General features: G+C 39.7%; 1 protein-coding gene and 1 long non-coding RNA gene across 4 annotated transcripts; one reads left to right on the forward strand and one right to left on the reverse strand.

Annotated features, from left to right (window-relative positions):
• Positions 1 to 3,793: 3,793 nt before the first annotated feature.
• FAIM2 (Fas apoptotic inhibitory molecule 2) lies at positions 3,794 to 58,730 on the reverse strand. The gene is made up of 12 exons (XM_072654641.1): positions 58,282 to 58,730; positions 42,701 to 42,896; positions 38,842 to 38,945; positions 38,401 to 38,465; positions 37,603 to 37,656; positions 27,705 to 27,755; positions 25,431 to 25,470; positions 24,561 to 24,598; positions 23,786 to 23,873; positions 23,440 to 23,535; positions 19,721 to 19,774; positions 3,794 to 4,182 (listed from the first exon to the last, which is right to left on the reverse strand). The coding sequence occupies exons 1-12, from the start codon at positions 58,294 to 58,296 to the stop codon at positions 4,033 to 4,035; spliced, it is 951 nt and encodes a 316-aa protein (XP_072510742.1). The 5' UTR covers positions 58,297 to 58,730; the 3' UTR covers positions 3,794 to 4,032.
• Positions 58,731 to 123,223: 64,493 nt separating this feature from the next.
• On the forward strand, positions 123,224 to 132,163 carry LOC140534041 (uncharacterized). 3 transcript variants are annotated; one of them, XR_011977149.1, is made up of 3 exons: positions 123,261 to 123,837; positions 125,665 to 130,486; positions 130,647 to 132,163. It is a non-coding gene; the product is annotated as an uncharacterized lncRNA (long non-coding RNA). The 3 variants fall into 3 exon arrangements; XR_011977150.1 differs by having other exon boundaries at positions 123,279 to 123,837; positions 125,665 to 126,482; positions 130,238 to 132,163; XR_011977148.1 differs by having other exon boundaries at positions 123,224 to 123,837; positions 125,665 to 132,163.
• Positions 132,164 to 144,179: the final 12,016 nt, after the last annotated feature.

Here is a 144,179-nt window from a genome sequence, read left to right on the forward strand (position 1 = left end):
TGAGACACCTGAGATGCTGATGACTTTCCTGTGGGTATTGGGGAGGGTGAGGCAGCAGCTTTTAAAGTGTCTTATCAGTAGGAAGAGATGGGGGAGGGGAATGGTGAAGAAACCTAATCAAGGAAACAGCATTCCTAGGGTCTCCCCTGCATGATCCTGAAGAAATCAAGATCTGCTACATTTTTAGCCTTTATTCAGCAAGATTGGACAGTAATTTATGCAAAGGATTGTGGTGGGAGTGACACTGGAGACTCCCATGAACTCTGATCTCCCTTTCCCCTCCCCTCCCCACCTGGCTCTGGAAATGTAGTTCTCTCCCTCCCCTGGTTGGGCTGGACCCTTGCCCTGGGTCAAGTTCTCAGATACTTCTTGGTCTTGAAGTGTCCTGTCTCAGCTGTATTTTTCACCCCCAATAAAAAATGTGAAGTACTAAGTGGGGGCAGGAATGGCCCTCTTCCCTCTCCAGTCTGTGGCACCTGCCCAGTTTTGATTTCTTGTAATCCTGCATTCCTGCTTCCTCACCCTTTCTCCTCAAAAGGCTCATCCAGGTGTTTCTGGGGCTTGTCTTTCATGACTTAGGCTTCTCCAAGCAGCTCCTGTGTCTTTCCCGCTGGAGGAAAAGAAACCAGGGAGGTGGGCTATCTGCATCCTTTCTCCCTAATCTTGTGAACTTGACCCCTCCCTCAGTTTCTTTTCCTGAAATGCTGAGATCATACAAAACTTCAGACTCCTTCCCAAAGCACATAAAGGAATCAGGCACGTGGTTTTACCTCAACAAACACAAAGAAAGGAACTGCAGTGGTTCCCGTGATTTCCACCGGTTTCTATATCCTAGTCACATTCTGATAGGGTTTTGTTTTTGTTTTTTTTCTTAAACAGGATAGACTGGGATCTCTCTACTCGTTGAGAACTCAATTCTGGAAAAATGTTTTGCTCCATTTTTCACAGATTAATGAAGCAAGTGGATTCTGGGAAGCAGTGAAGATTTTGGAAGAAAAGAAAGTTAGAGATTAAAAGATTCTTTGGGGGGGAAGCTCAAAACATGGTGCTGAGGCTTAATGGGTAGCAGAGAAAGACCCCAAAAAAACTAGTTGGCTGGAGGCATGTAGCTTAGAGATTGAAAAGGGATAGAAAATAGTCACCAAAAAGAGACTGTAGGGTCAGGAACAGGGAAGGGAAGACTGAGAAAGGAAGAGATGTCCCTACTAGCCGCAGCTAAATGACAAATCTTACTTCTCAATCATTTCAAGATCCAAAATTTCCTCATACCTATCATTCTGATTCCCAGCACTCTACCTTTTCAGTCTCAGATTCAGAGGCATAGAGCATGGAGAAGACTTGTCTAATAACTAAGATCAAATCCATCCTCAGGCAGATCAGGCTGGGAGATCTCTCTGAGGGAAGTAAAAGGGATATTAGAAGATTTGGAGCAGTACAGAAGGCATCAGTTTCCCCAGTGTTCCTGAATGGGGAACATAGGTTCCCCAGGCTATATCTCACCAGCTAGTCTACCCATTCTGATTCCCAGAGCTGTAAACAGTATTTTTTGTACCTGGGTCATACTTTGCAAAATGTACTTAGGGCAAACAGAATTAAAAGCACCCAGGTCCTTGGAAAGGTAAGAATGAAACTCTAGGACACATCAAGGCCTCTCTGCTTTGGGTGCCATAGTTCACCTGGATGCCTAAGGAGGAAATACACCTTCAGGTAACCTTCTAGTTTCTTGCTACTTAGGCACTAAGCTCAAGCTGCTGGAGAAGTCTAAATGCTGTGAGGGGGCCTCTAAATTTGTACCACTCTGAGAATCCCAGTCACCCTACTCTAGTTACAGCTCAGCTAACTGCCTCCTGCTCTTGCTGACAATTTTCTTTGCTCCTCGAGTACTCAAGATAAAATTCAATTCTTTTAGGCTTTGTCAAGTGGAAGTACAAAGGGGTGGGAGTCAAGGGGCACTATGCGGAAATTAGTATATCCCACTTCCTTCCCTAAATGGAAAACCTTAGCTCAGCTACAAAGCCCAGGGAACATCTTGCTCATGCAACAGGCATGCTGTGCAGAATGAGCATGCAAAAAGGAGGCTGGAAGGAAAGGTGGGAAGAAGGAATGCTGATGGTTGGGGTGAGGGGCTTCAATACTTCACCCAGTATTTTTCCACTGCTGCCAGAGCCACCACAGCATGAATGAACAGCCAGCTTCTTCCCTCTCCACCCCCCACTCCCCCAGGCCTCACTGAGTCCCCTCCCATATGTAGGCTACACTGCCAGAGGCTAGGTGGCTGACGCACGCACCTGCCCAGGATCCCAGCCGACTGCCCAGGCGAAAAGGGGCCCCAGCCTCATCACATGGACCCAGTTCTTATCAGGGGCTTGGTTGAATTAGCCATAGGCTGGCCAGTTTCCAAACTGGGGAGATGGGAAGATAGAGAGGAGCACACTTGACCCCTCAGGGGAGGCTGGGGAAAGCAGCTAGTTGGGGTGACCTGGACTGAAGAGGGGAGAGAATGGAAGCTGGGAAGAGGGAGAAGTGTCTTCTCTTTGGGGTCTGTAGAGATAGGTTCTGGCTTGGGCATTTAAGACCTGGGCTCACTGTTTGGCAAGGCAATAAACTAGGGAGGCACTTGGGGAAATGGAATGCAGAGAGGTGGCCACCCTGGGGCAAGGAGAAAGGGGTTCCCTTGCTGGGGAGCTGGGCATAGGAAAGAAGTCATTCTATCTTCCACCCAAACCAGTATTTTTCTTTTTAAGGCTCTTCTCTATTACTCAGCAGAGGGTAGCATTCCTTCTCTTTAAGGGCCCAGGAACCATTTCTACTTTGCACTATTCACCAATCTCAAGCCCTCTCCAGTCCCTAGAATCTTAGGAAGACCACTTTGGGATCTGGAAGGGAAATGACTTTCAATTCTTTTAGCCAGCTCTGCACCACAGGGAGGCAGAGAGTACATCACAGGCTGTTCTATATCTCTCAAATATCCCCTTTAATTGGGCATATCTGGCCACTGATTTGTTATTTCTTTAGGCTGTGATCTCCTTCTGATACGTGACTCAGCTTGGTACCTCTGTTCCCTATCTCACTGTCAGAGACCTCAGAGCAGACCTTTAAACAAGACTCTTAGCAGGGCTCACCTCTCCGTGCCCCTGCTACACCAGGGTGCCCAACTCTACACACGCATCTTTTTAGCACTATGTTGGAAATGCTATCACAGATATGACATAAACTCCCACATGGACAATGAGGGGCCATTTTAAGGATTGCCATCTTTTAAACAGCATGCCTCATTCTCTTCCCCCAAGTATAATAATATCATAGACAAGCTCATAGCTTTGGAGCTAGAAAGGACCTCATTTTATACATAGGGTGCTGAGGCTTAGGGAGTTTAAGGGACTTGTCCATGGTCATATATGTAGCGCACAGCAGACACAGGACTCAAACTCAGGTCCTCTGACTCTAAGTACTAGACCATGCTGCTTCTGTGTATCTTCAGGGTATGAATCTCGGTAGACTATGGTACCCTTCCATGCCAACTCACCTCCTTCCATAAAATGCTTCAGTTTTTGACCCAGGGAAAGGTAGGGATGAGGGAAGTAACAAAGAAGGAAAACCATTTTCTCCCAAATTACACAAAGCTTCTGAAGTTCAGGATTCAGCTCACCCTTGGGTCCTTCTGTTGACATCTAAGCTCCTAAATCATTGTCTGCCATATCCCTTGGACTCTTATACCCCAAAACTAAGGTGGGAGATAGAGAGTACACTGGATTTACAATCTCACATTTAGAAATGGAAATGAGAGTCCTGATGAGCAAGGAAGCGGGAAATTTAGTGACTCCAGTCCTTTAGGCTCCCAGAATTCCTCACATATATACAACCTACAGAAAATAACTCCAAGGATGCTGTAGAAGGAGCATAGTCAGCAGAGGGATGATGGCTAGGATGATGCTTAGTACTATACCCTAGGGGCTGGGAAAGAGCGGGGGATGGATGTTACAAGGGGACAAATAGATTGCATTTCTTGGAGTTGGACAAAGGAAAGCCTTTTCAATCCCGGTTGGTGCCAAAAAGCTGCAGAAAGAAGGAGAAGATGTAGACGATGTCCAGGTAAATGTTGAGTGCTCCAAAAATATATTCCTCTGGGCTCAAGGAATAGCGCCGGTTTCCCATCAACAACTGTGTGTCGAACGCCAGAAACTAGAGGGGCAAAAGAGAGAAAGAGTTATTACTTTCAGAGATTGTTCTGAGAAGGGTTACCACTAGGGTATGTTCAGGTTGATCTTTTGGTTTGATCTTTGGTGTCCTTCATCAAAATTCTGCTGATACCTGGCTGCTCAGATCCACAGACCCATCCATTGGGCCCTTTACCCTCTACCCTAAACCATTCCGAACCCTGTTCTCATATACACCAATTCTGAACCTACCTAGTTTCCATTTCAATCTCTCAGACATCTCTCAACTACAAGATCAATTAATTTAGTTTGTGCATGATTCCACCTGGACCATATTTGCAGGAGACAATGTGGCATCATGAAAAAAAGGATATTAGACATAAGAACCAAAAGAAGTGGATTCAGTCTCTTTATCTGGGTTGTATGTATCTTTATGTATATATTCTCTCCCCCAGTAGAAGTAAGGTCCTCGAGGGTAGGGATTGCTTTGGCTTTTTTTTTTTTTAATTCTCAGTGATTTGTATAGTACCTTTGACAGAGTGGGTTGATTGTATGAATCTGGGGGAGTTATTGAACTTCAGTTTCCTCCTTTGTATAAGGAGAATCACAATCACCTCTCTGTAGGGAAAAGAATCCTTAGTGGGCAAAGGGCTGTGCTTGGCCTAGTTGGGTGGTTTGCTTTTTTTTAAATCATACGCTCAAACTGTACAGCCTGGAATCCCAAGCTCCTGGAGCAGTCGCTCCTTCTCTATCTCTCCTAGGATCGCTGACTGAGAGCTGGAAGGAACTTCAGAGGTTACCAGAGGTTATCTGGTCCAACTTGCTCATTTTATAGATGAGAAAACTGAATTGGGGGAGGGGGGGAGTAGAAAGGAGAGAAAACAGATTTTTGTTTGTTAAGAAAAAGTAACTAAAATAAATAAAGGAATCGGAAGTCTATAGAGGGGAAATGATTTGCCCAAGTTAACACAGGCTGTCCTTTGCAACCCCAAAGCATGGACAGCTCCTCCTTCCTTCCTTTTTCTGTGTGTAAGGCCCAGGTTGCTTTTTTTCCCCTTTCTTTTCAAAAGCGCTTAACTCCCACCAAATCTCTGATGACCAGCCTTCATTCTAGGACCTTGATCAGCTTCCCAAGGTCCAGGTGGCTGCTTTCTGTTTTTGCTGATACCTGGCTGCTCAGACCCATAGACCCATCCATTGGATCTGTCTGGTGTGACTTAAGGAAGTACTTCATGGACAGGGATACCTACCTCAATATATCAGTGTGACTGCCTGATATTCCCTTCCTATAATTTTCTTTCTTTGAATTTTGCAAGAGTTCCCTTTTAAAAAGCAAATACCCTTGGATTAAACCTAGGTGCATAAAGCACTAGGCAAGGAGTCAGCAAGACCTGAGTTCGAATACAGCCCCAGACATTTACTAGTTGTGTGCATCTGGGCAAGTCACTTAACCTCTCTCTGCCTTAGTTTCCTCCAATGTAAAATGGGGATCATAATAACACCTAACTCCCAAGGTTGTTGTGAGGATCAAATGAGATGATATTTGTAAAGCATGTAGCACAGGGCTTGGCACACAGTAGGCATTTAATAAATGCTTATTCCCTTCTCTACCTTCCTCCCTTAAATTTTACCAACAGAACAGCTTAGCTGACAATGACCTCAGAGCAACACCCTGAAGAAAATGGGCAAAGGATAGATCTCTGATGAGGGCAGGAAGGAGGAAAAGGATCTTGATTGGACAGCTGACAGGGAGAAAAGCTTTCTGACTTCCCATTATTAGTTAGCGTTGGCCCTGATCACCATCATGCTAATGGCACCCTCAGCTGAGCCTGGCTTGATTCAATGACAGTTCATTTGGCACAGTGCCTGCCCTTAATGCTTTTCCAGGTCAGTATAGGAGGGTGTGACCTCCCTGAGGGTAGGAGGTGACCATATCTGGGTGACATCCCCAAGGATGTCTAGTAATAACACTGATGATTATAATAATAGCTAGTATTCACATAGCTCTTTAAGGTTTACAAAGTACACATATTATCCTATTTGATCATCACAATAACCCAGTGAAGTGGGTGCTATTATTATCCTCATTTTACAGATAAGGAAACTGAGGGTCCCAAAGCTAGAAAGTGTCTGAGGCAAGATTTGAACTCAGCTTTTCCTCACTCCAGGTACAATACTCTATTTCTAAAGACTTTTTAGTTTTTGATCGGTTTATGGATTGATGGGGAGGGATTGAAAGGAGGTGGAGAGATGGACAGAGCCTTTAGAGTGAGATCTGGCAGTTTCAGCACCAAGAAGAGGAATCTGGGAAGGTGGCATCTGTGGAAAGGAAACATTTAGGGGTGGGAGTTATGGTACAGACAGAATTTCTTCTCTTATCTTGGCTACCACAAAGCTCTGGATATTCTTTGAGACGGGAGAATCTATATGCTACCAGCATAGGCAAGTGGTTGCATAAGGATCAGAAAAATACTAAAGTAGAGTTACTCATTCTGCCTCTTCTATTGAAGAGAAAATAGGGATTCCTTTCCTGCCTTCAGTTCTTGAGTCAGTCAGCCAATAAGCAGCTAGGTGACTCAATGGGTAGAACTCTAGGCCTGAGTTCAAATCCTGCCTCAGACATTTTCTGGCTGTGTAATCCTGAGCAAGTCATTTAACTTCTGCCAGCCTCATTTATCTCATCTGTAGAATGGGAGTAATAGAAGTACCTACTTTCCAGGATTACAGTGAGGAAAAACAATGAGATAATATCTGTAAAGTGCTTTGAAAATTTTAAAATATTATGTACATGCTAGCTCGTATAACCTAGTAGGGGCGTGCTCCCAGACAAGTGAAGAATGAAATGAGAGCTAAAAATACTTGTATTCATTCCCAGGACACTGGAGGTGCAGAGTAGGCAAAGGAATCTTGGAGAAAGAGAACCTAGCAGATTTTACATTTTAAAACACTCTAACACTTGTATAAGATTTTAAGGTTTATGAAGCACTTTATGTACCATCTTTATCCTCACAAGTATCTTGGGGGAATATGTGCCATGGTTTAATATATAGTCAGCCTAAAAAAGTCTCAGAAGAAAGAAACTCTAAATCTAGAGTAATTAAAGGTAAATCTTCAAGATGAGAAGACAGAAATACAGTAGGATATAAAAAGCTCATGAAATAATAATGGAGAACTTATATACTTAAAGCTCCCACTCATCAACCCAACCCTCAGCCTACCATGTGCTCTGGGCACAGGCAGCCAGCTCAAGCAACCTGGCAAACTTCTATTTAAAGGTCTAGTTGTAGGGGACCCTGCTTGGTTCTCCAATGGTAGTGAATAAATCTAAATCCCCTCTCCCCACCAACTCCTTCCCAGGCCCTACTCCATAAAAGTAAGAAGATATTAATTTTGCCCAGACATTTGAAAGAAGGGGATTCCAACTATTGCAGGGTTTGGAAAACTTGGCATTGTAGAGCCAGCCAGAGGGGAAGAGGTTCTGGGGTCAGGCCTTCTTTACAGTTAACTTCAAGCAGGGACCTCGCCAGACCCTCAGAACCCCTAATCCAATTAGGCTGAGGATGCCCAATCTCAAGGGGTCTGTGCAGAAGTGGAAAGGGAAAGTGCCAGAAGAGATTGGATGGGAGTCAGAAACAAACGAGTGGAAATAAAAGGAAAAATCATGAAAGAGAAAAAAATCTAAGAGAGAATGGCTGTGTATAAGCCAGACCCTGAACAGATAAAATAAGTGTTACTCACAAAGATGAAAAAATGAGCAACAAAAAAATATTGAAGGCCATAAAACACAGTATCATAGCCTATGAAGGAAAGTGAACTAAAAATCCTCAGTGGAAAAAATAATTCTGTGGGCTTCTTAAAGAAAATGGAACAAAACCAAAAAACTACAGAATGACTCAAAAGAGAGATACAATTGTTAAAAGAAGATATTCGATAGCCATCCATGCTTTCTTGTTCATCAGATTACTTTGAAGGTCAGAAATAAAGATATTTCTTGTCCAAGAAACTACAGGCCATGGACAGGGCTTCTGTAGATTTCTGGAAAAATGTTATCCTCAATAAACAGCTACTCTAAATACTAAACATGGACTTTCAAAAATTAAAATATAAAAAAACCCACAAAGTACTGAAACTGAATATAATTGAGCAATTAATATTTCTTTGATGATTATGAAGGCACTTTAGGAGATTGTTGTGGTTCAGGGTAATTATTATATTAGTGATAGGAGGTACCTATTAAAGATTATTTCTTATTGACAGAATTCTAAATAAACTCATTTTTAAGGTATTTCTGTATTAGTACTTTCCCCTTCCCACACTCCTAAGAAAAAGAGAAAGACTGGAAATCAGAGTTCTCAAAGCTGAATTAACAAAGGCAAAAAACAGGTCAGAAAACTTAGAACACACAATGGAAAGATCTCCAAAGAAGAAGTGATTCTGAGAAAGAGAATGAGAGGTTTTGAACCTTCAAAATACAGAAGTGGAAGCAACTTTGGCAGAGAGAAACAAAAGACAATATATTGAAAGCAGGCATGAACTTTGAACCAAAGACATTGACCTGAAGATAGGACCTGAAGAAATGTAACTTGAGAATAACAGGATTCTAAAAAGAACTTAGTAGAATTTGAAAAGCAAAACCAAAACAAAACACCTGAGTGCTATATTGTAGAGGAAAGAAAACTACCTAGAACTTCTGAATATAAATAAGAAATTATTGATTGAATTTACATATTGCGGCTATAGAAAAAGCTCATGTTTGAAATTTCAAAGGGCTTTTGAGGAAAAACTGGATGAAATGCAGAGGCAAAAAGGAAACTCTGTGATCATTTTCAATATACCTTTCCCCTTTCATCTTTCCTTCCCTTCCCTTTTCTTTTAACTCCTGTTTTTGGCCTCATGCTCTGGAAATGGTAATCAAATCAATACTACCAGTACTTCTGAAAAGGATGCTCCCCAAGCATTAATGGATGTGGGATTTGAAAGAAGTATCAGTCATTAATGGATAAATGCTCAAAAAAAAAAGGGACAGATTTTCTAAAAAAACAAAAACAAACCACAAATAAATGAAGAAAGATGATGCTAGATCACCAATAATAAAAAGAATGCAAATGAAACCAATTCTGTGGTTTTGCCTCATATTTATCAAAATGGAAAATATGACATTTTAATATATTATTGGTGGAGTTGTGAATTGGTCTAACCATTCTAAAAACAAATGTGGAATTATGTGGGAAAAAGTAATTAAAATGGTCATATCTTTTTACCCAGATATCTTATTGCTTGGCATTTACTCCAGGGAAGTTGAGGATAGAAAAGTCCCATGTATACCAAAATATTTATTCAGAGATAGTTGCACATTTTGTGGTATCTAAGTCTTGGAAATGAAGCAGGTACCTATCAATTAGGGAATGGTTGAACAAATACGAATGCAATGTAAGATGACTATGATATAAGAAATGACAAAAGGAATTTTTTTCAGAGAAACTTGGGAAGATATAGGAACTGCTGTAGAGCAAAGTGAGCAGAATCAGGAGAATGATTTATACAGTAGCAATACAATATATACAATAACAATACAATGTACAAACAACTTTAATTTTGATCAATGCAATGATCAATCCAGATTTTAGAAGTCCAATGATGAAGCAGGCTACTTATCTCATGGCAGAGAGATGATGGATTCAAGGTGCAAAATGAGAGATGGTGGAGTTCCAGCTAGGTCTCGGCAGAACTCTCTCAACATACCCCTCCAAACAACCTCAGACAATGACTCAAATCAAATTTTAGAGCAGCAGAGCTAACAAAAGGTCAGAGAAAAACATTTTTTCCAGCCTAAGACTACTTAGGATATCCATAGGAGAGGTCTGTAACACTGGTGTGGGCATAACAGGAGCACCAGCTGTGGGCTACAACAACAGCAACAGCTTTTGGAGCTCTCTGCCTAGAGATATAAGGGGGTTGGACAACCGGTCAGAAAGAGATTACAAGGACCCTTTGATGGCATTAGATGCATCTGGCAGTTGTTGCTCATAAGCAGTTCTAAATTGCAGTTTCAGGTTGGAGAGGAGTACTTGTGTTTGGTTACAAGAGACCAGGGGTCCTGGTCACAGTTCCAGGGCCAAGAGAAGCACTGACACTTGCAGTTGTGGGGGAGCCTTTCCTGGGCAAAGATCAGAGAGCAGACCAAAAGAGCAGTGACTACACTATTCCCAGAATAATACCCTCTTGGAAGCACCAAAAACTCACAGACTCACAGAACTAGCCATGAAAATGGCAGTACAAAGAAGCCTCAAGTTTGGCACAGTGTCTCCCTATCCTCAGGTGAGTAGAGCCCAATCTTAACATAAAGATCAAAGTGAAGAAATAGACTAAGAAAATGAGCAAACAACAACAAAAAGAACCTGACCATAAAAAGCTACTACAATGGCAGGGAAAATCAAGACATAAACTTAGAAAAAGATAATAATGTGAAAACAGCTACAAGCAAAGCCTTAAAGAAAACTGGTAACTGGACCCAAGTCCAGCAAGAATTTGTGAAAGAGACAAGCATGATAGAGGAAAAATTGAGAAAATAAATGGGAGTGATATAAGAAAATTATGAGAAGAGAATTAACAGGTTTTTAAAAGAGGAACAAAAAATACTGAAGGAAATAACACCTTAAAAAACAGAATTGACAATAGAAAAAGAGGTACAAAGCTCATTGAAGACAATAATTCCTTAAAAATTAGAATTGGTTAAATGGAAACTAATGATTCCACTGTACTTCAAGAAGCAATAAAACAAAGTCAAAAGTATGGGAAAAAATAGAAGAAAATGTGAACTATTTTATCAGAAAAGCAACTGACCTAGAAAATAGATTGAGGAGAGATCATTTGGGAATTACTGAACTACCTGAAAGTCATGATCAAAGAAAGAACCTAGACATCATATTTCAAAAAATTATAAAAGGAAACTACCCCAGTATCTCAGATCCAGAAGGTAAATAAAAACTGAAAGAATCTATCAATCACATCATAAAAGAGATCCCCAAATGAAAACTCCCAGGAGTATTACAGTCAAATTCCAGAACTCCTGGATGAAGGAGAAAATATTGTAAACAGTCTGATAGAAAGAATTCAAATATTGGGGAGCCACCATCAGGATCATGCAAGATTTAGCAGCTTTTATGTTTCAATAGCAGAGGGCTTGGAATATGATATTCTGAAAGGTAAATGAGCTAGAAATACAACCAAGAATAACTTACCCAACAAAACTGAGAATAATCCTTCAAGGGAAAAAATGGATATTTAATGAAATGGAGGACTTCCAAGCATTCCTGATGAAAAGACCCTAGCTAAATAGAAAATTCAGCATTCAAACAGAAAACTCAAGAGAAGCATAAAATGTTCACATGAAAGAGTAATCATAATTGACTCAATAAAATTAAACTGTTTACATTCCTATATGGAGAGATGATGCATGTAATTCCTAAGAACTTTATCATTATTAGAGCAGTCTGAAGGAGTCTACATAGACAGAGGGAACAGGTATGAGTTGATTATGTTGGGATGATCTAGAAAAATGTAAGGATGAGAAAAAAGGGATGCTGACATAATAGAGGCAAGTAAGGAAGAGTTTTCATAGTGGAGGGGGAAAGTGGGTGGCGGTGGCAGGCTATGCTTGAGCTTCACTCTCAGAATTGGTTCAAAGAGGCAAGAATATGTATGTACAGACACATACGTATACGCATATATATATGCATGTATGTGTATACATACGTTCACTCATTCGGGTATAGAAATCTATCTTACCAATAAAGAAATAGGAACAGAAGGGGATAAGAGATATGGGGGGGAGGGGGTTGGGGTGATAAAAGGGAAGTTGGAAAAAGGGAGGCAGTGGTCAGAAACAAAACAGACTTTGAAGAGGGACAGGATAAAAAGAGAGAGAAAAGGATAAGCACAAGAAAATAGGATGAAGGGATATAGTAATCATAATTATGAATATGAATGGGATGAACTAACCCATGAAATGGAGGCAGATAGCAGAATGGGTTAGAAACCAGAATCCAACAACATGTATACAAGGGATACACCTGGAACAGAAAGACACACACACAGAATAAAATAAAGGGCTGGAGCAGACTCTACTATGCTTCAAAAAAAGCAAGAGTAGCAATCATGATCTCAGACAAAGCAAAAGCAAAAATAGATCTAATTAAAAGAGGTCATCAATTGGGGAATTGCCGAATAAGTTGGGGCATGCGATTGTAACAGAGTACTATTGTGTTATAAGAAATGATGAGCAGGCAAATTTCAGAAAAACCTGGAAGGACTTACATGAATGGATGCAAAGGGAAGTGAGAAGAACCAGGAGATCATTGTGCAAAGTAACAACAATGTTGTACTGTTAAAGTCAATGTCAACTGTGAAAGACTTGGTCACACTGATTGATCCAAAGCAATTTAAAGGACTCATGATGAAAAAATGCTAGCTGCTTTCAGAGAGAGAACTTATGAACTCTGAGTGCAAACTGAAGTACAATTTTCTCACTTTCTTTATATAGTTTTTGTAATATGACTAAATTGGAAATATGTTTTGCATGATTTCACATGTATAATTGATAAAATATTGTTTATCTCCTCAGTGGGGAGGGGTGGGAGGAAAATTTAAAAAGAAAAGAATGTTTAGAATAAATAAATAATTTTTAAAAGGTACGAAATGAGAATTATGTTTATGAACATAGTCAATGAAAGAATTTGTTTTGTTTGATTATATATTTGTGTTATGAGGTGTTTTATCCCACAAGGGGGAGAGATGGCAGGAGGAAGAGAAAATACAATTTTGCTAATTGAAAAAAATTAAGAAAGAAAAAAGGAAATAAGCTTCGATTGTTCAATAAGCTGTGAATTGGTTCAACTATGTTAAAAACATTTGGAGAGAACCTAGTTCTAGGCATATTCTCCAAGAAATTTGAAGAGAGAAAAAGCCTCATAAGTAATAAAATATTCATTCATAGCTGCCCTTTTTGTGATAACAAAGACTTGGAAATTAAGTGGGTACCCATCAACTGGGAAATGACCAAAAATTGTATTTGATATCAATAAAATATTATTATACTCTAAAAAGAGGAAGAATTCAGGAAAACAAGGGAAGTGTATGAACTTACACTGAATGAAGCAGGCAGAATGAATTAAACAATACACGCAGTGACTACAACAATGTAAAACAAAAGAACAATAAAATAAACTTGAATGTTATGTAATTGTAATAAGCAACAAGCTCTGGAGAAGAGATGAGAAAACTCATCTCCCCATCTTTCATTGGAGATGTGGAACAATGCACAGGTTGTCACATCAGGTTAGTGTGTTGACTGGTTATACATATACATGTCTTTGTTACAAGAGAAGGCTCACTGGAGAAGAGAGAGAGGGGTATATTTGGAAATGATGCTATATAAAACAAAAAGCAAAAATAAAACTTTAAAATAAATAAAAATAGCAGTCCCATTTTTTACGAGAGGCTGCTAGGAGGCAGAGTAAATGGTGTGGTTGGCAGGAGGCAGAGTGGTTGGGCCTGAAGTCAGGAAGAACTCATTTCACATATTTACTAGTCATGCGATCATCAATATGTGTGCATGTGCATGTTAATCTGACATATATGTATAATTAACCATAAAAATAAATATAAGAAAATAAACCAATAATCAATATAAAAATAATAAAATAATAACATGTAAATTAAGACGCAGACTGAAGCTCTCCAGGCTGTTTATACGTAGAAAGCCTGGCCTTTTCCAGAGCATCCTTCCCCTGAGGGACTGTGAGTCATCTATATGGCTCTGACTAGGCAGAGAACAATATCCCAACCCTTCAACCTGTGTGGATGATTCTATGCTCATTCCACTTTCTACACGACTCGCCATCTACACTTCCAACATTTCTTCTAAATACCCAGACTGAAGCATTCTTCAGAACCTTTGGGACTTCTTCCTGATAAAATGTTGATTCAGACCTAGTATATTTCCTGACTCACACCCTCCCTGAAGCTGGGGTGTGTCCCTCACTTTCTTTCAGTTAAGCTGCCCTGACCCTCTCAAATAGAAGGTGTTAGTAGGATTAGCACTTAGGTTATTAGCATTAAGAAAGTGTGAGTGGGGTGAGGTCAGGGATGGGGAACACAACGCACTTTCACCTTCTAGGGGAAATAGCCTCTTCAAGTAAGCCACCCCACCCTTCATAAGCAATGCTCCCAATATGATCCTGCTCTCACCTATCTTTCCTGTTCTCTGAAAACTCGGCCCCTTTTGCTTTCCAAGTGAGGGAGATCTCTGGTTGTGGAAAAGGAAATAAAGAGAAAATAGGCTGCTTAGCTTGATCAAACTCAGAAACATATCATTTCCTCCAGGTTGTAGCAAGAAGGACTTGGGTTAGATCTCAGGAAGGATTTTGGGCCAAGGGACCCAGAATAGGGGGATATTCTTGGGTATCTTTTAGTTAAAGATGAGCATCTGTGCAAAAGAACATGGGCCCAAAGGACCAAGAGACTGGGAAGAAGTAAAGGTAAACTTTAAAATAATAATAAATATTATTGATTTAGGGTTGTTTGAAGGCATAGTGGATAGGCTGTTGGACCAGGAGTCAAATTTAGCTTCATCTATGTTTGAGCTGTGTGACCCTGGGCGAGTCACTTAACCTGTTTGCCTCAATTTCCTTATCTGTAAAATGGGTTGTGGTGAGGATCAAATGAGACAAAAATTGAAAAGTACTTAGCATGAAGCCTAGCACAAAGTAAGTGCATAAATGTTAGCTGTTTTTCTTGTTATTATTGATAATACCACCTTGAATTTGCATAATACTTTAATTTTCAATGTGTTTTCACATATATTATTGGTATCTCTGTCAAGAAGGTTGGACAGGTATTATTCTTCCAATTTAAGAAAAGGTCCCTTCCCCTCTAAATCCATGGTCTTATAAGGAAAATGAAATTCAGATAAATGAAGAGATTTGCCTAAAGTCATTAACAAATTCATGGAAGTGAAAAGATTTGCCCAAAGTCATTATAATGAGTCAGTGGCAGAATGGGCTAGACTAGGATCCAGGTTTTCTGATTTTCAAGACTCCCTCTCCCCACAGGCTACCCTGCCTCTCAATAAATGAAGCAATTAAAATGCATTTATTAAGTGCTTACTGTCTGTAAAACACAGTGCTAAATGCTGAGGAAATAAATCAAGGAACAATTTGTGCATTAATGCAATGGAGTCACCAAGGCCGGGTGGAAGAAGCTGAGCTTATCACATAAGTGAAAGCTGGCTTCCAGCCCCAGGACAACCATTAATTAGTTGGGTGATGTTGGGAAACTCATTGAACCTCCTGGCCTCTCAATTTCTTCACTGATAAAAGGAAAGGTTTGGACAAGAGAATAAATAATTCAAAGGTCCCTTCCAGGGACAAAGTGAGGTCAAGCATTTCATTGCCACCATCTTTGGACCTTGACCTCCAACAGTGCTGCCTTACTGGTGTCCACTCCCTGGATCTTTCCCATTGTCTGTGTCTCCTAGGACTACAAAAAAAATTAGTTTTGAAGTTTGATTGGAATCTTACTGCCCAGAAATTATTCTGTTCAATACTTGTGGCTGTTCAAAACCAGTGCTTCTTAAATTGTGGGTAGCAGCCCCATAGCACTGAAGGGGCTTAGAGTTAAAAAAAAAAGTTTAAAAAGCCTTGTTCACACCTTTTGACTCCTTTAACTTACCAACCCCTCCTTCATTCCTGGTATATCACCTCTGGCCCTCTGTATGAGTACCACAGAAATGCAGAAAGAGGGGCTCAAGGGAAGGGCCAGGGAGAGTCCATTTCTGATAGATCCACCACTTAATTTATTTCCTAGGTCTTTAGGAAAGGGTTTTTTTAAAATGTCATTTTAGACATGTAGAGACCTCTGCCTCATCCAGAAAGAACCAAAGGATTGGGCAACTCAAGTTCTCATCTTCATAGCTTTGGGCAGGGTTCCCAGAGAAGCTAAGTATCCTGCCCAAAGCCACAAAGTCTATCAAGATCATGGGCTGAGCCAAGACTAGAAACCAAATGGCCTATGGCCCATCCCTGAACTCTCCCCTCTCTTCGTCATGTCATACTCCTTCTGCAACATTGCCTCCTGGGTTCTTCAAAATACCTTAATAAAAAGTATGCTGGAAAAACAAAGAGGGATGAGGTTCATGCCAGGGCCAGGCTCCAGAGAGATTTACTCATCCATTTGCATTGACATTTTGGTTCTTGTGCCCAAGAACTCTGAAATCATTGGTCAGGAACGAGGTTGAAGCGGTAAATTAGGGGTGAAGAACAGGTTATCCCTAACCTGGGAGAGACAAGGGAGATATGGATCTTAGGGTCCCAGAGAATACAGAGTGCCTAGAAATTTCCACAGCCTCTCAATCATACCTCACCACCTGCCCATCCTGAGACCTAGTAGTCCAGTGCATAGCACTGTGGGAACTTGAGAAATGGCTGAGATTAGAAGGGGCAGAGACCAGATGCTGAAGCTGAGGGAGTGGGAAGAGGGAAGCAAAGAGAGCAGGGGTGCATTTGGCATTGGGGCCTTCAAGGAAACCTTTGCTGGTGATTCAGGATGGAATCTCTCATCAAAGGAACCAGGGACATTGAGCAAATATGAACCCAAAGAGCTCTCCTAGTCTTGACCTAGCTCTGAAATCTCTCTTACCCTCTCTGGTTCTCTACCAGCCCTACTCTGTTCTATCTTACTTGTTGTATGTCTTATCCCACTCCCACATTCATAGATGGGAAAACTGATGCTAATGAACAACCTCATCTGGTGGGGTAAGAGAAGCAAGATAGTAAGTCAGGCAGTACCTAGGAATCCAGTATACCTTTTCTGAGCCCCCACATGGAGCAACTTGGCTTAAGATCCTAGAATATTAGTGCTGGAGGACACCATTACACCCACAAGAACCCAACCCTATCCTACCCAGCAGGAAAGAATACTGAAGCTGAGTGAGTATTCAAGTGACTTGTCTAAATAATTCTACAGTCAAGTCATATCACAGCTAGCTAGGGCTGGCACTCAGGACCCCTGCCTCCAGGTCAATGTTCCTTCCAGTGACAAAGGGGAAAGGTGATCCACGGGGATGGTATTTACAATAAGAAAGCACAAATTTTATTTCCTTTGCCCTGGACACAAGTAACCTGCAGAGTTATCCTGGCCAAGTCTATTTAGAGAAAAGTTTCTTAACCTGGGGCCCACGGATTCTGTTCTCTCTCCTCCACCTCCATGGTCTATGGATCATCTGGGGAAGGGAGGTGTCTGTGAACTTGAATGGGAAAAAAATTGACATCTTTATTTCAATATGATTGACTTCCTTCATCATCCTAGGCATTTTGTCTTAAGCATTTAAAAACATAATTTTGAGAAGGGGTTTTTCCAACCAGACTGGAGGTTTGGTGACCAAAGGGTTCCATGACAAAGATTAACAGTACTTGATTAGAGGTCTAATTGCTATTATTGTTAGGTTATTACATTCTTATATATTTTAATTACTAAGTCAGTCATAGAAAAGACTGGGGACAAAAAGATGCTATGGTATCTTTATGTACTATGACTCAGAGATACATTTAATTTATCATCCTGAAGCTATTAAATCAGTTTCCCAGCTTGAGTTTGGCTCCCATGTGACAGCTGAAGCTATTAAATCAGTTTCCCAGCTTGAGTTTGGCTCCCATGTGACAGCTGTTAAAACTCCTTCCAAATTCTGGGAGTTATTCAGAATATGATGAGGTCAGTGGATAGGACTGCAAAAATAGATTTCTCCAGGAACTTCTACTCAGTCCCAGGGGAAACCAGGATTCCCTGTGAGGTACCAATGTTCTTTACAGATGGCAAGGCAAGAGACTAGGCCAGGAACACACTGTCAGACCTGGGGTGGTGGTGCTGGTGGTAATGGTAATAGTGGGGAAGCAGGAGAAACCAGGTGAGCAGGCAGCTCCCTTGGCAGACAGGCTCTATGGTTTTATCAACCAGAAGGGCCTACCTCTGAGGTTTCTGTTCCCACAGCCACCACCCTAGAAAGAACCTTCTGCATATAAGTATGGCTACAAAAGAATCCATGCCTTCAGTCACTCTTGCCGCACAAGGATTATCCTCCTTTGATAACATTTGGAGAGACTATCTTACTCAGAAGCTTACTGGGGCTCACTATTACCTCTTGGGAATCAATTAAATTCAGAGCTTTATTAATAAATTAATTAATTTTTAAATCAATTTCTTCCCTCAGATCTCATTTGGGTTTTGTGCTCCAGCTAGGTAAAATATCACTTCTTTTTGACTGAATTGTTGAATTGACCTCGCCTGAGATATCCTCCTTCTTCTTTTTTCCCTCAGCCCTATCTATTCCTTTTTTCCCCAAACCTTCTTCCAAGGAAGCACTGTGTAAAAAAATAAATGCATTAAGAGCCAAGAAAAAGTCAGTAATTTCATAAGGATACCTGTGGACTCAACATTGGCTTTGAAAACCACATACTAACATTATCTACATTTTATTGGGTTTATATTTATTTTCTTAAGTATTTCCTAATTACATTTGAAGATAGTTCAGAAGTGAGGTAGATGGTATGCACATATCTGACACCTCTGACAGAACTAGGTTTGTTCTGACTCTAACTGGTTGGGACCTTCCTCTTTAGCCTCCAGGACTAAAACTAGATTTCTTTCAGTTTCTGAAAAAAAATTCAATAAAATTAATTAAAAATGCCCCCTACAGAAGTATCACATTTCTTATACTACAAACTCACATTGGCAACATATGCTAAGTAATCTGTAAATAACAGTATACATCCAAATATGAAAAGAAATGACTGACTGGTGATGTTTTCTTCAGGAGAGGACTTCCCTTAGAACCTCCCTCAAAGGACTTAACACAATTTACACTGTATATAGTCATTTGTTTACCTATCTTTTGCCGCTCTACTTAATTTTAAGCTCTAGGAAGGTTAGAGGGAGGAGCTGGTTAGGTGGTGCCATAGTGCGTAGAGGGCCAGGCCTAAAGTCTGGAAGATTCATCCTCCTGAGTGCAAATCTGGCCTCAGACACTTAGTAGCTGTGTGACTCCTGCCTCTAAACTTCCTTCTAGGCTACACTGGAGTCCCAGAATATGTTCCCTCTAAGATGTTTCCTTCTCATCCTTCTCATAGTTTCTGAATTCTCCCCTCTTCTTGGAAGCCTTCTCAGGTTGACTGATAGTTTAGGGAATGGCTCCATTTGAATGACTTCCCTGGATCATCCCATCCCTCATTTCAATATCACATTTATTTGCCTTCCATTCTCACCTTCGCTCACCTTGATTTAGTACTTCTGCTTATACCTTTCACTTCTCTTGTATCTATCTTACAGACTACATCTGCCACTCACAGGTACGTGATGAATAATTGTGAAGGAAGGAAAAGAAGGATGATTCATCATCGCCCTGGTGAAGGTTGTGGAGAAGGAGGCTGAGTACGTATCAACCAGAAGACAAGAGAAGTTATAACTCAGGCTTCATGGGCCCCTGTGCCCTTTCGGGGCTCAGCCAGACTCACCATTGTAAATACGACTGCTCCCAGCACAGCATAGATCCCATGAAGCCAGGGTACCTGCCAGGATAGAGATACAAAAACTCAAATTGCCTTGTATTTACTTATCTGTATACACACTGAGTAAACTCCGCCATGGAAGGGATAGAATAATTTTTGGCTTCATATCCCTAGGCTCTGGCACAGTACGTTACACTTGGTAAACACTTAATGAATGTATAATCAAATGACTCTGGAGAAAGGGTGGGGAGGAGGGTTAGATGGAGGGAGCCAGGTGAACAGACAAAAGGAGGATAACAGAACCTCAAAGATGGAAGGGCCCTCATCTAGTCTGATGGCTGGGGTAGAAGTCCCTCTTCAACATCCTACACAAGTAGTTCTCTAGCCCCTGCTGGAAGTGATGGAGAACTCACTATTTCCTGAAGCAGCCCATTCCCTTTTTTGGCTAACTAAGTAGCACAGCGGAAAGAGTGCCTGGCCTAGAATCATGAAACCATGAATTCAAATCCAGCTTCACATACTTAGTAGCTGTGTGATTCTAGGCAAGTCATTTCACCTATGTTTGCCTCAGTTTCCTCAAGTGGAAAATAGAGACGATAATAGCACCTGCTTCCCAGGGTTTCTGTGAGGATCAAATGAGATAATATTTGTGAAGTACTTTGCACAGTGATGGCACATAGTAGGTGCTATATAAATGTTTGTTTCCTCCTCTTTTGTTTCTCCTCTCCCACCCAAGTATACTCCTTTGAACATCTCCATGCCCTGTTCCTGCCTATCTTTCCTGAACTCATTTTTCAGCTTCCTTCTGTGAGTCGTCTCTTCCTGTTAGGTTATAAGCTCCTTGAAGATTAGGACTGGTTTTTTCTCCCACATTTGTATCCCCAGAGTTTAGTTTAGCATCTAGCACTTAGCTGGTAAATGTTTATTAACTGACTGGCTCTAAATGTTAGGTTTTCGCCTTTATGTTGAACTAGAATCCTCCTGCCTGTAACTTCCACAAGGAGGTAGAAACAGCAAACAGTCTGTCCTTGGTTATCTAAAGTCTTTTGCCTAGGTGATTGAAATGGTTAAAATTCTTGCCTTTTCCAAAGATGAAGCCACTAGAAAAGTCATTTATCTCCTTAATTTCCCTGCTGCCCAATGTGGGTCTGGGAGAAGTAATCAAAAGAAGTGAAGGGGCTGGATTATACACATTAGGGCTCATCAGCCCCTGGAAAATAGAGAATTGGCTGCCTTGGGGATCTTCTGATGAGTCTGACTTCCTCTTCTTTCAACATGCAACTCCAGAATCAGGCTGCATTTGACAGTACTGTGCATTTGACATGCATAACTCAAACGCTCACCTTCCACACAACATACAGTTTCCATCCCATCCTTCTCCCACCTCCAACCTTTTCCATGAACCTGTCCTCCAACCTGGGATGATACTCCCTCTTTCTCTTCCAAATCTTGCTTCAGGCTTCCTCTCAGTCAGTTAACAGTAAGCATCCTCACTCTCCATTCCTGGAAGTCTTCCCAGATTAATTCTATTTGTTTTTCATCCTCAAAGTCTTTCTGCTTGATTGAAGAGCTTACATTATTTCCCTGTGTCTGTTTCCTCTGAGGTTACTTACCATTGTCTTCATCAGACTTGGGAGTTCCCAGATGGCAAGCACTGCACATCCTCTCCCTCTGGCATTCTCTCTCTCTCCATTGTAAAGACAGTGGAGAGAAGAGTGGGAAAGGGAGAATGGACTAGATGAGGGGCTTGGAGAATAGGAGGGAGGGGATGATCTCTGAAGGTCCTAAATGTAAGAGATTAAGACTGCCTGGGTAGTCACTCTTCAGATGATAGTGACAGTTATTTCTTATTTCTTATATAGTTAGACCCCTCCTTTGCCCTTATCACATTCCACATTGTATCTAACTTATTAGTATACAGGTTTTCTCCCCTTTTCATTTTTGTATCATCAGTGCCTAGCATACCACGTTGAACAAAACAGAAACTTGATCAAGTTTCCACGTTTTAAATAGAATGAAGAAGTAGAATCTAATAAGTCAGAGGATTATAGATTTACAACTAGAAGGAGCCTTATAGATCATCGGATCTACCCTTCATTTTATGGCTGAAGAAACTGAGATTGTGATTTGCCCACTGGTACATGTACAGGAAGTAGCAGAGATGGGATTGAAGTTCAGGTTTTCTGATTCTAAATCAAGGGCCCTTTGCTTCCTCCTAATAATCTTCCCTACCAGGAATCTCAGGGTAGGGAATATTCTATTCAACTACATTCCTTTCATCTCTTTCCTACTACTATCCTGAGCTCCCCACCACTTAACACTTCCTAAGGTGGTAATATCCAGCCCCTTACTAGAACCTAGCTTGCCCTCAATGTCACATCTGCCCCACCCTCCTCAAGGCTCCAGCTGTACAGATTCTTGGAAACACAAAAGACCTGCTTGATCAACTAAAGGTCAACAATAGACTCCTTGATACTATGGGGGCCCCTTCCTGTCACTCCTTCCCTGCTGCCCTCAGGGGTCCCGGTCTAGCTCCAGCCACTCCCTTGATCAACAGGATCCATGGAACTGCCAAGAAAACAGCGGGGGCTCTGAACTGATTGAAGCCAACTCTGTGGCAAAATGGGACAAGGTTAGTGTTTTAAGTCGACCCCCCCCCCCCCACCTTGATCTTTCCTGCTGACGCCTTCCCTTCTCCCCTAATCTTTCTGGTGGTAGTGGGAGCACATCCATGTTTGGATATCTTGGTGAGAGGCTGGGGGAGAAGAATGCTGTGACTGCTGCCAATAGGGCCTCTCCCCACAGTTCCTGGTGCCAAAGCTGAAGAGTGGCCAAGTGTGTGATGGGAGAGGGGAAAGCAAAGGAGGTAGAGACACCTATGTGGAGCTTTCCAGCCCGTTATCCTGGGGACTATGGTATTCAAACCCCAAGTTATACCTCACTTTCCTAAGCCTACTCTTTCCTCTCCCTGCTCAACAACAGCAGCCATGGAGGGTCACTACATCTCTTCCCTTGCTCTGACTCCACTCTCTTCAGTGGCAGTTTTACCTTAAAAAGCTGAGAATTTCATAGTCCCAGAAGGTGGATTCCCACCCTGCCCCCTCAAACTCAAACAAACAACCCTTTTGTACTAGTTCTCTCACAGATATTCCAACCTTTCCTTAATGTCTGTTTGACATCCAGCTGACCCCGGAACCTCCCATGTAGGGTATCTCTATTCAGTGCCAGTCTGGCCTTCCAGATGACCACCTTGCCACCTCCCCCCCCCCCCAATCTACCCTCACTGTGGTTTCAATTTTTCTTCTTCCCTCAACTCTCCATGCATGAGAAACGTGAAACCGGATGTCAGCTGAGGAGTCAGGCAGGTGCCCGTACCTGCCAAAGAAAAGCCACCTTGTTTGCCCATGGTCTTTAGCTTCCAGTCCTGCCAGTACACTTGGTATTCACTGCCAAGCCCAGGGTAGGGCTGCTGGGTGATGACACAACTACCTCTTAACTAGTCTAACTGTCGCTGCCAGGTCCAGTCTGCCCTCCCCCCACCAACTCCTTGTTCCCAATTCCTGCCCAAAGTTCAATGTCCCTGCCCAGAGGCCAGGGGAAGAGCAGGGACCTGCCTGGCTTATTGTTGGCCTCAAGTTCCTGGGACAGACGGGGATGGAGAGGGGTGGACAAGGGCTGGACAGGGATGTGAGCATGGGAGTTTGTGGAGGGAGAAGGTGACTCACGTATTGGAAGGGAAGGATGATGGCCAGAAGGATCCCGCTGAAAAACATAACCATGAGGAGTACAAAGAGGATGCCTTGGCAGGATGTGAAGTCAAACTGTGGGGGAGAGAAGCCAGGAGAAGGGCATCACTTTGGATGTCCTCTCACTTCCAGTCAACAGCCTTCATCTACTTTCCAAACCTTGCTCGATTTTGCCCTTTCTTCTCCTCAGTCCTCCACCCATCCTCCAGATGTGGACTCCAGATCACCCCTTCCCCCTGGTCTCCTGTTTTCAGATAGCCCCAACCCTGCTGATTCCCACCCAGCCTGTGGTCTCCCCTCACCCACTTGGGGTCCTTTGACTAACCTTGGTCTGGAAGCTGAACAGAGTCACGGAGAGGCAGACCAGGGCAGTGATGCCCAGACACAGAAGCACGGACTTGGTATTGTAGTAACTGTGGAGCAAGAATCTTTGTCACCTGGGCAGGCAGGACCTGGGGCCCAGGGTTAGATCATCTGGTTTGGGATCTCATCAAATGGAGATTACCTGCATCCCACTGACCTCTACCTTTCTCCTTGGTTAGAATCAAAGAACTCCTTTTCTCCTGAATGGAGTCTGGAAGTCTTTTTTTAGCTGGACTTCCCCACTTCCTCCCTCAGTAGAGAGGACAAGATGATCAAGGAGATGTTTTTAGGGCTCAGTTTCCCCAGGGAAGTTCCCAGGAAGTTCAGCTGAGGGCAAATCACCCCCTGTGTCTAACCATCAGACATCTATGTTTTTGAACATGGCTAAAAATTGGTGTAAGTGACCTTCAAGGGGAATTCTTGTAAGGAGTCACAAAGGGGCAAGGTATAGCCAAAGAGAGGGTGTACACTGGTGTCTGTGTGTGCGTGTGTGTATGTATGTGAAATTTTGCCTTGGCAATATTAGGAAGTTTAGGGACTGATTGAACATGTATATAAGCTACTTGATGGGGAGATATGGAACTGATTAGGTTTGGCTCTGGCAGCCCTCTCCCCTTTTAGAAAGGATCAATGCAGGTAGCTGTAAACTGAGAAGTCAGTCTAGAAAAGGTAGGCCAGGTTCCTCTGTTTCCCAGAATTACAGTTCTAGCATCCCCCACCTCTTCCCTTTTCATTACCTGGACAACATCCCAGTGAGGTAGGCCATAGACAGGGTCTGAAATGAGAAATAAATTAGAAGGGAGAGCCCTAGGAGATCAGATTTTGGGGACACAAGCTCATTTTATTTGAGTCTTGTTCCTCACTCTTTCCTCCCACTCCCTAATCCCATTCCCTAGCCTCCAGGAGGGATGATGTCATTAATCTCTGACCTAGGCTAGATCCTAATCCTAGTAGCTTCACTCAATGTTCTGGGAATTGAATTATCCAGTTAAAAGGTCCTTGGTGATCTCTGCCAGAGGTCAGGTGTGGAAGACAGAGACATCAATCCTATATGAAAACTATCCCAGGAGACAGGTCCAAAACTACCGTAACTTTCAGGAACTGGTATCATTTGTCCAGGTGTTTTCTCCTTATAATCATCTTGTCTCTACTTCCCAGCCCATCTCTAACTTAAATTTGTGCCCCTCATCCCCACCCCAAGACCTTATCCAGTTCTTCCCCATACCTACTTTAAGCCCAAGGTCCCTCTTAGATTATTTTTTATAAACCACTGGATAAGGAATTGAAAAGGAGGCACAAGGAACTGTGTGTGTATGTATATGCATGTGTATGTGGGACAGGGGATGGTAGAAACTGTGACTTTTTTAAAAAGGAGAATCAAGATAGCAATACCTCTGTCCCAAAAGATGTCATAAAGGACACCCCCAATCTAAAGACCTCTTGAAGTCTCAACCCATTCCCCTGAGTGGGAATGTTCTGGTCTTGATGGTATCCTGCCTCTAAATTTTAGAATCTCAAACCTCACAGAGGTGGGAGAACCATGCCCATATCTGAGAGCTGCTCAGTCCTTGTCCCAGCCCACCCTTAGCCCCTGCTTCCTCACTTACAAAGATGCTCAGGAGAATCAGGTTCCAGGGGAAGTATCTCCTGTAATCCAAATTACAGAGATCAGAGTTAGGCCCACGAATTCCCTGGAGCCCTCTTCACTTTCTATAATCTCACTCACATCTCAATTCTTTGCAACCTGGCTCCTAACTCATCGCTCAACTGGTCACTTTTAGAAATCTTTCAAAAATGCCATCCTGAGGTTGGTAATACCAACAAACATGAACATTTCTATATGTAAAGAAAAAAATAAAAACTACATATGAAACAGCAAATCTCTATTTTGGACAGCTTGGTTTTTAAAGAGTTTACAATAAATTGGACTCCTGAGATGCAAGGCTTTCCTGCTTGTTCACCTCCCTCTGAACTTCCTTCTGTGATCTTTTACACATTTAAAAAATGTTTCAGTGATCCCTTTTTTCTCTTTTTCTGGTATCAGTAATTGTTGACTGACCCTTTTGTTCCCCCAATTTTAAAATAAAAACCCTCTCTTGTAATGAATAAACAAAGTCAAGCAAAACAAATCCCCATGTTAGTGGTACTTGCAAATATGTGTCAGACTCTATACCTCTAATCCACCATCTCTTAGTGAGGACGTGAATGACGTACTTCATCATTGGTTCGCTGGAGCTAGTTAGTCACTGTATTGATCAAAGTCCAACAATCTCTCAATTGCCGTATCTTTTCTCAGTTCTCATTCTTGTAGACCTTTCTGTAGCCTTTGAGTATTGAATGACCCCTTCTCCCCTTCTAAACACTCCTTTTTTATGACACTGTACTCACTTGATTTTCTTCTTATCTGACTACTCCTTCTCAGTCATTTTTGCTGGAGCAATATCCACATCACATTTGCTAATTGTGTATACACCAATGCTGTATCCTGGTCTTCTCTTTCATATCTATGCATTCTTATCTAGTAATCTCATCAGTTCCTATGAATTCAATTATCATCTATCCCTTTGCAGATGATTCTCCTCCCTCTCTGTCTGTCTCTCTGTCTGTCTGTCTGTCTCTCTCTATCTCTATCTCTCCCTGGTCTTTACTTTACTCTTCAGTCTCACATCACCAACTGCCTGTTAGATATTTCCAATCAGATGTTCTGTAGACATCTCATATTCAACATGGCAAAAACTGAACCTAGTCTCTTTCCCTTCAAACCCACTTCTCTTCCTGCCTTGCCTATTTCTGTCAAGGGCACCATCATTCTTCCAGGCTCCCAGGTTTACAACTTTGGTTTCTTATTATCCTTGGCTTTTCCCTCTCCTTCTCCCTCATCCCACATATTTATTCACTCACCAAATCTTTTCATTTTTATCTTGCTAACACTTGGTACTTTCCCCCTCCTTTCCACTCACATAACCACTGTCCCTAGTTCAGGTCCTTATCACTCTCCCATGTATAACTGCGAGAGCCTTCTAATTTGTCTCCTGTCATAAGTCTCTCCTTTCTCCAACCCATCCTCCACACAGTCAACTACCAAAGTGATCTCCTTACATATAACACATATGTCACTCCCTTATTTGGTAAACTCTAGTTGCCCACCTATTGTCTCTAGGATCAATTATAAACTCCTTGGGCATTTAAATCCCTTTCCAACCTTGTCACAACCTACCTTTCCAACCATATTACATATTACTGCCCTTCACTCACTCTGTGATCCAACCAAACTGGCTTTCTTATTCTCACACATGAAACTCCATCTCCCATCTCTATGTCTGTCTCCCATGCCTAGAGTTAACTCCCTTCTCACCTCTGCCTCTTATAATCCATTATTTCCTTTAAAACTCAAGTGCCACCTTATAAAGAAAATTTTCCTGACCTCTTAGCTGCTAGCGCTTCCCCCACTGCCCTTTGTATATACCACATATATGTATAATACATAAATTTACATACAATGTATATGTGTATATGTATATGATATCTTCCCCTATAGAAGGCAGACTCTGAGGGCATAGACTGTTTTGTTTTTGTCATGGTATCCCCAGTAGTGTGGTTTATAAAATGAGTATTGACTGAGTAATTATACCAGAGGGCTAGATCCCTGATGCCTCCTCAACTATCATACTATTTCCTGAAGTCTCTGAGCTGCCTCCCCCAACCCCCCCACCCCCATTTCTCAAGTCTATATAAAGGAAAGACAAAAGAACATCTTGATGGAGATACAGAACAACTGGATCTTCAAAGGACTGTATAGTATATGGGTCCCTAGGGTTCCAAATTCCAATTTCTTGCTCCACATTCCATTTTTCCTCTCGATCTGGCTTAAATAACCTTACCTTGGTCCAGAACAACAGGCCAGGACTAGATAAGTCATGAAGAACACAGCACTGAGGGAAGGAAAAGATACAAAGCATTATTAGCCATCTGGTGCCCAGAGCTAGGAGAGTGAGGAACTGTCTCCCTTCCCTCCCCACCCCACATGTTTCCAAAGAGGGACAACTTTGAAGGAATTAAGAGAACTATGTGAGGTAAGAAAGCCCCGGAACTGATTCTTGACTGTACAGAGAGCTTAATATTGTAGCATTTAAAAGTAGGATGGATCTTAGAGATTATCTAGTTCACTATCTACCCCTTAATATTAGTTATTAGGTAACTGGCACTCAGAGAGGAAGTACAGAATCTTATAAGCAGTAAGCAGCAGACCCAGAGCTCTTTCCACTGTACCATGGTACCATCCATGACTCCCATGTAATTCAATTCAATAAGCATTTATTAAGCACCTACTAGGGCCAGGCACTCACCTAGGTGAGGAAGCAGTCCCTGCCATCAGGGGGCTTATATTCTACTAGGTGAGGGAGGGTGGTAGAAGGGGAAAGTGGTATAAGTAAGGTAAGTAAAAGTAAGTAGAGTAAGGTAAGTAAATACAAGATGGTGTGTGTACATCCTTCGTTGCCAAAGAGGACCATGCCATCAGAGAAATGATGACATGACTTGCACTTGACTTTGTTTTGAGTGAGGGAGGGCTCTGCAGGTCACCAGCCTCACTTCTCCTCCAGAGCCATCTGAATCCAGTGACCAGATATTCATCAGAATGACTGGAGATGACCTAGGGTGAGGCAATTGGGGTTAAGTGACTTGCCTAAGGTCACACAGCTAGTGAGTGTCAAGTGTCTGAAGTGAGATTTGAACTCAGGTCCTCCTGACTCCTGCACTAGTGCTCTCTCCACTGCACCACCTAGCTGCCCTAAATACAAGATAGTTTAAGGATGGAGAAAGTGCCAACAAAGGGGCGGGAGTGCAGTACCCTTTGAGAAGGCTTTCCCAAGAAGGTGGCACCTGAGCTGAGCCCTGAATAAGGGTCCAGGGCAGCAGAGTTGAGGAGGAAGTGTCTTCCAAGGATAGAGGTGACAGCATCTTCTTCCAAGGCATTAAGACAGGAGATGGAATACTGATCTTGGGGAACAGTTAGGAGACTAGTTTGACTTGAGGATAGGGTGAATGAAGGGGATTCATGTGAAATAAGTCTAAGAGAGTAGGCTGAGATTGTAGAAGATCTTACATGCCAAACTGAGGAGTCTGTATTTTATCTGAGGGGATTCTAGGGAGCTACAGGAGAATTTTCACTTCAAGAGTGATATTCTCATTCCTGTGCTTTGACTGTTTTGGCAGCTCTATGGAGAAGGGAAAGGTTGGAAGCAGGGGCACTAATTAGGAAATTACTACAGCAATCCAAGGGACAAGAAGAGCCTGAATCAGGGTGGTGAAAGATGCTATGGAGGTAGGACCCACAAAATTTGGCAACCGGCTGGATAGGGTAGAGAAAGGATATTGAAGAGTCAAGTAGGGCACTCCAAAGTTGTAGAACTGGAAAGTGGAAGAGAATAATTATGTATTAAGTACCTACTATGTATGTACCAGGCACCCTACTAAGTATTTTTTACAAATATTTCATTTGATCCTCATAACAGCTCTGCAAGGTAGGTACTATTATAGTCCCCGTTTTACAGCTGAAGGAAGAGGGCAAACAGAAATTAAGGGACTTGTCCAGGGACACATAAGCTAGTAAGTTACTGTTTGACTTTAGGCACATTGAACTTCTCAAAAACACTCCACTTTTCAGGCATTTTCACTGGCTGTCTCTCAAGCTTGAAATTCTCTGCCTCCCTAACTTTAACTCCTGGTTTCTATCAAATCCCTTCCTACAGGGATCCTTTTCTGGTTCTCCCCTCAGTTTAAGCACTCTCCCTCTCTTGATTATTCCAATTTACCCTATGTATAACTTGTTTGCACATGGTTGTGTGTTTCTCCCATTAGACTGTAAGGTCCTGGAGAGCAGGGACTATCTTTTCCCTTTCTTTGTATTCTCAGAAATTAGCACAATTTCTGGCACATAGTAGGTGTTTAATAAAAGCTTTCTGACTGAATTGAGGAATGGGGAAATTTGGAGGATTGTTAGATTTTGAAGTAAAGATAATGACCAAGATAAGAGTTTAGGAAATGTTCAGTTTGAGATGTCCATGATATATCCAGGTGGGAATATCCAATAGGTAGCTGGTGATATGGAACTGGAGCTAAGACACTAGTATTAGATATAGAGATTTGGGAGTCATTTATAAAGAGGTGATAATTGAACCCATGGGAGCAGTTATAACCAAGGGAGAATGAAAAGAAGGCCCAGGATAAAAGACATAATTAAAATTTATTGTATTAAAAATAGTTTGAAGATGTGTTCTTAACTTTTTGTGTGTGTGTTTCATGGACCCCTTTGGCAGTCTGTTGAGATCTGCAGACCCCTTCTGAGAATAATGTTTTCAAATGTATAAAATAAAATTACAAGATTGCAAAGGAAGCCAATGATATTGAAATACAGTTATCAAAATGTTGATTAAAAAACCCCTGCTTTAGAAAGCAGAGGAGGAGCTAGAAGAATTATAATTAGAGAGGATAATTTTAGAGCCTAGGTGAATGGAGGTAATATGAGTGATGGGAAATGATGTGATCCAAGATATAACCATCCTTGGGGGTAAATGAAACAGAGTGAAGATATAGGAGCTGAAGTGTTTGATTGTTAGGTCAAGATGTTTGAGGGATCATTAACACAGATACTGAGGGCAGGGGATGAGGTAAAGAGTGAGGTGAGTGCTAAGCTTCTCAAGAAAGGAGGGAGAATGACCTGGAAGTCAGTAGATTGTAGCAACAAGAATACAGACTGAGTGGTATAGATGGTACAGATGTGAGCGGAGTGACTCTCAAAGGAGGAAGGGTGCTTAGGTAAACGTGGAGAAAAGAGAGCAGAGAAGTAACAGTGAATAGTTAGCAGTCAATATGACTTTTCTTCCTCCTATCCTGGTATGTTGGTGAGCATGAAAGAAAGGGGCACCCTGCTCTAGAACACATGACCAAGCATGTCACTAGTACCTTCTAGAGGGCATAATAGAAGGGCAAAGCAGAGAAGGTAAAAGGCTGGGGAGGTGGAGTAATGACAGGGAAGGAGGTTTTAATCTGGCAGATGGTGACTAAATCACAAGACTTAAGGAAAGAGTTGAGCATAGCATAATATGAGGCTCTCAGTCAAAATCCCCAATGATCCCGGCATCTGAGTGATAATTAGTTCTAGGGTGGGAAGTAGAATGAGAGGACAGAAGAGCAGGCTAATCTGGGTATGGTTCTTAGTACCTAGTCTTTGTATCACCTTTTATCTTGTCTAGTCTGAATAAAAACGCACATCCCTACCTCCTATCTCCAAGGGTGTGTGTGTGCGCGCGCACACACACATACACACACACATGCACACAAACCTCTGAAGAAATCCCTGCTTAGATGTGAAGGAGGAAAAAGTCACAGACCCCAGGGTTTACCTCAACTTCACACTTAGCCCCAGGAACCATCACTTGGCAGGCCAGCCTTTGTGAGTCTACACAGTGACATGAACCGATGGAGGTATGTGATGCGGCATCCTGAGTGCATAGCACAGTGTCTGGCATACAGTAAATCTTTGTTGATGAACTGAAATCTTGAGCTTGCTTCACAGCCCCTGCGGTACTTCCTACGTGAAGTCTTTTCTCCTGATTTCCCCAGCTACCAGTGCCCTCCCCAATTACTTTGTGTATTTACCTTGCCTACTTACTTTTTATGTATGTACCTTGATAGTATGTAAACTCCATGAGGCAGAAACTTTTTTCCCCCATTCTTTTTTTGGCTTTGTATCCTTAGCACCTAGCATGGTCAGTGTTTGGCACATTATGTCCTTAATAAATGCTTGTTGATTGATTAATCATCAATAGTTGATTCGATTCTCTCTCATATATATATTATATATTTCTTACGTATTTTTTATATACTTGGATATGTATATGTGTGTGTATATATATATATATATATATACTCTCACATATATGTGAATATATATGAGTAATATATACAATATATGTATACATATATGATATACATGCATATATATGTGTATAAATACTCATATATGTACACACACATATATGGATCTTAGCCTTCTGTTATCCAAGCTCAATAGTTACCTACTCTTTTACTTTTTTCTTCCCAAGGACTATCTTTTAGAGTTTTTATCACACACACATCTTATCACACTTAAAACCTTCCTAAGGTTATCTCATCACCCAGTATCTAAGTAGTTTTGAGCCAGGTGAAAGTCTCTTGTCTCTTTTCAAACCCAGTTCAAGATTCCTCACTTCAAAGAAGACGTCCTTGTCCAACCCTGAACCTAGGATCCAGTTTTGTCCAACCCCTGAATTGTCTGGAATTCTGTCTCAATACTTCTAGTGAGGTTATTATGCACTGCTAGGCATTGTGGTGCATACAAAGAAGCATATGAAATAGACCCTCTCCTCATGGAACTCACGATCTAGAAAGTGAAATAAGATATGCAATCATTTATAATGTAAAGCAGTAAAGACAACACAAGTATCACATGAGTAGTGGAAGCTAGGTGCTACCAGATTACAGAGGAAGGAGGGATCACTCATGAGTGGTGTGACTTGGAGGTGGCATTTGAGCTAGGCTTTGAATGAGAAGGAAAGAGGAAGGAGGAGGAGGAAGAAGGAGGGGGAAGGGTAAGGGGGAAAGAGAAGAGGAAGGAGAAAGGAAAGAGAGAGGGGAAGGGGAAGGGAAGGGAGGTACTTCCAGGTAAAGAGTAGCAGAGAAAAAGACTAAGGCAGAAAAGCAGAGGACACATAGGATTAATATATAGTCTATTCTGATGGTTCTGGAGGATTTTTGTAGGAAGAGTTTGTGTGAGAAAGGCAGACTGGGGTCAAATCAGTGAGACCCTTGGATGCCATGCTTAAGTCTTTTTTAAAAAATTTTTTTAGCTTCTTTTTTTCATGCTTAGATCTTTTAAAAAATAATGTGATGACAACCCATGGAATTTGAAGAATGGAGTGGCACGATCGATGTACTGCTGTTAGGAAAGTAATTTGGCTGTCATGTGGAGGATGGGGCAGAGAGATAGAGGAAGAGGTCCAAGGAGAAGGCACAAGAACTTGAACTGAAGGTGGGGGAGTGGAAAGAAAGTGACACATGCCTTGAGATGCTAAAAGCAGCCTTGCAGGACTTGATTACCTGATGGGCTGGGATAGAGAGATGCCCCAAACTTTCTCATCTGGATGATAGAAGCGCACCTAACAAAAACTGGGAAGTAAGTAGGAGGGCCAAGTTTTATTGGTCAGGTGATAAGTGCAATTTGTTCAGTCATTTCAGTCGTGTCTGACTCTTTGTGACCCTATTTGGGGTTTTCTTGGCAAAGATACTGGAGTGGTTTGCGATTTCCTTTTCCGGATCACTTTACAGATAAGGAAACTGAGACAACAAGGTTAAGTGACTTGCCCAGGGTCACACAGCTAGGGAGTGGCTGAGGCTGGATTTGAACTCAGGTTTTCCTGACTCCAGGGCCTGTGCTCTATCCACTGCACCCTTAACTTCCCCTAAGTGCAGTTTAGGACATACTAAATCTAGGATAATGTTGAATTTAATATCCACCAGGTAGCTAGAAATCTGGGTCTGGAGATCATAGCATCCTGGCTTTAGAGCTGGAAGGGACCTTAGGGTCCCCTTGGTTTATAAATGAGAAAACTGAAGCACACCGAGGTTTAGTGACTGGCTCAAAGTCACACAAGGAAGTAGCAGAGCTGGGGATTTGAACTCGGGTCCTCTAACTCCAAATCTGGTGCTGCTTTCATTCTCTTCCACTACTTCTTTTATGCTTTTGGGGAATCTTCCACCTACATGCAGGTGATATTTGATGCTGTGGGACTGGAGAGTGCCAATAGAAACTGTATAGAAAGAAAAGGGCGCTGAGGTGATAGAATCTTCAGGGACACCCAGATTTTAGAGGAAGAAGAACCAGTGAAAGAACCTGAGGAAAAGGACAAGGACCAGGATCTTGTGATACTAGGGAAGGCGAAGGAGGATGGAGCTTCATGAAAGAGGGCCAGATGTTGCACAGGGGCCTCAACAACCCTTATCCAAAAGGTGGGATCGTTGCTGTTGTTTTGTTTTTGTTTTGGGCTGACCTAACTCTCTGCCACCACTGGACACCCTGGCTTTTCCTGCTCTGGCTTTCCATGACTCTGCAGGGTTTGCTCAGGCAGGGAGAAGTACAGAGAAAGATGGAGACTGGAAAAAGTCAGGACAGCTGACTGAGGCTTTAACTGAGAAGGCATCATTCCTCAAAGTAAGGAGGTGGGGAGGTAGGAGGAGAGGCTGAGTCACCAGGTTGGTGAGAAGAGCACCAGGTGCATTAGACTGAATCCCTCGGCTCAGGCTGAGTTCCTGAGCCTCAAGGCTGTTTACACACTGTTGGGAAAGGAAAATTCGACTCCCCTGAGGCCAGCAAGCAAACTGAGGCAGCCAGGTGCCTTTGTTAGTCAGTCGTCTCAGTGGAGGGTCCTGGGCATTCTGTGCAAACTGAGATAACCAGACCCACACACGCCAGGAACTCAGACAGAAAAAGTAAAGAAAAATGAAGCGCAGACTGTCAGTGCTCCAGACAGCTTTGTTGGGGGTCGGGAGGACTGAACAAGAGCAGAGCTCTAGGGAGGCTAGCCAGGCAAGTTGCCTGGAGGACTTGGGGTGTGTGTGTGTGTGCCCTGGATGGCAACTCGAGGTTTGGGCCGACACAAAGAAAACCAATGCTTCACTCCTTTTTCAGCCCTGGGTTTTTCTCCTTTCTTTCTTTCCTATCCCCATCTTATTAAACACACACACACACACACACACACACACACACACACACACACACACACACACACACTATAATTAATGTCTCTTTGTGCCGCCTGGTACCATCCCTTGTAGCCAGGTTTCTGCAGTCATGTTCATGGAAATTTTTCTCCTGCTACCCGGTGCGATGGCCACATGCCTATTTCCCAAGGTTACATTCTCTCCCTAAACCCCTCCCAAAACTTCCCCCATGGCCCCCTTTCACTTTGCCCCCCAACCAAGTCGTCTCAGAGAAGCACAATTGAAGTTGACAGTCTCAGAGTCTTTTCCTAGACAAAAATTCCCATAGCAACTCATGCAGAGGAGCCCGAGAGCTAGGGCCAGGGAGATTATATTTCTCATTGGGCTTGATGCCTCATTTCCACGCAGCCCTGGTTATGTGGGCCAAAGCTTATTTTCTAGGCTGGTCCAGCACAGGATCCTGTGCATGACAAGGGAACCATGCCAACCAGACATGCTGCTGGTCCCAGGGAGACCTCATTAGCTTTGGAAGCACATGCGGGAGGGCAGTACCCCTTAGGGCACTGGTCCTTCCCTCCTACACACACACACACACACACACACACACACACATACACACATACACACACACACACACACAGCAAATCCCCAGGGTGATATTTATTCCAAACTCTGCTCCCTTAAGAAAGGTCAAACAGTTGGAATCAAGGGAGCATCTGCAATCTGGATTTCAGTGGGAGAACCTTCCTCATCAATTTAGCACTCTTGTAAGTGATGGGGACAGAGTTCTGGTTGCTTTGAAACTCTTGGGAGCAGATGGCTCTAGAGGAGGGGGCTACTCTTAACCTGGAGCCCATGACCTTTTAAAATACTTTTATAACTATATTTCAATATAACCAAGTTCCTTTGCATTTTTGCAAAAATTTTACAAAAAAATTTGTAAGCAAATTTGTATTTTTTTCATTTTTCCTATGCTTCTAAAAAACATTCTTCTGAGAAGGGTTCCATGGACTTCACGTCTACCCAAAGGTCCAGGACACAAGAACTCTTGTTCTTGACAGCTTTTTGTCATGTCAGTTGAATGTTATTGCATCCCATATACTTTGCCACTGTTTTCTAGGGTAGCTCAGAGATCCAGTTTGGAGAAGAATTGCCAATCTGTTCCCAAAGTAAGTTAATTATCTGCCTAGGGCTCTATCCTTGTGTTAGTCTTCCAAAGGAGGAAGGGGACAAGTGGGTAATAACACCATACCTTGAAAGATGGAGGACACTGCAGGATTGAGTCCAAATTTATAATCCACTACCAACCTGCCTCTCCAAATGTGCTACTCTCCCATGTAAACTAACTCAGTGTGGCATAGCAGAGACAGAAAACCTGGGTTCAACGTCTGCTCTTGACATTTAATCATAAAACTTTGGCCAAGTCACTTAATCTCTGTCTGCCTCAGTTTCCTCAACTGTAAAATGGGCATCATAGTAGCATCTACCTCCCAGGGTTACTGTGAAGATCAAATGAGATGATATTTATAAAGCACTCAGCACAAATTAATGTCTGTTCCCTTCCTACCTGAGGCTCAGGGAAGTGACTCATTCAGAATCACACAGCTGATAAGTATCTGAGGCCAGTTTTGAACTTAAGGCTTTGAACTTAGGCACACCATCCACTCCACCACCTAAATGCTTTACTTTTCACATGGGTAAAAGGAGGTAGTTGGACTAGATGATAAACTTTGAAATCTCTTCCCACTCAGTATCTATGATCCTGACAATGCCGTGCTCTGTTCAGACTGGCCCATTCACTGAAGCCTGACCAGATATTGAGAATTCCCATCTTTAGGCCTTTGATCTCTGCCTGGAATATCCTTCCTAACTTCGTTTTCTCTGCCTAGCTACTCTTCAGTGCCCATCTCCTTCAGAAAAGCTTCCCTCACCCTGCCACTCCTCCTTCTTCCTGTGAACTCCCACAGCATTTAATGTCATTTGGCACTAATCAAATATTTCCTTGTATTTCTAGTTATCTTTCTCACATGTGATTTGTTTCTCTGACGAGGTTTCAAGCTGTTAAAGGATAATGACCCTATCAGGAACCTCTCCTTTATCACCCACAGTGCCTAGCAGAGGTGCTCAGTAAATACTTCCCCAATGATTATGACAGGTGATGACTTCATTTCTGTTCTGGGGGTTTACCCTCCAGCCCTCCTCCCTCACCCAGCCGCCTCCCCAGCCCCAGCCCCCAGTTACAAACAGAGACTAAATTCACATGAGCAAATTGTTTACACAGTTCGGAGAACAGTACAACTTCAGTCTACCTGGATAACTCAGGCCAGCGTGTATTTTTTTGCTGGAATTTTATGAATTCTTTGCCTGCAAAGACTGGGCCAGAATTACCCAACTGATCCAAACCCATTCCCCTCATTTTACCCACTTTGTTTCTTGGAGGACTAGGATATGTTTGGAAAATTAAGTATATAGCTAGCATGGGGATCACCCCCAAAATTATTACTGTGATTCAGCACTCTTTCTTACAAACATGGACCCCATGACCAGGGTTTCCTTCTCTATGTGGGTTTTTCCTTTCTTAAGGGGATGAAAAGAATCCCCAAGGAGTAAAGTTTAGCTTTGTTAACATCTAAGTATTATAGAAACGTGATCTGTCATAGTGGAGAGTCAGGCGAAGGAGGTTCCCGGGCTAATACCTCCTTTCAACTGGCCACCACTCAGGGGTAGGGAGCTTTAAGTCCTGGGCCTTTACAAATTTCTGCCATCAGAACCTCTCTGAGGACTTTGATTGCTACAGTCCTCTCTGAAGAGAGGGTCCAGGCCCTCTTGAATGGCAGAAGTCATGTGATACTCCAGAGGATATGTATGTATGGGCCAGAAGTCTGGTTCTCTGTGTCTAATACTGCTTAGCTAGCAGGAGGCAGTTTGGGAGTTCCTGGGGGATCAAGGTTTCTATGTCTAGATCCCCTGGGAAATGGTTTCCTGACCCAATTGAGGAGCAGATCCACTTGTTATACTCACTAGGATGCCCAGTACCAGGCTGGGTTGCTCTGAACATACGCCTTGACTGGTTCACTGCAGGAGAGAGAGAAAGGATATGTGTTATATTTTTTTCCTGTCCCAAGCCTCATGAAAAAAAAATCCAAGTATTTATAGAGATCCCTAGATGATATTTTTCAAACCTGGTTGTCCTCTATAAGGAGGTCTATTGCTTGAGATGCCTAGTATGGGGATGAGTCAAAAAGCCTGAGTCCTGGGCCTGGATCATCCATTTAGGTAATTCTGGGGCCAGGAGAGATCGTATCCACTTTTTTCTCTCAGGTATTTCTGCTTGGACCTCTAAAACACCCACAAATTTGGCACTAAATTTGGATGAGATACACAGAGCTCCTCCCCAGAGTTAAACAGAACCAGTTATATATTTTAGGAATATGTCCCATGATTTAGGAAATCATGTCCCATGATTTCTTGCATATTTGCCATCTAATTTCTTGAAGGAGGCTGCTAGGTGGCACAATGAGTACAGCGTAGGATTTAGAGTCAGGAAGACTTGAGTTCAAATTCTGCCTCTAATGTTTACTAGCTGTGTGACCCAGGGCAAGTTGATTAACTTCTTACAGCTTCAATTTCCCCATTTGTAAAATGAGGATAATAACAGCATCTTCCTTACAGAGTTGCTATTATTGAGATAATATATGCAAACCTTAAAGCACTACGTAAATCCTAGTAGCTCATGTTCTTATTCAAGATTCAACGCTTTTCACTGCCTTGTGTATGAGCTCAACAAGCCTATGTGTCTGCGGCAGTGACCAGACTCACCAGAAAGTGAAGAGGGCTACAACCCCCACAGTCAGCAGCAGCTGGATCATTAGGATGGAGTAGACCTGTTAGGAAAGAAGGTGGAAGAATGAAGGGGTGCTCAGAAATAGGGAAGGAGCGCCTCAGGACCAGGCAAACCTAGGCCCACCCACATAGGTTATAGATGGGAGTCTAGCTTTCCATGCTGTCTTATGAACAGGTGATCTAAGCCAAGATCTAGCTGGACTAGATAAATTCTTACTCTTCTGGGAGATACTAGAAAGGGGTGAAAATGGGACCCATCACAAGAAGCAAAAAGCAACCAAGTAAAGGGGTTGAAAAGTGGGGCCCACTGGTAAAAGGCTGATCTGGCTTGGAGAAAGGAGGAGGGCTCACAGAACATTAAATATTCAAGTTTTCCCCAAAGATGTGGATGGAAGTAGACGGAAAGGGGCTACTTACCTTCCTGACAAATACTCTTCTCACATTAGGATCATCCCAGCTGAAGGTGGTGAAAATCTCAGGATCTCCGGAGTACCCACCACTTCCATAGCCAGGGCTGCTATCTGTAGAAAAGGGTATCAAATCATGGAACACAGTTGGCTTTGTCCTTATGTCCCATGCTTCTCCATCAGCCCTATCCCTGAACTTTCAAACTGGCTGTTTGTTCCTGCTCTTTGGAAACCGCTTTCCCTTTATTTATAGGTCATTCCATGAGCCCCTCTCTAAGAACCTTTCCCTCATTCAACATCATTCCCCAGATTCTCAGGTTCCTTCTGCTTAGCACTGATGTCCAGAGCTCTGCTTTACAATTGCTTGATCAGTCCAAGTCTCGTTGTTCTGTGTCCTTGGTACATCCTACCTTCCCTCCTCCCTTGGGCCCATCACTTTTATTCAGGTGATTTTCAAATCTATAGCCTTGATCTCACTCTTGAAGTTAGATCAACAAATATATTAAGCACCTACTATATGTCAGACCTATATTTTCCACAACCATCCCTACTTGTATATGCCAAGAGGTCCTCAAATTCAACTCATTCAAAGCCAAGCCTTTTCTCTTTCCCCTATAAAATCTTCATTGCCCCTTCTAATGGTACTTTAAAAAAAATCACTGGTACCACCATTCACTCAATCTCTCATGCTTGTAACCTTGGGGTTATTTTTCAACTCTTCTCTTTCCTACATCTTTCATATTCAATCAATCAGTTGCCAAGTTCTAGATGGATTGAGTGGATAGATTGCTGGACCTGGGGTCAGGAAGATCTGAGTTCAACTCTGGCCTCTGACACTAACTAGCTCTGTGACTCTGGGCAAGTCACTTTACTGTTTGCATCAGTTTCCTCATCTATAAAATGGGAATAATAACAGCACTTATCTCCCACGGTTGTTGTGAGGATCAGATAAGATAATAATCGTAGAGCACTTAGTATACTGCCTGGCATATAGTAACTTTTATATAAATGTATTATTTTTATTTGTTGTTGTTCAGTTGTGTCCAGCTTTCCATGACCCCATCTGGGGTTTTGCCATTTCCTTCTCTGACTCATTTTCCAGATGAGGAAATGGAGACAAATAAGGTTCAGTGACTTGGCCAGGGTCACACAGCTGGTAAGCACCTGAGGCCAGATTTGAACTAAGGAAGAGGAACCTTCCTGACGCTAGGCCCAGGGCTCTATCCACTGTGCCACCCAGCTGCCTTAATTATTATTATTAAGTTTTGTCAATTCTGTTGGCTTTCATATTATCTTTCTAACCCCACTGCCCTACTACCACCCATAATGACGACTGCAGTAGTCTACTGAAAAGGCTTTCTGCCTCTCTTCTTTCTCTTGACTGAATCTGTCCTTCCTTCTGTGGCCAGATGTATCCTTTTTTTGTGCCCAGCGCATACACGGTAGGCGCTAGTTAAGACCGCTGATTGATCATCTATCCATGTTGCTCTTCTGCTCAAAAATGGCTTCCCACTGCTATGTACTGGAAGTCTGAACTCCTAGTTTAGTTTCCAGGCTTTCCAATCTGGCCCCTTCCACTCTTTGAAGCCAGTCTTCCCCTCAATGTTATGGTTCATTCCAGTTAGATGCATCTTCCCATTTCCAGGCCTTTATCCTCCCTTTTCCATATGCCTAGAATGCCCTTCCTCTTTTCATCAACCCAAGTGCCAAAGATGTCTTCCCTAATCTTGAGAGACAATAATGAACAACCTTCCCCACCTTGTACCTAAGATGTCACTTTGTTTGCATTTCTCTATCATTTTTATTTTAGTTATTTGTATATGGGTTAGGTCTTCCTAATAAACCACAACTTTCATGAGAGCAGAAACTTTATGAATCTAAATTTTGCACTCCTTCAGCTTACTCCAAACTTCCTGTGATTCAGTCAGTCTTCAGTGAGGAAAGATGCCAGAGGTGGATGAAAACTACATTCTGATCTCAGAATTACTTTGATTCCCCTTGTGGAATTCAAGACCAAAAGAAACTCCTAGTGGGTTCATCAGAAAAAGATAATGCTAGAGTATGGTCAAGGTCATAGGTCAAGTAGCTTGGTGGGGTAGGATCAACTCAGGGATTGAGTGATTTTCAAATATGGGCAGCATTCTTTCTAAGCCCCAGGAGGTCCACAGAAAGGTTGGGTAGGGATCATAGGTCATCCAACCTTGCCAGCCTAATGGTTCAGAAGAAGGTGGGCTAATTTCCTAGCCCTTTTCTGCCTTGCCCGTTCATCAAGGGTGGACAGCTAAGGCTGCTCTCCCTGTAATGGTCTTAGGGATATCCTGAAATAGTAGGATTTGAAGAAGGTGGGTCTGGAGGGGACTCCCTGTTACTCCTTTAGGCAATTCTGGAGTCCTTAGAAATCTGAACTTCTAAGCCTCTCTATTGTCCTCTTTTTTACCTCCAGCAATGAGTAGAATCAGAAACCTATATTCCTTGCTCTTAGGTGAGGGAGGGATTCTTCTATACTCATTCTTCTGCATTCAAGCCAAGACAGAAGGTGGGTCTGGGATCAGGAAGACCTGGGTTCAAATCCAACCTCAGACACTTACTAGCTGTGTGACCCTGGGCAAGCCACTTAACCTCTGTGTGCCTTAGTTTCCTCATGTGTAAAATGGGGATCATAATAGCACCTACCTCTCAGGGTTGTTGGGGGGATTACATGAGATAATATTTGTAAAAGGCTTCAGACGGTGCCTGGAACATAGTAAGCTTTTAATAAATGCTTGTTTACTTCTTTTCCCTTTCTCCCAAATCCTATTTTTCTCCTTAACCCTCAATACTTTTAATTGACTGGTGATGAGGGTGGGAATGGTCAAAAAAGTGGAAGAAATAGGGAGGAGAAAGAGTTAGTGACAGTCCTAGTGTCTCTATGGTGTCTTTCATGCAGATCCTATGTATTGGATTGACTCACACTGAGGCCCTAGGTCCCAGTTTTCTCTTTAAACTGAGTGGAGAACATGGGAAGTCTTAGGGAATCTCTAGGTACTTTCTGAGTCCCTTTCTCTCTATTTCATGAGTCTGGGGCTGAAGCTGTGGGCAGGAAAGAATAAGGTAAGAATCTGAAGGAGAGCAGGGCACAGGAGAATGTGACAAAAGGGAAAAAGAAGCCAGGGCACAGATTGGTTCTGGGTTGCAGAACTCATTGAGTCCAGAATATTGAAGCTGGAGAAATACCAAGACTTCTGTCAATCCTGGTGAAATGCCCTTTGTGGGAAACAAGACAGAGTTGGGGAATTCAAAAGAAAATGAACACATTAAGAGATGTCACCAGCAAGTAGTCTAGGGGATACTTCCCAGGCCCTTGTGCCATCTAATCTAGATAGTTAGCTCTCATGATTCCTGATTCTGCTTTCCCCCTCCAACCATTCAAAAGCCCAGGCACATACCCATATCTTAGCCATTGCCACCTCCGAATCTTCCCAAACCATTACCCTTACCTATGATAGCTTCTTCTCTCTTTTTGACTCATCAACCCCAGAATTGTTGCATGAACTCTTCCTCTAGATTAGAAAACCATCCCTTCTCCCTCTTTCCTCTTCCCTCTCCCCTCCTCACTTTGGATACAGATTCTGGATCCTGTTGAGTAATTTCTAATTTGGTCCTTAGTTCTGTCTACCTATCCTGCCCTTCCAATCAGCCTTTCCAAGAACAGAAGCAGTTATGTTCCCTCCTTCTTCCACTACCTTAAAACTTAGGAACTGAGGCTGACTAATTGGTTATCATTACAACAGTGATACAGGAGACTGCTTTCATACTACTTCTTTCTAAGTTTTTCATCGGGTCTCACTATACCCCCAAAGGTCCAAGCTTCTAGAATTGGGGAGACTCACTTGGGTCCACGTAAGCCCAACTGGGATGAAAGGGCACAGTTGGGGCTGATGGAGGGAAAGCCCCAGCCTTCAGCCCCTCCCCTGAGGTAGCTTCCTCATAAGTAGGAGGGGCCAAGGGAGCTGATGGAGTCTCCTTCTTCTCTCCATTTGCCTGTTGCTGCCCCTCTGTCCCAGGGGCCTTGTTAACCACTGAAACCTATGGAAAATGAGCAGAGAGTCAGTCATTAAGGAGAAAATGAGAACCATGTCTTCACACACACACACACACACACACACGCACATGCACAAACACACACACACAGCATTTAATTCTTATGTTACCTAGTTCTCTGGGGAATGAGAGGGAGGGGAAGTAGACCATTTTCTTTTTCTATTTCCTTTTTAAAAAATAGTATTTTATTTTTTCCCCCAGTTATGTCTAGAAAATTTTTAGCATCCATTTTTACAAGTTCTTGAGTTCCAAATTTTTCTCCCTCCCTCCCCTCTTCCAAAAATGGTAGACAGTTTGATATAATCTGTCCATGTGTTATCATGCAAAAATATTTCCATATTAGTCACAGTGGTGAAAGAAGAAACAGATCAAAAGGGAAAAAAAAGCCACATGAAAGAATAAAGCAAGTGAAAAAAAATATGCTTCAATCTGCACTCAATCCATCAGTTCTTTATCTGGATGTGGATAATATTTTCCTTCCTAAGTATTTTGTACCTGTCTTGGATCACTGTGTTGCTGAGAAGACCTGAGTCATTCATAGTTGATCATCACACAGTGTTCCTGATACTGTGCACAGTGTTTTATCAGTTCTGCGCATTATACTTTGCATCAGTTTATACTAGTCTTTCCAGGTTTTTCTGAAATCTGCCTGTTCTTCATTTCTTATTGCATGAAAGTACATATCATTACATTCATATACCATAGTTTGTGCCACCATTCCTCAACTGATAGGCATCCCCTTGATTTCCAATATTTTGCCACCTCCAAAAGTGCTGCTATAAATATTTTTGTACATAGAGATCCCTTTCCTTCTTTTTTGGATATCTTTGGGATACAGATCTAGTATTGGTTATTGCTGGATCAAAGGGAATGCACAATTTGGTGGCCCTCTGGGCATAGTTCCAAATTGCTCTCCAGAATGGGTGAATCAGTTCACAATTCCACCAACAGTGCATTAGTATCTCAATTTTCCCACCTCTTCTCCAGCATTTATCATTTTCCCTATTCTGTCATATTAGCTAATCTGATAGGTATGAGGTGGTATTTCAGTGTTGTTTTAATTTGCATTTCTCTAATCAAAAGTGATTTAGAGCACTTCTTTGTATACCTATCGGTAGCTTTGATTTCTTCATCTGAAAACTGCCTATTCATATTCTTTGACCATTTATCAGTTGGGGAATGGCTTGTATTCTTGTAAAGTTGACTCAGTTCTCTATATATTTGAAAAATGAGGCCTTAATCAGAGACACTTGCTGTAAAGATTGTTTCCCATCTTTCTGCTTTCCTTCTAATCTTGGTTGCGTTGGTTTTATTTGTACAAAAGCATTTTAATTTAATATGATCAAAATGATCTATTTTACATTTGTAATGCTCTCTATCTTTTGTCTGGTTATGAATTCTTCTCCTCTTCATAGATTTAACAAGCAGACTATTCTTTGCTTTTCTAATTTGCTTATGGTGTCACTCATTATGTCTAAATCATGCCAAAAGTCTGTCATATCTAACTTTTCTAATATTCTATTTACCTCCTTACTTTCTTTCTTGCTTTTTGGGGTTGAATTTATTGAGTTTGGAGAGGGGACAGTTGAGGTTCCCCACTAATACAGCTTTGCTCTCTATTTTTTCCTTAACTCACAACTTTTCCTTCAAGAATTTGGATGCTATACCACTTGGTGCATATGTGTTTAGTATTGATGTTGCTTTATTGTTTATGGTACCTTTTAGGAAGATGTAGTTTCCTTCCTTATCCCTTTTAATTATGTCTATTTTTGCTTTTATTTTGTCTGAGATCAGGATTGTTACCCCTGCGATTTTTACTTCAGTTGAAGCATAATAGATTCTACTCTAGCTGCTTGCCTTTGTAAACTCTCTGTGTGTATCTCTCTGCTTCAAGTGTGTTTCTTGTAAACAACATATTAAAGAATTCTGTTTTGTGATCTCTTTGTTGTTTGCTTCCATTTAATGGGAGAGTTCATTCCATCCACACTTCAGTTATGATTACTACTTGTGTATCTCCCTCCATTCTGTTCTTCCTCCTTCCTGTTCTCTACTTTCACACTTTCTCTCTTGTTGTTTTGCTTCTGTCTACCACCTCCCCTGATCTGCCCTTACTTCTGTTAGTCTCCCCAACCCCTCTCCTTTATTTGATCTTCTCCTTTTGTACTTTCCTGTCTGGCAAGACAGATTTCTATATTCCACTGATTGTGTATATGATTCCCTCTTTGAGCCAATACTGATGAGTGTAAGTTTCTAGCAATGCTCATTGCCCACCTTCCCACCTTCCCCTCTGCTGTAATAAGTCTTTCATGCTTTTTCCTGTAAAATAATTTACCATATTTTACTTCTCCCTTCCTTCTGTACCTATTGTACTCCTCTTTCTCATCCTTTAATTTTTTGTCATTCCCTCAAATTCACCTTACACCCATACTCTCTATGTATATTCCTTCTAGCTATACTATTAGTGACACAATTTTTAGGAATTACAAGTATCATCTTCCCATGTAGGGATGTAAATAGTTTAGCTCTTATGTTTTGTCTTATGTTTTTTTATGTTTTCTTTTCCCATTTTACCAGTTTATTCTTCTTGATATTGGACAAATTTTTGGTTTGGTTCTGGTCTTTTTTTTAGGAAAGTTTGAAGTTCTTTTATTTCTTGAATGACTATTTTTTCCCTTTGATGTATTTTGCTTAATTTTGCCAGGTAAGTGATTCTTGGTTGTAGTCCTGGCTCCTTTGCCTTCTGGAATATCATCTTCCATGACCATTGATCCTTTCATGTTTCAGCTGCCAAGTTCTATGTAACACTGATTGTGGCTCCCCAATATTTGAATTGTTTCTTTCTGGCCACATGTGGTACTTTTTCCTTGACCTGATAGTTCTGAAATTTGGCTATACTATTCTTTGGAGTTTTTATTTTACAATTTCTTTCCCAAGGTGATTGGTGGATTCTTTTAATGGCTATTTTGCCCTCTGGTTCCAGGACATCAGGGCAGTATTCCTTGATAATTTCATGAAAGATGCTGTCCAGATCCTCCTTTTGATTACGGCTTTCCGGTAGGCCAATAATTCTGAATCTCTCCTGAATCTGTTTTCCAGGTCAATTGTTTATCCCATGAGATATCTTATATTTTCTTCCATTTTTTTCCCACTGCTGGAGGCCTTAGGGGTCTGGCAATGTACCTGGTCTTGACTTGGGTCCTAGTGGTGGTGTCTGGCATGTACTGATGTCCAGTGCAGTGTTTCTGTCTTTCCCTGGGGCTATACTGAAGCATGTGGAGGTCTGGCTTACTTTCTCATCACCCTGTTTGCTCAGTGCTATACTGAAGCACATGGTGGTTCTCAGATTTGGAGTTTGCTGATTCCCCTGGTTATGCTAAGGCATGTGGGGGGTTTTGGTGTTGGTGTTTGCCTACTCCATCATATTGGGGCTCAGGATCTCCCACTGGTTTGCTGGGATGCTTCCTGTTCTGGAAAGTTCTCCCCTTTTAGCCAAATGAAACAGACCTTTCTTATCAATCTTCCAAGTTTTTGGGCTAAAAGATTGTTTCACCTCATCTTTTTGATAGCTCTGCTGTTCTAGGATTTGCTTGGGGGAGCCATTTTATGGTTTTTTGGAGGTGAATATGGGAAAGTTACAGTGATTTACTGCTTACTAAGGAGTCTGTCCTCAGCAGAACATTTTCATACTAGATCTGATCATATATAGTAAGACCTAGAAAGGAACTTGCAGATTAGCTAAATTCATCATCTCCTAATTTTACAGATAAGAAAACAGAAGTCTAGAGATGTTAGGTGATTTGAGCAAGGTCGCACATGTTGCAGAGACAAGATTAGAAATAAAATGTTTTGACTCCAAATCTGATGGTCTTTCCTCTTTGTCACAAGAATTTTCCAGTTTTATAGATGGAGAAATAGAATTTAAAGAGGGTCAGGTCAAACTATCACAGAGTGGAACTTGAAGAACTCTGGGTGATCTGGCTGTCAGTTTAGTGTTTTGTCTATAAGGCTGTGAAATGGGGGGATGAGAAAAGAAGGAAAAAGAGGTGAAGGAAAAAAGGAAGAGGACAGGGAGTGAAAAAGAGACTGGAAAGATGACGGATTGTTTTTATAGTAATGAGTTCTCTGTTTAGCAGAGGATGAAAGACCACATGTTGGGATGGGTCTGAGGTTCCTTTCAATTCTGTGATTCTAGGATTCAATAATGGGAGGAAGGAAAATGAGGGGAATAGGGGGGATGACGAATGCAAGAGAAGATGGAAAGAGAAAAAGAAGAAAGAACAAAGGGAAAGAAAGGTATCAGATATGTGAGTCACAGAAGAAGAAGAAGAGGTAGGAGTCAAGAAAGATAAGGAGGAGAAAAGGATCATAGATTTAGAGCTAGAAAGGACCAGAGTCCAGCTCCTTTATTTTGCAGATTGGGAAACTGAGGCTTGAGGAGGTTAAATGATATGTCCAAGGTCACATGTGTAGTCAACATCATGGGTGGGATTTGAACCCAGATCTGACTCTAGTATTGGAACTAACTCCCTTTTTCTAAGGACTTATCCTTCCTCTGAGCCCCAAGAAATTACTTTGTCCATAAGGCTCCCTTAATTATTCTTCCAAGGGAACCTCCAGAAAAGAAGATAGGGAAAGTACCTCAAGTAAATTTCAGAAATTCATTTGCTTTAACCCAAATTTACTCCTGCTATAAAAGAGCAAGCCCAAGGGTGAGTGATAAGATATATGAGGAAAAAAGAAGTGGCTGAATGATTCAGCTCAGAACACTCAAGATCTGGGGAGAAGATAAAGGACCAGTCCCCAAACTATCATCAAACCTCTGAAGACACCACTACAAGAGGAAATAGGCTGAGAAGCTACAGAACAAAGAACTCAGGTTAGACAGAAAGAATTTCCTAAACCAGAAAGTTAAGAACACCTTCTTTGGAGGGTCTTAAGCAGAGCTGGAGTTCTCAGTGACAAGGATGGTTAGGTAGAGGTTTATCCAAGGCAGGCAGGTGAATAAGAAGAACTCTAGTTCTCACCTGGCCTGGAATATGCTAAAACAGGTGGATTTTATCTCTCCTGGAGAGGGAGGGGAACTTGGCCAGAAAAGCTACATCATGGAAGCAGAGAGCTAGAGGAAACTGAGGCTCAGGTAGGTTACATGATTTGCCCATGGTCACTAGGGTAGTAGTACTCAAGAGTGTCCCTTAAACAACCAGTCAAGACTTGAATTCTCCAGTCAGAGATCTGAATCTGTATCACTTTGGTAAGGAGGAGAACTCTAGACACTTTATTTAAATATGTAAGCAGACTCACTTGGGGGAAAAACTAAGAGACAAGCTGAGAAATTTATCAGCAAGATATTGAACAAAGACACAGCTGAGCACAGAGCAAGGCAGAGGCGAAAAGGCTTCTGGGCTGAAGAGAAAGGGGACCAAAAACTCAATTGGAGAATAATCCTATAAGGGATCCTGCCAAGCCCAAACACCCCTCATACTGAGGAAACTGAGGAAGTATAGCCTAGAAAGTATACACAGCAACAGAAGGAGCTGAATGGGACCCTCTGGGCAAAGAGTGAGGAAGAAAGCAGGAAAAAATATGATGTACTGGGAATACAAGAAAAAGGCTGTAAGACAAAAAGTCCAAGTGAAAAAGGCTTATGTAGAGGCTTAGCTCCTAAAACAATTAAAGAAATCATAAAACTCAGACTGAAGAAAAATGAGCAAAAATTAAAAAAATTAGCAAATATTTATACAAAACTTTAAGATTTTCAAGGTCCTGCAATAAACCTACAAGATTGGTGCTATTATCCCCATTTTACAGATGAAGAAACTGAGGCACACAGAGGTTAAATGACTTGCCAGGGTCACATAGTAAATTTTAAGGTAGTATTTTAACTCAGGCCTTCTTGCTATTCAGAATTCTAGTCACTACATCACCTAACTATTTCAATGCTATAAGATACTATACCAAGTATAAAGAAAAGTGACCAAAAATCCCTAATGAAGAATAATATTTTTCAGACTTCCCAGTGATTATGGAATAAGTGTAAGAAATTCTAGAGTGGTCTGAAAGAGAAGTACATCTTTTAAAAGAATTAGGATGGGAAGTAGGTCAGACTTTCAGTTAAGATGGTGCTATAAAAGGTCCATAGAGAAGTCCAACTCTCTCATGTACGCTATGGCAAAGATCTGAAAAGGGTACCAAATTACAAAATGATCAAGACATCTAGAGAGAAATAGGAGCAAGCTCCTTTATTTAGCTTAGGACTGCTCAGAAGAGGCTTGTGATTGCTGAGAAAGGACTGCCAGTGGCTAATACTAATGGACTCAACCAGAGCTCTAACTAGAGATCCTCCCGAAGTTCCTGAAGCCCACTGAGCTCTATTCCCTAAAGAAGGATGGGTACAGAAGACCCAGATGGGGAAGCTCCAGGGAGGTTAGAAACCATCAGCACTCTAATCACAGATCTGATCAAGGAATACCCCCAGAGTGTTAGAAGTCTGAGACACCGTGACTTTAAATGTTCCAGAGAGCCATGGAAATCACAATACTATGACTGTGACTGACATAAAGGGGCATAAAAGCTATCCCTTGAAACCGAGTGTAGAACCCCTTGGTCTGACAACCACAAGTGTAGGAGAGGTGGTATGCAACCTGGCTCTAGCACAAAGCCCCAGTTTAGAAATTGAGGATGGAGACATGGCCAAACAGAAGACACTGCCTCTTGAAGGAATTATTATAGATCCAAAAACATAAAAGAATCCAATCCAGAACACGTACAAGCAGGACCTCAGGGGCAAAAAAAATGAAAGAAAAAGAAAATGGCTTTGCCACAAGGACAACAAGAGGATTTTGAAAAAAAAAAGGGGGGGGTTAAAAAAAGAAACAATGAGTGAAATGAGAGATCTGAAAGAAACAAGTAGAAGGATTAATACCTAGGGTAGAAAACCCTAGAGTTTGGAGCAGAAAAAACATTAAATTCAGCAGGAAACAGGTAAGGACAGAGAGAAGGGAAAAGATGTATTCAGAGTGAGAATACAGTCAGAGAGGGAATCTTCCCAAGCAAAAGAAATGTTATCATCACAGGGTGGATCATAAAGGGAGAACAATAAGTAAAGAAAGAAAAGATAAGAACCAGTGATCAGTTTCTGGGCAAGGGGAAGAGAGGAGGGGCAGCGGTATGGAACCAGATCACTTCAATTACAGATCACCAGTGTTGATCACATTTCTTTCTCTTTCACAACTTTTTTCTTCTTTGTAAAGGGAGGGATAAAAGAGAGGAAAAAGTCTAAAAAGATAGGATGGTTGGAAATGTACAATTAACAATCATGACCCTGAACATGAATGGAATGGACTTCTCCATGAAACGGAAGAAGGTAGCAGAATAGATCAGAAAACAGTCCCGCAATGTGTTGTTTACAAGAATCATACTTGAAACACAAAAATTCATATAGAGCTAAAATGAGAGGATGACTCAGAATTTATTATGCTTCAGGTGAACTCAAAAAAGCAAGGATAGCAATTATGATTTTAGACAAGGCATTTTAACCAAGTAGATATGGTTAAAAAAAGATAAACAGGGAAATATCACCCTACTTAAAGAGAACATAGAAAAAATAATATAAACATTAACACATATGTTAATGGAATAATGGAATAACATTCTAGTACTTAAAGGAAAAGTTAACTAAATTACAGAATCAAAAAGACAGCAAAACTGTAATTTAGGGACTTTAATGTACAACTTTCAGTATGTCTGAATGTCAGTATGTTAAATCAAATAAAAAGATAAACAAGAAAGAAATTAAGGGCTTGAACAGAATTTAAGAAAAGCTGGTAGATCTTTGGTGATTACTGAATGAGACTAAAAAGGAAAATACATATTTTTCATCTGTGCATGGTACCTTTACAAAAACTGACTATGTGCTTGGGTTCCCAACTTTTTTAGTCCCTATACCTCCTATTCAGTCTGAAGGAAATAAATTCTAGAGTCTATCATGCACTATGACATAAAATAAAGAGACTAATTAATTTTCAATACAGATATCTTTATTCAGAACATAGCTACATTTTAGTTATTCTCTATTCTACAGTTTTTTCATTAATATTACTACCGTTTGGAATATTTCAATAGGATAACATTGTTATTCAAGGAAGGAAGTTTTTGGTAGTTATTTATTAAATATTTTCTTCATGCTTTCGACTATCTTCTCATCCCCCTAAGATTACAAGTACTCCATGTTGTGAAACCTTGTGTTGGGATTAAAATCTCAAACTAATTAAGAAAAGAAGAAATATGGAAACCAGCTTTTGTTGACCCATATAAGACAATAACATTTTAGTAAAGGACCTTCATAGAAAGGATTAAAATGTAAATTAGGTCAAATAATTTAACCCCAAATAATTGGGGGGGGACAAGAAAAAATAATAGGAACAATAGGTAATTTCAAAGAAAATGACAAGAACATAATATACCAAAACTTTTGGGATGAAGCCAAGGCAGTCCTCAGGGGAAAATTTATATCGCTAAACACTTTTAATCAACAGAAAGAAAGAGAATAAATCAATGTGAAGCATACGCTTAAAACAAACTAAAAAAGCAGCAAACCAAAAACAAAAAATAAAAATTCTGAAAAACCAAAGACATAAAATTTAAAAAAAAAAAGATGAATAAGTTAGACCAGGAACTGTTTTATTTAAAAAAATTAACATGAAATAAAATATTAGCCAACTTAATAAAAAAAGAGAAAGATGAAAGTCAAATTGCCAATATAAAAAAAGAAAGAGAATTCTCAATTAATGAAAAATAAATTATGAGGCAATTTTGTCCTATTATATTCTAACAAAAACTTCTAAGTGAAACATTTATATTTACAAAAATATCAAATAGTCAGATTAAAAGAATAAGAAATAAAGAAATTAAATAGTTTAGTCAAGGAAAAGAAATTGAATAAGCATTAACTCCCAAAACTGGGGGAGAGGTCAAACCCAGGATAAGTTGGATTTCCAATTGACTTCTGTCAAACATTTAAAGCACAATTAATTCCAATATTAGAAAACATTTATTAAATGCTGACTTTGTATCAGGCACTATGTTAATCACAGGGGATATAACAAAAGGCAAAAATACTATTTTTCCTCAAAGAGTTCACTTTCTAATAAGAATAAATGAAAAAAACCAAAACACTTAAGGTCTTACTATGTACCAAGCACTGGGCTAAGAGTAGTGGATACAAACAGAAAAAGTGAGACAATTCATGTTCTCAAGTAGCTCTCAGTCTAATCAGGGAAAACAACATATAACCGAGAGTTTGGCTTCAGGGGGAAGGAAAAACTTAGAAGTCTTAAGGGTTCTGGATGGGGCAGATAACAAGGCCCAGGGATCCTTGTTGGTTTGTTGGAGCACAGTGCTGAGGGTTTGTAAGGCAGTAGATTCAGGGAGGATGCTAAGGTAAGGATGTTCTTAGGATACAGTAGGAAAGCCCAGTGATTTTCCATTTTATTTGAAGGAATGGAGTGAATGACTCATCACTCATCTAAGCTGTATGAGCAGTGAAGTAGCCCACATGGGTTGTAGGTATCACCAGGCCATCCTGGATGAGTTCTGAGATGGCCTCTGGCAAGAGGAAAGGAGGAGAAAAGGAAAGGGGTGTCACCCATGTTTGCAAAAATAGGAAAAGTAGGTATTCTTCCAAATTCCTTCTATGATTAAAATAAAGTCTTAAACCAAAACCACAAAAAGTGAAAGCAGAGAAACAAAATTATAATATACCTTAATATACCTTAACAAGTGTCTACATAAAAATTTTCACGAAACATAGAAAAGAAGCTAAGAAGCTAGAGATGATATCCCAAAGAAAGAGACCAAAGAACATGCTCAGATCCATGGGCAATGCTCTGTCCAGCCCAGTAGATTAGTGGGTTACTCTTACTACCCCCCAATACATTTAATATAAATTTTGTTCACGTAACATTCAAAATATGATAAGTATAGTATTTTATAAGTATAGCATTTGCTAAATAAAATAATACTTACCTATTACATATATGCACTAATCTCAAAACACATCAGACCTTGAACTCAATGTCATGGCTACTCCTATTGAGGGAAAATTGTTCATGCATGCAATACTCTCCCAAGTTTCATCAACTTAAGCTCTCAGAGTACCATGATTCCTCACCATGAAAAATACTGTACCATGAGTTTTACTTAAAAAGGTTTATTTAGCCATAGCATTTTACTGCATGAAATCTATGTGCTAAAATTTTTTCAGCCATTTCCATTGTTTCCAGTTCTTTTTTATAACAAAAAGTGCTGCTATAAAAATTTTTGCATATATGCGTCCTTTTCCTAGGTCTTTGACCTTTACAGGATATATGCCTAGCAACAGCATCAGTGGGTTAAAGGTTATATAGAGCTTAGTGACTCTGGAGATAGATTGCTTCCCAAAATCATTCTACCATGCCACAGCTCAAACAACAGCACATTAGTGTGCCTGTCTTCCCATATCCCCTCTGACAACTATCATTTTCTTTTTGTCATCTTTACCAATCTGATTGATACGAGATACCAGAAGTTGTTTTAATTTGCATTTGTCTAATTATTAGTGACTTAATGATTAAAGATTAGCGATAAAACATATTATGTCCAGTTTTGTCTTTGAGAATACAAACAACGCTTTAATTGAAAAGCTGTCCTGCTTGTTGATATCTCTAACCTTTTCTGTTTTCTTGCATTAAAAAATGCTTCATTGATGATATTTCCCCCCCTTTCTTCTTATTCTTTTTTTTGTCACTATCGCTAACCCTCCCTTAGAATATTACCTTCATTAGAGAGGATTTTTATTAACATTCCTTGTAACATCCACACACTGAGCAATCCAAAAATGTATGCCTGTATTCTGCACCTCTAGTCCTCCATCACTGTCGGTATAAACATACTTTATCATCAGTCCTCTACAGCTGTTTTTGGTCATTAGATGGATCAAAGTTCGTAAGCCGTTTAAAGTTGTTTTTCTTATTGCAAGTCAGAGAAAAGAACAGAAGAGCGTATTCTAAAGAGCAAAGGAACTCAAGGGAGGCCACATGATATGGTAAAAAGAGCACTGAACTTACAATCACACACCTGGACTTTAACACTTGATTAACCACGATGACTAAGGTTCTTTCCTGCTCTAGACCTGTAATGCTAAATTTTATCCTTAAATAAAATATCCTGTAAATTAGGCCTAGTCATTATTGGAAAGTAGTCTTTTCTTCAAGAAAAAGATATATTTGAGTCATTCCTACCAAAAAAAAAAAAAAAAACCCCAAAAAAACCAACCCAAGACAACAGCAACAAACAATAATCCAGAAGTGATCGGAATATTTGACTTGCAAATACTCCAAAGAAGAAAAACAAAGAAAAGGTAAAGAAGTACAATTATCATGAAAAGATTAAGCAAAGAAATAAATTCTCTCCTGCATATTATTTTTTTTTTAAGAAACTGGACCAATGGGTAAAAGAAAGAACAGAAGTGCCATCAAGGAAAAAAAATACCTAGAGACTTAAAAGAAGCAGGAGGGAAGAAAGAAAAGCTGAATGAATATTGTGGGGATTAAGTCCCATCCTTCTGTATAAGTAAATGTTTTATGATAGGGATAACAGAGTAGAAAGTTGCCTGAACAAGGAAAGGGAAGGCAAGGAACAGGGGAGAATTAGAGATATACCTATCCTAAGTTGCTTTTGGTGAGAAGAGAATGGATAATAACTTATTTAGTCTCTCAATAATAGTTCGAGTGTGGATTTGGGTGTGGGTAGGGTTGCTGTAAGGAAAGTAGCAAAAGATGGAAAGGACCATCAAGGGAGGACTGGTCTTTTCCAAGAGGGGACAATTAAAAAGTCTCATTAAAATATTCCCATGTGGCACTAATAATGGAATTCATCTAGGGGTAATGGACATAATAATTGGAGGCCACCTTCTCCAAAGAATGCTTGTACTTCCCACAACTGGATCAAACCCTAGGAGAGAGGATGTCCTCAGGGGAAGCCAGCTCCCAAGGTGGTAGGGAGCTCATAGACCCAGAGTGACATGATAACTTTCAGGGTTGTAAAGTCAGGACATGACCCTGTGATGTCATTGGTCTCTTTGAAAACGAAGGATAAACAGCACCACTGTAAAGTCAAGAGGTAAGACTAAGCTTCATGACCTAGGATAGAATGACTCCAATCACATGACACAGTTTCCTTCATTAACTGTTATTTCTATAAGTGCGACAAAGAAGGAAAAGATCGCATTCAAAACAAAATAAAAATTAAGAGCATGCATACACATCTAATGAGGGCTGCATAGAACATTTAGACAGAGATTCCCTGCCTGCTACCAGTAGATCCCATGTGTTTGACTTGGTGCTGTGGAGGCTTAGCCACCCCCCAACCTTTCTTGGGAGGTCTACTGACAGAGGAAACTATTATTCAAACATTAGAAAGTTAAAAGAAGAGAGTGGGCCCCAAGCTATATATCCTTTTTCAACTGACACAGCACCCTGCCCACTGCAGCAGTCCGGAGAGACAACGCAAGGTTTTCTGCATCATACCAGAGCAGTACTGAACCACTCATCATCCCCAAAGCACAAGTGGTTGTCTGGAAACAATCAGAAGTCCCATGTACATGCTCTCTATAATGCCTGGTCACACATATACAAATACAAAAAGCAACAACACAGATATTGGATGGAGTGCTCAGATCTGGAACTCCAGGCGGTTTACTTTCACAAGGGATATAGAGAAAATAGAGAAAGCACAAGGAAGCACACAGACATAGGCTAATATAATTTAGAAGACACTAGAAAGGGGCAGAAATATGGAAGAGGGCAAAATAAATACATTTTTCTTGGAAAAGGTTACCATAAACCATCTCATTAAGTTGAGGGAAAGGGAAGAATTTAAACAGGGAGTCAAATGAAAGAAAGGAAGGAATAATCTAAGTAAATTCAAGGAATTTGGGGTAGGAAAGTTAAATGAGAATGGGCAGGGTAGGAGAAGAAGCTATGGGAAAAACCTAGCACTAAACTATTGGAAGCAAAACTAATCACAGGTACGAAGTGATGATATTTTTCAAAGAGGAGATAAAAATCAAAAGAAATGAGGGGAGGAAAACATAATCCTATCATTCATGTTCATTTCAAATGTGAAGAGGTTATACAATTTGATTACTGCTAATGAATAGACTAGAAGAGAATAGAAAGATACTAACAGGAATAAGAAAACATAACATATCTAAAAATACAGAATGAAAAATAAGAAACTGGAAAAAAATCCATTACACATCAGGTAATTCTAAAAAGTAAGGAATTATAATCATGTTATCAAAGGAAAAATATAAGTTCAAAATATTAAGAGAGATAAATAGAGATAATACATTAGAATCAAGGCTGCTATAGACAAAAAAGATAGATCTAGGATAAAAGATTGAGAGGAAATATTTAAACATGAGAAATTTCAGAGAAAAAGAAAATACTTAGATGAATTGATGAAAAGTAAAATAAATAGAATCCAAAACCTATACATATGTATGTATGTGTATGCATATATGCATATATGTGTATGCATATATGTATATATACATATACTACAAGAACATATACTAAAAGAAAAATAAACTGAAATTGAACAATGATAATTATGATGACCAAGGCTGACTCTGAAGAAGTGAGAAAATGCACCTCCCTCCTTTTGTTGGAGATGCGGGGTACTGTGTGCCTGGAATGTTGCAGATGCAGTCAGTGTGTTCGTTTTGCTGAACTGGGTTTTTTTTTTGTTTTTTGTTGTTGTTATTTTTTAAAGCCTTTGTTATAAGAGAAAGCTCTCTGGGGAAGAGAGGGGGAAAGGGAATATTCAGAAAGTGATGGAGAAATAAAATGATTGAAAAAAATTTTAGATGGGTAAGAGGAAGTGTATTGATTAGTGGGAAGGAAAATTTGATTTCCATTGGGCAGCCTGATGCAATGACAAGAAAGATGGATTTGTTATTAGATCATCTGGTTAGCATCCTTGCTTTGACCACCTGTGTGACCTTTCAGGTACTCAGTGTCCTCAAATGTAAAATGATGGGGGGTGGGGTGGGAAGTTGGAACAAATAACTTCTAAGGTTCCTTCCAGTCAGACTATCCTATGAATTGACTCCTATCCTTTGGGAGAGAGGTCCTAGGAACCCAAGTATCCCAAGCTGAGCCCTAGTACCAACAAATTAAGGCTCTGGTCCTTAGCTACAGATAACTTCCTCTTACTTTTTGCATCCTCATCCCCTCCTACTGGTTCGCATGAATCTATTCCTCCTCCAAAGTCAGAAGGATCACTCCCAGAGTGAACTAAAGAAGTCCTCTTTGCCCAGATTCTTAGCACTCACCAGAGCACTTTAGATATAGGAATCCAACAATCCATAATTACATAACGTCCATTTTGTCCAAAGCTAATTCTCTTCCCCTCCCTACCAGTAACTGCTTTCCACCATATGTGCCTGAGCATCACCTAAACTCTAGCTTCAGCTAATCTGAAGATCCTCATAAGCCTACCTCACCAATAACACGTCGCACAATGACATCACCTTAAGTCCCGATGAGCTCAAAACTAGGACCAAGGCTAGAGGGTAAGGTTTTGAGGTACCTGAAAACAACACTATAGGTCCTATTCATCATTTGGGAGAAAAGGAGGAGCCTAAGGGTTTTGCCCTTAGGTCTATTTGTCTAGCCTTCATCAATCCCGGACAGGAGACTAAATAACAACGCACCCATTTTGCCATCCCTGGTTGTATAACTCCTGTAGCAGACGATGTTACATAAACCTGTTGGGGAGGGGCCAAGACTCTGAGCCCCCGATAAGCCTGAAACTTAAATCTAAATTAAGAAAAGGAAGACATTCCATCCAGCTTCCTCCCCGTCTTCCCCAAAGACCCCCAAACTGTTAACACCAGACCCGCCTAATGATGACAACAGGCAAGAAATCTATCAATAACCCCCTCCCCAGCCCAGAATCACACACAGAGGCCTCCAGATGGGAAATGATAGGGAGGAGGGTGTGTGTGAGAGAGGAGAGAAGCGTATAAAGTGGCGTAGTCCTGGTAGAGGCGACAGATGGCACTGCCCCATGGGGTCCTCATTAGCAAACATACAGCTGAAAGGAATAGACTGGGGAGAGGGTTTGGTGGAGGGGAAAGAAAGGAAGGTGGCAGCCCCCAGACAGCCCAGTTTGGAAGTACTACATCTTTAAATGGTTCCTTTCATCTCCTCTCCATTCTTACATCCTCAGCAAACAGCTGTAGTGAAGATGTTTAGAGAAGTCTAGAGAGTCTGGCTCTCCGTTCCCAGAGGATGGGGAAGATTTGGGGATGGGGGCCGCAAAGTACCTTTCCCTGGGTCATGGTGCAGTCTCGACGGGAGCCGTGTCCCTGGGGCCAGGGAAAGCTGCCCAGGTCACTGCAGCCGCCAGCTCAGTCAGTCTTCGGCGTGGGTTCTAGCAATATCCACTGCAGCTCAGGGTCGAGACTGGGGAGCGTACCATGTCTGTACCAGAAAGGGGGTGGGGGTGGGGGTGGGGGTGCAGGTCTGGGGATGGATTCTAGATGGTGAGAAATTGCAGCTTTGGGTATGGGGAGGGAAAAAGAGTGATATTTGTCCCCCCCGTTACTCAGAATGATGCAGTCTACCCGCTCCACCCCTTAACCCCCCCTTTAAGGGGGAAAAGCACCAGACATCAGAGCAGCCCAAGTGGAAGCGGGGGTGGGGTGGGGGGGAATGGAGGGTAGCTCCTAAGGGTAGAGGGAGGAGGAGCCAGAGGACAGTGAGAGGAGGAGCCAGGGATAACGTTCCCCCGCAGCCACAGAAAGTAATTCATTGAAATCGAATCAGCTGATGTTTGTCTCTGGCTATCTAGAGCTGTATTGCGGCTCTTCATCTCGTAATCCATCTCTATGATCTGTGGCTATCTTTATCTCTATTATCACGATCGCTGTCACCATTGCTGTCTCCGGAATCTTCATCTGGTCTCTTTTTTCTTCTCTAGTGTCTTCATAGCTGCCTCCATTCCTTCAGTAAACATTTATGGCACCCCTACTCAGCGCAAAGCACTATGCGCACTATGCTAGGTACAACGAACCACGCAGATAACTATGACAAAGGCTCAGCCCTGGAGATTCTTAAAACCTAGTAAGGGAGCAAAATACATTATGTTAAATGCCTAAAAATCATAGGAGAAGTGGATTTAGAGAGGGAAGACCTAGTCTGACTCATTTTTTGAAATTAAAAGCTAATTAAAATGAAAATTAAGCTCTTACTATGTGCTACATACTGCGAAAAACATATTTAGAAAGAGGACAGTTCCTGCTTACATTCTAAGAGAAGAAGGCAATGCAGTAGGGGATTGGTAACCAGAACAGGGAATTTGTTCTGGGGAGGTAGATGGAAGCAGAGTACCCACTGTGGGTGGGTACCCTAAACAGATGCCATCAGTGAATGGCTGGATGCGTTGTAAAGTTGAAGCATGGTCCAGAGTCTAGGGCTAGCCAGTAGATACAGGATGATCATGGATTAGTTTGAACATATATTAGGTTCAATCAGATGAACCTGATGAGAAAACTGAGGCCCAGGGAGGTTAATTGATTTGCCCAAGGTCAAACAGGTTGTAAGAGCAACAAAGCACTGTGGGACTTCAATGACTGAAGAGACCTCTATCTAGGCAATGGAGTGAAGATCAAAGAAGTCTTCCTGAAGGAGATGACATTTAGAAAAGATGGAAATGGGGGGGAAGACCTTTCAGGGTCTAGTGTGAACAAAATTACAAAAGTCAGAAATGGAGAGATTAACTTAGGGAATGATGAATACTTCATTTTGATTGGTGCTTAGAGTACATTAAGGGAAATAGTATATGACAAGGTTGGCAAGATTGGTTGAAGCCAGATTATGACTTGAATGACTCACAAGTAAGTCTGATCTTGATTCAATAGATAATAGGACATTATTGAAGATTTTTTTTAACACAAGAATGACATGATCTTTTAGAAAGATTAAACTGGCAACTACGTATAGGAAGGATTGGAACAAGGAAAGACTGAAGGTGAAGAAATAATTAGGAGGCTATTACAATAGTTCAGAATCTTTGACTGAATCCAAACTTCACAAAACAAATCCCCTTAATAAAAGGATTTGTTCTGTAAAACTTGGATTCAGTCAAAAGGCCTCACCCAAGGACCTAGAAGGCCAAATGTGGCCTCCAGGCTGCAAGTTCCCTGCCCCTAGTTCAGATGATCTCTTTGTTGGTTCTTGAAGGGGACCAATGACATGAAGAGAGTGATGCCTTGCAAGTGAATTGGATTTAAGTGAGGCAGAGCTGCTCAAAGACATCCTTCAGAATCATTGGAGTCCAGTGGCAAGACATATCTTAAGATGACTGTCAACGGCCCCGCACAAGATCTCTTTATTTATAAGTGTGATAGCCTTTTCAAGATAGATCCTTGAAGAAGGCACAAGCTAAACCTGGTTAGAACGGGCTTCCCATCAACTTCTCTGCCTCATTCGACACTGTTGACCACCTTCTTCCTAGATGATCTCCCTTCCCTGGGCAGTGAGGAAATATGTAGAATGAAGGATGATGTGTGTAAACAAAGCACAGAAACTCCACCAGGAAGACATGTGAAGGGGAGGCTTAGTTCCACAGAGTATGGATATTCCATGGGAGGCTGGATCTAACCAGGCTCAATTTGTGTTTGCTTCAAGGACCTATCTTGATTACATCTAGGAGTATATATATATATATATATATATATATATATATATAAAACCCATCTATGACTACTTCAAAACTCTCTTGTTTACAGAAATGTGCTTGCCTAGAGATATGAGATCAATGCATTTCTCTTGCATGGGGGAGTTCTGAATGGGATCAGTCTCTCCACCTTGCTTTGTGTCTCAGTTCACACAGAAACAAGGTTGTATCTCCTAGCTCCCTAAAGCAACTAAAACCTGTCAAAACCAAAACCAGTCTGGCCTTGGTTTCTCTTTTTATCTCTTCTCTGAGCTGAAAGCAGGGTGGGGTCAGTATTGAGGGCCATTGTCCTGTTACCAAAATCCACCAGAGTCCAGGAGGAAGGAGGTAAGGGAGTCATTTTCTAGAAATCAAACACATCTACTGTGCTCTGGGATGAAAGATGGAGAACCTTCCAATTTCATTTTCCCAAAAGACTTCAAAGCCAGTTTCAAAAAATCAGTGACTGAATTGGTGAACTCTGGCTTGCAGTAATTCTCTGCTTCTAGAGTCTGATGGTTCTATAGCAATCTAAGTAGGGCAGGGACCCCAGGGAGTCAGGGCTACACATGATACTGCTCTCAACTCTCTTTCTACATGTCAGAATATTACTTTGCTGATCATCAACACCCAGCCTCCTAAATATGGGTATACCTTAAAGTTTTCTCCAGAGGGCCCTCATCTCTACATCTTCTCTCAGTGATCTCATCATCTCCCATGAATTTTTGTCAAGTTAAATTGACAAGAATTTATTAAGTACTCACTATGTGCCAGGAACTGTGCTAAATGCTGGAGGTGCAAAGAAAGGCAAAAACAACCCTGCCCTCAAGGAGCTCATATTCTAATGGCAGACGAAACATGAACATATAAGATATAAACAGTTGAAGGAGGTCATCTCAATGGAGAAGGCACTCATAGCTGGAGGGGACTTGAAAAGATGTCCTGCAGAAATTGAGATTTGAGCTGAGGCTTGGGCCAGGGAAACTCAGAGGCAAAAGAAAGGAGGGAGGGAAATTTAGACATGGGGAACAGTCAGTGTGAAAGGATATAGTTGGGTTATAAAGTGGCATGTGTATAGAACTGAAAGTGGGTCAATATAATTGAACCATAGAGTGCATAGAGGGGAATAAAGTATAAGACTGTTAGAGAAGGAAGGGGCCAGGTTAGGAAGAACTTTGAATTCCAGAGAGAGAATTTTATATTTGGTTCTGGAGGTAATAGCCTCTGGAGTTTATTAACGGGGAGACTGGTAGAAGGGGGGATATGGCATGGGTAGACCTACACTTAAAAACAATCCCTTTGTCAGCTGAGTGAAAGATGGATTGAAGTGGGGAGACGAGAAAGTTCAATTAGAAGGTTATTTCAGGTTATTTACGATTTGGTAAGGAATTGTATATGTGGGTCAAGAATGAGGACCTGAGGATGACATTGAAGTTGTGAGCCTGAGTGACTGAGGGGACACTGATACCCTTAATAGGAATAGAGGGGAGTAGAAAGATAATGAGGTCTCTTTTGGATATGTTAACTTTGAGATGTCTGTGAACATTCAGTTCAAGATGATATGGAGCTATAGCTTGAGAAAGAGCCTAGGACGGGAATCATCTGAATAGAGATGTATCCCATATCTACATATCCAACCTGAGTCTCCCTCTTGTGCTCCAGTCCTATGTCACCAACTGTATGTTGGGCATTTTGACTCACACAGAGTTGTCCTGATAAATGTTTACCTACCATCTTCCCCACCCTTTCCATCCCCTTCCCCCTCACCCCCAACAAATGTATGCAGAACATACTTTTAAGCTTAATTTACATTACTAATACTTTCTTAAGTCTAGAGTACAGAGTTCAAGTTTACAGAACAAATTCTTTTATTAAGGAGATTTGTTCTGTGAAGTCTGAATTCAGTCAAAGGACCTCTCTTGAGGACTTAGAGGACCACATGTGGCCTAGAGACCCCAGGTTTCCCAATCTTGGTCTAGACAATCAAAAAGATAACAAATCAAGTCCTGATTTGTAGCTTGCTGATTTCTGAAGTGAAAATCTAATGAAATTTTAACATTCACCTCTCCAAAACAGAACTCATCTTCTTCCCCTCCTAAGTCTCCCTTTCACCAGACTTCCCTATTTTTATCCTTCTAGTCACCTAGATTTGCCATGTAGAATCTTTGACTCCTCCCTCTTCTTCAGCCCTCATGTTCAACCAATCACAAACTGATTCTACCTCCACCTCGGGTCCTTTTTCTCCATTTACATGGCTGCCACCCTCTTTCAGTCCCTCATCATCTGTTGCCTAGACTATTACACCAGACCTCCTCATTGATCTTTCAGACTCAAGCCTCTCAAATTCATCTTTCACATGACAATCAAAATAATCTTCCTGACCCTGCTCAAAATCTTTCAAGGACTCCTTGTTCCCTATAGTATAACATAGAAGCTCATTTGGCATTTAAAGTCTTACAATGAAGTCCCAGCCTACTAAAAAATAATCCCCCAATTAACAACCATTTATTTTCCTTTCTTTCCACCCTTCCATATAAAAAGAAAAAAATAGAAGATCTTTGTAACAGATACACATAGTCAAGGAAAACAGTCCAAAAATATGGATCTCATTCTGTATCTTGAGTCTGTCACCTTTCTGTGAAGAAGAATATAGTGTGCTTTTATCATTAGTCCCTTGGAATTGAGGTTAAATGTTGAATTGATCAGAGTTCTTAAGTCCTTTCTTTATAATATTGTTATTATACAGATTGTTCTGTTGGTTCTTCTCACTTTAAGTCTGAATCAGTTCATGCAAGTCTTCCTAGGTTCTCTGGAGACATCCCCTTCATCATTTCTTAGAGCACAAAAGAATTCCATTGCATTCATATATCATAATTTGTTCAGCTACTCCCCAGCTGATGGGCACTCCCTTAATTTCCAGTTCTTTGCCACTACAAAAAGAGACATAAATGTATTTTTGTACATGTGGGTCTTTTCCCACTTTCTTTGATCTCTTTGTGATAAGGGCCAATTGATGATATTGCTGGATCAAAAGGAATACACAATTTTGTGGCTTTTGGAGCCTAGTTCAAAGTTGTTTTCCATAATAGCTGAACCAATTCATTGCTCCTCCAACAATGCCTTTCCTTTCCTTTCCTTTCCTTTCCTTTCCTTTCCTTTCCTTTCCTTTCCTTTCCTTTCCTTTCCTTTCCTTTCCTTTCCTTTCCTTTCCTTTCCTTTCCTTTCCTTTCCTTTCCTTTCCTTTCCTTCCCTTCCCTTCCCTTCCCTTCCCTTCCCTTCCCTTCCCTTCCCTTCCCTTCCCTTCCCTTCCCTCTCCTCTCCTCTCCTTCCCATTTCTTTCCTTTTCAGCATGGCAATCAGGGTTAAGTGACTTACCCAGAGTCACACAGCTAGTAAATTTCAAGTGTCTGAGGCTGAATTTAAACTGAGGTTTTCCTGACTCCAGGGCTGGTGCTCTATCCATTGTGTCACATAGCTGCCCCTTGGCTGTTCTCCATTTTGTCTTTGTAGACCTATGGCCTAGCACAGTTCCTTGCACATTTTCTTTTTTATTTTTTGGGTTCTTGAATCTATTACTTTCTTTTTACCAGGAATTCTCAGTATGGACATCCCTCTACCAATGCAGGTCAGCCACTGGTCTATTATTTGTAATATTTTTTAAAAAATTAATATTTTATTTTTCCCCAGTTACATGTAAAAATATTTTTTAACATTAGCTTTTTAAATTTTTTGAGTTCCAAATTCTCTTCCTCCCTCTCCTCCTCCTCCTTAACTGAGAAGACAAGCAATAGGTTATACATGTGTAGTCATTCAAAATACATTTCCATGTTAATGGTGTTGTGAAAGAAAATACAGAGAAAAGAACAACCAAGAAAAATAAAGAAGGTAAAGAAAGAATATACTTCTATCTGCATTCAGACTCCAGTTCTTTCTCTGGGGATGCATAACATTTTTCCTCATCAGTCTTTCAGAATTGTCTTGGATCACTGGATTGCTGCTGATGGTTAAATCATTCACATTATATTGCTATTGGTATATACAATGTTCTCTTGGTTCTGCTCATTTCACTTTGCATCAGTTTATGTGAACCCAGGTTTTTCTGAGATCATCCTGCTCATCATTTCTCTTAACACAATGGTATCCCATCACAATCATATACAACAACTTGTCCAGTCATTCCCTAATTGATGGTCATCCCCTCAATTTCCAATTCTTTGCTATCACTAGAAGAGCTGCCACAAATATTGTGTATATATAGGTCCTTATCCTTTTTGTTTTTATCTCTTTGGGATATAGATGTAGGAGTAGTATTGCTTGGTCAAAGGGTATACATGATTTTATTGCCCTTTGGGCATAGTTCCAAATTGTTCTATAGAATGATTGAATCAGTATACAACTTCACTGACAATGCGATAGTGTCTCAATTTTTTTTACATCCCCTCCAATATTTGTTCTTTTTCTTTTTTGTCATATTAACCAATCTGATAGGTATGGGGTGGTACCTCAAAGTTGTTTTAATTTGCATTTTTCTAATCAATAGTGATTTAGAGCATTTTTTCATATAGCTGTAGATAACTTTGATTACTTCATTTGAAAACTGCCTGTTCTTATCTTTGACCACTTAATTGAGGGATGGTTCTTATTTCCATAAACTTGACTGATTTCTCTGTATATTTGAGAAATGAGATCTTTATCAGAGAAACTTGCTATAACTTTTTTCACAGCTTGACTACTATGTATTTCCCTTTATCTCATTTTTCCTGTTTATTCTACTCTCTCTCTCTCCTTTCACCCTATCCACTTTCAAAAGTGTTTTGCTTCTGACTTTTACCTCCCCTAATCTACACTCCCTATTAGCCACTTCCCCTTTGCTTATCCCCTTCCTCTCCTACTTTCCTGTAGGGTAAGATCGATTTGTATACTCAACTGAGTGTGTATGTTATTCCCTCTTTGAATCACTTCTGATGAGAGTAAGCTTCACATGCTCTCCCATACCTCCCCCATATTCCACTCCACTGTAAAAGCTCTTTCCTGTGTTCTATGCCAGATAATTTACCCCATTCTACCTCTCCCTTTCCTCTTCTCCCAGTGCATTCCTCTTTCTCACTCCTTAATTTTGTTTTTTTGGATAATCATTCTATGATATTCAATTCATATTCATGAACTCTCTCTATGTATTAACTGTCTTAATAATGAGAAGGTTTTTAGGGGATGCAAGCATAATTTTCCCATGTAGGGATGTAAGCAGTTTAACAATATCCCTTATGATTTCTTTTTCTTATTTATCTTTTTATGCTTCTCTTGAGTCTTGTATTTGAAAGTCATTTTTTAAAATTCAGCTCTGGTGTTTTCATCAGAAATGCTTAAAAGTCCTTGACTTCATTGACTGTTCATTTTTCCCCCTGAAGGATTATACTCAGTTGTGCCAGGTAGTTGACTCTTGGTTGCAATCCCAGCTCTTTTGCCTTTTGGAATATCTCTAAGCCCTCTGATACTTTAGGATAGAAACTGCTAAATCTTGTGTTATCCTGACTGTGGCTTATTTTCTGCTTGACCTGGGAAATATTCCTAGGCATGTTCATTTTGGGATCTCTTTCAGGGTGTGATTGATAGATTCTTTCAATTTTTATTTTACCTTCTGGTTTTAGAATATCATGGCAGTTTTCCTTGATAATTTCTTGAAAAATGATGTCTAGATTCTCTATTATTATTGTTATAGCTTTCAGGTAGTTCAATAATTCTTAAATTATCTCTCCCTGATCTATTTTCCAGGTCAATTGTTTTTCCACTGAGATATTTCATATTTCCTTTTATTTTTTCATTCTTTTGATTTTGTTTGATTGTTTTTTGATGTCTCATAAAGTCATTAGCTTCTGCTTACCTAATTCTAATTTTTAAGGAATTAGTTTCTTTGGTGAGCTTTTGTACCTTCTTTTCCATTTCACTGACTCTACTTTTTTTAAAAAATAAGTTATTTAATTTTAGTTTTCAACATTCACTTCCATAAGCTTTTGAGTTTTAAATTTTCTCCACCTCCCTCCCCATCACTAGAAGGCATGCAATATGATAAAGGCTCTGCATGTACTTTCTTCTTAAACATATTTTCACATTAGTCTTGTTGTAAAGAAGAATTAGAATCAATGGGAGAAACCACAAAAAAGAAAAGCTAAAGAAAACAAAAAAAAAGAGAAAACAAATAGTCTGCTTTGTTCTGCATTCAGACTGATTCTACTTCTTCTCTTGAGTAAATTTTGTTATATCTTTTTCCATTTGGCCAATTCTCCTTTTCAAGGCATCCTTCCCTTCGTTGGATTTTTGTGCCTCTTTTACAATTTGGCTTATTATGTTTTTTTTAAGGAATTATTTACTTCAGTATTTTTTCTTCCTCCTTTTTTTGCTTCTTCAACCAAGCTGTTGACTCTTTTTTCATATTTTTTTATATCACCCTCATTTCTTTTCCCAATTTTTCCTCTACTTCTTTTACTTGATTTTTAAAGTCATTTTTGAGCTCTTCCTTGGCCAAAGACCAATTCATATTTTTCTTTGAGACTTTGGATGTAACAGTTTTGACTTTGTTGTCTTCTTTTGAGTGTGTGCTTTGATCTTCCTTGTTACCATAGTAACTTCCTATAGTCAGAATCTTCTTCTGCTGTTTGTTCATTTTCCCAGCCTATTTCTTGACTTTTATAACTCTATGCTAAATTGATGCTCTGCTTCTGGAGTGAAGAGGACATTCTCCTAAGATTTGGGTATTTTGTGCAACTGTTTTCAGAGATAATCCTGAGGACCTGTAAGTTTTTGGTTCTTTTAAAGTGATATGATCTAGCAGAGGTATGTTTACTATTTTCCTAGTCTGTGCTCTGGTGTGTGAGAGTGACCACTCTTTTCTGCCCTTGAACTGTGACCAAGGTCCCAGCTCGCCTGTGCTAACAAGCTCTGGTTTGTTAGTGTTCCTCCTTGCCCTGGGACTGAGACCCAGCACTGTGACCCAGATTCAAGTATGGGCAATACAACAGAGTCCTACCCCTGGTGCCAATATAGGGACTCCTGTTATCTCTTTCTGACCACTTGTCTGACTTCCTTACCATCTGTGGGATGAGAGATCCAGAAACTGACACTGTTGCACTGATTAAGTTGCCCCCAAGGTCTACTTCTAGTTTGTCTGGGCATGACCTGCTCTGGACTGTACTCCATTCTTGTGCTGGTGCAACAGACCTTTCCCGTTGACCCTCTAAGTTGTTTTGAGTTAGAAAATTGTTTCTTTTTGTGACTTTTGCCACTCCAGAATTTGTTTTGGGGCATTATTTAGAGTTATTTAGAGGGGTTTTGAGGAGAGCTTAGGTGACTCCCTGTCTTCTCTCCACCATGTTGTCTCCAAACCCTATACCTTGTAGTCTTAAAGAATTATCAGGGACCTTGAGCAGTCAAGATATCACTCAATAAACATTTATCGTGCACTTTCTATGTGCCAGGCCCTGTGCCCAAGTATTGGAGATACAAAAAAAAAAAAAAAAAGAGGCAAAAGATAGTATCTGTTCTCAAGGAACTCATAATCTAATGAGGGGAGAAAACATGTAAATATAAATTATATATATATATATATATATATACACATAAAACAAGATATATACAGGATAAATTGGAGATAATCAACAGAGGGAGGAAACTAGAATTAATGGGTTTTAGGAAAGGCTTCCTGTAGCAGGTGGGATTCTAGGTGGGATTGAAGGAAAACAGGAAGCAGAGAGAAAGAGAGAGAGCATTCTAGGCACATAGAGCAGCCAGTGAAAACACAATTGGGAGATAGAATGTCTTGTTTGAGAACTAGCAAGCAGGCTAGTGTCACTGAATCAAAGAGTATATATGGGAAAGTGGAAGGGGGTGTAGGGGTATAAGGTATAAAAGATTATTAAGGGTTTTGAACTCCAAACAGAGAATTTGTATTTGATCCTAGAGGTGATAGGAAGCCATTAGAGTTCGTTGGATAGTGGGGGAGGGCAAGAGAGGGTCAGACCTGAAGGAAGATCATTTTGACACCTAAGTGGAGGATAAGGAGAGAGACTTGTGACAGGCAGACCAACCAGTAAGATCAAGCCAGTATACATCAGAGGCTGGATTCATACCCATCTTTCTTACTCCAAGGCCAGCATCTATCCTCTTTTTGCCCCTTCTAGATGCTTCATGTATGTTTTCTAAACTGTATTGAGTTTTATGGGTCTTTTTCCTTTTTTTGATCTCCTTGGGGTATGGACTTAGTATTGCTGGGTCAAAGAATATGCACAATTTTATAGTCCTTTGGGCATTCTATGAAGCATACACAGGAAAGTATTTATAGGAGCTCGCTCTTTTTTTTTTTTACAGAGAGGATGTCCATCATGAGAATGATTAAACAAGTTAAGTACAGAATATTATTGTGCCATAAGAGATGATGAAGGGGATGGTTTCGGAAAAACCTGAGGTCTATAGGAATTGAAGCAAAGTGAAGTGAGCAGAAGCAGAAGACCAATCCACATAGTAACAGCAATATTATAAAGATAGTCAACCGTGAATGACTTAATAACACTGATCAATATAATAATCCACCACAGCTCCAAAAGACTTATGATATAAAATGCTATCCACCTCCAGATAGAGAATTAATGGACTGAGAGTGTAGGGCTGTTTTTTTCCCTTCTTTTTTTTTCAGAGGGAGAAACATAGCTAATGTAGAAATATGTTTTGCATGACTGTGTATATATAATGGGTGTCATATTTCTTACCTTTTCAATGGGTGAGGAAGGGGGGTGAAGGAGGGAGACTGTGAAACTGAAAATAGAAATAATATTAATAATATTCATTTTAAAAAATGCTCCACATAGACTTGAAGGTGGATAAGACCTAAGATAGTGGGTAATTAGAAGGTGATTTTTCAGGAAAAATTTTCAAAGAGCGGTGTGGGCAGAAACAAGGGAGTAGAAGGTGAGTGACTGGTAAAGAGGAGGTAGCAAGTGTATTTCCTCAACAATTAGCAAAGAAGGGATAACATGATTAACAGCTTTAAGGAAATCAAGGTAAAGGGAAGGGTGGCTTGTTTTTTGCGTTTTTGTTTTTTTTTTGGCAGGAGGGTGGGAAATGGGAGGAGGGAAAGGATTACAGAGACTTGCACATGTTAACATCATATACTACAAACAATACTGGATTCAGAATCAAGTATTTGAGTTTGAATCCTGGTTCTATACTTTAATACCTGTGTGACTTCGATCAAGAAATTTAACCTCTCTGAGACTCAGGTTCCTCATCTTTTAAAATGAGGGATTAGATGAGATGGCCTCTCATTTCCCTTCTAGTTCTATATCTGATGCCATGATCCTATAAACTATGTTGGTGGTGAAAGAAAAAAGGGCAGTGAAGGAGAAGAGACAGAAAATACAAGAAAGAGGAGATGACAGATGGAACAAGATTCCAAAGGAGGCAAACAAGGCTATAGGATTGACAAGAAAAGTTATCTTGGAGAGGAAGAGTATCACATCTTTCACTCACATAAGAGGAAAGGGGAAGTCCAACCACTCTATAGAAAAGCTTTCAAGTATGGGAAAAGGAATTTCGAGGATCTTATTTGAGACCTCTTGGATCTTCAGTAAAATAGTAGGCAAATTAATTGCTGAAAATGAGGGATAGGTCATTAGAGTTGGGTTCTTGAAAAAAGTGGAAAAAGTTGGAAAGAAGTATTGCTGAGAATTTGATAAAAGAATAAATAAAGGATTGCTTTTTAGCAATGTGGCTCCAGATAAAAACTATAAGCTTCATGAGGGCAAGGGTCTTATCTTATCTAATTTTTTTCTATCTCCCTCAATGTCTAGCACAGAGCTCTATACCCAATGGGTCCTACATAAATGTTTGTTGGATAAAAGGAAGAATGACTTTGGAGTGGACCAGATCAACATGTCACTTTCTCTAGCAACACTCCATGGTTCAGGAACAGAGCAGAGAAGGAAAGGAGGGGGGAAAATGATGTAAATCTAAGGAGGGAGGTACATGAAGTTACAATGTGAACTGGTGCAAAGGAAGGTGTCTAGGTAGCTGAGATACAATGTGGATAAAGGGCTGGTTCAGTTGGAGTGAGGGGTGTGGGAGAAATGGAGGGATCAGAACCTGTGGTCAGAGAAGAGAACCTCAGAGTTCAAGATCTTGGAGGTGTAGTACTTTTAAGGGATGATGACGTATGAGGTGAGGCCATTCAGACGGATGACTAAGGTTGAGTGAAGTTGTTTAAGGTGAGGAATGCTAAGACTCATGGTTTTAGGAATGATGATTTATCTCTAGTGCTTTTAAATTTGTCTTCTTTTCTATTTACCTCCATTTCTGTCCTTAATAATTTTAAAATTTAGATTTCTGTCCCTATGTTGCTTTCTATCTCAGTGTTGGAAGTGTGGTATAATAGGGCTGACTTCTTGGATCACCCCTTTCATAATTAGCTGTATGACTTTGAGCAAGTCATTTAATAAGATTTCTATGTCTTAGTTTCTTCAGCTGTAAAATGGGGATAATAAACCTACTCTACTTGTTTTACAAGATTGTTATGAAAATAAAATGAAATCAGTGCAATCACAGTGGTATCTATGTCAATTTTTCCAGCTGTCTGTGTGTAGCCCTCTCTCATGACTATCTGATTCTGGGTTTCAACGACTTTGCTTCTTCCTGTCCCTTTCCCTCTTTGTTTCTTTTGTTTCTATTGACTTGATTTCTCTATTACAACTTTTCTATTTTCCCCTCATTTTCTCCACTATCCCCTATACAAGGTTCCACATGCTTCTTTTATTTAATCCCTCTGTCTGTCTGTATCTGTCTTTCTGTTTCTCTCTGTCCTTATCTCTCCATTTTTCTTGGTATTCCTCTTTCTTTTATTGTCTCTTTCTGTTTCTTAACAAACATTTATTAAGTACCTACTATCTGCCAGGAATCAAGAAAAAAAAATGAAGCTTTCAAGAAGCTGACAGTTTTCAGCCTTGTCCTTGAAATATATCCTTTCTCAATTAAATATGTGACTTCTGATAAATCTTTTCACCTTTCTGGACCTCAGTTTCCTTACCTATAAAATGAGTGTGTTGGAAATGATAATCCCTAAGGTCTCTTCTAGCTAGAATACTCTGTGAAATTGATACCACCCTACATTTCTTGTCCCTGATGGTCACCATGCTCTTGCCCTTGCTCAGGGTGCCAACAATGGTTCCTCCCTCTTTCCCCTAGAGCCAGACAACCTTTCCCTCTCCCTTTCTTTCTCTCTAGAATCTCCCCAACTCACTGGTCAAGCCAGCTGTTTTGAACCCTGAGGTGCAACTAAAGAACTGAGACCTAATCCTAAGGAAAAGACAAGGAAAAGAAGATGGCCTATCGCCAGTGCTGATGTTTGCCTTATCCCCTTGGCCCAACCACAGCTATGTGTTGAAGTGGTAACTGTGGAGGGCTGTGAGAAAGTTTGCACCTTTGAAGAAACTCTTTCCCTTAGTCCTGAATTGAACTTCCTGAATTCAACGAACATTTATGAAGTACCTATGATCAATGCAGTGTGCTAAGTATTTGGGGGAAGATATAAAGATAACTAGGACAAGTGGCTATTGCCCAAATCTTATAGTCTAGTATGGATGACAAAATATATATGCATAGATAAGTGTAATACAAAGTATGCTATCATGAGAGTATAGTGGAATACAAAGTGCCATGAGATCAGATGAAGAGATTGCTTCATGGATATCAGGAATAAAACTTCATAGAAGAGGTAGCCTTGACCTTGACCTTGAAGAATGGGTAGAATGTCAATAGTCAAGGCTGACCCAATTTTGACAGTTTTGGAAATTCTTCAAATTCTGATTCAATATGTGTGGTCAGGACAATCACAGAACTGCACATGTGCACGCGCGTGCGTGCACACACACACACACACAGGGTAAAAAAATCAAAATCCCCAAACCATCCCCCAAACACTTCCCTTATCTACATACTTATTAATTCCTAATTTACCTTCTAAGTGAATCTACTCAGCATCCTAGGAAACAAGACCCTTCCTTCAACCTCCAGTGTTTTTACCTTGATGATTTTCTGAATTTTCCTTATCACTGAACACCATAGGAAGGGGCCCCTTGTACCATCTTAGGCTCTGAACTCAAACCTTAAATATTATTTACTCTTCTTCCACTGTTACTATTTCTTGAAGTTTCATCCCTGGGTACGTCACAGAATCTCATAGTTTGAAGAGATCTCAACAGTCCAGCTGACACTTGAGGAGGAATTCCCTCCTAGTAAGAATGATGAGAATAGTAAGTATTGATAATGATGATAATAATAACAAAGATAGCTTTAAGCTATACATAACATTTTCATATAATATAGCACTCTTAAGTCTTTCAAAGCACTTTACATACATTATTTCATCTGATCCTCACAATAGCTTTGTGAGGGAGGTGTTATGATCCCCAATTTACAGAGGAGGAAACGTAGGGTTATATGAAGAGTAAGCACTTTAATTTCTTCCTCTGTAGAGTGGGGATAGGGGCAGCACAAGGGTGACTTGTTGACAGTCACATGGCTAGTAAGTGTCTCAGGAGGTTTTAAATTGAGGTCTTCCTGACTCCAAGTACAACACTGTCCACTGGGTCACCTGACTGGTATAACATTTTTCATGTAACTCTTGTGAGACTGTCCCATCTCATATAAGCCTGTTACACTCACAAAAGATCATCTAGTTTTTATATGAGGACTTCAGTAAGGGAAGACTCATTACTTCCCACTTTGGAATAGCTCTCATTGTTAAATCCTTTTATCTGTTCTTCTATAACTTCCACTAATTACTCCAAGTTCTGTCCTCTTCGGCCAAACAAAGCCTGTCTAATCCTTCTTCCACACCACTGCCTTTCAAATACCACCAAATCTCTTCTTCAGAATTGTTTTGTTCAGTTGTGTCCAACTCTTCATGACCCTGTGGTCCACAGCATACCAGTATTGTCCATCCGGTCTTCTTGCTTTTCTTTTTCCAGTGGAGTAAGTCAAACAGAGATTAAATGACTTGCGCATCTAATGAGTGTCTGAAGCTGTATTTAAACTCAGGTCTTCCTGATTCCAAGCCCAGCACCCTATCTAGCTGTCTCTTCTCCAGGATTACCCAGCTCAGTTTTTTTTTTTTTTGGTGGGGAAGACCATCATTTTTCCAATCACTCAGTTTGATAATGCTTCTCTTTCCTTTATCACTCCCATATCCAATCAATTAACAAAATCTTGTCAATTTTGCTTTCCCAATATCTCTCACATCTATCTCTCTCCACTCCAAGGTCAATCACACAAGTTCAGGTCCTTATCATACCTTGTTTGGACTATTATAAAAACCTCCTAATTGGTCTCTCTGTCCCAAACCTCTACTTTCTCCAATTCATTCTCCATAGAGCTGTTAAATTAATATTTATTAAGCGCCTGCCTGACCTGCTCAATGAACTCCATTGGCTTCCTGTTTTCTGTAGGATAAAAAAAAAAATTGGGGGCAGCTAGGTGGTGCAGTAAATAGAGCACCAAGGCAGGAGTCAGGAGGACCTGAGTTCAAATCTCACCTGAGACTAAGACACTTGACACTCACTAGCTGTGTGACCTTTGGCAAGTCATTTAACCCCAACTGCCTCATCCTGGGTCATCTCCAATCATTCTGATGAATGGTCACTGGATGGTCACTGGTCACTGGATTCAGATGGCTCTGGAGGAGAAGTGAGGCTGGTGACCTGCACAGCCCTCCCTCACTCAAAGCAAAGTCAAGTGCAAGTCGTGTCACCATTTCTCTGATGGCATGGTCTTCTTTGGCAATGAAGGACGAACACATACAGGATAAAGTTAAAACTCTTCTAACATTTAAAACTCTTCACAGTCCAGATCCAACATAGCTATCCAGACCTTAAATATCCACAGTATATTCCAACCAAAAGAAAGATTTGTATCCTATCTCCGGACCTTTGCACAGGCTGTCTCCCCAACTTAAAATGTTCTCACTTCTCCCTCCTCAACCTCTGTCTCTTGGAACCCCGAGCTCCATTCAAGGGTCAACTCAAGTACTTATTTCTCCAATGATTAGTGGTCCCCACCCCCAACCCATCCCGATTACTTTGTATTTACTTCTATGTGTTTACTTGTTTGCATGTATTGTCTTCCCAGAGTGCTTCCTTGAAGTACCCGGAACGTAGCGGATGCTTAATAAATACTAATTAAATTTTTATTAATTCTTTCAACCTAGCCTTTTGTAGCAGTTTCAAGAATGTTCACACCCTACTTGCCTTTCTTTGGATGTTTCCCAAATTTTCAATCTCCTTCCCAAAATATGGAACCTTAAAATGATCATATTATGCCAGATAGAGCAGAATGCAGTGGAATCTCCAGTTCTGGAATTATACTACTCACAACAACCAAAGTTTTTTGGACAAGCATGATGTCCTGTTGACTTGTTGTTTAGCCATGCCTTGCCCATCTTGTATTTGTGAATCTGTTTTTTTAACCTAAGTGTAGAACTTTACATTTATTTCTATTTAATCTTATTGACTTTCATCCATAGCTCTTGTCATGTGAGTCACCATACCCATCCGACCCAATATATATGCTTAGGGTAGGGAGAGTGCCTATCTACTTGAGTCAGTGCTCTATCCCTGCTGAATATACTTTTCTATGCTAGGAATATGAAAAATGTCTTTTGTTAACTGGAATCTCATTGCCTTCCAATTCTGAACCTGAACCACTAGACTAGCCTGAGTCAGGCTTGACCTAAAACATTTGGCAATAGTTTGCAGGATAGGATCAGAATGTGTTTCTTGTGGTTGAAGTGAAGGAAGGCTAATTTGGAGGAAGTAGAGCTTTGGGTAAATGTATGATCAAATACAGGAGCCTAGGAACTTCACAGCTTCTGAGGGTAAGCCCTTTCAGTGGGAAAGAAAATAACTAAAGTGTCCATACCCTTTGAACCAGAGATTCCACTGCAAGGCATATCTTCCAAGAACGTCAATGACAAAATGAAAGGCACCCTACAAGCTAAAATATTTATAGCAGCAAAGCACCAACGAATTTATAGTGACTTTTCTGATAACAAAGAACTGAAAATAAAGTAGATTCCCATCAATTAGGGAATGGGTGAACAAACGGTGGTACATTAATAGAATGAAATATTACTATGTTGCAAGAAATGAGAAAAATAAAATGAATACAGAGAATTATGGAATTGGTACAAAGTGAAGTGAACAAAACCAGGAAAACAATATACACAATGACTATGGCAATGCAAATGTTTCCATTTCCATTCCATTTCCATATGACAAAAATAATTAAAATTGAATAAAATCACATTCATTAACCTTGCTCCTAAAGAGGAGATATGAAAAGATATTTCCTCAAACTTTTTTGAAGAGGTAGAGATTAACAGTTGTGGAATATTGTATATAATGTTTTTGAAATGTTGGAAGGTTGTGTTGAATTTTTTCTTCCTCTTTTAAAATTATTTACTGTAAGGAATGACTCTCAAGGAGGGGGTAGATGGAAAGATGCAGTCAAGGAAACATAAGTGGAGTAAAAATAAAAGTAAAAATCTATTTTTACAAAGAAATATATGTAAAAAAAACATACTCATTTGTAGACTGAGTGGCTCCTAAGCTTTTGAACTTAAGCCTTATCTAATTCTCCACAGATATAGCATGGTTTAGGATCCTTTGAAAACCAGGTTTGTTGTGATGTTTTGTTTCTTTCACAAGATAATGTCTTTCATCCTAGAATCTTTCCCTACCCTACCTCTCAATGACCCTTGCCTTTTTAGCAGGTTAGGAGGCTTTCTTATTGAATGGTGGATTTTTGTTGTCTGATCCAATTTTATTTTGAAATCACTTAGCTGAATAACTTTTCCTCTTTCTGTCCCGGGTGAGAAATAGACTGTAACAAATCACCACATAACGTTTAGACCTATTATCTCAAAGTATTTGGTACCCCTGGAATAGCTAACCAGATTCAAGGTATTCCTTGGGTTGGAATTCATTCAAAACCACAGATCACAAACCCTTTTGGATGTGTTTACCTTCTTTTCTTTTTTCAGGAGTAGTTGAATAAAATACAAAGGCATTTAATCAAATAAAATAGCAAGAAAAGTCTCAAAGTAAATCCTGCCCCCTCCATCTTCCAACATAAAATGAGGGCACACTCTCTGGCAAATACACATATTGTTCATTATGGGGGAGAGTGTATGCATAGCGACCGTGTATAAAGGGCATGTTCATAGGAAACAAATATGGAGGAGCTACTCATGCTTCTAAAGCTTCAGGACCACCAAGATCCTGGGCCGATGCCATTGTGCTGCCCTCACTTGGCCTAGTGGGTGGTGATTTTGCTACTGAGCTCAGTGCTGTTGGTCCCCTGGTAACTGGTAGCTGCTAGATGGGAAGTTTCTTTTGGACATTGTTCTCTGTTACCAGCTTCTGGGATTATTTCTTCAGGGCCACTACTGACTATCTCAGTATCTCACTTGTCTCTTAAGAAAGTGACTTCTGAACTTTTCTGAGAAAGTACCCTTATCAATAAAAATATTTGAGCATTCACTCCAATATGATGTCTTTTTTTGATTTGTGCATAAATTGGATTTAAGTGAGGTAGAGTTGCATGAAGTCGACAGCCTCACTCTCTCCTTGAATCATCACAGCACAGTGACAGGACAGAGTCAGGACTACTGGTGATGGCTCAAGATACAATAGATGACCTTGGCGTCTTTGCCTCTGTAAGCGCTCTACAGCACCTGCTATAACTGCCTCCATGACCATTGGAATAAATTGTTCTCATGCACCCATTCCACCAGGGGAAGTCTTTGCATGCTTGGGATAGACAACCCCCTAACTCACTTATGCATTTGAGACCCCTCAGTTACCCTGAACCTGATTTAACCCATCTGGAAAAATGGTTTCCCAGGGTGAGGCTGCTGAGCATGCTACAGTTTTTTGGAATCACACGTGAGAATTAGGTGGAACAAGTGGACACCAAAGGTAGAAAGGAGCCCTGAAAAGGGCTCAGCAGTCATCACATCACAGGGGCTAATCTTTCCTGCACACACTCTACACTCCAATATATGTATTTATATATATATCAAATACTTGACATATGTATAATATATGTGTATATTATATTATAGAGTACTCTACTATCCTTTTATTTAAATTGTATTTCATTTTAAAGTATTATATTTATTATAACACCTATACCAAAAAGCCAAACAGGCTCCTTCTTAAAAGAGGTTGCACCCTCTTAAAGGAAGCAGCCCGTTAAGGGAGACAGCCCCCTAAGGGAAATGCTCCTTCAGGGAGACACCGCCCCTAGCAAGGAGAAGCTGGTGATTCTAAAAGAGGAAAACCTGCTATAGGAAGGGAGACAAGGTAATCGGGGACAGGAAGGTGAGGTAATCAGGGACACTTGGCAAGGGAGCAGGAGAACAGAGTTTTACGTATATCGAGGCCCACTAATATTCCATAGTTCAGAAGCATTTGCCCTGGACAGAGGGGCCTCTGTTACTTTCTTTTTTTCATTGACCAACCTATTTGAATCTCATTATCTCACTGACCAGTGTATTAGAATGTCACTATCTCATTGACCAGTCTATTTGCATCTCAGCATCTCCAGAAAGGCTTCAGCTAATCTCATCATAACCATGATGGACAGTGAGGGTGCCATCGTCAATCCATGTTTAATAATATACGATTTATATTTAATAATATTTGTAAAGCTTGGTTTGTTTCGTTTGTAACACAGTATCTTTTACAATATACAAATTTACTCCTCCAACCCACGGGAAGCATAATTCCCCCATCTTCTCTTGCACCACCCATCTCTGGGGAAGGGAACAGGACCTGGTTCATGGTTTAGCTTGGTTCCTATAGAGTACAGTTGCAGCTCCAAGTCCAAATTCTCTCCTCGAATCCCAGGCACCCTGTCTTCTCAGGGTTTCCATGTTGGCCCTGCTTGAAATCCTGGCTCCAAGATTGCCATGGCTAACTCTCAGGTCCTATGAGATAACCTTTGTCCCTTGAAACTAAGCAATACAAACAACACAAAACAGAAACAAACACCCCTAAGACCATTTCTCAGAGCTGGGGTAAAAAAAGGGGGATCAGGTCCCCTCTCCTGAGCTCTGTTCATGACATCTATGTTGAGAAAAGAAGGTAGGTGTCAGTCATATAAAGGACTGAAGCCATTGGTGAGAGATAAAAACTCTTAAAAGTCTTGCCACTTTAAAAAACTCAGGTAGTCAATCAAACCTGCATGGTAGGGGATACGTAGGGCTTCATGATAGAACTGGGCATGCCCAGAGAAACCGGGCATCACAGTTATTTTTAAAGACTAAAAAGATTAAAATAAATAAAATAATTCTAATATTTTCTTACTGCAATCCAATAGATTGCTTTTCTGCACCCTACTTTGGAGACTCTGTGCTAGGATACAGGACTGTTAAATGGAGGCTGACTAATATTTAGTCATAGCCACCGTACCTAGATAACAAAAAGCAGTCAGGGTGCCTTAGTGCTGAGATGACATCTTTCAGATTCTTGAGAATGGAGTGAACTCGAAGTCCTTGGTTACAGACGACGATCTGATTTAGGGTTAGACATTCCCAAGATCTTCTTCAGCATGGCAGGCAAGTAAATTTGAGAGAGAAATAAAGGCAAGCTATTGTTCACTCACTTGCTTTCCATTCCTATTCTTAGCATATGTGTCTGTCAGCAGAAAAGTTGTTCTCTCTTTACATTAATTAGGAATTCAACCCAACACAACCAACGTTCCAAAGTTCACACAAGATGAGCTTTTCCTTCCAAGATTGTCTCCAACTCCAATCATGCCAAATAATTCCAGGTCAGCAGAGTTATGGGAGGACCTTGAGGTCCTCTAAACCATGACAGAGAAATTGAGGGAGGCCTTCTAAGTTATAGCGTGTAGGCCACGTTCTAGGATGGATCACAGTTCCTGAACCTTCAGGTTACCTTGTGTAAGATACTTCTCCTTACATCTGTAAATAGTTTGGTTGTGGAAAGGGACAAGAAAAAAAGCTTTTGGGTAAAGAAAAAGGATTAATCTAACTTGTGAAGAAATGCAGTCTTTCAAATAAAATTTTAGGGAGAAATAGATTTTGGGAGGATCAGATAGAGACTTTCCCTAATGAATATACCGAGAAGACTTGTTTGAAGGCAGAGAAATGTCTGAGGTAACCAAGGGAAGTAAATGGTTTTAGTGGTTATAACTGATAACATTTTAAATCAAACAACTGTTTAAAAATTATGGGAAGATTAAATAAGGATTGCTGAGTTTGTGACAGACAGAAAGGTAGGTTTTATGATCAAATGAGATAATATTTATAAAGTGCTTATCACAGTGCCTGGCACAGAGTAACTATATAAAGGCTTATTCCCTTCCTCTTTCATGAGTTTTATCTCACAAGATAAAAATCAATCACTGACTAACAGAAAACTCTGATTTAAGGCTTTGGGAGTATGGTGAAGTAACTAAGCGTGAAGAAGCTAGGAGGAGAATAAGCTGATAGGACTGTGCCAACTGCTTAGCTGGGAGCCTGCTGATTAGAAAAGATGCACTGCTTTGCTGATTGGCCAAAGGAAAGGCTAGAGTAGTTGCTCAGAAACTCATGAGGAGAGAGCTGAATTCTACTACCATTTTAGCTTATAGTTTTTGGAAGGGGAAAACCCAGAGGTCCATGGATGTTCTCTACTGTCCTCTCTAGTTTGAGAAGAAGAAACAGCAGGGAAAAAACAGATTTTGCATCTGTTTTATGTGAGAAGAGGCTTGACTGGCTGAGGAATGATTGAGCAAAGCAGAATTCTATTGAGTGAAGAGATAGCTAAACTTGTCTATATTGTCTGAAGAGCCAAGTTAAGGAATTTTACAGTTCTCTTGCTTAAGGAAACCGTGTGTTACTACAGTAGTGTAAGATTTTCTATTTGACTGTGAGTTAAAAGTTTGGCACTACTCATTAACTTGAGAGCAGAAGAGGAGCAGATTTGTTCAGTAGTAAAGTGTTAAGGACCAGAAGGGGAGTGGCTAGCAGAGAAGTGACTTTATGTGGTGAAGGCTGTTTCTGAAGAAACCAAGGACATCAAGGTCTGCAGTCCAGATGTGTGAGCTGACCAGAGCACATGGCTTTCCCTAATCATGTTTTTCCCTTGTAGTTTTATACATACATGCTCACTCTCCTCCATGGATACCAAATACATCAGTGGAAATACTTGATCCAGACCCATTGGTGGACTGTGATATTTTGATTATTCCTGAACTTTCTTTAACTGTGAATTTGTGATGAATTTTGCTTTGTCTCATAATTAAGTAAATGTTTTATTTTTGAAAGTCAGTGATGTAGAAACTGATTTTATGTAAATGGGAAGCACAGTAGTAGGGGTGCAGGAACTACAGTGGCACGCTTGGGTTAACAGAATAGCCTCTTAGTCTCCTTCTCTTCATTCTTTCCTCCCTTCAATTCAGCCTCCATACAGCTGCCAAAAAATTCTTCCTAATGCACAATTCTGGCCATATAACTACCCTTTAAAGAAAAAAAAAACATTCCAGGGCAGCTTCTAAGATAAAATGCAAACTTTGAATCTGGCATTTAGAGTCTTTAATTCTGACTTCCACTGAACTTTGGAGTCCTTTGGAAAAGGAACAATTTTTCGTTGCTATTTCTTTGGTATTTATCCCTTCTCTTCTTGAAACTACATCGTAAAGTCTATCCTCATGTCTTCCCATTGTGTCAACAAACCTTGCTTTTCTTTGCCTTTGCATGGGCTGTTCCCAATATCTGGAATGGACTTCCTTTTCCCTTCTGCTTCTTAGAATTCTAGCTTCCTTCAAGAATCAGTTTAAATGCCATCTCAATCAGTTCAAATATCAGAGGCCTTTCCTGATTATCCGCCCATGGATGGGTATGCTCCCCAATGGTTAGATGGCCTCCTCATTATCCTTTCTTATTGTCTTTGTGATTATATTTATCTTATCTGCATACACACACTATACATATATATGTATATACATACATATATGTGTATATGTGTATATATATACGTACACACACAAACTTTTTGGGGATACTTTCTATAAATAAATATATACTATAAATATATATGTGTTGTCTCCCAACCCCCACCCCCTAGACAGTGAAAGCTTTTTGAGGGCAGGCAGTGTTTTAGTTTTGTCTTTGTATCTTTGGAACTTGACTTAGTTCCTTGCACATAATAGGCACTGAATAATGTTTATTGATTATTGCTGATGAATCTAGTGGGAGGTGCTAACCTATGACCATCTTTAGTCATTCACTATGTTGCTTTTGCTTACAGCTATCCAATAAGATTTTCCCTTTTCAATGCTATCCACATCCAGAGAAAGAACTGTGGAGTCTGAATGCAGATCAAAGCATATTATTTTTACTTTTTTATTTTTTCTTTCTCATGGTTTTTCCCTTTTGTTCTGATTCTTCTTTCACAACATAACTAAATGTGGAAATACACTTAACATGATTACACATATATAACCCATATCAGATTGTTTGCTCTATTGCGGGGGGAGAAAAGGGCAGGAGGGAGAAAAATTTGGAACTAGAAGTCTTACAAAAATGAATGTTGAATACTATCTTTACATGTAATTGGAAAAAAATAAAATACTATTAAGTGAAAAAAAAAGATTTTCCTTTTTTGGACTGGAAGAAGCTAAAAGAGGGCAGGCCTTCAGAGCCAAGACAGACACTATTAAAACAGAATCAATGAAAATAATTCTAGACTTTGTACTTTAGTGATCTTAGCTCATTATTCCTTAAAAAAAACCTTGGGCATATATATACATACACATATACTTTGTGTAGATATACATACAAATGCACAATATGTAACTATATGTGCACGTGTGTGTGTGTGTATGTGTATTTATAGTTGCCTAATATAGTTCTACTGGCTTGTATGTGGCATGGATAGATATGTGATCTGAGGTTTAGCATACTGTGTCTCCAAGAGACTGTACCTTCGAGGAGAATAAGAGGAGGACTGTGATAACATTGCTAGGGGTCTAATGGGGACAGGGCAAGTAGCATTCAGGATCTCCATGATGGACTATCTCTCCTTCACTTTTCTCTTTTAGAAAGCAAGGAAACATTTTTAAGCTTTCTTTATTGTGCTAAATACTTTACAAATAGTATCTCATTGATCCCCACAACAATCCTGGGAGGTAGGTGCTATTATTATTATCTCCATTTTATGGGTGAGGAAACTGAGACAAACAGAGGTTACATGACTTACCCAAGGTCACACAGCTAGGAAGTGTCTGAGACCAGACTTGAATTCAGGTCTTCCTGACTCCAGGCCCAGGAGGGTCCTAAATCTACTTTGCCATTCATTTGCCTCTAGACAGTCTTTCCCTTGTCTTTCTTGCCTGCTCTCTCATTGTTTTTCATGTGCAATTTGTCTTTTCCTATTTCAATAAGCAAAATTATTGGGTTTTTTGAGTGTCTAGAACTTAAGAAAATGATGCAAAAAATTTAATTATGCCAATTAAACTTAAAAATGTATTGTACATGCAGTTTTTTTCTAAAGTTAGTTGCTAAACATTTACCAGGATGTCTGTACATACTTATGTATGTGTAACTTAGTGATCTCTATTATGAATAACTTTAAAAAAAAGTATATTAAGTTTAACATGATATTTCCAAGGTTCTATAGCTCTGCTTGCTCTGTTCCTTTTTAACTTCCCTCCATTCTCTTCTGCATATTTAAAAAAAAATTTATATTTAGTCTGAACTTAATAAACCATAAATAAAATGATCATTTCTATGTCCAGAGTAGAACTGAAAAAGAAGGTTTTATATGAAACAATGAATCTCTATCAATATAGATTGCTTTAAAAGTACACAATAAATTCAGTGTGTGACTTTCAAAACTGTCCTGTATATCTGGGATTCCGTTTGGCTTTTTCTTCTGTGCATTAAAAAAATGCTTACATGACTTTTTTCTTTCTTATTTTTGGCTACTCTATTCCTAGTCCCTTTAGTTCTGAAATCTTTCATAATTATTTTCCTGCACAATGTTGTATTCAACATATAGTTCGTTCTCCTGATTCTGCTTACTTCACTCTGCATCAGTTCATACAAGTCTTCCCAGGTTTCTTATGAAAATAATATTTTATTAACACCATAATGTGTACAATCATTTCTCAAGTGATGGAGATCCACTGTTCTTTGCAGGAATGAAATATATTTTTAAACATTTTTATACATACATGTCTTTTCTCCTTCCTTTAAAAACACTCTTCTTGGGGTATATGCCTAATAGTGACTTTGGGGTATAGTTTCAAATTACTTTCCAGAATGGCTGGACTCCTTTCTTTATAGCTCCACCAGCAATGCATTAGTATGCTCATCTTCCCACAGCCCCAGCTGCCATTTTTCCGTTTTGCCAGCTTTGAAAATCTAACATGTATAAGATGGAACCTTAGGGTAGTTTTTATGTGCATATCTCTTATTACTTGTGGTTTGGAACATTTTTTTCTTTAACATGTACACTTTAATTTGAGCTGGTCTTAAGTTGGTGAACAGGTAAAGCTCCTTCTTTCCCCCAGATACTGGCACCAATCTCATTGAACTCCTGGGGTGATTGTTAAAAACCTTCATTCAGCTTTTTGTTGAGAGGCATAGAGGAAAATGAGGGGGACCATTATGGCTCTGAGCATTTTTTTAAAGGAACAAGAATTAAGGCAGAAGATACAAAAAGTTGTTTGTTTTAGGATTATATAATTAACATGTAAGCAATCCTACTACCCCCGCCCCCCACCTCTTTCCTTCCCTGTCTAGATTTATGTAATTAATTCCTTTTGTAGAGCATGGCTGCCTTTAGGGAGTCAAGTAATAACAATGCATTTTATAATGTTTGGAATGACTGGGTTTTTTTTTTTAATTTAAGAAAACAAACCAAAATCAGAGTGTTGAAGATGCACTCTAGAACTCTGAGAATGTTTGCCTCCAACATACTTAGACTGTTCATCACCTTCATTGTTCCAATTTTTAAAGCCTGAGTCAAATGTCAGAACAACACAACATGATAAGTGATCTGAAAGAGATGAGATTGTCTCATCTCTTTCAGATCACTTATCATGTCACACCCTTTGACAAGAAAAACAAAAACAAAAAACCTAGTCCATTTAGAAATATTTTTGGTGGACAATGCTGGGCCCAGATTCATCATACTTACTGACCCATATCTGCTGGAAAGTAGACAGAGAGGGCCAACATGTACCTACCCTCCCTCCAATCTAGACCGTGTACTCCCACTCAGGGGAGGCATTGTGCTGGGGCACGGGACTGTATTCTGTCACCAAAACCCTGGTACCTGGTGACACCACCAGAAAATACAGTATTGGTCTTTGAATCCTTATGGATGTCAGCATCACCCTTCATGATTGAGTTGAAGGTATTTTTCACTACCACTACATATACTACCTAAAAAAGATGGTTAGAAGGAAGTTTTTGTGGACCTGAACCTTTTTGCCAATTGTTGATAACTTGACAATCAGGGAGCTCATAGTTCTTTTCCACAGAAGAGCTAGGTGCAACAGTAGTCATCTCTTTCTCAAAGTCTAGTGCAGCAGTTCTGAAACTTTTTGGTCTCAAAACCCCTTTATACTCTAAGGATTTATTGAGGAGCTCCCCCAAAGAGCCTTTGTTTATGTGGATCATACCTATTGATGTTTACTGTATTAGAAATGTAAACTGGAAAAATTTTGAAATATTAAAATTAAATTTTAGCTTTATAATTTTAAAATTAAATTTTAATTTTGTTTAATAAAATTTAATAAGTTTGTTTATTTATGAATAAATATATTTATGTATAAATGAATTTTATAAATATACTTATTTAATAAAATTTAAAAATTACAAATTACTAATTCACTATTACCAAGAATAAATATATTACATATTAATATATTCAATGCAGGACTGTTTACAAAAGATATTTACTTCCCAAGGTATAAATAGAAATGTACAAACTTGCACCCTTAACATACCTCACAACATTTGGAGGCATAATCTCTCCTCCTATACCACCTCAGTTTCTGGGGAGTAAAAGGGTGTTGGATTCATAACTTAGCTTGGTTTTTAGAGAGCACAGTCTTATTTCTAAGCCCAAAATTTCTACTGGGCTAGAGTCCCAGGCACTCTGGGCTCTGAGGGCTTCCATGCCAGCCAAGCTGATTGCACCACTCTGCCTGCAATCCTGGCTCCAAGATCACCTTGGCTTGAACTCCCAGATCCTGTGGGAATAATAACCTCCTCTGCTTGAAACCGAGGACAAACAACACAAAATAGAAACAAGCACCAGTGGATCCATTTCTTGGAGCTGAGATAAAAGAGAGGTAAGCAAGAGAAAGCAAGTTCTTTCCTTTCATTGGTTCAGTTAATAGCATCCATGTACTGGGCATAGTAGATAGATGTCACGGAAGAACATAGCCAAAGGATGGTGGGAAAATGAAGTGAATGGCTCATGGTCACTAGTTTTAAAAGCAGAAGTAACCAATCAAAGGAGGCTACCTCTACCCATATGGTATAGGACTCAGTAGACTCCATGTTAGACTACTGGCCATGCTCAAAAGGGACCCCCCCTCTCCCCCAGACCCTGCCCCAGAGCAAGGAGGCTCAGTGTCAGAACTGGGCATGCCCAGAAACCTAGACATATAAATACCATTTTTAATGATTAGTAATTATATTTTCCAAAGCAAAACTGTGAGAAAAATGGCATTATTTTACATATTTTTGCAAATCTCTTTAATGTCTAGTTTAATAGAAGACATATGTATTCTCTTCTCTGCTTCTACATTCAATCTGTTGTGATATTTGTTTTGGTTGAAGTAGATGAAAAAAAATCCATCCTCAAATATATATGTATTTGGAAAAGGAAGGGATATTTTAATAGGCAGATAATATCTTTGAAAATAATGAAAATAACTTTGACCTCTCAGAAATATCAAAAAAATCTTGAGGAGTCCCCAAAAGTCCCCAAACCCTCTTTGAGAAACTCTGGTCTAGAGCTTCTCCTTGGTGTCATGCACAATTTCTCTCTCACATGAGGTAATGCTGTCATAGCTTCTCCCAAATCAGGATCTTTATGAGGTAGCAAATTTGGTCACAGATAGGGATTAGTTTGGGAAGGGCATGACCATAGATGGGAACTGTGTAGGTCACATCGTCACTGGAGTGCATCATAAGACTAGTGGTACAACCTGAGACATACAATATGGATGATGATGTTTGGGGATGCTGCAAATCTTTCTTTTTTTAAAAATTTACTTTTAACACATTTTATAACAGACAAAGCAATTCAAACTTTTGGTCAGGTGATACATCTTTTTAAAGCATTTACAATACGGACCACAAAAGAATTTTTTTTTAAACATAAACCAACTGAGACACAGATAATATTTATGTTGCTAACTTCACAAGCTCTTGATCTAATTGTCTCCACAGTATTACTAAGAATAAAAGGACTCTAACTTAATGTTGTTGGTCTAAAGTCCTATGCCTAATGGCTTAATTTTAGACAGCTTCAGATGTTCCTCTACCCATATCTATAATTGAATAGATCTGGTATTAAGCTTATAAACCTTTTGACTATAGGAAATTGCCACCAAGAGTAGGGACATTGCAGAGAAACAATATCTCCCCAACTTCATGTCTATTCCAGGCAGGAGTAGATTGTCCACTTGCATTCAGTCAGGCTTAAAGTCTGCCAGGTGTCAGTGGGGAAATTGAGTCAGGAGAATCCCTCCTTATCCCATGCTGAACAGCTGCTCTCCCACTCTTCCCTTGAGATCACCTATGCAATTCATACCAGCATCTCATGAGCATACTGGCATCATGTAGTGGAGGCTCGGATTGCCTTTCTTGCTTCCCATACCTGCAGTTAGAGGCAGAAGAACAGTCACTTAGTAGTCCCATAGCATCTAAAAATGGCAAGGTCCTATAACCAGGTTTAAAATATGATTATAATTTCACTTTGGCTAAAGAACATCTTTTAGGCAAGCCTTAAATGGCTTACATGTCTTTCTATACATATTCTAGTTCCTGATTAAATGGCAATCATAAAATCAAATTTACCATTAAAACCTTGACTTTTCCATCAATGCCAAATTTTATCAGAGGTTACCTTCCTCTTGGAAAGTTAGGCTGAAATTCTTTTCTCCAAACTAAAGATGCCATTGATTTATTCTCAGTAATTAATTCAGTCTATTGTTTTAATACTAATTGCTTTTACCTCACTTTGCAACATGACCAATTTTTCTCTCCATCACCCCCCTCCCCCCACTTCCTAATACCTTGCATTCTGGTTGCTGCTTCCCTCAATGTACCCTCCCCTCCATCACACCCCACCCCGTCCTATCCCCATCTTCTCTCTTTTCTTGAAGGGCAAGATAAATTTCCATACCCCTATCCCTGTAATTCTTATTTCCTGATATGCAGTAAAAATTCTCAACATTCGTTTCTGCTACTTTGAATTCCAACTTCTCTCCCTCCCCCCTCCCTCCCCAGCCCCACTAAGAAGGGAAGCAATTCAATACAAACTAAACATGTGTTGTTTTGCAAAAGACTTCCATAGTAATCATGTTGTGTAATACTAATTATGTTGCCCTCTGACCTACCCTATCCCCCTTATTTTTCTCCCATACAACTGACTTTGCCCCTTCATGAAAGTGTTTATTTCTAGTGACTCCCTTCTCCCATTTGCCCTCCCTTCTAACATTCCCTTCCCTCCACTTGTTGCCTCCTCTCCTACTTTCCTGCGGTGTGATATAAATTTTCATATCAGATTTAGTGAGCATGTTATTCCTTCCTTCAGCCACATGTGGGGAGAGTAGCTTTATTCCCCCCCTCTCCCCTTCTCCCTTATCTCCTCTATTGAATAAGATTTTTCTTATCCTTTTATGAGTTATAGCCTGCCCTGTTTCATTACTCCCTTTCTCTTCCCAGTATTTTCCTCTTTCACCCCTTATTTTTATTTTATTTATTTATTTGTTTGTTGGTTTGTTTGTTTTGTGTGTGTGTGTGTGTATGTGTGTATCATCTCTTCTGATATAACACACCCTGTACTCTCTATCTATCTATGTGTATGTGTGTGAGTGTGTGTGTACAGTCTCTCCAAGTACCCAAATACTGAGAAAAGATTCAAGAGTTAAAAATATTTTCTTTCCATGTAGTAATGTAAACAGTTCAGCTTTAGAGAGTCTTTTATGATTTTTCTTTTTTCTTTTTCCCCTGTTTACCTTTTCATGCTTCTCTTGATTCTTGTCTTGGGAAGTCACATTTTTAAATACAGATCTGGTCTTTTCCTCAACATGAAATCTTCAAATTTGTCTCTGTCACTGAATGTCCGTTTTTTCCCTTGAAGTATTATATTCAGATATGCTGGGTAGATGATTCTTGGCTTCAGTCCCAGTTCCTTTGACTTCTGAAATATCTTACTCCAAGCCCTTCGTTCATTTAATGTTGAAGCTGCCAGATTCTGTGTTATCCTGATTGTATTTCTACAGTACTCAAATTGTTTCTTTCTAGCTGCTTGCAGTATTTTCTCCTTGATCTGGGATTTCTGGAATTTGGCCACAATATTCCTAGGAGTTTCTCTGTTTGGGTTTCTTTCAGGGGGTGAGCGATGAATTTTTTCAATATCCATTTTGCCCTCTGATTCTATAACACCAGGGCAGTTTTCCTTGATAATTTCATGGAAGATAGTTGGCTCTTTTTTTGATCATGGCTTTCAGGTAGTCCAATAATTTTTAAATTATTTCTCCTGGATCTATTTTCCAGGTCAGTTGTTTTTCCAATGAGTTTTTTCACCTCATCTTTTATTTTTTTAAATTTTTGGTTTTGTTTACTAACTTCTTGGTTTAACTTATAGTCATTCTTTTCCCTGGACTCAATTCTCTCTTTCAATGAATTATTTTGTTCAGTGAGCTTTTGAACCTTCTCCTCCATTTGGCTAATTCTGATTTTTAAAACCTCCTTCTCTTTGTTGGCTTTTTGGACCTCTTTTTCCAATTGAGTTTGCCTCTTTTTAAAGCGGCTATTTTCCTCAGCGTTTTTTTTTGATTCTCCTTTAGTAAGCTGCTAACTTGTTTTTTAAGGTCTTCTATTGACTGAGCCAAGTTTAAGTCCTCTTTGGAGGAAGGGCCTTTGACTTTCTCTGACAGTATGCCTTGTTCTTCCTCATACGAAGGGATGGGAGGAGACACCTGTTCCCCAAGAAAGTAACCTTCTATGGTCTTATTTTTTCCCCCCTTTTCTGGGCATTTTCCCAGCCAGTTACTTGACTTCTGAGTTTCCTCTCCACACCCACCTCACCTCCAGATCTGCCCAGCTAGTGCTTAGGGGCTGAGATTCAAATGCTGCTTCCCAGCCTCAGGGCTTTTCTCGGAGGCGGGGCTGCTATTCAATGTGAGATTAAGTTCAGGTGCTCAGGTGGGGGTAGGGCCACCATACAGGGCTCAGTTCCCTTAGGGGGTTTACTTGGAGACCTTCAACATTGGATCTGAGCTCCTGCCTGCTCTGGGAGCCCCAGTCTGCTGCTGCCTCTGCTGCTGCCTCCCGAGGGGACCTGAGTCATGGGGACACCCCGCTCCCCTCTCAGCAAGCTGAAAAGACCCTCTCACTGACCTTTGGCGCCTGTGGGTGGAGGGACCTGTGCTGTTGCTAGAGATTCCATCCCTGAAGCCTGCTCAGATCTGCTCCTCTCAGTGCTGTGCGGCCAAGGCAGGACTGGGCTCTGCTCTGGGTCCAGGGCGCAATAGACCTTTGGTGTCAGTTTTTCAGGTCTCTCTGGAACAGAAATCTCCTCCACTCCATTGTTGTGTGGCTTCTGCTGCTCCACAATTTGTTGGGAGTTCTTCTTTATAGGTATTTTATGGGCTGTGGGTTAGGAGCTAGTATATGTGTGTCTTTCTACTTCGCCATCTTGGCTCCTCTCTGGATGCTGCAAATCTTGAATATTATCCATGCCATCTTTTCTCTGTTGGCTTTGAAGTTCATGGGGGCTTCTGTGAACAGCACAGTATGATCTTTATCATACTTTAGGGGCCACACAGAACTTATTAACTCCATGCTGTCCCAGTTGGTGAAAATGCTATTTTCAATAGGGTCCTTTTAGGCACAGAATACTTCTCTTTCTCCAGAGTAACTGGCCAATACTCACCATGCCTAACAATGGAGTGGAAGACAGTTTGAGGAAAGTTATCTCCTGCAAAGCCAGCTTAGCGTGTTTTGGAGCCGTTGTCAATGAAGAGGGCAGCGATGTGTTCATGTGTGGCCAACTTTGACGTGGAAAATTTAAATGCCTAAGACATAAAGAAGGTGGTTAGGCACCTGGAAGCAGAAAAGTGCAGCCAGAGCTATGCTGGAGTCAGCTCAGACTGGCTTGCAAGAGCCAATTTTTAATTTCCAGATGCACACTGACACCTTGGAAATTGGCAAATGTTACAAATCAAGGCTTGATTTAATGCTTTGTTGATTATCTAGAATTAAGAAAGCAATGGAGAAGATGTTAATAATGCAGATTAAATTGAAGTGTATCCTGCATATATTTTTTCTAAAAGCCAATTTTTAAACATTTAACTCATTCTTCCTAGGGGAGGAGGTCACGTTTTTTTCAAATAGCTATTGACACTTTTAATGGAGTTGTAAACTGATTCAACCATTCTGGAGAACAATTTGGAACTATGCCTAAAGGTTACTGTTTGTTCTTCATACACAAAGAGGACCGATGACATCAAGAAGGTGATGTCATGACTTGCAAGTGAATTAGATTTATGTGAGGGAGGGCTGTGCAAAGTCACCAGCCTCTCACTCTTTTCTCCTGAGCCATCTGCATTCAGTGGCAAGATATGGACCAGGACAACTGGCGATGGCCCCAGCTGCAGCAGGGGACCATGCCTAAAGGGCAGTCAGACTGTGCCTACTCTTTGATGCAGCAATACCACTGCTAGGTCTGTATCTCAAAGACATCATAAAAAGTGGAAAAGGGCCTACATACACCAAAATATTTATAGCAGCTTTTTGTGTTGGCAAAGAATTGGAAATTGAGGGGATGCCCATCAATTGGGGAATGGCTGAACAAGTTGTGGCATATGAATGTAATGGAATCCTACTGTGCTGTAAGAAGTGATGAGCAGCATGCTTTCAGAAAAACCTGGAAAGACTTACGTGAACTGATGCAAAGTGAAATGAGCAGAACCAAGAGAACACTATACACAGTAACAGCAACATTGTAACGATAATCAAATGTGAATGACTTAGCTCTTCTCAGCAATACAGTGATCCATAACAATTTCAGAGGACTCATGATGGAAAATGCTATCCACATCTAGAGAAAGGACTGATGGAGTCTGAATGCAGATTGAAGCATACTATTTTCACTTTTTTTTCCCCACAGTTTTTTTCCTTTTGATCTGTTCTCTTCTTTTACAACATGATTAATATGGAAATAGGGGCAGCTAGTGGATAGAGCACCAGTGCAGAAGTCAGGAGGACCTGAGTTCAAATTTCACCTCAGACATTTGACACTCACTAGCTGTGTGACCTTGGGTAAATCATTTAACCCCAACTGCCTCATCCTGGGTCATCCTAATGAATATTTGATCTGGATTCAGATGACTCTGGAGGAGAAGTGAGGCTGGTGACCTGCCTCATTCAAAAAAACCAAAATCAAGTGCAAGTCATGTCATTATTTCTCTGATGGCATAGTCTTCTTTGGCAATGAACGATGAACACACAATATGAAAATATGTTTTACATGATTGTACATACATAATCTATATCAAATTATTCACCATGTTAGGAAGGTAGGGAAAGGAGGGAGAGAAGAAGAAAAATTTGGAACTCAAAACTTTTAAAAACAGTTTAAAACTGTTAAAAAATATTTTTACTTGTAACTAGAAAAAAATAAAATACTATTAAAATAAGACAGCAAATGGTTGTTGATAGTTTGAGTTTCTTCTTTAGAGAATTGCCTGTTCATATGGAGTCTGTTCTAGGTATTCTTCTTTTTTTTTCTCTGTACTCTATCACTTAGAGTTCTTATTAGTTCTCTTTGGTACAATTATCATCTCTAGTCATATGATTCCCAAATCTATTTATCCAGTCCCAGTCTCTCTCCTAAGCTTCAATGTCTCACCACCAGCTGCTTTTTGGACATCTCAAACTGAATGTGTTAAATGTTTGACAGTTTTTTGTCTGATATTTAAAGTACTTCACAATGTGGTCTCTTCCTCTTTCCAATCTTCTAATGTTCTATGCCATTCTACACACTTTATGATTCAATTATTCAAGTCTATGTGTTGTTTTTGGCATAGACCCTCTATCTTCTTGCCTTTACACTGGCATTTACTGTGCCTGACTCTAAACTCCTTAGATTCTTCCTTTTTCAGACAAAGAAAAACAAAGTTTATTAAAAATCCACCATATTGGCTAGATTCTTAAGAAATCTCAGTATTGGCTAGACTCTTAAAAGAATCTGAGAGTCTTCATGGAAACAAGATAGGTCTAATATACAAAAAGACTGAGAGATTGATCTAGGGGTGATCAAGTAGTCTGGGGTGACTAGAAGAGGAGTCCTAGGGAGGATCTTTATGGGATTGGACAGTAGACTGGGGTGACTAGAGCTCAGAGGCCAGGAACCAAGAGAATGGGGTTTTAATGGGATTGAGGGTGGGAAGTAGCCTAGAGAGATAATAGCCAAAGGAGATAAGGAGATAGAGATCTGAGAGAACAGACAATGGAGGGATAGGCTAGGTTAAGCATAACAGAGAATTGGGCTGGAACAATAAATGAAAGACTTACAGCCTCAGGTGAATGCCAGATCAAGTGGGAAGATTCAAGCAGAGTTCAAGGGAGTTCCCAGAGTCTGTACCCCATCATCACCATGATCAAGGCATGTGTTTCATTTTTATGTATTTTAGTTATGTTTTCAGTAGTGGTGGTGCATTTGTAGTGGTGACAATTTTGGAAAATCAACTAAGAATATGATCCTAAGCTAGATAGAGTGGGAGATTTATTTATTTATTAAATTTTTGAAAAATTTGTTTGTTTTCAGTTTTCTCCAATCACTTCCATAAGTCTTAGATTTTTCTCCCCCTCCCTTCCCAATCCCTCCCCAAGACAGCATGCAATCTTATATGGTTTCTATACATACATTCTTACTGAGCACATTTTCACATTAGTTATGTTGCATAGACAAATTGTAATGGATGGGAGAAACCATGAGAAAAAAACAAAACAAAACAAAACATAACACAAAAGAAAATATTCTGCTTCATTCTGCATTCCAGTTTCATAGTTCCTTCTCTGGATGTGGATAGCATTTTGCCTCAAGAGTCCTTTGGGAATGTTTTAGGTCCTTGAATAGCTGTGAAGGGCTAAGTATACTAGAAAAATTCCTCACACACTGTGGTTGTTACTGTGTATAATGTTCTCCTGGTTCTGCTCATTTCACTCAGCATCAGTTCATATAAGTCCTTCCAGACCTGTCTATAGTCTTCTCATTCATCATTTCTTACAGCACAATAGTATTCCATTACATACATATACCACAACTTTGTCAGCCAGCCCCCAATTGATGGGAATCCCCTTGATTACCAGTTCTTGGCCACGACAAATAGAACTGCTGTAAATATTTTTGTACATGTGGGACCCTTTCCCATTTTTATGATCTCTTTGGGATACAGTCCTAGAAGCGATATTGCTGGGTCAAAGGGTATGCACATTTTTGTAGCCCTTTGGGCATAATTCCAAATTGCTCTCCAGAATGGTTGGATTAACTCATGGCACCACCAGCAATGAATTAGTGTTCCAACTCTCCCACATCTTCTCTAATATTCATCATTTTCCTGTTTTGTCATGCTAGTCAATCTGATAAGTATGATGTGGTACCTCAGAGTTGTTTTGATTTGCATTTCTCTAACCAATAGTAATTTAGAGCATTTTTTCATATGACTATAGATAGCTTTAATTTCTTCCTCTGACAAATGCCTGTTCACATCCTTTGACCACTTGCCAATTGGGGAATGACTTGTATTCTTGTAAATTTGACTCTGTTCTCCATGTATTTTAGAAATGCGGCCTTTACTGTAGACATTAGCTGCAAAAATTCTTTCCCAGTTTTCTGTTTCCCTCCTAATCTTGGTTGCATTGGGTTTAGTTGTGAAAAAACTTTTCAATTTAATGTAATCAAAATTATCCATTTTGTACTTCATAATGTTCTCTATCTCTTGTTTAGTCATAAATTTCTCCATTCTCCATAAATCTGACAAATACACTATTCCTTGCTCCCCTAATTTGTTTATAATATCAGCCTTTATAGCTAGATCATATATTCATACAGACTTTATTCTTGAGTATGATGTTAGGCATTGGTCCAGTATCTGCCATACTGTTATCCAGTTTTCCCAGCAGTTTTTGTCAAACAGTGAGTTCTTATCCCAGAAGCTGGAGTCTTTGGGTTTATCAAACAGCAGACTGCTATATTCATTGACTACTGTGTCTTGAATACCTAACATATTCCACTGGTCTACCCCTCTATTTCTTAGCCAGTAAGTACCAAGTGGTTTTGATGATTTCTGCTTTATAATACAATTTGAGATCTGGTAGGGTTAGACCACCTTTCCTAGAATTTCTTTTCATTAATTCCCTTGATATTCTGGACTATTGTCCTTCCAGATGAATTTTGATATTATTTTTTCTAGCTCTAGAAAATAATTTTCTGGTAGTTTGATTGGTATGGCACTGAATAAGTAAATTAATTTAGGTAGAATTGTCATTTTTATTATATTAGCTCAGCCTACCCATGAGCAACTGATGTTTTTTCAATAACTTATATCTGACTTTCTTTGTGCAAAAAGTGTTTTGCAATTGTATTCAAGTAGTCCTTGGGTTTGTTTTGGCAGGTAGGCTCCCAGATTTTTTACAGTGTCTACCATAGCTTTAAATGGGATTTCTCTTTCTATCTCTTGCTGTTGGGCTTTGCTAGTAGTATATAGAAATGTTGATGATTTATATGGGTTTATTTTGTAATTTGCAACTTTGCCAAAGTTGCTTATTATTTCAAGTAGTTTTTATGCAGAAAAAGCTTTTGACAAAATACAACACCCATTCCTATTGAAAACACTGGATGGCATAGGAATAAATGGAGTCTTTCTTAAGATAAAAAGTAGTATCTACCTATAATCATCAGCAAATATTATATGCAATAGGGAGAAGCTAGATGTATTTCCAATAAGATCAGGAATGAAATAAGGATATCCATTATCACCATTGTTATTCAATACGGTACTAGAAATGTTAGCTTTAGCAATAAGAGAAGAAAAAGAAATGGAAGGAATTAGAATAGGCAAAGAAGAAACTAAATTATCACTCTTTGCCGATGATATGATGATATACTTAGAGAATCCAGTAAAAAACTGTTCTTCTCTCATCCAGGTGAAAGAGCTTTCCCACTGACCTTTGAAGCTGTCTTTGGCATTTGTACGTTGAGAAGTCTGGAAACAGTGGTGCAGTTATTCAGTGCCCTGAGGCCTGCTCCAGTCCTCTCTATACTGGCAAGGCTCATGGAACTGCTCTGCTCCAAGCCCAGTGCAATAGACCCCTTCTGTCAGCCTTCCAGATTGTTTTGGGCTGGAAATCTGTTTCACTTGGTCATTTTATGGTTTCTGCTGCTCTAAAATTTGTTCAGAGTCATTTTTTACAGGTATTTTGAGGGATTTATGTGGAGAGCTTTTACTTTGCTTTTACTCTGCCATCTTGGCTTCTTCTCCCTCTTAATAAATATTGATATGAAAATATTAAATAAGATATTGGCAAGGAGGCTACAACATATTTAAAAGATGATTCACCATGACAAAGTTGGATTTAGATCAGGAATGTAAGGTTGGTTCAATAGTAGGAAAATAGTAAACATAATGGATCATTAACAATAAAAAACAATAAAAATCATGAGTATATCAACAGAAGCAGAAAAAGCTTTTAACAAAAGATAGCACATGTTAAAAAAACAACAACAACACTAAAAAGTTTAGAAATAAAAGAGCTTTTACTTTATATGGGTACATAATATTGTCAATAAATCAATAAACATTTACTACATGCCTACTATGTGCCAGGCACAGTGCTAATGATACAAAAAAAGAAAAATAATCCCTGACCTCAGGGAATTATAAAGAGAGGGGCACTAAAGGGTACCTGAGTAGGAGGAGCATGAGTGGAGTAAAAACTAACCCAGAGCCAATATTATATATAATGAGAAAATGCTAAAGGTCTTTCCATTAAGATCATAGGTAAAGTAAGTATGACTACCATCCCCATTATTATTTGGTATAGTGCTAGAAGTGATGGCTATAGCAATAAGTCAAGAAAAAAATAAATTAAAGGAATAAGCATAGGCCAAAGGGAAACAAAAGTATATAACTTTTTACAATGATAGTCTATTTAAAGAACCCCAGAGATTCAACTGAAATTAATTGAAACAATAACTTTAGCATTTTTAATAGTCTATAAGATAACCCCACATAAATTATCAACTTTTTTTCTATTATGGCAAACAAGAAAACAAAAACACAAGTGAGCAGAAAGACAAATTCCATTAAAAATAAAAACAGATTTATCCAAGACATTGTAATGTTGATGAGATTTATATTAATGAAAGATCTTCCCTGCCCATTAATGTTCCAGGTTAGAGGAGGCTTCTTTTTGTAGGAAGCCCCAGACCAAGGGTTGTGATGCCCTCTGGCTCTGAAAAGTATATATATACTCCGAGGTGGGCTTGTACTTTGGGGGCTTCTTTGGAAGAAGGTTCATGTGCCAGATGAGACTCTGAGTAGCTTTGCTTCCTCCTCCACCACCAGCTTTGAAAACTCAGATGTTGGTGCTTCTCTCTCTGGATATTATGTATGTATGTAACAGTCAGACAGCTGAATGTGTCTGTAGATCTGTGATGTATGTATTGCTTATGGTCAGACAGTTAGAAACCCTGTCTGTTGGTCTTTATTTCTTTGCTTGTATTTTCTCTGCTGGTGAATATAATTAAAGTAGATTGTTGACCCCTCAAAAGTTGCTTTCTTCTTAGAGAAGCAGATCTAAGAATCTGTATAGCAGGCCCTGCTACATATGCCAGGGTGCTTGCTGCTACAGACATACACACACACACACACACACACACACACACACACAGAGGAAATATATGAATACAATAACAAAATAATCTTTACAGAAATTGACAGGTATAAATAATTGAATAAATATTAATTGACCATTTTTAGGTCATCAATATAATAAAAATGACAATAATTCCCCAAATACTTTACACATTCAGTTCCATATCTCAGTGCTCTTGACAATTTTCTAAGCTACAGACCAAGTGTTAACCTGAATCAATGTTAGATTCAGTTTCCTCATCTGGGAGTTCACTGTATCAATGAAATCACAGGTCCAATCTCTATCCCTATTCAGTGTCATATCACTGCAGCTACCAAAAGATTAGTTTACAGAGCTAGAAAAAATGATAGTCAAATTCATCTTGAGGTAAAAAATCTCAAGGGAAGCAATGGAAAAAAAATGAGAAGTATAAGATCTCAAGCCATGCTAGGTAACAATAATCAACAAAACTGTATGGTACTGCAAAAAAAAAAATGATATTCAATGGAACAGATTAGGTATATAATATTTAGAAACAAAAGAATATGTTAAGTTAGTATTTGATAAATTTCAAAGTCCCCAGCTACTGGGACAAACACTCAGAATTCAACAAAAACTGCTGGGAAAACTGGAAAGTAGTCTAAAAGAAATTATTTTTAGACCACCATATAATAACATATTCCACAGTAAAGTCTAAAAGAATGGATAAATGACTCATATATAAAAGGGAACATCATTAACTAGAGGAACAGAGAAGGAAATATCTTTTGCTATGATGGATTGTGGAAGAATTCATGATCAGACAAGGAATGGAGAGAATAGTAGGAAATAAAATGGAAAAGTTTAGTAACATAAAATTTAAAAACTCATGCTTGAGTTAGAAATAATTTGATAGAAGTAAAATTAAAAGGGAAATATTTAACTTTGAAAAAAAGTCTTCCCAGAACATTTCTCTCAAAATGCTCTGATATATAAGATATATAAGGAACAGATTCAAACATATAAGAACAAGAGCCAATAGACAGATGGCCAAAGGATGTGAATAGGCATTTCTCAAGGGGAAAAACTCAAACTATGAACAATTTTATGAAAAAATGTTTCAAATCATTAATAATAAGATAATGAAAGCTGAAACAATCCTGAGATTCTACCTCATACCTATCAGATTGGGGGAGTTGACAAAAAAGGAAACTGGCAATTGTTGGAGAGGTTGTGAGAGGGAAAGTACACTAATGCATTGTTGGTGGAGGTATTAATTGATCCAATCACAAAATTTTGGAAAGCAGTTTGAAATTATATCAAATCATAAACCGATACATGCTTTTTGACCCAATGATACCACAAAGAAACTCATGCCTCTTAGAGGTCAAACACAGAGGGAATAGTTACATAGATACAAAAATATTTATAACATCATTTTTTGTTATAGCAAAGAAATGGAAAATAAAGGGGTGCCTTTGATCGAGGAATGGGTGAAAAATGGTAAAATATGAATGAATGGAATGGAATATTATTATGCCATAAGAAATGGTGAAAGGGACAGATTCAGAAAAACCTGGAAGAACTAGTATGAATTAACATAAAGTAAAGTGAGTGGAAACAGGAGAATAAATTTTACAATGGCTACAATATTATAAAATACAACATTGCAAGACTTAAGAACATTGATCAATGTAGTGACCAATCTGACTTCAGAGGATGGATGATGAAATATACATGCTATCCACCTCCTAACAGAATGGTAATGTATTAGACAGGCAAAATGAGAGATATCTTTTTGGACAATGTCAATATTTGGATCTTTGTTGCTTGACTATGCTATTTTTTTCACAAAGGAGAGATTTTTATAAAAAAAATTGTGGGGCATTTGTGGGCAGAAGGGTGCAAGTGATGTCCCAAAAAAAAGCAGAAAAGAAAGAAAAAAGAATCACTAAAGCATTTCAAAAATGCACAGAAGAGAAGGGTGTTTAGAGGGAGATACAAAAAAACAGGACAGCTTTGAGGGTAACATTGAACTGATTACATGTTTAAAAAACAATCTTTATAATAGAGACAGTTTCATATACAATCTTTTTTTCTTTTATTTGGAAATGTTTAATATAAACATTTGGTATTTGTCATATTAAAAAAATAGGTATTTGCCAAGTCCAGAATAACAAAATTCTAAATTATTCAAATAACAAAAAATCAAATATATTTACATTTTTCTAGGTTTTTTCTTTTCTTGACTTCTGCGTTTTCATTTAAGAGTTTCTTCTCAGTTCTGGTCTTTTCATCAGAAACATTTAAAAGTTCTCTGTTCTATTATTCTAGGCTGATGCACAATCAGAATCAAACCCAGGCTAAATAGTGAGAAGCCAATTTCAAAATACTCCCTTTCTGGCTCAAGAGATGTTTCAAGTTCACTCGACAGTGAGGGTTGTCTCAGCTCTAACAAGGTGATAATAAAAATGTTATTAGATACTAGTGATTTAATGTACCTTGTCTCAGGTGAGTTTATGCTGACTTGCAAACCTTCGGATTACCCCCTTTCAGAAAGCCTGCTGGCTTTGTACCATTTACTGGGTCTCATGCTGACTTTCCTTAGATTGATATCTCTTCTTAGCCTCTGCCAATTTCTGGCCATCTTTTTGTTCAGTTCTGGATTAGATGAGGGAGCTTCTGTTTTCTTTGATTTTCACTATCTGAATCCCTTTTCAGATATTTTCTAGGTTGTGTAAGGGAAAGCTGGGATCTTCTACAACTCTTTATATAATGCCATTTTACCTGGAAGTTGCTAGCGTGGTTTTTTTTTTTTCTTTTTGATACAGGGCCTCCCTTTCTTGCCCAGGATGGAACTGCAATGGACCCTCATGGGTTAGCTCCCAATACTGATTGGTGTGCAAGATTTAACCTTCTGACCTAGGTCAATTTAACCCTCCTTCAGCAGCCTGGTGGCTCTTCACTCCTGGAGAGTTACCATATTGTTATGGGACTTTATGCTTTAGTCCTATGGCAGCTCAAAACTCCTGAACTCCAGAGATCCACCAGCCTTAGCCTCTCCAGCAGAAAAGATCACAGGAGTCTACCGGCAAATCCAGCAGCTTGTAATCTTAAAAAAACCAAAGGAAACCCTGACTATTTTCTCCTGAAACTAGTTTAGGACACCCTATTGCCAATGAAATAAGGTTGAAAATTCCTTTATCTTCTGAATTCCTGTGTATTTTTGAAGTATAACAAATTCCTCCTCTTCCATTAAACCTCCCCTGATCCTCTCTATGATTTCCTTCTTCCAATTGCCCAGAGCATTTAATTTTATAATTCTCTAATAAACCTGTCGTACAATGTTAGGTATTATCCCTGCGTCTTAGACACCTGCAAAATTCTAAGATCCTGGGTACCAAGTTGTTTTATCTAAACGTTGTATGTCCCCAAAACATGAAGCAAGGCACTGCTTGGAGTGCTTAGTAAATTTTCCTTGAATGGAGGTGAACTCTATTTTGCTTCATTCAGATTAAGTTTAGTTCCTCACCCTTCCCGGCAGAATTAGGTAAAGCTAGGTATCAGTTTGCCTCAATTTCCTCATCTGTAAAATGCTGATAATAGTAGCATTAACCTTCCATTGTTGTTTTGAGGGCCAAATAAGGTAATTATTGTAAAGTACTTAGGCATAGTACCTGGCATATTAGTAAACTCTATATAAATGTTAGGTCTTTTATTATTATTTATTATATCAAGGGGCAGCTAGGTGGTACAGTGGATAGAGTACCAGTGCAGGAGTCAGGAGGACCTGAGTTCAAATCTCACCTCAGACGCTTGACACTCGCTAGCTGTGTGACCTTGGGTGAGTCACTTAACCCCAATTGCCTCATCCAGGGTCATCTCCAGTCATCCTGACGAATATCTGGTCACTGGACTCAGGAGGCTCTGGAGGAGAAGTGAGACTGGTGACCTGCACAGCCCTCCCTCACTCAAAACAAAGTCAAGTGCAAGTCATGTCATCATTTCTCTGATGGCATGGTCTTCTTTGGCAATGAAGGATGAACACACATATTATATCAAGGAATCTCAGGAGAGGCTAGTAGCAAAACAGGGGTGGAGGTATTTATGATCTAAAGATTATAAAGGAAACTTTATCAGAATATTCTGGAATTCTGTGATAAGTGTCCTTTTTGGGGATCCTTTACACCTCCATTCAATCATTGCTCAAATCAAATTCAAATTTCATGACTTAAACTCCTCCACAGACTTTCTATCATTTTATTCTCCTGCTTTAGATACTCCTGGTTCCCTCTGCCCATCCCTCAACCTTTCCTGACTTTATGTGGGCTATTTCTCCCATCTGGATAGTCCTTTCCTCTTTTCTGTTATCTCCTCCCCACCTTCCAGATTCTGCCATACATTCACATCTTCCCTTAAGTCTCATCGCTGCCCCCCACAACTCTGCCCACATGTCCTTTTCAGCTGCTTTATTTTGTCCTTGTCTTTGTCAGCATCCTGGCTATGTGTCCTGTTACCCCCTTGGGAGGACCATATTTCTTTTTCCCCAAACCCAGGGTAGGATATAAAGGGGTAACAACAGCAATAATAACAGTGAATATTTATATGTAGCTTCAAGGTTTGTAAAGCACTTTGCATGTGTTATCTCATTTGATCCTCACAACAATCCTATGACATAGGTGCAGTTAGTATCCCCATTTTACAGAGGAGAAAACTGAGGCTGAGAGAGGTCAAGTAACATGCCCAGGTTCACATAGGTCTGGGGTAAGATTCAAATTCTGGTCTTCCTGACACCCAATCAGATCTGTCCACTCTGTCACCTAGTTGCCTAGGTAGAATAGGAAACTAGACTAAATAAATGTCGCAGGGTCCAGCACATTCCTAGTCAGAGTTATTATAAATCCAGTGGAAGGTTGTCAGCCAGCTTTGTTTCTTGTGGCCTCTTTTGAATCTTTCTAACAACTTATGTTTTCTGCCTTGGTAAGTGGCTTATTATTATTAACTATTATTATTATGCCTGGCACTCACTTTCCAGCTTGAGAAGCTGAAGTCTGAGGTGTCAAATGACTCACCGAAAGTCATACAGCCTGTTGTGGGGAGGACCTGGGAATACCTGGATTTCTGAATCCCAGCTTTGTGATCAATATAGGAGACTCCAAATAAGGGGAGGAGGTCTTGGGGTGTAGGGACATCCTTTCTCCTTGGATCCTAACTGCAGCCTAGATTTCTAAGCAGCCAGAATCAAACCCATTCTTACTAGTACTCTGTGCTAAACAGAGAATGAGAAAAGGTCGTGGGTTGTTGAGGCCGAAGATGTTTGGGCACAGGATCTCTCACCTTCTTTGAGTGGCTCCCAAAGCACAAGCAGGAGCAATGCCACATTTATACCCGCCACCCCTCTAATCCTTGCCCCTGCGCTAGGCAGGCCGGGGCAAATCCCCTAGATCGGGCTGGTGACTTCGGGCTCAAGTCATCTTGTGGAGGGCTTAAGCTGTAGGTGCCCTTCCCCCAACCCACGAAGAAAGTTCAAGTTAACTCACAAAAAAACTCCCTCCTCCCACAGTCCACCCTGCTCCTACAGTCCTCCTAACTCAAAAAGATGTCACATATCAAGAAACTTGACCCTAGCAACCCAACCCGGTGAGCTATAAGATGTTTACACACAGCTCCTCCCCAGTGTTCTTTTCAGCATCTGCCCCCCCATCACCCTTCCCCTCACCCCTAGAACCTAGTAAGTTTGCTGCACCCTTCTCTCCGTCACCTCCTTCCTTCCCTCCTCCCACCCCCACCTTACCCATAATCTCCAAGATATAGGTGATAAGAAATATTTGGCAGCCATGGAAGACCTGAATCACCTTTCTTCCCTTCTCTTCCCAGAAGCTGGATCTGGTGTTAATGAGGCTACATTCCCGTCTCCACTTTCCTCTCTACCCTTACCGCATGATCCACTATTACCTTCAACCACCATCTCCTTTAAGCTCTTACTTCTGTCTCATTTGAATATCACAACATCCCAAGAACTACTTCTTAGCAGTATTGCCTCCATTTTACAGGTGAAGAAACTAAAACTAGTGGAGGTTGTGCCCTGTCCAAGGTTCAGGTATTTCCATTGCTGACAATCATAGGTTGTGTGACTCTGGCTGAGTGCCTTAGTGCATCAGGCACTTTATAGATTGTTGATCAATCACCTATCTGTGCCAGCAGAGGGACTTTCTTCACCATGAATTCCCTATCCTGATAATGTTACACCGCCAAATTGTTCAAGACACTGTGACAGACCCTGAGAATACAAACACAAAAACTAAATAATTCCTGACCTTAAGGAGTTTAAATTCTGTGGAGAGATATGGTAGATTTAGTGTAGGAAGGGACTCCAGAAGTCATTTAGCTCAAATCTTTTATTTTACAAATAAGGAAATTGAGGCCCAGAAAAGTTAAGTGATTTGTCCAAGGTTAAACAAGTTATCAATCCATCAGTGCATTGAGGCACCTATTATGTGCCAGATGCTATATAAGACAAAAATGAAACATTTCTATCCTTGGAAGAGATTCTAGTTAATGGAGGGAAATTTTACATATATATACATATATACATAATATATGTGTATATATACACACCCACATAAGTAAATTAAAAATATATACAAAATAAAAAGTGAGGATGGGGAAAACACTAGAAGGTGGGGCAGGGAATCAGGAAAGATTGCACACTCAGGCAGTGGCTGTTGAGCTGAACTTTGAAGAATTCTAAAGTATGGAGGTGAAGAGGGAGAACATTCAAGACAGGACAGCCAATGCAAAGGCATGGAGATGAAAGATCTTCATGTGTGAGAAGGAACAGTGGATAGGACATTTTGGCTGGAATGTATGAGAAGAGGAGTAATGGGTAGTAAACCTGGACCAGTAGTTGATGTGAATGGTTTTAAAAATCAGACAAATGAGTTTGTAGTTCTCAAAGGAACAGGGAGCCACTGGAGGTTTTTGAGCAGGGGAGTGACATGGTCAAACCTGTATTTTAAGGATATCTCTTCAGCAGTTGTATGGAGAATGGATTGAACAGGGCATAGACTTGAGGTCTGGAGACCATTTAAAAGGGTACTTTGACAGTCCAAGTGAAGGCTGGTGAGAGCCTCAACTAGGGTGGTGGCTGTATGAGAAGAGAGAAGAAAATGGATTCAAGAGATGCTGTCCCTATAGTTGTCAGAATCTGTTGACTTATGGGGTAGATGGGGTGAGGGAAGGAAAAGTGAGGAACCATGGATAACACCAAGGTTACAAATCTGGGTAATGAAAGAATGGTGGTGTGTCTTATGATGACATTTCAAAATTTCTACTCATCTCTGTTGATTTGTTGTTTTTTCTTTAACTCAGGAAAGCTTAGAATTCCCTTATCTCATTAAAGGTCTAAAATTTTTTCCGCTCTCAAAGCATTATACTCAATTTTGTCAAGTAAGTTTTTCTTGATTGTAAGTATTCATCTTTTTGAAATATCTTATTCCAAGCTCTACTTCTACTGTATGTGGTAGCTACTACGTCTTGTGAGATTCTGATTGTGACTCCTTGGACTTGAACTCTTTCTTTTTGAATATTTGTAATATATTTTTCTCTGACTTGGAAACTATGGATCTTGACTATGGTCTTCCTGGTTTTCATTGGGGTATTCTTTCAGGAAATGACTGATGGACTCTTTCTATTTTCACTTTGCCTTCTGGTTCTAAGAAGTTTAAGCAGTTTTAACGCATGAATTTTTAAAATATGGTTTCTAGGCTTGTATTTTGGTTGTAATTGCTAGGGAGTCTCAGGATTAGGGAAACTAATGTTTATTAGAAGATCTCTGCTTGACCTATTTTCCTCATATCTCAAATATTTTTCTTTTTAAGACTTTTTTTGAGCTTATTTTAGTATTTTTTATTTTTCTCATAAAGTTACATATTTTTGTTTTGTCCATTCCAATTCTCAGGAAACCTGCTATATGAGCAAATTTTTGTCCCTTCTGTAATAAGTTGTTTATTCTTCTAGCAGATCTTGTGGCCAAATTGTGTTTTTGTTTGAGGCCTTACCTGTAGATGTTACAGAGCTATTTTTCCTCCCTGGGTTTGTGCCTTGAGTATCCTGGAATCTATAATATTTCTTTATCATTGGTGTCTTTTCCTGTTTACTCATTTTTTTCCTAATTGGAGATTTTTTATTAGGGTCAAATTCTATGTGCTTTTAAAAGGAAAAATGGAGTTCATTTGACTCCAAGCTGTGTTGTCTTGGGTCCTGTCATTGCTTTTTCTATATGCCAAACATTGTATTCTTCAAAGACCCCAGGGGCAGCTCAGGCCAGTAAGTAGCAAACTTATAGATCCATAGGCTCATTCTGATCTAGGGTACCAACTGATTGCTGTCTTTCCATTCTGTGCTTTGTGGGTTCCCAACCTCAGTCCAGGATTAGATCAACAGATCTTCAGGCTCCAAATGTCACTGGACTGGCCTTGGTTCAACTCTTGTCTTTCTACCCCCAGAATGCAGTTGCAGGCTCCAAGTTTCCCTGGCACACCCCTGGCTTCAGTGTGCTGCATTCTCAAGCTCCACTGTTCTGGCTGGACCCTGTCTATAGAGCCTGTACACTTTTTCTTGTGCAGACCTTACCTGGAAAAATACATTTTTGTAATTTTTCCTTAGATTTCTTGATCATTACTCAGTACGATATTTTTTTTCTTTCTTACTGGAGTAGTTGGGTGAAAGCTAGACTGTTCTGCTTCTGATCTCTCTGCCATGTCAGCTAGAACTTCCCGCTATCTTTTGTTGCTTCTCTGGAGTGCTTTGTTGTTTCATAAACTGCTTAATGTCACTGTGTCTAGAGTCCCAGAAGAAATCTGTTTACTGACAGGGAGAGAGCATATGGTAGTAGTAGAGGGAATATTAGATTTGGCATTAGAATGCTAGGTTCAAGTCTTGGCTTTTCTCCTTATTAGGCAGGTAATATAACTTCTCTGAACCTTCATTTACTCATCTATGGTACTCACCAGTGTCACAGAGAACATCCTTCAGGTTTCAAGTTGAAGATTTAGTGAGGAAAGACTGGGACGATTCTCTAGGTGTTCCTGGTTATGGATGACATTGTGACTAGAATACTACAGGGACTCTCAAATGAATGCTGCAGACATTCAAAAGAGATTGACCCAACCTTTAACCTTTTAGCCTTCATGTATCAGTTCCCTGATAGACTTGAGCAGAAATAGCAGGTTCTCCAGCAGCAGCATTTTCAACTGGCATCTTTTCCAAAGAATAAAATTCAAAGCCTGCCCCCAGAGGAGGTAGTAGAAATCAACCAACAGCATGATGCCTTCTTAATTGAAACCTAAATAGGTCTTCAGCATGGAGAAGTCATTTCTTTTCATTGCATTCCACCACCCCTAACACAATAACCTAGTATTTTTACCTATAGTGAAATGTGGCCAGGTTAGCTGGTTTAATGGGCCATTCCTAAGGAATAAATAAATTTAGCTTCATCCTCAATCAACTGGAGCCATTTTAAATAGCATGGGACCATTTCACAGCAGGGTAAGGAACAGTTTAATCTTGTGGTGTACCACTATCTGAACAAACTCTGGAGAGTCATCTCTTAGAGATTTTATTCAAATTTTTCCCAAGTGAGACTCCTACCAAAACTAAAATAAAACCCAGTAGAAACTTTTCAGCTTTAAGTCAAATATCCCATGTGTCTTTTGTACCAAGTAGTGAGTTTCTTTTTAAAGCTAATTCTACTAGTCTAGTTTTGAAACTGGGAAAAAACATTTTTCACATGTTGTTATCATCTCATGGAAATGATCATTGAACTCCTGGGAGCTAATGATGTCACCAAGAAAAATATTATAGAGAGAGACAGAAGAGAAAAAGTCTTATATCAGAGCCTTGGGGTACATTTACAGTTAGGGAACAGGATGTGGAAGATGACCCAGAAAAAGATTATGAAAGGAAAATATCCAACAGGTAAGAGGAGAAGAGGGAGAAAACTCTGAAGAGAAAGAATCCAAGAGAAGCGTGACCAAAGGTATTAAATGTTTCAAAACTGTAAATACATTTTTTTATAGATGAGGACTGAGAAAAGGACACTGAATTTGGCGATTAAGAAAGCAGTTGTAACTTTGTAGAGATGGTAATTTTAGTAAAGAGATGAAGTTATTAACTTCAGGAGGTGAGGAGTGAGAATTGAAAAAGTGGAGACAGTTTTCCCCATTTGGAGTTGAAAGAGAGGAAAGATATCAGATAATATACAAGAGAAATAAGTACCAATTAACAGTAGCAAGATTTGAACTCAGATTTTCAGGCCTTATGTTCAAATACATACAATTCAAAAAAAAATTTCAATAACCCTCCCACTATGCCATACTATCTATTGTAAGTGATGGTGACCATAATACCTCCTGCTCCTACCTTACACAGCTATTGCGTGGATCCAAAAGATAGCATATATGAAAATGCTTTGAAAAGTATAAAGGGTTCTATTCATTGAGCCTTTACTGAGTGACTACCCTTCAGTGGGTTAGGTATTTTTCTTATTCTTATCACAATTAAGAAGGTTTTATTCAGCTGTAATTTCTGCTGGATGCTACACAAATCTAAGTACACACATCAACATTGCACTTGTGGAGTTCATGGCACAAGACACACTGATGTTTGGGGTAACTTTATAGGACTAGACAAAATAATGACAAAATTAATCTGGAGGAACAAAAGCTTAAGAATCTAAGGAAAATAATGGGCAGGAGGGGAGGGAGGAAGTAGCAATGAAGGGAGTTTAGTATTACCAGATCTCAAAAAATAGTACAAAACAGTAATTATCAAAAAATTTTTAAAAAGTAGAAAAGCTGATTAACAGAATAAATTAGGTAAACAAGACTCCCAAATAATTGAATATAGAAGACCATAAATCAAAGATAGCAATTTTTGGGAGAAAGGATTCAATACTCAATAAAAACTGCTGGGCAAACTGGAAGACAGTCTGGCAGAAATTAGATTTAGACTAACATTTAACAATATATACCATAATAAGCCAAATAGATACATAACCTTACTAGAGAAGGAAAAGAGATACCTTTCACAAATATGGCTAAGGGTACAATCCTAAACTAAATACAAAATAGAGGTGATCATTAGAAAATGAGATGAATAATTTTGATTACATAAAGTTGAAAAAAAAGTGGAAGCAAAATCAATGAAGTCAGGATGAAAAGAAGCACCTATCTTTGCTGTATGTGTCTGATAAAGGTCTGGTATCTAAGATATGAAGGGGAATGACTCAAATACAAGAGCAGGTACCACTCTGTAATGGATAGCAATGTGATATGAACATGCAAGCTTCAAATGGATACATGTACACTCTCAACAATCATATAAGTGAACTCTCCATATCATTAATAATTCAAAAATTCAATTAAAACAACTCTGATGCTACACCCCACACCGAGAAGATTTATGAGGATGTCACAAGATGAAAATGGCAATTGTTAGAGGGGCTGTGGGGAAACAGGTACATGAATACATTCTTGGTAGAGTTGTGAATTGTTGCAATTATTCTAGAAAAGTTTGGAACCATACCCTAAAAGTCACTAAACTAAACAAACTCTTTGATCCACTCCTAGACTTATGATTCAAAGAGGGAAAGGATTCAAATGTGCACAAATATTTGTAGGAAGTACTTTTTGTAGCAAAGAATTAGAAATAAAGTGGGTGTACATCAATTGGGAAATGGCTGAAAATGTGGTAATTGAAGATATGAAATATTGCTGAGTGATAAAGAATGATGGAAAAGATGATTTCAGAGAAACCTGGGCCCAGTTATATGAATTGATGGTGAAATGAGAAGAATCAGGAGAATAATTTGTAAGATGACTGCGATAATTTGTAATGAGTATGAATAGGAGTTGTAAAGAAGGGACCCTGATTTTTTGGACTGGGGCACTTTCCATGTAGCCGGATACACACTCTGGCCCCTTTTTGTGCTCCAACTCTTTGATAAAGAATATTCAGAACCTAAAAGCTCCTTCTTGATCTCTTGGTCCCTATGACTTGAGCATTGTGCCAAAGAGGATTTGCATTAAGGGATAGATTCTTGTGGAAGGTCCTCTCTCTGGAGAGTATAGGAAAATCTATAGAGAGGCCTTACCCTCTTTCTGAGCTTGTCAGTTTGGGACTTTGAAAACCTTTCCTTGGTCTTTCAGCAAGGGGAAAAGGTATTGCTTTATTTCCTATCTCCTATCCCATCTTGGTACACATGTCTAAACGCTTGTTTATGCAAGTCTGACACAGAACCTCAAGTCATTGGCTGTCTCCTCTGATGTTATGTTTCTTTCCCTGGACAGAGGTCGGTGTCATCAAGTATAAATCCTGAGAGATATATGCTTCCAGCCTTGGCAGCTATCTTAGCAGAACTCAGTTCAAGAGTTCTTGGGTTTTTAAGTCAGTTCCATTTGTCTAGCAACAAGTGCTATCGATAACTAATCACTTCTCAGAGGAAGAGATGACTAACAGGATTATATTGAATCTGAAGGGGCTGAATGACCATAGCTAGCTGATCAGATCTAGACCAGAATTGCTTGGATAGTACATATCTGAGGTGTAATTGAAATGTCTGTTCAAGTGGTCCTACAAAATGGCTTTATCTTTCAAGAAAATTGTAGTCATGGAGATGGGTTATTGTTTGTGTATTAAATATTTGTTAATGCACACTTAATGAGTCTTTTGCATCTAAACATTTCTTTTGTAGTGGAGGAAATAAATAATTAACCTATACCTGATATCAATTTTATGTGTTTAATATCTTTTCTAGACAGGACTCTGCCAATTCCTTTTGTTATGCCCTGGAAATGTCATATTTAAGCTTTGTTTTCAAGATTTTCCCAAGAGGTCTACTTCAGGATGGAGACATAGCGAGCTAGAGAGTTTAAGAAAAGCATAACTTCCATCTTTAAGGGGTTAGCCCAACCTTGGGATGAATCCAGAGTGAATAGGAACCCCTTATAGGAAGGGGCTTTCTGGGTCATGTATGATAAATGTAAAGGAAAACAATTTTGGAAAAACTTCAGGTTTCTGGTCAATACTATGACAAATCATTACTTCACATAGATGATAATGAAACATTTCATCTGCCTTTTGGCAAAGAGGTGATATATTAGAGGGGTAGAATAATATATAAAGATAGATAAAACATCAATTAAGCACTTACTATGTGGCAATCACTGTACTTGCACTGAGATACAAGCAAAAACTCCTCCCTTCAAGAAGCTTACATTCAAATGAGGGAAGACAACACATAAAAAGGATCTAGAAGGATGGGAGGGTGGGTGGGTGATAGGAAACATCTCCAGGATGAGAAGGCTGCTGATGAGAAAGTAGAAAAGTCCAGAAAGTGAGGAGTGGAACTGAAAATGATATGAGTGCGACCTGGCCAACTTATGAAGATTTTCATGACATTGCTAATATGTTGATGCCAACATGCTGGTTAGAGTGAGGGAGAATTGATGGGTAATAGTAGAGACTACAAAAGAGCCAGCAGGACTTTATCAAGAGCAGATCTTCCCATACTAATTTTGTTTCCTTTTTTTTTTAAGGTCACTAAATTAGTATGTCAGGGGAATGCTGTTGTTACAGTTTACCTAAATTTTAGCAAATCATTTGGTAAGATTTCTCATACTATTCTTATGGAGAAGATGGAGAAGTATGAACTAGACTATAGTACAATTAAATGGTTTTGAGGCTGGTTGGACGGTGTGACTTGTAGAGTAGTGGCTAATGATCCAAAGTCAACTTAACAGGAAATGCCCAATGAAATATTCCAGGGATCTGTGCTGTTAACATTTTTATCAGCTACCTGTGTGATGCTTTCATTGTTATGGAGATGAGAGATGCAAGTGGATGCTATCTCAGAATTCACCAGCTGATGACATGTTTTGGACTTCTGGGAATATGTCTGTGGAGAATTCTACTAGAGAGACACTAGAAAGTGGGATGAACAGTCATCCTTTCTGTTGCCCATCACACTTAAAGGAAGGCAGGAAGGTTGAGCTCAGCCTATGGCTGTGGTCTCCCCTTTCCCTTCCATTAGGACCTGATTAACAGACAAGTTATCAAATGCTAAAGAACAAAAATCAGCCTTCTCTGGGTAAGAGTTGATTAGAGTATATTGATGAAGCTGGAGAGTAGCCAAGGGAACTGCATTTCTCCTCATTTGCTTATTAAAGAGGAATTGATTCAAAGCTCATATTTCTGTTTAACTAGTGGATAATTTTCTCTCCTTTTTGGGAGCTCAGATAAAGATCCTCTACAGTATCTGGCTGATCCCTATAGAAACAAATTCTCTCCCCCTCCTCCCCTTTCCATTGCTTATTGTACTTTCATTACTATTATTTATTTTTACTTTCCCTACATTTAAACAAAAGAAAATCTGGTGGCAGCTAAAAAAATAGCTTGTATTTTTTTTTTTTAATAAAGGAACACAGCTTAAGTGAAGAACAGGAGGCAAGGAGTAGATAGCAACTTTCTTTGGAAATTGCAAACCTAAAGGAGGCATGTTGAAATAGTAGTACTAAGGAAGTACAAATTCAATAAAACAGGCAAGTCCATAAATAAATTAATTATCTATAAGAGGGCTTGACATGTACATTCCCAGATCACTTAATCCTGTTTCACTGAGTTCCCCTACTATGTGGGTGGGAGGATCCTTCTTTAATTGGCTTCCTAGACAATTAAATCCCTTTTGTTGTTATTGTTCATTCATTTCAGTCATGTCCAATCCTTTGTGACCTCATTTGGGGTTTTCTTGGCAAAGATCCTGGAGTGGTTTGCATTTCTTACTCCAGCTCATTTTACAGATGAGGAAACTGAGGCTAACAAGATTAGATGACTTGGCCAGGTTCACACAGCTAGGAAGTATCTGAGGCCAGATTTGAACTCAGGTTTTCCTGACTCTAGGCTGCCACTGTGTACACTGTGCTGCCTAGTTGCCCCAAATCTCCAGGCAAGAGGTCTAAAAGGAGAGGATAATAGGGAAGGTATTCCCCTCCTGGTTCAGTTCATGTTACCTGCATTGTGGGTGAATTCTGATCTTCACCCTCTGGACACAGGACATATACACAAGAAAGAGACTATTTCAATCCAATTGTTGAGATGTAGACTTTTCTGGCTACATAGTTAATCAAAAAGGTTACTCCCACCCAAGTGGTAGGGGAACTCAAGGATACAGTGTACATCCATGTTAGGTGATCTGGGCATTTACAGGTCAAGCTCCCTTATACATATAAATATAAATTTACCTCTAGACCTAGTAGATATAAACCTTTGTGAAAAGAGCGAACTGAGACTGGGAAAGGAAGATCTATACTACCTGTGAGAATCACCTCTGTTAAACCTGACATGTGGAAATAACCTTTCTTATTATTATATCAGGGTATGTCTTACTTACTTCCCTATTTCCCTTTATACTATTCACACTTTCATAAAGGTATAGAATATAATGCTAATTAAATCTGCAGATGACTCCAAACTGGAGCAATAGCTAACAACTTGGGTGACAGATTCGGGTTCTAAGAATATCTTGACAGACTAGGACATCAGGCTGAATCTGATAAGATGAAATTCAACAGGGAAAATGTAAAGTTTTAAACTTAAGCAAAAATAATCAGTGTCAACAATACAGAATAGGAATGGCATGGCTATATAGCAGTTTATCTGAAAAAGACTTAAGAGTTTTAGTGGACTGAAGGCTCAACATGAGTCAACAATGTCATATGGTGGTCAAAAGAAGTCAAGAAATCTTGGGCTGTACCTTTGTACCATCTTTAGTGGTATAGTTTCCAGGAATAAAGAATGTAGAGTTAGAAATCCCAGGTTAGACATCTGCCCTTGTCAGGCCACACTTTGGAGCATTAGAGTTTAAATACACTGATAAACAGAAGAGTGGCCATCTGGAAGAGGGGAACCACAATGATGAAAGACCATGTGGTTGTTATTGTTCAGTCTTTCCAGATGTGTCTGACTCTTTGTGACCCCATTTGGAGTTTTCTTGGCAAAGATCCTGGAGTGGTTTGCCATTTCCTTCTCTAGTGAGGAAACTGAGGCTTATTTGACCAAGGTTGCACAGCTAGTTGAATTCAAGTCTTCCCGACTTCAAGCCTTGTGCTCTATCCACTGTGACACCTAGCTGCCCAGAAAGACCATGAGTCCCTATCATATGAGTATTAGTTCCAAGGAACTGGATGTTGAGACTGGAAAAGAGAAGATTCAAGGGAAATAAATGTGATAGCTTCAAGTATTTGAAGAGCTGTTGCTATGGGGGATTAGATACTCAGTAGGAGTTGTAAAGAAGTGAATTTAGGCTTAATGTTAGCAAAAAGTAACACTTAGAATTATCCACAAGCAGAATGGCTTGCCCTAAAAAGAAATGGATTCTCAGTGGCAGACTTGTAACATGTTGTGGAGGATAATTCTTTTTAAACTTGCACTAAATGGCTACTGTGGTTCCTTTCAGCTCTAAAATTCTGTGATTCTCATATCACATTTTAAAAATGGGACTTTGTTTCAGGCAGAAGCTTCCCAGGAACAATAATTATTAAGAGATTCCAGGAACATAAAAACATCAACAATAATAAAGACTCTAATTATCACACTCACTCTAATGATGGTCCCCAGGGCTGAAAAAGGAGTTGCCAGCACTTTCCCAAGGACAAGATTTTCTTAGTATTGGCCTTTGGGATTTTGAACCTTCTTCCTAAGCTCAGTTTTACGTTCTTTGTCTATCACAATAAACACCCAGGGAACTTGACTTCGAAATAATAACTGTGTATGTGTATGTCTTCTGCCTTTCTCCTATTTAATGAGAGATCATTTTGGTTCTTCTAGGTCATCTTTTTGGGTTCTCCCTCCCCCCTGCTTCATTTGGGATCCCCAGCTCTCTTCTTTGCTCCCTGTTCATCTGTGGGAGGAGCCATAAAGGTCTCATAGGAATTTCTGAAATCTGGGCTCCCTTCCCATGAAAGAAGAAAACAAAGGTTGATTATTGTTCTGGGTTGGGCTTGACTCAAGCCAATCTGGTGGTTCAGGCTTGGGACTGGAATGAAATGAGATACTCATAGACCATCTAATATTTAACAAAAGGAAGTTTATTCAACAATAGCTTAGAAAGGCTATTTGGCAAAGATACACTATTGGTTTCAGTTGGGCATCATTCCCCTTGACTCCATATTTGCCATACTGCTATGTCCCATCATAAAGGATATATTGATGTGACAACAGGAAGTCAGTCAATGCTGAGGATGTTTGCCTATTTGTGCACTGGAATTTTGGGTGTTCAGGGAGGATTAGCACCTCTGATGTGAGGGCTTACGAATCCCTTTTTAGAGCTACTCATCCACCTGATTCACCTAACTCTCATCTATGGGTCCAAGAAGCTGTAGCATATGTAGTGGTCACACCCTGGTAAAATTGTCTCAGTGCATAAGCTGAACCAGTTAGTAGGTAACTGACAGGTCTCAAACCTATCAGTGAGTTGGGGGGTGTCTACCCCCAAGTATGTGAAGACTTTCCCCAGTGAAATAGGCTGGTGAGAACAATCTGACCACGAAGATGGCTGAAGCAGGCACTGTGGAGTGCTTAGAGCTTGGTTAGACATCAGAGTCATCCATTGCATCCCAAGTCATTGCTGGTCATTCTGACTTTGTCTTGCTACTGGACTTCAGTGACAGGAAGAGAGAGTGAGACTGATGACTTTGTGTTGTTGTGCCTCATTTAAATCCAATTCACATGAAAGTCAAGATATCACCCTGGGACGTCATTGGTCCTCTTCAAAAATGAAGGATGAACCACAAACATGACAGCATTGGAGTTTTATGCCTTAGTTGACTGGGAAACTACATTCAATCCCATGTGAATTTCTACCTACACAACATGGCCTATTGCCATGGGCTCTAACCAGTTATTTAATGGATGATGCTCCTATCTCATTATTCCCATTGGTGGAAGTCCTAAAAGTCTTCCATGGGATTTTCCATACTTTTACAGCCTTAGGATTATTAATTACCAGTAGTAAATAACCCTGATACTGGGCTGTGAGAAGCACTAGAAATCTCAGGCTTTGTTGTTTCCCTTGCAAAGGACCACTTCATGATTTTTAACTATCAGGTCCATGTTGGCAAGGAGGAGAGTGAGAAGGGGTGATGATATCTCTGGTAGGAGATTCACAATGGATCTCCTGATGCAAAGTAGTGACAATGAGTAGGGACAGTATCAGGAACATCAGAGCCATAGCAAAGATGAATAAACTCCTGGTGCAGCCAATGATCATCATCATGGATCAAGTTCAAAGGTGTGCTGTTAAATGTTAACAACATTTAAGAAGAAAAAATTATGTCTGACACCCTTTTAAGTTTATTCTGCCTTATTAATATTTTTCTATCACTTTCTTCAATCTAGATAATCAATGAAACAACAAATCAAACCCTGATTTATAGCTTTTGCTGATTTCCAAGATACAAATGTGCATAACAGAGGATTATGAAGAAGGGACTCTTCTTCATAAATGGTCGTACTCATGCATTAGGAAAATCACCTTGGCAGATGAATGGACAATGTGTTAGATCTGGAGGAGACTTGAGGCGGGCAGACCCATCTGCAGACTATTGCAGTAGTCCAAGTCTGAGGTGATAAGCCCATGGGAGGGAGGACAGACAGGAAGGAGTCTGTCATCTTCAGCCTTACTGTGATTGCCCTCACTATCCTTGTCAACCTTACCATTCTCATCCCAAAAAACTGATCTTGTCTTGGCACTATAATTCTTAGGCAGTCAATAATCTTAAGGCAGATACACAGACTGAACAGCTCTAAATATAAAGGTACCCAACAGGGGAACAAGCCTCTATTTCTTATATCCATCCATCATTTGTAAAGATAAAACAGAAGCCCAGTGAGTAAGAATTGGTCTCTCTACCATCTCATCCTTGACATTATGGACTGATCCTCACCTTTATGAGGTCAAGATAACCCCTCTAGGAGTAGAGGGTCCAATCTGTCCTCTAATCCTTATGAAGGAGTAAAAGCTGGAGTAGGGACTAGTTCAGAACATCATCTAGTCTTCTTACTCCAAATCCTTTGCCTTAAATGGCCTCCAGTTATTTGTTCTTGCTCAGCCAGGGTTGGCATGTTGGTAAGATTAATGGAAATTTGATTTTTGCCCTCAAGCTTAAAGTATCATTTCCAAAGATTGTCAATCTACTCTTAGAAATCTGGAAGAAGGAGAATCATTCCTTGATTCCCATTGTCTTCTACTCACTTCCCGAAAAATTAAGATGGGAATGCGAGCTAACTGGCAGGTAGCTTGGTATGGTAGAAGAAAGCATGATGGTGAAAAGTTCTACTTCCCCATCCCCAGGCACGCTGTTCATTCATTCCTTTGATCAACAAATATTTAATGCAAGGAACTATGCTAGAGGAGAACCAAAGTTTAATTAGAGCATTATCCTTACTGTCACAGAGTTTATAGTCTAGTAAGGAAAAGTAACAAAAATAGTAACAATAATAGATCATGTTCCTTGTTTAGCATTTGTATCTACAATTCTATGAGGTGGGTGGTGCAAGTATCACTATCCCCATTTTATAGAGAACACAGTGGGTCAGAAAGGCTAAATGTATTACATATTATTACAAAGCTAGTAGCAAAACCTGAATTCAGTCCTAGATCTCCTAATTCCGAGATCAGCATGTTTTTTCCACTGCACCAAGGTCTAATATGACAGATGAAGAACTATAATACAAAGTAACACTTGTGAAATGTGTTCTTTGATAGCACAGTCTTAGTTTTTCTGTGCTCTTTCTGGGAAGAAGACAGAGACTGCAGGAGGGTGGCCTGCTTCCAAACAGTTCATCTATAGTCTTTTTTTTCTCAGTGCCTTACTCCCAGTCAAAGCAGTGGCTCTAAGAAGAGCACCAGGAACAGTCATATTGGCACTGAGTGACCTCCTGGCATGGCTGGTCTCTTACCCTCTTCTCATTCTGCCAGATAGCACTGAGGAAGACGTCACATCCTCCCCACAGTGCTCTTGTTCCCTTCACCCTTTTCACAGGATTTCATCTTACTCAGCTCCTTTCAGATGAGAAGAGAGGAAAACTCTTTTCAGACGTTGTCAAAGCCTTTGGAGGGCTGAATTCGAATACGCTGAGGATTTCAATTGGGTCTTACAGGCATTTATCTCAGCTACATACTCTTAGGCTGCTACATTTACCTACCGTGTTACATCGTTGATTCATATAGGGCCTGTAGTCTACCAAAATCATAAGATTCCCTCCCCTCTCCAAATAAGAATAGACAAGGAGGAAACAAAATTTTCATTTTTTGCAGATGATATTATGGAGGTAATTAGGGAACTGTAGAAAGTCAACTAAAATTAATTGAAATAATTAATAACTTAATAGCATGAAAGTCAGATACTTTGCTAGAACCTAGGTATATCCATCCCTTGACCAGAGTTACTCTAGTAACCATGCCATAAAAAGGAAAACAGGTTAATTTAGCATAACCTATTCTTGGTAAAGTCAGACTACATCTTGTGATCACAGATTCATTTTCTAGATAATAATCACTAAAAAATACTTTCTATGTATTCAAATTTTTTTGTCCTTGCAACAACACTAGGAGGTAGAGGCTATTATCATCACCACTTTATTTATGAGGAAATTGAGGTAGATTGAAGTTAAGCATCAGGGTCATCACACAAATAGTGTCTGAGGCTAGATTTGAACTCAGGTCTTCCTGACTCCAGGCCTAGCATTTCCCTACCTAATTGCCCAAACACTCTGCTCTTGTATCGGAGAGCCTAGCCACAAATCCTACCTTGATTTTCACTATCTGTGTGACTTGGGCACATTGTTCGAGTCCCCTGGACCTCAGTTTCCTCATCTGTAAAATCATGGACCTGACTTAGTTGACCTATATCTGGTCTCTTCCACATATAGATCTATTTATGTCTTTTTTTGCCAATGACCTGACTATTGATAAAAATCACTTTGGAATGCTTTCAAGTCTAAAAATACTGGGGCCTTTCCATCAGCTTTTTTTTCCAATGTTGTGGCACAATGTTGAATTCATTCTTTAGTATCTGCCCTTATTTCGATCTTATATACTTTTTTCCCCTCTTAATATAAGTTGGGTGGTGGTCTCTTAGGCAGCTCATCTTTTTCTTCCCACCATGTGTATCTTCAGCTCTTTATTATAAAGTATTTCCCAACTTTTTTAGGTTAACTTTCCTTACATGATTTTAGGCCAAATAATCCTACCTCTTCTTTCTCTAACTTTTTTGAAATCTATTCTCCCGAAATCTAGAATTCATATCAGTCCATGGTCAATTTCCACTTTCTGAATTCTACCATGGAGGGGCTACTTTCATACAAGGTTCCTGTTCTTTTTTTCCACCTTAGCCACCAATTCTTCCTTATCAGTTGCAATCAGGACTAAAATAGTGATTCTCCTTGTTGCTCTCACTACCTTTGAAAGGATGAAATTATTATGTGCCAAGAATTTATTAGCCTCTTTACTTTTGGCAGAGAAAGTTCTAGCAGATGCCTGGATAATTAAAAGCCCTCATGCCAGACTTATGATCTCTTCCCTGAACTCCTTATCTATTTCCTTCTTCTCTTTGGATTTTCTGTACTGTAATCTCAGAACTAGGTGGCTCAAGAGATAGAGCACTGGGCCTGTAGTCAGGAAGGCCTGAATTCAAATCTGGCCTCAGACACTTACTTAGCTGTGCGACCCTGGGCAAACTCTGTTTGCCTTAATTCTTAGTTGGCTGCTGTCCTTCATCCTCAAAGAGTATCAAAATGACATCTCTATGTTAGAGTCAAATTTCAACGTTTCCCACAGTGGCTGATCAGACCAATACTAGTTCAGAATGAATGCTCTACCACAGTTTGGGCACAAATAGTCAATGTGAACATCTGGGGTGGATTCTCTAAATTAACCCATCCTGCGTTTCCTTTGAGCTGTTTCAATTCTGCTTTGCTCATAGAACATAGCACCTTCTCTGATGTGGGCACGCCATGCTGAGCCATCCTGTGCCAGTATCTCCCATGTCACACAATCAATTCCAAAGTTCTTAAGAGAGACCTTGAGAGTGTCCTTGTATCGCCTTAATCCACTGGAGAAGGAAGTCATACCAGTATCTTTTCCAAGGAAATTCCATGTACAGTATGGTCCACAAAGTCATAGAGTCAGATACAACTGAGCAATATCAGAGCAGCTCATTTCAAGTCAACAAACATAAGTACTTTTTAAGGGCTTGGTATGTGCTATTTTGTTGTTAATGTTCAGCTGTTTCAGTCATATCTGACTCTTGATGACTCATTTGGGCTTTTCTTGGCAAAGATACTGGAGTAGATTGTCATTTCCTTTTGAGGAAACTGAGGCAAACAAGGTTAAATGACCTGCCCAGGTAAGTGTCTGAGGCCATATTTGAATCCAGATCTTCCTGACTTTAGACCCTGAGCTCTATCCACTGTGCCACCAAGGGCAAAGGATACAAAAAGAGGCAAAAGTAGTCCCTGCCCTCAAAGAGCTTACATTCCAATGGGGGGAGACAACATAAAAATAAACAAGTGAATTGAAGGTAGTCTCAGAGAGAAGGCATTAGCAGTGAGGGAGTTGGGGAGGGACTGGAAAGGTGGGATTTGAACTGAGTCTTGAAGGAGGTCGGGAGGTAGAGGTGAGGAGGGAGAGCAATCGAGGCAGAGGAGATAGTGAAAATGAGGAAAGGGAATGAAGTGTAGTGTTTGAAGAAAAGAAAGAATAGCCTTGGGGGCCATCCATAGTTAGTGACTGTGACATGGAGCAGAGATCAGAAGAGGCAATCAGTCAGGTGGCAGAAACAGAAGAGCACAATGTCATAAAAAACAAAACAAAACAAAACTAGGAAGTATTCAGGAGAAGAGGGTGCTCAGTAGTAACAAAGGCTGCAGAGAGATCATGAAAGGATGAAGACAAAGAAAAGGTAGTTAAAGAGAGAATTGATCACAGGGCACAGGGCATACTCTAAGAACATAAGCAAAGTACATACCAGTCCTCAACATTCTATGGGTGGAAAAGAGGGAGATAACCATCACCAATAAGTATGATGCAAGCTAAGCTGAAGACTTAGCGGTCAGTAGGTTAGTAAGGATCAGAGAAGACTTTATTCACCAAGAATGGAGCACCAAAACCTGGAGGAAAGGTATGATACTTAAAGGTGGTATCAATGACCATGGAACATATACTAAGGATGTATCCATATCCATGTATCCTTAAATACATGGAGACAGGAGATGGGGTTCAAGTTTGGGGGAACAGCTAGTCCCCTTTTATTAGAAAATAGGAAAAGGACCTATTGGTGCAAAAATATTTATAGCAGCTCTTCGTGGTGGCAAAAAAATGGAAATTGAGGGAATGCCCATCCATTGGGGGGTGGCTGACAAGTTATGATATATGAATGTAATGAAATACTGTTGTGCTGTAAGAAATGATGAGCAGTATGCTTTCAGAAAAACCTGGACTTACATGAACTTATGCAAAGTGAAATGAGCAGTACCCGAACATTATACACAGTAACAGCAACGTTGCATAATGATTGAATGTGAATGCTTTAGCTCTTCTCAGCAATAACAATGATCCAAAACAATTCCGAAGGACTCATGATGAAAAATGCTATCCACCTCCAGAGAAAGAACTAATGGAGTCTGAATGCAGATTGAAGCACATTATTTTTCACTTTAATTTTGTGTGTGGTTTTTTCCTTTTCGGTCTGTGTCTTCTTTCACATGACTAATATGGAAATATGTTTTGCATGATTACACATGTATAACCTATATCAAATTGCTAACTATCTCAGGTAAGGGGGAGGTAAGGGAAGTAGGGAGAAAATTTGCAACTCAAAATTTAAGAAAAATGAGCGTCAAAATTGCCTTTACATTTAATTAATTGGGAGAAAATAAAATATTATAAAATAAAATTGTCATGAAGGGAATAGTAAGAAATAATCCTAAATAATATTGCTTCTTTGATCTTCTATTTGCTCTTTAACCTAATTGTGCCTTAAGTAATATTATTTAGACTCTTTAAGTCTATGTCCTTTGTTTAAATTTACCTTACTGATTATAATTTTTACTGCACAATGGTATATAAAGGATGCATTCTTTATTCATTTTATTCATTCATTCAGTATACATTTATTAAGCACCTATGTGCCAGGCACTGTGTTAAGTTCTGGGAATATAAAAAGAGGCAAATGACAGTCTTGCCCTCAAGGAACCAATAGTTTCATATTCTAGCATGTGATCAGGTTTTGTAAAGGTGATATACAATTTGAAAAAACAAATGCATTTCCCTCAGAAATCATTCTATATATATTTTTAGTTTTGAGATACTACTTGACTGAGCCTAGGGAGTGATGCAGTTTGGACTGGGTTCAGTCCTGGGGGACCTTGTCTCTGAGAGGGGGCTGCCTTTCCACCCTCTCATTGGCTCATTAAAGTTCTAATTCCACCTTCCCAGGAACAATTTTACTTATAGCTTAGGTTATAACTCATATATGCCCCCCCCAAAAAATTGGGGAGTAAAAGAGATACTCACTGTACTGTAGCAATATGAATACGTGTCTACCCAGAAAAAGAAATGGTAAATATAGAGTCACAGCTCAAAATAACATAATTAACAGGATTTTGTTAAGTAATTTGCCTTATGACAAAGGTTACAATTGGCTGGAAGGTTCTTGTAGTCTGCACATGTTCTGTCCAAGTCACATTTCCATATTTTAAATTTAATTTTCAGGGTACATGTTGTTGGCTCCTCTCCGTCCACTAAAAAAAAAAAAAAAAAAAAAAGAACATAATCTCCTTAAGGACAAGGACTGTTTAATTTTGGTTTTAGGCGCCTTTGTGCCTCAAATGGCTAGCACAGTACCTGGCACATAGTACTTTAAAAATGCTTGTTGAATAGAATTGACTCAATACTGTTATAATATATCTTCCCTTTTTCTCCTCCTTTCAAAATGAAAAATAAAAGTAGAAATCAACATTAGCTTCCTGCAATTTACAATATGTAGAAAAATTTAATCCTGGTCCCTTTCCTCCCCTCCCTCTTTCTGTCCAGCCCAAGCCACTTAGTCTGAGTATTTACTTTTTGTAATCAGTCATCCGTAGTGGTAGTTTGTTTTGAATGAATCAATGCCCTTCCCAACCCCACCCACCCCTTCATATGTTCCTTCTCTCGTTGCAATCCAGATCAACCTCCTATTTACTCTATTTAGTACTTTTATCATTATAATTATTTTTAATCTTCTTTTGTTAAACTCAGCTAAGTGTTAAATTCAGAACTCCATTTCCCTCTATCTTTTACACTAGTACCCCAGTTACAAGAAATATGTCTCCCCCTTTTCCTTTCCTAGGTAGTGTTTCACATTATTTGTTTGCTCATTTTTCAATACTCAAGTCCAAAACTAGTCTCTTTCTGTTCCTTCATTTACCACGTGGAAAGGCTGGCACTCCAAAAGGACAATAAGGTTTTTTTTCTCCCCTCTCCCCCATACAGAAGGTAGTCATGCATAATCACTTAGCCTTTCCAAGGTGTTCAAACTTGTTTACCTTCCTCAAGTCTATTTTGTCTAAGACTCAGCCCAGCTCTGGTTTTCTCAGTTGGAATACAGTGATGGAGTACTATTAAGTATACATTTCTTTGCCTGTAGGATTATGTTCAACTATTTAAGAGATAATTTTTTCTTGACTGTAAGCCATTTTCCATTTATTTTATGGGTATGTCATACTCTGTTCTTTCCTTTCTTTTCCATTGGTGCTGCATGAGTCTTGGTACATGATCTGGCTCTTCTTGGCTGCTTACATTGATCTGGGAATCATGGAATTTAATAATCACATTTATGGATGAATGAATGATGAGACTCCTCTCTGGTAAGTAACCTGTGGGATTCTAACAGTCTATACTTTACCTTGTATTCTTTTACAATTTTGTGAAACATGGTATTCAGCTCTTATCACCTCATACCAAGACTTTTATAATAGTTTCCTAATGCGCCTCCCTGCTTCAATTATCTCTCCAATCTTTTCTCCAAAGCACAGGTCTATCATGTTCTCCCTCCCCTTCCTTCTCCTCTCCTTTGGAAGGTAAATTTGGATGGCCAAAAGTTGCCCAGTTGACCCGGGTCTTACTGCCTCCTTTCCTTTCCCCTTTTCTTTCCCCTCTTCCCTCCCCTCCCCCCCTCCCCTCCTCTTCTCTCCTCTCCTTTCTTTTCCTTTCCTTTTCCCCTCCCAAAACCTTAAACCTACTACACTCTGAAACTGGGACTCCAAGGGGCCCCTGCCAAGGGCTCCTAGACTCCCCTACCTTTACAGTGATTATCAATACTAACTGTTGCTGTTTCCCACCCACCCTGATGTCTTTCTTTTTTCTTGACCTCATTAAAGGGGCCATGCCCTGGCTACTTCTTAAACAGGCCTATTCAATGAACAGGCATTGCCTTACCCTAAGTGAGTACCTGCAAAGACCTTGGCCTAAAGGCCCCAAGGTCTCCCAGTGCATCCTGGGCCATCTCCAGTCATCCTGAGGAATATCAGGTCATTGGATCCAGAGGGCTCTGGAGGAGAAGTGAGGCTGGTGACCTGCACAGCCCTCTTTCACTCAAAACAAAGTCAAGTGCAAGTCATGTCATTCTTTCTCTGATGGCATGGTCTTCTTTGGCAATGAAGGACAAACACGATCATGCTCATGCACAGGTAGTGATTCCCTTGTCTCCTTTGTTTCATACTTAAAGGGTTTCACAATCTGACTCCAGCCTACCTTTCCAGACTTATTACACATTACTCCACTTTGTGCACTTTATATTTTACCCAAATGGACTACTTGCTGTTTTGCTTATAAAACATTCTAGCTCCTATTTGTTTTTTCACACAGGCTGTTGCTGATGCCTGGAATGCACTCCCTCCTCACCCCTTCCTCTTAGAATTCCTAGTTTCCTTCAAAGATAAGCTCAAGTGCCACCTTCAATACAACAACACCTTACCAGACTTGCCTCCCCAGTTGCAAGGGCCTCCTGCCCACAATGATTAGAAATGTTTACTATGGATACATTTTGTATTTACTTGTACATGGACATGTTATTTTCCCCTGATAGAGTGTGAGATTCTTGAGAACAAGAACTGTTTCATTTGTGTATTTGTACCCCCAGCATCTTGCACAGAGCTTGGCACTTAGGAGTTACTTAATAAATATTTTTCATTTGATTGGTTATCTTTTTAAGATCGATCTTAGTCTACACCAGATTCATTCCTAGGGGTACTTTGGCTTCTAATGAGAATAGGGCTAGGTTCTCTTCTCTTATACTCTTTAGTGTGTTAAATACCCATTCAGGTCCCCTAGAGACAATATCATTTAAAGTTTGGTTTTGGGATCATGTCTATATCTCCCAGAAACATATTCAATGTACAACATAAAATCATGGGGAAAAATATTTATTTACTATACAGGAAAGAAAACACAAAAGGCTCACAATGCACATTGATAGAATAACTTAAATCAGAATTCGGTAACCCAACTTATAACTACTATTACAGTCTCTCAAGACATTGATTCTTAAACCTCGTCAGGACACAGAAAAGTTTTCAGGACTGCTAACTAAGCATTTTATGTTTTTAACTCAGCTCTGTACTATTCAGACAATTGCCAGTCATTCTTCAGCTGGTGGTTATCTGCTCAGAGTTATCATTATCTTTATTTTACAGATAAGGAAACTGTGGTCAACCAATGGACTTCTCCTGAACTCATAAGATCATCTACATGGAGATAAAAATTGAACTCATGGGAGCTAATGAGATTACCAAGATAGATGGTATGGAGAGAGGAGAGAAGAGAACCCAGGACAGAGCCTTGGGTATGGCAATGAAGGGGGCAGCTAGGTGGCGCAGTAAATAGAGCACTGGGCTTGGAACCAGAAAGACTTCTTCAAGAATTCAAGTCTAGCCTCAGACACTAGCTGTGTGACCCTGGGCAAGTCACTTAACCCAGCTTGCCTTAGTTTCCTCATCTGTAAGATAAGCTGGATAAGAAAATGGCAAACTGCTCCAGTATCTTTGCTGAGAAAACCCCAAAGAGTCAGACACAACTGAATAAATGACAATTAAGAGATTATGTGGAATGATGTTGAAAACCAGACTGTGAGAGGGCTAAGAAATTAGTGAAAGTAGATGAAGCAGAAGAAAAGAGTATAAATAGCTCTTTCTAGGTGTTTGGCTATAAAAGAATGAAGAGGTAATAATATAGAAGAATAGTCTAAGCCCTAAACTTTAAGGTATGCGGAATAAATAAGTACTAGAGACTAATTCATATTCATAGGCACAAATTGACAGAACCTGGACCTTAATGCTTAACAGGAAATAATTTGATAAATTCTCTTTGTACTTATTCTGTATATACTTACATATTTCCTTGTCATCTCCCTCATTAGAATGTAAACTTTTTGCACTCTGACCATCATGCTCATCATACCCCTCTTCCCCATCTCCTACTACCAGAACCTTGGAACCATTCTAATCTATGACAGGTGAGTTTTTGTACTATGTTGGGTGGAACTAGGCCTTCACTTCACTTTCTTGACACTGTTTCCAAACCGAGAAACAATACCATCCCCCTCCCTCTTTCTAGCTCCCTTTCATGTGTTATCTTCCTCTTATCAGAATAGTAAGCCTCTTAGGGTCAGGCACTGCTTTGCTTGCTTATTTATATCCCCAGTGTAACTTAACATAGTGTGTGGCACAAAGTAAGCACTTAATAAATACATTTTGCATTCATTCATCCATCTATCCATCCATCCATCCATCCATCCATCCATCCATCCATCCATCCATCCATCCATCCATCCATTCATCCTTCCTTCCTTCCTTTCATCTGTCCAGCCATCTATCTATCTATCTATCTATCTATCTATCTATCTATCTATCTATCTATCTATCTATCCATCCATCTATCTATCTATCATCTATCTATCTGTCTGTCTGTCTATTGTTTCACTTATTGCATTTGCACTCCCAGTGACTAGCACAATTCCTGACGCACAGTATTCAGTAGTTTTTGATTGATTTTTATAATTTATATTACCTTAAAGTTTAAGGCTTAAACTGTTCTTCTATATTATTACCTCTTCATTCTTTTATAGCCAAACACCTAGAAGGAGCCATTTATACTCTTTCCTTCTACATCACCTATATATTTATCTATAGTTTATATTATAATATATATACAATATATAATAATATAAATATATATTATATAATTATAATATATTATTATAGTTTATTTATAAGATGAATCAGAAAGCGATATGGGAATTTCACAAATATTTGTGAATTGTACACATTGACATTTCCTAGAAGTTTGAGTCTTCTGCTCTATATTTTAATAAAATGGCAGTTATAGCAAAAGCTATAATCTTATTTAAGCTTAAAATTATTAACCTCTTTGATAGAATTATAAAAGGGTTTTAATTAATTTGTCAACAGCGTTTCTGTTTAAAGACATTAACTCAAATCTATTCTAATGTATATACTTATCATCATATACTTAATTCATATACAAACAATAATACATACCTCTTCATGTACATAATTTATATGTAATGTGCATGAATGTGTTCATATGGACATGTCCACAAGCAAAAAGATACCATACTTACAATAAAAATCATATACATTGATATCAGTGAAAAAAAACTATTAGAAATAATTCCACACACCTCTAGTGCCTATCTATTCATCAAGAAAATTCGTATCTAAATGGTAGCAAATTCAAGAAAGTGTTGGCAACCGTTTCCATGCGTAGCCCGTTATCAAAGGGGCTAATGGAGCATTCACTCCATCCTACCATCTTAAAGTAATTGATTGGCTATGAGTACACCAATAGATGTAGAAAAAGCTTAAGAAAAAGTATAACATTCATTTATGCTATAAAAATTCAAATCAACGAACACGCCCTACAAAACACAAGTATAGAAGGACCATTTTTTAACACAGCAAAAAGTTTCCATCTAAAACCAAAAGCTAACATTACACATAATAAGGAAAACACTATTAGTTTTCCCAACAAATATTGGAGTAAAGCAAGGATATCTCCTTTCCCTGATGTTATTTGACATAGCTTTGAGACATCATAGCAATAGCAATAAGACAAGAGAAATTAAAGGCAAAGATTATTTAGAAAATCCTCATTTGCTGATGACTTGATAATTCACTCAGGAAATCCTAGGAAATCAGAGAAGAAACTGAGACAACTAGTAACTTTAGTAAAATTTCAAGACATAGAATGAACTGTCAAGTATCAACAGCATTTGTATATGCAATAATAAAAATCAGGAAACTCTAATAGAAAGGAAAGTCATATTTGAAGTAACTTAAAATGGGACTCAGCTATCAAAGTAGATTCAATAGATGTAGACAAAGTCTTTGAAAAAGAATACATTCACTCATGCTAAAAAAAAAAGTCAAGTCAACAAGCATAGCCTACAAAGTTTAAGCACAGAAGAAATTTTTTTAATGCAGTAAAAGTTGTAAAAATACAATAAAAATATGGTTTTATTGTTGTTCAGTCATTTTAGTAGTGTTGAACTTTTCTTGACCCCATCTGGGTTTTTTTTGGTAAAGATACTGGAGTGGTTTGCCATTTCCTTCTCCAGATCATTTTATAGGTGAAGAACTCAGGCAAACAGGGTTAAATTACTTGCCTAGTGTCACACAGCTAGTAAGAGTCTGAGGCCAGGTTTGAACTGATGAATATGAGTCTATCTGACTTCAGGCCTGGCACTCTATCCACTGTGCCACCTAGCTGCCCCCTAGGGAAAAAAAAAATACAGCTAAAATATAGTAAAAAAAAAAAATCCAAACTATACCTATATAGATACAATTATAAAAATTTTCCTTAAAGAAATAAAGAACAACTTAAATAACTAGAGAGATCCTTAGTGCTCACAGCTGGGCTGTGCCACTGTAATAAAAATAATAGTACTCCCCAAATCAATTTACAAATTTAGTGACTGTAAGGTTAATGTAAGGTTAATGGGGGAAGAGTTAAAGATCTTCCCCATTCATTAGTAGGCCTCAGACACCTTTTCTTAATTTCTAATGAGGCACAGGATTAGAGGGTTGTGCCCTCCAGCCCTGAAAAGAATATTTACTCTGAGGTGAGGTTTTGCTTTGGGGTTTATTTTTTGAAAGAAGATTCCTGTGCCAGATGAGACTCTGGGTAGCTGTTTTAAGAAGCCCCCTGGTTTTGAAAACCCAGATGTTGGTGCTTCTCTCTCTGGTAATGATGTATGCATTATCTGGGGTCAGACAGTCGGAAGCCCTGTCTGTTGGTCTTTCTGTTTGTAATTTCTGCTTGTAATTTTTGTTTGTATTTTCTCTAAAGTTGCTGACTTTTTCCTAAGGGTACTGACTAAGTGAATGAACTAAGTGAATGATATATGTGCCTGAATAAAGTAGATTATTGACCCCTCCAAATCTGCTTTCCTTTTAGAAAAGCAGATCTAAGAACCTGTACAGCAGGGCTTCCTGTGTATGCCAGATTCCTCGCTGATACAGTGACATACCAATCAAACTGTCACAGGAATATTTCATAAACCCAAATCAAATAATAATAAAATTAATCTTAAGGAGCAAAAGATCTAGAATATCAAAGGAATAATTTTTTAAAAGGAGAAATAACACTTCCAGACCTCAAACATTATAAAGCAATAATCATCAAAACTATTTGATATGGGTTAAAAATAGAAAAATAGGTCACTGGGGGAAAAAAAGAAACAAAAAATCAATTACAAGTACCTGAAACTCAATAATCTCACATGGGGTAAATCTGAAAACATAAATTGCCCAGCAAGGACTACCTGTTTAATAAGAATTGATGGAAAAATTGGAAAGTAGTTTGGCAGGAATTTGGTTTGGAGGAACATTTTATACCATATGTCACGACAAATCCAAAATGGATATGTGACCTGAAATCATTAAAATTAAGCTAAATCAAATCCTACTATTAAAAAGTTGTAATAAAAAAGAAAAGGAGAGCAGATCAACATAGCTATGGCTGGGGAAGAGAGGGAGAATTCTTAACTATACCCTTTGATTCAGAGATTTTACTTGTAAGCATATGATTCAAAGAGGTCAATGGAAAAAAAGAAAATCCTCATGTGGGACAAAAAATTTATAGCAGTATTTTCTATAGTAGCAAAGAACTAGAAAAAAATGTCAATGTATTGGGGCAGGGCAATTTTGGTGCATGGGCTCGAAGAAATGATGAATGTTATGATTACAGAGAAACTTTGAAATATTTATTCAAAATGATACAAGCAGAATCAGAAAAACAAAATACACAGTGATTATAACAACGAAAATCAAAAGAACACATCAAGATGGTTGAAACTGGATGCTGCACAATGAAAATGGCTAAGTTTTGGTCCCAAAGAAGAGACATGGGAAGACACCTCCTCCCATCTTCATTACAGAAACAGGGATTCATGGGTGTGGAACACTGATTTTAACATCAGATTCTTTTGATTGACTGGTTAGTATTGTAGAACTTTTTTCTGTTAAATTTTTTTTAATTTTAATGGATGGCTCTCTGGGAGGAGGAGGGGAAGGAGGAGAAGGAATAAATTAGAAAATACAGGTGATGTAAAAGCAAAAGATAATCAGCAGAAACTTATTTTCTCTGTTTTCCCCAGATGCTAAAATGGGCATTCCTATCTTCTTCTAGTCCACTGAACTGAAACATTTCTTCTGGATTTTTCATTCTCTAGGAGGTGTAGATCCTTGCAGCCTAAAGTGCTGGACTAGAGATTAGGTCCTCCTGTGGCCTTTGCAAATGAAAATGTTGACCTTTATACTTTCAAGCTGTTTCAGCATGTGAATGAGTTGTTAAAAGACACATAGAGACTTAGAGATTGACATTTTATGACTTTTTACATTTTGTTGAGTTCTTAAAATATCATTAGATTATGAACCCCTTAAGGATATCCTCTATGTCTTATTCATCTTTGTATATTCCCTTATCTCTTAGTACAGTGCTTCCTGTGGAGTAAATATATTCTATTCCAAATAAATGGAATGTATTATTTAATATTTTAGAACATTACTTAGAAAATATTTTAATATATGGTTCAATCAGCACAGATATAGTCAGGTCAAAAAAAAATCTCTCCTATCTTTGATGTTTTGTTAGCTTGAATGCTTGCATGGAATCTCAGGGCCCTTCTAGATACGTGCCACATTCTGGTTTGGAGGAATGAACCAAAGGGTATGATTCTAAAATTGAAATTGGGTTCTATAGTTCTCTGCACTTATTGTAATGGGTCACTGCTGGGACAGAAAAAAAAACTCTAAAGCATAGAGCTTTAGAGACAGAATGGAGGGAATAGGGTGATACTGGTTTGTACATCCTAGTCCCTGAAGGACAAAATGAACTCACCCCTAGGAAATGTCCAAAACTATCCAAATCCACACTAAAGAAACCTTAACTTCTGGGTGACTCAATAAGTTACTAGAGAGGGTATGAAGTGTGATTTGAATTTCCTTCATGGACCTGCTACTCCCAATCCTCCTGATCGTGCCCCCTTCTCTTTTTTTTCTTTTTAAATTTTCCACATCTGCATAGCTTAGTGACTCCCCAGTGTTCCCTGGGCTCCCCAGACTTGATGCCATGACATCAATCCCCTGGGCCCTTCAGAAAGTCATGTTTTACTGCTTAAGTAGAGTATTTAGAACCTGATGATGGTAATAAAATTCCCAAATGGCCCAAATAATTGCTACCTCTGCAACTCAACCAGATGCCCCAGCCATGTACTGAAGAAGCCCCAGTTAGATTATCAATGAATATAATGTACTTGATAGTACAAAGTACTTCTTCTTTTGTCTTGCCCTGGCTCAAACCCAGACCTATCTCTAAGCAGCAAAACCTTACTGTATCAGACGTTGTACAAATACAACCCCATCCTCCATCCTCCTATGAGTGTGTGCCTAGTTGAGGATTTCCTTCAAGGCTCAGCACAAAGATTTCACTTTCTCATGAAGCCTTCCTCAATTCCTCTAGCTGGAAGTGATTTATCACTCACCACATCTCATAGAACTTTGACCTATTCTCATGTACTTAATGTGCTTCAATTTGTATTGCCACATATTTATCTGTGTATGTTTTATCACTTCTACTCGATTACTAGATAAAAAAATAATCTCCTTCAAGGCAGATCCTGTCTTTTTTTTATCTCACACAGAACCCAGCAATGAATTATAGAGTTTTTGGAATAAATAAAAATGGACTATGGACCTGAATCATGAATCTGTTGCCTTCAGGACCCATAGCCAATGATGGGGAACTGAGGGAGAGGAAACATTATCCCTGTCCTCAGGGGAACCTCAGTCTGATAGGGGAGATGTTTAATAAACACACAAACACACAAAGACATAATTAGGAGCAGCTGTATTGAGCTTTAGATAGAGTGTTGGAAATGACAGAGAGGGATGAAACCTGGAAAAGTTGATTCAGTGAAGGCTACCTGAAGGAAGAGAACCAGCTAGAATTGGTTTGGTAAGAAGGGAAAGAGTAAGGTTGAATGGAGAAGAGAAAGTAGGTCACAAGACAGAGGTAGGATGTCTTAAGGAAGAGCAGGGGGAGATGTGTGAGGAGGGAAATAATCAGAAGTCTATGACCCAGAAAAAAAGATAGGGGTGAGCAGAAGGAAGAGGGGAAGGAGTATGATCATTGCTTGAGACACCTTGGATCTCCTGACTCAATGTAAGAGAGAGTTAGGACACATGGACGGACATGAAGATCACATGGAGTTGAACAATGAAACGAGACCAGACCAGATAGTAGAGTACAAAAGTGCTCTACTTTATGGAACAAGGAGCCTGGGGGAGGGAGGGAGGAGGCAGGGAATGAGCTTTCACATTAGGGCAAGGTAAGGCTCAAACAAATCCTTACCTCCATTCTAATCAGTTTAAGATAACTTCTTGGAGGAACCATTTCAAGAACTATCAAGTGATGAGAGAGATAGTTTGGCCAGTGGAGAAGGCTGTACTGGACACTAGTCTTAAAAGGAGCATATGAGGGGCTTGTGTGATGGGCAGATTGGTTGAAATGACTGAGGAAACAATTTCAAACTTCCAGGCATATCAATTTATTCAGCAATGCATGCTGTTAGCATAACAAAATGGTAGCAGGCCTCCTCGGTTTGGCCCTAGGTCCCAAATTTGGAGAGAGACAGATTTTTATACAGTAAAGGAAAACAATAAACAGGATATAAAACCAGGATAAGAGATTAGCTAACCTGATTTTTAATTGTAGAAAGAATTATAGATACAGCTACCTGAAATCAGAAAAAAAGGTGTCCTGTTTCTCCCAAGTGTCCCAAGAAACAGAAATACTAGCTGATAGACCAGAACGGGGCCAGTTTTCAGATAAGACATATGGGTTGCTTAAGATGTGCAATTGTGAGAAAACTCTATGAATCAGTCTTCATATCTGACTGGGTTTCTGGTCGGCATAACCTCACTCCTTAGTTAAGGTCTCTAAGCAACAGGTAGAGGTGGTTCAGCTTCCTCGTCACAAGGGCTACATTCAAACAATGTAATAAATTTTTCTAATAATTCACATAATTAAATAAAGCTTTGTCACAAGACAGAAATTGGATTAGACCCATAATTAAATGTAAAGGGAACTGAGCTAGATCCAGATCTGAGTTACAAGATGGAGTCAGTGTGGTTCACTCAATTCCCATAATTCCCTATCTTGATAAAATGAAGGGAGGGAGTATTAATCAGGTTGACCTAAGAGATGGAGATGATAGGGTTGGGGAACAAGAAAAAATAAAAGAGATAGTCTGAGGTAGCCGAGAGAATGGTTTTGAAGTACAGGGTATGGATAGATTTTCTGTTCTTCACATACTCAGAGATTCTTCAGATCAGAATGGCCCTTAGAGTCGAGAAACTACACAGAATAGTTGAAAAGCTGGTCTTAGAATTAAAAGATCTGTTTTCAAATGCTGCCTGACACTTACTACCTGGTGACCTTGAGCAAATTATTGTTATTTCTCTAAGGCTCAATTTCTTCACCTATACACTATAGTTAGAGCTCAATTATATTGAGTTCTGTGAACTGGTCATATTATTCAAATTCACAATGGAAATGTTTCCATTGGTCTGGAACCAATGACCACATTTTACATAATGATAACTGGTAATATAATATAGCATAATATAATATAGTATAATTAACATAATTAATATAATATAGTTAGTAAACTCTGTTACTTACTACCTGTGTGACCTTAGGCAAGTCATAAGCTCTCTGGACCCCAGATTCCTCGTTATAAAGTAATGTAGAAGAACTTCTAAGGCCCTTTCTATCTCCAGATCTATGATCTCTTCTGAATGATCTGCAACTCCCACCCAAACATGGACATTTATATTCTGGTTAATGAAGAACTCTCACAAGACAATCCTTTCCATTTTTGTGTCTCTCTAATTCCTGGAAAGTTCTTCCTGAGCTCAAATCTGGCCTCAGATACTTACTAACTGTGCGACTCTGGGCAAATCACTTAACTTCTGTCTGCCTTAGTTTCCTCAATTGTAAAATGGGGTTAGTGATAGCACCTCCCTCATAGGCTCATTATGAGGATCAAGTAAGATAATAAAGTGCTTAGTATAGTACCTGGCACATGATAGGTACTTAATAAATACTTGTTTCCTTCCTGTCCTTCAGCCCTCTCTCTTTTCCTCATTCCCTCCCTCTCTTTCTTCCTTCTTTCTTTCCTTCCTTCCATCTGTCCTTCCATCTTTCCTTCCCTCCCTCCTTCCTTCCATTGACCTCAAAGCTGCCTTTATGTAAACTCCACCAAATGAAATCATGTGTATAAATCATTTTGTAACTGCAAAATGCCAAAGCTGTTATTAACCTCACTTGGCTCCAACCCGACTCTCAAGGCTGATTACACATTACTCCCCTTTCCACATTCTACAGTCTGGCCAAGCTAGCCTTCTCGCTGTTTCTCACACAGGGATGATCTATCCATCTTATTTTTGTGCCCTTGTGTAGGCTAAGCCCCATCCCTAGGGGAGAGATACTCTCCCTTCAGTTCTGTCTCTTAGAATCTCTAGCTTCCTGAAATGATTAGTTCAAGCTTCCCTTCCTACAACCTGTCCTGAAGCTAAGAAAAGAGGTAGCTAAGTGGTGCAGTAAATGGAGTGCTGGGTCTGGAGTCAGGAAAACCTGAGTTCAAATTCAGCCTGAGACACTTAACTAGCTGGGTGACTTTGGTACATCCTTTAACCACTCTCTGCATCAGTTTCTTCAATTGTAAAATAAGAATTATAACAGCCTTTACCTCCCTAGGTTGATGTGTGGATCAAATAAGATAATGTTTGTACAATGTTTAGCCAGTTCTTGGCAAGTCGTAGGTGTTTAATAAATGCATGTTTCCTTCCTTCCTCCCCTACTCCCAAATTGCCTTATGTTTACTTCATGTATATTTTTGTGTATACTTGTACATGTTTGTGTTGTTTTCCCAACATATTATAAGCTTCTTAAGAGCAGTAATTGTTTCATTTTTGTCTTGAATTCCCAAACCTAAAACAGTATCTTGGAATCAACCAATCAACTGACATTTATTAAGCATTTACTCTATGTGATACTGTATTAATTTCTGGGGATACAAAGAAAATAAAAAGAAAACCCATCAAAACCCCAAATCCTTTGTCTTTGCCCTTAAGGAGCTCACATTCTCACACAACATTCCAATAATTACATAATACAAGATTTTTACCGCAGCAGTGGTGATAAGGATAGTGATAGACAGTGATGCTAATGACTGTGAAGGTGGTATTGAGAGTACTGCTAAGTACTGTAACTTGGTGATTGCGATGGTAATCTTGGTGGTGAAGACAGAGCTGTGGATGCTGTTCATGGTAATGAGGATGATGGGAATAATGATGAAATCCCAAGAATAATGGCACAGAAACTCTCCTTCACCAATATTCCACACTTTTCTTTCTTTCTTTTTAAGCTAAAGAAGGGAATACTGAGGACAAATGTAATAAACAGTCAACATTTTAAGGGTTGTTCAGTAGATTTTAGTTGTACCTGATACTTTATGACCCCACTTGGAATTTGCTTGGCAAAGATAAAATGGTTTGCCATTTCCTTCTATAGCTCATTTTACAGATGAGGAAACTGAGGCAAACAGAGTTAAGTGACTTGTCCAGGGTCACACAAGCAGTAAGTGTATACGGTCAGATTGGAACTCAGGAAAATGAGTCTTCTTGACTCTAGGTCCAGTACTCTGCACTATGGTGCCACCTAGCTGCCCCAACACTATAAGGACACTATTGACCAGCTAGCTGTTCTACATTACCATAGAGTACAGAAGGGGCAAATGGGCTAAAAATTACTCCAAGAAAGATCTAGGTTAGATACCACAAAAGCAGAAGGATTTAACACTTAATGAAAGATAGTGAGATCTCCATTCCTGGAAAACTTTAGAATTAGGACAACTGTCCTAGAATTAGGACAACTATCATTGGCTCATAAGACTTGACACTAGAAAAGAACTTCTGGGATCACAAGAGGTAACTAGGAGGCACAGTGGATAGAACTTGAAATCAGGAATACCTGAGTACAAATCCTGCCTCAGGACCCTGGGCAAGTCTTTCTAGCAGTGTGACCTTGGGAAAATCATTTCACTTCCATCTGACTCAGTTTCTTCATGTGTAAAACAGGGATAATAGTAACACCTACTTCCAAGGATTTTTGTGAAAATAAAATGAGGTGATATTTGTGAAGCACTGTGTTAATATTAGAGTACGACATAAATGCAAAGTATTATTAGACGGTCCAACCTCCTCATTTACAGATGGGGAAACTGAGACCCAGCGTCATGCCCACAGTCATGTAGGTATAGGTGTCTTGTCTATAGTTATATAGGTAGCAAGTGTTGGAGCCATCAATTAGGAGGAGAGCTTCCTGGAAACAGGGACCTAGACATGACAGCCTTGGAAGCAGGGGTGGAGATGGATTTCGTACATGTGTATCAGGATCTAGAATTCTTGAGGGAATTTTGGAACTGAATGTTCTCTCCATTGTAGCAGGAAGACATAGCAGCAAAATGCATGAAGTAGAGGCTGATATTGTATTGCAACAAGGTAAGCAAGGGATTAAGTGCCTCACCTATATTAGACATCCCCCAGTGCCCAGGAAAATACCAAGCAACTGGGCCTTGCTCCCACGAGAAGCTGGCACTGTGAGGTAAGCAAGCAGGAGATTAAGGAATCACGGCCTACTGAGCTGAAGGGATGACTGAAGGGTGGGGCAGACCCAGGAAAGAAACATGTTCTGTTCAAGCCCTTAGTAAATCTATACTCCCACCACTGAGCTGTGTAGACTCCTATCCTAGGTTTTTGCTGAGGGAAAATTGAAGGCACAAGGAGATAATTCCTGCCCTTAAGGGAGCTGTCTGGGATAATGGAGGAGACAGGAGATGGCATACAGACACGGAGAAAGATCAAATTAGGAGTAGGTGGTCTGAGATCACTAGACATTAGTGCCAATGGAATGAGGAGTGCCGTGGGAGGGATGGAACCAAAAATATTAGTTAAGGAAAACTTCTTGGAGAAAGAAAGTGTGGCATTTGGTTAGGAAAAAAGGGAAGAGTCTGGCACAGGGAGAGCAAAAGATGGTATTGCTGTATGGGGGAAAATTCAGAGGTAGAGGATGGGGAGGTAAGGGCACCAGAATAGGTTTGCTCACCTAGAGAGGAGTCCTAGCTGAGGCCTTGACCTTAGAGATCCATCCTCAACTAACCTGCTCCATCGCCCAACAATAATAACCAAGTGCTCACATGTACATCTCACTTCATCCCCATAAACATCTTGTGAAGTAAATGATGGAAATATTGTCATCCCAATTTTATAGGTGGGGGAGTTGAGATCAGGGTCATTAAAGTGACTTGGCAAGGTCACACAGCTGCTAAATGTCCGAGCGCTGAGGCTGGAGTTCATGTTTCCTGACCCTCTAGTACAATGTTCTTTTACCCTTTCCATGCCCTCTATGTGGGCAAAGTATTTGAAGGCACTCATATCCCTGAAGCTCCCACCCTTCCCCACCAAAGAACACCAAGTACAGGTTGTCTCAAATAGCCCAGTGGGCTGGGGTGGGGTGGGGGTGGCTATGACAACAGAGAGGGTGAGGAGAGCCCTGAACCACTTCAGAGTTCAGAGTCAAGGAGTCAAACAGGTTTGAGTGACCTTTGCAAGGAAGGTAATAGTCAAGAATAAATACTGTAGAAAGCAAATTTTATAGCTCATTATTAACCTTGCCCAATAATTGCCATTATGAAGTTAGGAGTGCATATTGCTCCTCTCCTGGAGTCTCACACATTTCAAGCATTTCCCTCTCTCTCTATTGTCCAACCTAGAGGCAAGGATTGAGAACAAAGGTGCTTGGGAGTGTTGGGGGCTGAAGAAAAGGTGGAAGGAAGGAGACAGGAGGCAAAGGGAGGGAAAGAAAGAGAGGAAACATGGGAGGGAAATAGCAGCAAGATGGAGGTTCAAAGAACGTTGTCAATGAGCTTGGAGGGGCTACTGCCTTTCCAGCTTCATACAATGGAGAAACTCAGGGTAGATAAAAGAAGTGAGTACCTACATCTGCTTTGAGTGAAGATGGACCCAGTATATATGAGAATGGAAACAGTCCAGCTGAGAGTGAGGAGACACCCACAGTTAGTGGTTATGACATGAATGTATATATTTATTTTTTGAATAATATTTTATTTTTTGCTATCCACATCCAGACAAAGAATTGATGGAGTCTGAAAGCAGTTTGTTTTTTTCATAAATTTTTTTCCCTCTGTTCTGTTTCTTCTTTCACAACATGACTAAAATGGAAGTATGTTTTACACGATTGCACATATATAAGCTGTTTCAAATTGCTTACTGTCTTAGGGAAGAAGGAAGGGAGGGAGAAAATTTGCAACTCAAAATTTTATAAAAAAGAATGTTAAAAACTGTCCTTATGTGTAATGGAAAAAATACTCTTTAAAAGAAAATGTTTTATTTTTTCCCAATTACACGTAAAAACAATTTTTAACATTCATTTTAAAATTTTGAGTTCCAAATTCTCCTCCTTCTTCATTCCCCTTCCCCCTCTCTGAGATGGTAAGCAATTTGATACAGGTTATACATGTGCAATCATGCAAAACATATTTCCATATTAGTCATGTCGTGAAAGAAAAACACAGAACAAAAAAAAAAACCACAAAAAAAGGAAAAATACTATGCTTTGCTATGCATTCAGTTTTTTTCTCTGGAGGTGGATTATGAATCTTTTGGGATTACCTCTTAGATCATAATATGGCTGAGAATAGCTAAGTCACACGCCATTGAGCATAATACAGTATTGCTGTTACTGTGTACAATGTTCTCCTAGTTCTGCCCAGTTCACTTTGCATCAGTTCATGTGAGTCTTCTGAATGAATATTTAGCAAAGGAGACTGAGGAGAGATGAAAGAGGTCAGGAGAAAGACCAGGAAAGAATTGAGTCTCAAAAACCTAAAGAAAAGAGAATTTAGACAGAGAGAGAGAGAGAGAGAGAGAGAGAGAGAGAGAGAGAGAGAGAGAGAGGAGAGAGAGAGAGAGAGGGAGAGGGAGAGGGAGAGGGAGAGGGAGAGTTTTATTGTGTCAAAGGCTGCAGAGAGATCAAGGAAAATGAAGCTTGGAAAAAGACCATTGAATTTGGCAACTAAGAGATCACTGGTCACTTTGGAAAGAGTTTTGGGTAGAATGAGGAGGTCAGAAGACTGGTTGTGAGGATTAAGAAGAGAATGAGGAGAGGAAGTAAAGGCATCTACTGAAGCTTAGGGGCTGAGGATATTGGGGGGGAAAGGAGGCTAGACTGTGATTTTATCGGTTTAGGGAAGTCTCCCAGCAAAGAAATTCCCTTCTCCAAAAGTGTCAAAAACTTTGTAGTAACATGCACTGTTAGAGAATTGCTTGAGGCACCAAGCTGAGAGGTTAAAGACTTTCCTACAGATACGTAACTAGTATGTCAGAAGTTAAACTTGAACTCATGACCTTCTTACTTGGAGGAAACTCATTGCTCTTTCAAACTTTTTTTTTGATCCTCTTTTAAACCTCTTATGGCTCCCTCGCTCCTCAGCCTCTCAGCTGAGAACCTTGCCTCATAGTTTACTAAAAACAAAACAAAAAACCAAAAAACTGAGGCCATTCACCACTTCTCCCTTCTTCCTTATCCACACCACTCAGTTACCTTTTACCACTATCTCCTCCTTCACCCCTGACTCACATAAAGGTAGTTCTTCTCCTGTTCAAGATAAACTCTTCTGCCTGCACAAAAGATCCCATTTCATCCGGAATCTCCCAACAGATTACCCTTTCTATCATCCCCACTCTTTCATTATCATCAGTCTCTTCCTATCTCCTGACTGTTTCTCCCACTGCCTTGCACATAAGCCCGTGTCTCCCTCATCCTAAAAAAAATATATAAAAATCACTCACTTGAACCACCCATCCCTTCTAATTATTGTCCCATATTTCTTCTGCCTTTTGTGACTAAACTCCTTGAGAAATCTGTCACCAGTAGATGATTTCTTTCCTTCCCTCTTCCTTTCCTCTCCCTTTCCTCTCCCTCTCTTCTTAACCCTCTTCAGTCTGGCCTCTATCTATTAGATATCTCAAACTGGATGTCCTGTAGACATCTTAAACTCAACATGTCCAAAACAGAGCTCACCATCTTTCTGCATAAATCCTTCCCCACTCCTAACTTGCCTGTTGTTATCAAGGGCAACACCATCCTCCCAGAACCTCAGGTACACAACCTAGGTGTCATCTTCAACTCAATTATTTCTCACACCCCATATCCAACCTGTAATCAAGACCTGTCAACTTTACCTTCATTTCACCTCTCATTTATGCCTCCTTCTGTTCTCTGATACTGGCACCACCATGGTACAGGCCCTCATCTTCTCATGCATGGAAAATGATTGATCTGCCTGCCATAAGTCACTCTGCTCTCAAACTCATTTTGTTGCCAAAGTGATTTTTCCTAAATCTCAGGTCTAACCATATCACTCCCCTACTCAACAAACTCCAGGTCCTCTCAATCACCTGTGTGGCACCCTAAATGCCCTTCCTAACCTGACCCCTGCCTCACATTTTCAGTCTCCTTACACACTGTCTACCCATACACACACACACACACACACACACACACACACACACACACACACACACACACACTGTCATCCAGTGACACTGGCCTCCATGCTGTTCCTTGAACAAGGCACCACATATCTCAGCTCCAGGCATTCTCACTGGCTGTCCCCCTTGCCTGGAATGTGCTCCCTCCTCATCACTGCCTCTTAGCTTCCCTGGATTCCTTTAAATTCCAGTTAAAATCTCCCTTTTACAAAAAAGCTTTTCCTAATCCCTCCTAATTCTGCTGCCTCTCCTCTGATGATTATTTCTTATTTATCCTGCATACAGATTGTTTCTGTGTAGTCTCTCCCATTGTACTGTGAGTTCCTTGAGGACAAGGATGGTATTTTACCTTTATTAATATCACCCTCACTTAGCCTTAACCCTCAGGTTAGCCAGGGAACTGTTCTCCTCAGATAACTGAGGAACAGAAGGAACTAGGGACAGGACACCAACCTGTGTGACTGAAGGAAAGAGTCCAGAATTCAATGAGGGCTAGTTCTGTCCCCTCAGAAGTCACTTGCAGCAGAAATTGAGGCCAGTGAACCATGAATTCTCCATCATGGAAAGAAGATGAGATAGTTTTAAAATACAGCTCCTAGGGGAGCCACTATCAAAGGAGAGAGAGCTAGAAAGTGAGTAATGGGGGAAAATAAGCAGCTAGATGACTCAGTGGATAGAGGAGTGGGCCTGGAGTCAAGAAAACCTGAGTTCAAATCTGGTTTCAGACACTCCCTAGCTGTGTGGCCCTGGGCAAGTCACTTAACCTCTGTTTGCTTTAATCTATTGGAGAAATGACAAACTACTTCAGTATTTTTGCCAAGAATATTTATTATGGGGTCATGAAGAGTTAGACTTGACTGAATGACTGAACAACAACAAAAAACAAATGGGGAAAAATAAGGAAAAAAGATGGCAATTACCAAAGATCTCAGGAATAAAGCTGAGTCAAAGACCTTAACCATAAGAGAAAATATTAATGACAAAAGAGCAATATGGCCCCTAAATCAACCAAATGAATCCAGAATCCATGACTAAATATTGCAAAACAAAGGAAAATGAATAAATAGCCAATGAAGCAAAGAGCCCCATGAATTTCCAAGGGATCATGGCACCATAGTAAGAGGTTCCTGAATGATTTAAAAGATAAATAAGAATTGTGAAAACAGAATTTACAGCCTGCACAGCAGAAATAATTGTCAGACTAGAAAATCATGAATGGTCTATGGCAAATTTGACCAATGAAACAAAAAGAATAACTGATGGAGGATGCAAATACAAAGAAGAGAATGAGAATCTGGAAGAAGACAAAAGCAGTCACATTAAAAGCAAATACGATCTATGCAAGCAAAACACATTAATCTCAAAAATAGGACACATAAAGACAATGTAAGGATTATAACTTTCCAGATTGACATGACAAATCCAAAAACCTCAATGCCTTAATGCAAGAAGTACTACAAGAAAACTGCCCAGAACTACTGACCATAGAAAATATAGTGCCAATTAAAAGAATCTACCCATCACCTTCCAAAAAAAAAATACTATGCTGAAAAACTCCATGACACATAGTGGTTAATTTTAATAATTCTGATGACAACAAATTCTCTTTCTAAGTGACCAGAGGGGCAGGGAACCTGCAGTCTCTAGACTACATGTGGCCTTCTAGGTCCTCAAGTGTGGCCTTTGACAGAATCCAAACTTCACAGAACAAATCCCTTTACCAAAAGGATTTGTTCCGTAAAACTTGGACTCAGTCAAAAGACCATGCCCAAGAATCTAGAATGGCCTTGAGGCTGCAGATTCCCACCCCTGAACAGGAGTAAAGACCTTCAAATATAAAGGAAAGGGTATTCAAATAACACAAAACTTTTCTGCACCCACCAGAAACCACAGGAAGGAATAATATGTTTCAAAGAACAAGAGACTCAAGATGAAACCCTACGAACTTAAGCCTAATCAAATAAAGAAAAACGGAAATTTAATTTCTAAAAGAGGCTTTGGAACATTCCCAGACCTGAACAAATTGTCCAACAGAAAATGCAAGAAAGGTAAACAAACATAGCAACCAAGGAAAGCACAGATAATTCAATTACCTGAGGGGGAGAAAAGAGGTAAAAGCCTAAAAGAGAAAGAGTTTCTGTCATAAAGGAGTTTATATTCTATTGCTTGAAACAAACAAGTCCTTACACAAAGATTGGACTTTATGATTTTACAAATTAGGCAGATAGATATATGTGGAATCAAGGGCATCTTGAGGACCTTGGGAGAGATAAATGTGTGGTAAATATGATCTTTCTATCTTCAGGGAACTTACAATCTAGTTAGAGAGAAACAGACATAGCCCAGTCATCCAAGCTCAAAACCTGTCCTCTTCATGCCTCCTTCTGCCAATACTCTAGATGTACAATGGTAGGCAAGTTAAACAGACACTTAGCGCTTCCTCCTTTATAAACTAGAGGGAATTGTATTTATACTACCTGTCTTACGGGTGGTTGGGAGGGATGTAAACCCCAAGGCGCCATAAAAATGTGAAGTATTATTATACATGCTGTAGCTGCCACTCATCCAGTAGCATAGACCCTCATTTCCTCTTACCTAAACTTCCTCAGCCTTCTCCTTCTTCTGGCCATAAAATCCTCCTCTCCCTTCAAGACCTATCTCAGATTCCACCTCATCCATGAAGGACACAGGCTGAAGTTGTGCTTTCTGTCGGTGGAGGGAACTTCCCAGGGAGGAATTTCCTTCTACCAAGGTCATCAACTTAGAATCTTAGAGGGTTTATTATAGCAATGAGAGATTAAGTGATTTGCTCAGGGTAAGACAGCCAGTATGTGCCAGAGGAAGGATTGAAACTCTGGTCTTTCCGTTCTCTATTCACTCACTATGCCATGATGCCTCTCTCTCTGATGAAGACTTATTTTATTCTCCCTAGAAGAAAATATTCTCTTCCTCTTCAAATTTTCTTAGAGCATTTTGATTTGCTCCATTGTATT

Source organism: Notamacropus eugenii, chromosome 3 (assembly GCF_028372415.1).
Source record: "Notamacropus eugenii isolate mMacEug1 chromosome 3, mMacEug1.pri_v2, whole genome shotgun sequence".
NCBI lineage: Eukaryota > Metazoa > Chordata > Mammalia > Diprotodontia > Macropodidae > Notamacropus > Notamacropus eugenii.

Bases quoted from the DNA above. Each gene is read 5' to 3' on its own strand.
- FAIM2 (XM_072654641.1), bottom strand. The intron at 38,946-42,700 runs GTGAGTCTCCCC...CCTTTTCTACAG, and splicing joins TTGGGCTTACGTGGACCCAA to ATAGCAGCCCTGGCTATGGA. The intron at 37,657-38,400 runs GTGAGTCTGGTC...TCTCTCCTGCAG, and splicing joins GTAGCCCTCTTCACTTTCTG to TGAACCAGTCAAGGCGTATG.